Source organism: Scyliorhinus canicula, chromosome 17 (genome assembly GCF_902713615.1).
Source record: "Scyliorhinus canicula chromosome 17, sScyCan1.1, whole genome shotgun sequence".
Classification (NCBI taxonomy): Eukaryota; Metazoa; Chordata; class Chondrichthyes; order Carcharhiniformes; family Scyliorhinidae; genus Scyliorhinus; species Scyliorhinus canicula.
This window is the reverse complement of record NC_052162.1, coordinates 59,347,925-59,492,103: the sequence shown is the minus strand read 5'-3', so window position 1 is coordinate 59,492,103 and position 144,179 is coordinate 59,347,925. Positions and strand designations below refer to the sequence as shown.

The 144,179-nt window shown below is 44.1% G+C and overlaps 1 protein-coding gene across 1 annotated transcript; it reads right to left on the bottom strand.

Annotated features, from left to right (window-relative positions):
- Positions 1 to 64,238: 64,238 nt before the first annotated feature.
- klf5l (Kruppel-like factor 5 like) lies at positions 64,239 to 134,821 on the bottom strand. Its single transcript, XM_038775309.1, has 5 exons — positions 134,498 to 134,821; positions 118,573 to 118,671; positions 108,389 to 109,259; positions 106,749 to 106,808; positions 64,239 to 67,884 (listed from the first exon to the last, which is right to left on the bottom strand). Exons 1-5 carry the CDS (start codon positions 134,651 to 134,653, stop codon positions 67,706 to 67,708), a joined length of 1,365 nt encoding a protein of 454 aa, XP_038631237.1. The 5' UTR covers positions 134,654 to 134,821; the 3' UTR covers positions 64,239 to 67,705.
- Between the last annotated feature and the right edge of the window lie 9,358 nt (positions 134,822 to 144,179).

The window sequence follows — 144,179 nt, the reverse complement described above, 5'->3', positions numbered from 1 at the left end:
ACAGCCTGCTCATTATTCTCAATTATGAGGCCACCTTCGAGAAGATTGCTCTGCTAAATTATCCTTTTTTCACAGAATTTCCTGCATTTCACAGCTGTCAACCCCACCCTCCACCATCGCAGAGAAACGCACCTTGGTGGGCAACATTAGTGGTCAGGCTTCTGTGGAACAGTCTGGTTAGCATCACACAGTTGCTAATGCACATCAAGTGGAGGCATCTCCCTTTGAATAACCTGGCCGAACCCTTATGTCTGCATCAGCTCCGGGTGAACCTGTTCCAGACGCTCAACATCTGACTGGATACCAGGACCCAGCTGGGTCCAAGCTTGATGCTGAGCCTCTGGAACAGGTATACCCGGAGCTGATGCAGACATAAGGGTTCGGCCAGGATATTTAAAGGGAGATGTCAACGACACTCCAGCATGTCCATAGCCGATTGGAGGAGTCCCAGAGGCTACGGGTACAGGAGATGTCGCCGGCAATGCGTGGCACCGAGTCCAACACTGCTAGGATGGTGACCGCAGTGGAATGCCTGGTGCATGGCGTCAGTAGCATTAGTGGATGTGAGCAAGGTGTGGCGCAGACTGTCCGACTCAATGGGGGACGTGACCCAGCACCAGACGGACCTTGATGAGGCGTAGCATGACATGTCCCGGTCTTAGATGGGGAATGGCCAAGGCGCTGCGGAGCTTGTCCCATCGGAGACTGGCATTGCCGAGGCGCTGCAGAGCATGGCCCAGTCACTGAGGAGCATCGTCGTCGGTGGTGACACCATGGTGTAGACATTGGGGAGCCACCTGGGCCAGATGACGAGGTGAACCCCAGGGGCCTATGAGCACTGATCGGGAGGAGGGGGTACTGAGTGCCAACCCAGAGCAGTCCCATAGAGTGACGACGGTTCCCTCGAGTTCCACCTCTCTGACGAAACCGCATCTCACAGTCAGGGCACGGAACAAGGTGGCATGTGCTGTTGTCCATTGCGCTAAGGCCCTCTGGACCCAAAGCCCACAGAGGACGCTTGCCAGGTACATCGAAGGCTACAGGATGCGGTAAGCAGCTGGTTGCTTCCACCTCTGATGTGCATCCTGGGGATACACCTAGATGTAGCAGTAAAACAAGGAACAACAAATCACTGAGTGGGCACTGGGGGCTGGAGGGTGGGGGGGGGGGGGGGGGGGGGAGGTAAGGGGTAAAGAGGGAGTTTGTGTACAGGATGGGAGGGGGTGGGGGGAGGGAGAGAGGGTGAGGATACTGGGGTGGCACTATAAGGAGAGTGGAGCTGTGGTGCATACTTGTACGAGAAACATTAAAATACCCTCACCACAACCAGTATGCCGCCTCTGGCTCATTGTTCCGTGAAGCGGGCTGACCACCAATCCCATGCCCATTCCCCCCAGACATGGAGTCCTGCCCCCCCCTCCCCCCCACCCCCACCCCCCACCGACATGCCCTGCACACGCACTGCAGCGGGGAGGGGCCCCTGCCACCAGACCGCACACCCTGTACCCCAGACACCTGAACAGAACGTTGCCAAACACTTGCCTTGGACATGTGCCCGGGGCTGGGGCTCATCCCCTGGGTGTTGGAAGGTTGACTGCTGCGTCTGTGGTGCTGCCTCCCTTAGTATTCAAGCACAGTGTTCATGCATCAAGGTGTTATTGGGATTGCCAATTCCCTATTAGCAATAACCTTCAGCTACACAGCCAGAGGTCTCCACGGTCAGCGGGAGTTAGGGAGGTTGCGTGGGCAGACAGGCAGGAGCTAGGGTTGCCCCCGGAACAGGAACACATGACCCAGGGGCTGGCATGGAGGATCCACTACCCTGGTTAATACTGCGTAAACTCCCGACCAGAATCTTCCCAATGTTTTGCAACCCCAAAAATGTGCGCGCGATTTGCTGGCCCCCGCCCACACCTCTCACACTCATCTGCTACCACCTGAAAGAACCCACTCATTCTCACCTGAGTCATATGCACCCTGTGCACCACCTTAAACTGTATCGGCTCATCCTTGCACAAGAGGAGGTCCCGTTTACCCTACGCAGTGCCTCACTCCATGCTCCCCAATTGATCTCCACTCCCAACTCGGTTTCCCATTTCTCCTTGATCTTCACCACCCGCTCGCCTCTCTGCTCCCGCAGCCACTTGTATATATCCCCAATTCTTCCCTCCCCTTCCACATCCGGAAGCAGCAGTCGCTCCAGCAGGGAACCTAGGGAACCCCTCCAGACCATTTGCGCAAAGTCGCTAACCTGCAGATACCTGAACTCACTCCCCCTCGGCAGCTCTACCTTCTCCCTTAACTCCTCCAGACTGGCGAACCCTTCCTCCAAATACAGATCCCTCACCTTGACCATCTCCTGTGTACACTATCCATACCCCCCGGCTACAACCTTTTTCTATTTGTGGGAATTTCTTGACTATGTTTGGACCATTTTTCTCGAAACATCCCCTTTCTTTATTTGTCTGTTTGATTTCTCTGTTGCTAAAAATGTTTTCACAGTTGGCTGTCAGTTAGAACAATGGATTGCCCAGAGGAGCTAGCATCTGCCAGCTATAGTTAATACCTTCACAGAGCGGAGGGAATTTAGAAGACTGTGAATCATTATTTGCTGATAATCATATTGTGAAAGTAAAAACCTGTAATCTTGCAACAGTATTTTGGAAGCCAATTGGAGTTCTAGATTTGAAACTGTTAACAGGTTATTGATTCCAGTACAATGCATATACAAACGGACTTCATATAACCTGTGGGGATAGAGAATTATTTGTTTTCCGTTCTAGTTTGAAGAGGACTGCACCGAGCCACTAGTATGGCTTCTCCAAAGTCATGGCAGAGACAAATCTGGAGTTTATTTTCAGTTGGTAGCAGACCTTTCATATATAATCTGAAATAATGGTCGCTTTACTGAGCTGTATTCTAACTGGGATACAAAGTCGTTAATGTGCCCAAAGTCTACACTATAATCTTTACAGCCTGGCTGTTTGTTTATTAGACATTCCTACAGCATGTCATTACTTGAAGCCCAGTTAATTTAAAGAGAATGTTGCACAGGTAATGGAGTTTTACTCAATTCATTTCAAAAAGTGGAAGGAAATATATTTAATCCAAGCATTGTCAAAAGACTATGGCCATGATCTACCATCCACGTCCTTATTGACCTCTGGATTCCTGATGGCCGTTACGCCTTGTAAAATTGAACCCCCGCTGGGAAGCTCACGACAGTACCCGCTCTCTAACACACTTAGAAACTTTGCCGTTAAATCATGTCCATGAGAAGGAGAGGTACTGCAGCGTCGTGCCTGGGACAAGGTACAGGAGAGGTACTGTAGCGCTGTTCCTGCGACAAGGTGAAGGAGCGGTACTACAGCACCGTGAAATTTATTCACCCAGAGAATGGTGAGCCTGTGGAATTTGCTACCACAGAAAGTAGTTGAGGCCAAAACATTCAAGTAGCTGTTAGATATAGCACTTGAGTTGAAGGGGATCAATGAATGTAGGGGAAGGCGGGATCTGGCTATTAAGTTGGATGATCAGCCATGATCGTAATGAATGACAGTGCAGGCTCAAAGGGCTGAATGGCCTCCTCCTCCATTTTCTATTTTCCTATGTGTTGAAAGTAATTATAAAATTTAATTGGCCTCTTCAAGGTTAAACAAATAATAAGCAATACTCTTCCGATTTATTGGTATAAAAATCCTCAGGATTTTAATATAAGTCTCGTATTTCTCTAGAAATTTAGTAAGCTGAAATATCTTGCTATCCACAAAATCTATTATTTTAAAGTTTATTATGCATTGTTTTTACCCGAACATGCTGCTATTGAAACAGAGCTGCCTTTATACTGAGGTTTTGGTATTGCACACATAATACTTATTGAAGCCTAGTCACAATGAAAATTGCAAAATGCTTGTAATAACATTTGAGAAAACTTGATTAGCTCATAATAATATTTCAGTGAAGTGTTTATTTGAAAATCTTTATGGTTCAATATTTGAATGCATACCAAGCAGTGCTATGGGATATTCTAAGTTCTACCTACTAACTGAAGAATCCTTTTCACATTAAACAATCATTTTGTACAATAACCTGTTCCAACATCAGTGCTACTCTTTACACTAAGGGAGCAGCTCATGATTGATTGTTTTAAGTTGAGGGCACTGTTGATCCATGTAGCCATTGCTGTGGTGGAGGTTCAAATTTCTCCGTTTTAGCCGACAGAGTTTGTGTCTGCCTTGAAGTAAAAAGTTCACTTTTCAATTTGGCTGGACACCTACAGAGTGCTGAGTAAGTTCCCCATTAATGATTGACTTCTGAAAAGGAAAAAAACAGTTTTATCGCCTTTCACTTTTTGTTATTTTTGAGCTGGGGACAAAAATTGCTTTTTATATTTGTCACCGTGGATGGAATTTCATGGCTCCATCGTGGAGGAGGTGGGGTTGGAAAATATGGCAAGCCTTTCAAAAGTCCATTGACTTCGATGGGAGTGGAAAATCCCACTGACGGAAAATTTCACCCGGGATGTCTATATCTCTATTTGTTGCCCCATTTTGCGCAGGCTGAAACAATCAAAGCAGAGATAAACATGGAGACATATTCCATTTGCACTTTCTGCATTCCACCAATTTATATTGTGCTCATAATCTAGCAATAAGTTTTGGTCCTACATTTGTTTTTAGAGAAAGGGGGAATATGGGGATCTGGTGAGAAGAGATGACTGAGAACAGTAATAAAGGGATGCGATTATTTGGATCAGCGGTCATTTCCTCCAGTTTGTACCTTTCCCAACAACAGAGTTTGGTGAGGAACAAGACTGAAGTTATACTGGTTCAAACTTTTACTGCTTCAATAATGAAAACCAATAACAATTACAGTTTTGTTCACAATATGGGGAGGTGATGACATAGTGGTATTGTCACTGGACTAGTAAGTTACAGACCCACAGTAATGCTCTGTGGACCTGGGTTCGAATCCTACCATGGCAAATCAATCAATAAAAAAATCTGGAAGCAAAAGTCTAATGATGACCATGAAACCATTGTTGATTATTGTAAAAAACCTATCATCACCTGGTTTGGCCTACATATGACTCTGGTCCCACAGACTCTTAATGGCCTAGCATGTATCACACCACTAAAAGGTCAATAGGGAGTGAGACAACAACAATAAACTTAGCCCTATCATCCTTGGAAAGTCTTCCTTGCTGAAATCTGGGGATTGTGCCAAAATTGGGAGAGCTAGTAAAGCAACAGCCTGACGTAGTCATACTCATGGGATCATTCCTGACAGTGGTGAAGCTGAGTAGAAGTGGCTCTGAGAATCTCCAACATCAGCCCTGCTAATTACCAGGTGCTGCCACCTCTCAGTGACATTTTGAACACCACAATGACACAGAACATATTCTAGGTGGGTGACTTCAATGTCCATCTCCAAGAGTGGCTCAGTAGCACCATTACAATCTGAACTGGTCGGATCCTAAAGAACATAGCTGCTAGACTGGGAATGGAGAAGGTGGTGAGGGAACCAACAAGAGGGAAAAACATACTTGGCATCATCCTCACCAATCTGCCTGCCAAAGATACATCTGTCCAAGACAGTATCAGCAAGAGGACAACCATACATCCCTAGTGGGGACAAAGTCCTGTCTTCACATTGAGGATACCCTCTACCATGTTGTGTGGGACTACTGCCCTGCTAAATAGGACAGATTTTGAACAGATCTAGCAACTTAGATCTCGACAACCATGAGGTGCATTTGGGCTATCAGTAACAGCAGAATTGTACTCAACCACATTATGTAACCTTATCCTGTTGCTTATCGCCAAGCCAGGGGAACAATCCTGGTTCAATGAAGAGCGCAGGAGGGCATGCCAGAAGCAACACTAGACATACTGGAAAATGAGGTGTCAACCTGGTGAAGCTACGATATTGGATCACTTGCATGCCAAACAGCATAAGCAGCAAGTGACAGACAGAGCTAAGCAATTCCACAACTAACAGATCAGATCTAAGCTCTGCAGTCAGAACACATCCGGTCATGAATGATGGTGGCCAATTAAACAACTAAATAGAGGAGAAGGCTCCCCAAATATCCCCATCCTCAATGATGGAGGAGGCAAGCATATCGGTGCATATGATAAGGCTGAAACATTTGCAACAATCCGGCCAGAAATGCCGAGTGGTTGATCCATCCTCGCCTCCCTGGAGGTCCCCAGCATCACAGATGTCAGTCTTCAGCCAATTTGATTCGCTCCACATGATATCAAGAAACAGCTTAGACACTGGGTACTGCAAAGGCTATGGGCTCTGACAATAATCCAACAATAGTACTGAAGACACATGCTCCAGAACTCGCCGCACCCCAAGCCAACCTGTTCCAGTACAGTTACAATGGCAACGTGGAAAATTGCCCAGGTATGCCCTGTACACAAAAAGCAGGACATATCCAACCCGGCCAATTACTGCCCCATTAGTCTATTCCTGATCATCAGTAAAGAGATCGAAGGGAGTTATCAACAGAGGTTTCAAGAGGCACCTACTTAACAATAATCTGCTCGCTGATAGACAGTTTGGGTTAAGCTTTGATCTCATTACAGCCATGGTTCAAACTTCGATGGAAGAGCTGAACTCAAGGTGAGGTGAGAGTGACTGCCCTTGAAATCAAAGCAGCATTTGACCGGGTGTGGCATTAAGAAGCCCGAACAGAACTAGTAGATTCAGTGGGAATTAGGGGAAAATGCTCTGTGAGTCGAAATCATACCTGGCACAAAGGTTGTGGTTGTTGGAGGTCAATCATCTCAGTTCCTGGACATCACTGTAGGAATTTTGTAGGATAATGTCTTAGGCCCAACCATCTTCAGCTGCTTTATCAATGACCTCCCTTCCAGCATAAAGTCAGGAGTGGGGATGTTCGCAGATGATTTCACAATAATCAAGCACCTTTTGTGGCTCCTCAGATACTGAAGCATTCCAAATACAACAAGACCTGGATAACATTCAGGCTTGGGCTGACAAGTGGCAAGTAACATTTTTGTCAGACAAGTGCCAGGCAATGGCCATCACCAACACATGAGAATTTAACCAATGCCCTTGACATTCAATGGCATTACTATCACTGAATCCCCCATTTACAACATCGTGGGGGTTACAACTGACCAGAAACTGGACTGGACTAGCTATATAAATACTGTGGCTACAAGAGCAGATTAGAGGCTAAGAATCCTGCAGCAAGTAACTCACTTCCTGACTCCCCAAAGCCTGTCCACCATCCACAAGACACAAGCCAGGAGTGTGATGGAATACGCTCCACTTGCCTGGATGAGTGCAGCTCCAACAACATGGAAGAAACTCAACATCATCCAGGACAAAGCAGCTCACTTGATTGGCATTCTATGCACAAACATCCACTCCCTCCACCACCGGTGCACAGTGGCAGCAGTATATACCATCTACAAGATGCACTGCATAAACTCACCAAGGCCCCTTAGACAACACCTTCCAAACCACAACTGCTACCATCTTGAAGGGCAAGCGTAGCAGACAGATGGGAACACCACCACCTGGAAGTTCCCCTCCCAAGTCACTCACCACCCTGACTTGGAAATATATCATTCCTTCACTATCGCTGGGTCAAAATCCTGGAACTCTCTCCCTAACAGCACAGTGGGTGTACCTACACCACATGGACTGTAGTGGTTCAAGAAGGCAGCTCACCACCACCTTCTCAAGGGCAATTAGGGATGGGCAATAAATGCTGGCCTAGCCAGTGATGCCCACATCGCGTGAATGAATAAAAAAAAAGATGCTTACTGCTGATCATTTTTCAATTCTAGATTAATTTCTTAGAAATTCAGTCAGGTGTGAAGTAAGTCATTGCGCCAAGGGTTTTGTTTAGTACCTGTAAAGCAAACAACTGCCCTCCCACGTACACTTTTATCTTATCAGAAAGCTTTCTGAGGATATTGTGAAACTGTCCCATAGAAACTTATTGGGCACGTAGTAAACAGATGGAAAGTGGATACACTTCAGTGACCCCACTGACAGAACAAATAAAATGTTAGACAGTGAAGCAATGCAACTTACGGAAACTAGGTTTATGATTGGACAAGCTGTTAATGCGCCCCAACTTTTTTTTGGTGAATGGGAATTAAGTCTTTTCTATTACACTCAGGCCTCAACACTAGCATGCCCATAATGGATTCAAAGTTTACAAACTGGAATTGCATCTCTATACGCTGTGTATAAACCGGTTTCTCTTTTTCCTGTGGTGGGCTACAGGTCCTATGTTAATACTTCCATTAATACATTTGAATCAGGCTCCTACAGTGCAACTAGGGTTCTGATGTAAACTTAATAGTTGATGCGTGAGTTTTCCAGGGCTCATGATGCCCAGCAGCAAAAAGGAGGGGAAAGCTGTATGTGTCTTTGACAACACTCATTGTGGAGAAGCAGGAGATCTCGCCTGCTATCTGGCTGCTCAAGGAAGCCTTCAAAGCAGCTCAACAGATCATTACATGAAAAGAAAAGGAAATAGAAAATACATAATAGGGCAACACAAGGTACACAATGTAACTACATAAACACTGGCATCGGGTGAAGCGTACATGGGTGTAGTGTTAATGAGGTCAGTCCATAAGAGGGTCAGTAAAGTACATGGAATTGGGGTAATATATTGGTATGGATTAAGAATTTGTTTGCAGATAGGAAACAAGAGAGTAGGAATAAATGTCTCAGTGCTTGGACCCCAGCTCCTGATAATATATATTGTGATGGTGATATATATGATGTGGAGATGCCGGTGTTGGACTGGGGTGGGCACAGTAAGAAGTCTTACAACACCAAGTTAAAGGCCACCAGGTTTGTTTCGAATCACTAGCTTTGGATAGGATTAAGCACCACCACATGCAAATTCCCCTCCAAGCCGGGATCGAACCTGGGACCTCAGTGCCCTGAGGCAGCAATGCTAACCACCAGGCCACCGTGCTGCCCCAAATTTTATTACATTCATGACTTGTGCCTTGTAGATGGCAGACAGGTTGAGGGAAGTCAGGAGATACATTACTCCGCAGAATTACCACCAGCCTTTGATCTGCTCTTGTAGCTATAGTGTTTATATGGCTAGTTCAGTTCTGTCTCTAGTCAATGGTAACCCCAGAATGTTGATAGTGGGGGATTCAGCGATTGGATTGCTGGTCATTGTCTGGCACTTGCATGGTTCAGATGCTACTTGCCACTTATCAGTACAAGCCTGAATGTTGCCTGCATCTTGCTGTATATGGTGTAGCCTGCTTCAATATTTGAGGAGTTGAGAATGGCCAATATTCAGAGAACATTACCATTTATGACCAAATGATACAGGGAAAGACATTGATGAAGTAGCTGAAGATGGTTGAGCTGAGGACACTACCTGGAGGCCAATCATTGGAGAGTTTCTCCCCTGATTATCATTGACCTCAATTTTGCCTGGGCTCTCTGATGCCATACATGGTTAAATGTTGACTTGATGTCAAGGGCAGTCCCTCACCTCACCTCTGGAGTTCAGCCTTTTTTCCCCATGTTTGGACCAAGGCTACAATGAAGCTGAGTGGCTCTGGCAGAGCCCAAACTAAGCATCACTCAGCAGGCTAATGCTGAAAGTACTGCTTGATAGCACTGTCGCCATCTCCCCCCATCACTTTGCTGATGGTGGATGGACTGATGGGGCAGGAATTAGCCAGGTTGGATTTGTCCTGTTTTTTGTGTACAGCACCTTCCTGGGCAATATTTCACATTGTTGGGTAGATGCCAGTGTTGTCGCTGTACTGGAACATTTTTACTAGGGGCACGGCTACCTCTGGAACATAAGTCTCCAACCTAGATTTATCCATAGCCTTTTCTGCATTCAATGCCTTCACATTATCCGAAGACTGGCGCTTATAATGGTGAGGACCTCAGCAGGAGGCCAAGATTAATAATTTCCTCCATACTCTGACTGCCAATGGTTGTAAATGCTCAACCTTGTCAATGAAGTATTGGATTCTGCCATTATTGAAGGTGGGGATGTTTGTGGAGCCTCCCCTTCTGGTTAGTTTTTAATTGTCTAGCACAATTCACACCTAGATGTGACAGGACTGCAGAGCTTTGGTCCTGTCTGTTGGTTGTGGGAGTTATGTTGGCCTTGCTTACTGTGCATTTCTCTGCAGTTAAGTGGTATAGTAAGCATGGTATAGCTGAGCTGGCTCCTCTCAGGTTGAGAGGCTGGTTTGGGTGGCCTCCCAGGTTGCTGATCAGAATGTATTTTTTTGCGGGAGGGCTGCAATGCCTCTAATGTGTGTCCTTGGTGCATTTTGCTGCCGTTGCTGGTGTATACGATCCATGCCTTTAGCAGCTGCTTATCTCTCAACAGTCAACGTAGGTCTGTAACAAACCGTCGCTATTCTCTTGAGTTGAGTAATGTGTGTCACTCTAGTAAATGAATTCAGCATCCGACATGGTAAAGAGTTTATCCCTACTGACCAACATCTGATTACTTAAAAGCCAGATGTGCAACAAAGAAACCCTCTCATTAACAGAACTAATTTTTGCTTCCTTCACGCCCACCAATGTTGTGGAATGGGATCAATTAGTACTTCAGTAAAGCATTGTTAAACTGCCCATCTTTTTCTTGAGCATGAAAGTAAGTCCGGCACTTGCTATGAAATAGGTGGAGATAAATCTACAGGATATTTTTGAGGAGCAGAGACAATCATTGGCTCAGACTGGAGTCTGTGGATTAACACAGGTTTCTGAAGGTAGCTTCACCTGGAGATATTGACCTTGGTGGAAAAGGAGAAAATCTGGAGCTGATAGGGGAGCTGGTCTAACCTGGTGATATCTCACTAGTGCAAGACTCTAAACCCTGCTGATGTCTGCTCCTCTGCAGCTCCCAATGATATCCGATCAGAATGAAGTCAAACGTTGACCATCATTGGCTTTTTGCTCTGCTACATGAACTCCTAAACTATTTATATTTATTTTTGTGGGAGGGCAAAAACCATCATTGGCTTTTTGCTCTACTACAGATACTCTGAAACTATTTTTTATTTATTTTTGTGGGATGGTAAAAAGACTGTCTTGAAATTTTCTGAAATTCCAGATGAAAGATTAAGCTATTGCCGAGGAGTGAAAAGTCTTGCATGTTAGCAAACCAAAGTTTCCTTGCTTTGACTTAAAAATAAGGTTGGGCCAGCCTCTGATTTCTTTCCTCTCTGAAAGGAGATGCTCACACAAGGAAATGTGTGAAGTGGATGGAAAATTAGGGGAGAGTCGCTGTTCAATAGTGCACACAGTTCAGTAGGTTCTGACTGGGTGTTCAGAGACTCATAGCACTGGCGGGCATGGGCTTCATTTATGGGTCGAAAGAAGATGTAAAAGACAATGCAGTTTAAAAACCAGTCCATTTGATTCCAGCAATCCAGACCAATCATTTACAGGGTCAAAAAGCTAGTCTCGGTTATAGTGACCACAAAACCATTGTCGAATGTCACAAAAACTCATTTGGTTCACTGATATCCTTCAGGTAAGAAAATATGCCCTGCTTACCTGATCTGGCCTAGATGTGACTCCAGATCCATGACAATGTGGTTGACTCGTAAATGCCCACTGAAATGGCTTGATAAGCTACTCAGTTGTATCAAACCACTACGAAGTCTAAAGGGAATGAAAATGGACAGACAATATGGCATCGGCTTAGGCATTGGAAATGACGATGATAAACCCAACCCTGTCACCGAATCATGTCTAACAGATAAAATCCTCGCCACCACCATCCCTGGGTATGTCATGCTCCAACGGCAGGTCAGACCCAGAAGAAGTGGTGGCACAGTGGTATACAGCCAGGAGGGAGTTGTTTTTGGAGTTGTCAACCTCGGTTCTAGATCCTATGAAGTCTCGTGGCATCAGGTCAAACATGGACAAGGAAACCTCCTGCATGAAGAAATTTGCCAAGGTATTTTAAACTGTACAATCTGTGATGGCATGGCAACAATGCATATGTTAAAAACGAAGAGCCAACTAGTTGAGGTGATAATATATGCTTCCATTCCAGATAGTCCAGCCTAAAGTTTCCTCAAATGTTCAATCTTTTGCACTTCTGTGCTGATGATGGGCCTCATGACCACCTGAGCTCTCCTGCTCTGCCCTTCTACTCATGAAGCTCCGAAAACAGATTTTCTGAGGAGGATACCCATCAAACACAAGGCTGGCAACCATTTATTATAGCTTTCTCTCAAAATAATTTGAGGAGTTCCCTCTCTTCAAAAGAGGACGCTCTCTTTCGACTTTCGCACTGGTCTCAGTCATTTGTGGAAATACATTGAATTGAAATCCTTCATTACAATTCCAGGGGCTGGTTTAGCACAGGGCTAAATAGCTGACTTTTAAAGCAGACCAAGGCAGGTCGGCAGCGCGGGTTCAATTCCTGTACCAGCCTCCCCGAACAGGTGCCGGAATGTGGCGACTAGGGGCTTTTCACAGTAACTTCATTGACGTCTACTCGTGACAATAAGCGATTTTCATTTTCATTTCATTTTTCACTAAGCGATTTTCATTTCATTTCAATTTCAAAATGCAAATAACTGCAAGTGATCACTTGAGACAGAGCAACAATCTTTAAAAATGCGTTTGTATTGGATTTTTTTCCCGCTCCATGAGCTGGGAGTAATGAACAGACAAAAGCACTGAGGCAGATGCATACAAGAGCCAATTTTCCTGCTGGACAACTCTAAAGATTGAAAAGGTGTTGCACAAGTCTTCCATGTTGCTACCTTTTGGATTGACAAGGAGAGCAAATGGACAGTTTATGAGTTCTGGTTTTCTGGTATGAACATGGATACTTTGTTTCAGTGTATGCAATTCCTTTGGTGATCTCACACTCAATTTTAAGACAGGTCATTAGCTAATATTATGGGCCAAGGTTTATAGAACCCCAAAGTGTATGATGGAGTTCACCTGGCCCACAACTTTTAATAGATTGTGGTATGGGGAGCACACGGCCCATTCTACAGGTATGATACAGCAGAAATGGAAAATAATTTTTAAAGCAAAACAATGTTTATTCTATGAACTCAAGTTAATCTTTTTAAAACATACAGTGAACATCTTAGCAACCATTAATTCAAATACAACCCCCAAAGAATACAGCACTAAGTAATCCTTTAAGCTTTCCTTTTAACATCCATAAGACTTAAAACACCTTTTACCAGAAGTACATTAGGTTTACATTCACTACTGTTATTAGTTTTAAATCACCAGGATCAATTTACAGTCTTTAGGTTACAGAGAGAGACTCTAATACACCTTCTGGCTGTGACTGCAGCTATCCAGCTCTGAAAATGAAACTAAAACACACCCCGCAGCAAACAGCCTAAAACAAAAGTAAAAAGCTGACAGAAAGCCCAGCTCCACCCACTGTCTGACATCACTGCAGTAATAAACACCCATTTCTTAAAGATATTCTCACTACAGATATTTATATACATACCCATTTATAAACATCAATTTCTTAAAGGTATTCTCACATGACACCTCCCGAAGAAAAAAAATAAACCATCAACTTCAAGATGGTTCATTTTTCACCTTTTCACTATCCATTAAGAAATGCACACAGGAAATATACTTTTTCGTTTCAAAAAACAACACATGCAAACAGGTATAATAATGTAGTCCATTTTGTTTTCTTCCTCCAACTGAAATCCTTCTCGATTGACAGTCTCTTTGAACAAGAAGTTCTCTGCACGATCCATCCATTTCGCTACGCCTCAGGCTGTCTCTTCAAAGTCAGATACTTTAGTTCAATCTGGTCACAGAGTCCCTTGTAATTCTCCAACACAGGAGAATTGGCTATCACAGCTTTTAGGCAGTCAAATGCCTGTTGAAACTCTGCTGTCCACTAGAATTTGTTACGCTTCTTGAGCAAGTCCATCAGTGGAGCAATCACACGACAAAACGTTTGCACAAATGTTTGATCAAATCCACTCATGCCAAGAAATCGCATTATTTCCCTTTGTCTTGAGGGTATCGGAAACCCCTCAATAACTGTTGGTTTCACATCCCGTGTGACTATTTGACCCTGTCCGATTGTATGGCCAAGGAAAGTGACTTCCCGCCTCCTGAAGTCGATCGAATAACTCCATCAGATGTTTTAAATGTTCTTTCCATGTCTGGCTAAAAATGACCAGATCGTTGATGTATACCGCACAATTGTGTAAATTGAAACAACTTTGTTAGTAACTGTTGAAATGTGGCTGGGGCGTTTTTCATGCCAAATGGCATAACTTTGAATTGGTATATACCATCTGGAGTCACAAAAGCTGAAATCTCCTTTGCCTTTTTGGATAAAGGTACCCGCCAGTAACCTTTAAGTCAATCCATTTTGGAAATAAAAGTTGATTGTCCCACTTTCTCAATGCAATCTTCCAAACGTGGGATAGGATAAGAGTCCGTTCTTGTAACTGCATTAACCTTTCTATAGTCCACACACAACTGTTGGGGACCATCTGGTTTTGGTACCATCACTATGGGTGAGCTCCATTGGCTGAAACCCACTTCAATTATGCCATTTTTAAGCATACTCTCAATCTCTTTGTTAACCTGTGCCAATTTTAAAGTGTTAAGTCTGTATGGATGTTGTTTGATTGGAACAGCATTTCCCACATCTACTTCACATATAGCCATTTTAGTAGTTCCCAATTTATCTCTACAAATATGCCCATGTGATAGCAATAACTCTTTCAGGTCAATCTGTTTTTCCTCTGGAAGTTAACTCAACAATTTATTCCAATTTTTAAGAACATCCTCATTTTACAATTTAATTTGAGATATGTTGAAATTCATAGTCATCTGGATTTGGTTAGTCAAATTGAGTTAGAATCAATAAAACCTCCTTTTTTTCTCCTTCCCTTTCAAAGTACCTTTTAAACATATTCACATGACACACTCGGTGAGTTTTCCTTCTATCTGGTGTTTTTACCACATAATTCACCTCACTTAATTTCCTTTCAATCTGATAAGGTCCACAAAACCTAGCTTTTAAAGGCTCACCTTCCACTGGTAACAATACTAAAACTTTATCTCCACTGGCAAAACTACGAACTTTAGATCTCTTGTCCGCTACCCGTTTCATCACATTTTCTGCACCTTTTAAATGTTGTCCTGCCAATTCACCTGCTCTGTTTAATCGTTCCCTAAAATTTGACACGTAATCCAATAATGTAATTTCTGATTTCTCACTCCTCAATTTTTCCTTAATCAATTTAAGTGGTCCTCATGACCAAAAATTAGTTCAAAAGAACTAAATTTGGTTGACTCATTAGGTGCATCCCTAATTGCAAACAGTACGAATGGAATTCCTTTATCTCAATCCTCTGGATAATCTTGACAATAAGCCCTCAACATTGTCTTTAATGTCTGATGCCACCTTTCTAATGCTCCTGCGATTCTGGATGGTACACAGTTGATTTAAATTGTTTTATTCCTAAGCTATCCATAACTTATTTGAATAACCTTGAGGTAAAATTCGATCCTTGATCCAATTGTATTACTGTAGGTAGTAAATACCTAGTAAAGAATTTAAGTAACTCCTCCATAATCTTTTTAGCTGTAATATTACGTACTGGAATGGCCTCTGGAAACCTAGTAGACACACCATTATCATCAAAAGATATTGATTTCCACTTTTTGTTTTAGGTCCTACGCAATCAATTAGGACCCTTGTAAAAGATTCCTCATATGCTGGAATGGGTATTAAGGATGCTTGCTTTATCACTGCTTGAGGTTTCCCTATCACTTGACATATGTGACATGATTGACAAATTTGACTACATCTTTATGTGGTCCAGGCCAATAGAAATGTTTCTGGATTTTAGCTTGAGTTTTCCTTATTCCCAAATTACCTCCTATTGGTACCTTATGTGCAACTCACAACACCTCCTTTCTATACCCGAATGGCAATACTACTTGATCAACTTTTATCCACTTTACATCCGCCCGCATATGTAAAGGTCTCCATTTTCTCATCAAGACATTATTTTACGGTAAGAACACTCTGGTATACACGCAGATTCCTCTTCCGTGTATGCTTTCTGACAGATCCATTTTATTTCTACATCTTTTTGTTGTAACTCCGCCAATTTTCCTGATCTAAAAATATCCGCCTCATCCTCCATCTGTTCTTGTTCTTTTTCAACCACCTGATCAAAAATCGTTTCTGAAAATTGTACTTCAACTTCATCTTCACTCTTTGATTTCTCCTCTTGTCCTTCAATACTTCAGTTGTCTGATTTTGCACTGGCTTATCAACCACAGTAGGCATCACTCCCACCTGCAATCCAGCTAAATCATTACCCAAGATAAACTGTATTCCTGGACAAGATAGTTTCTCTATTACTCCGACTACCACTTCACCACTCTTCACTGGACTTTGCAATCTTACCTTATATAATGGAACACTCCTCCTCTCACGCTGAATTCCACATATTACCACATTTTCTGACAACATTCTTCCCAAACTACATAAATCCTCATCTCTTACCATTAAAGATTGACCTGCTCCTCCTGATACACATGAGTAAACTTTGAGATCTGGCAGCTTCTTATCAATCACCTCTTGATCAGGCTGTACACTCCTTTGCATCTCCTTCGCTTCACTTGGGCTTTCCTTTACCACTTTAACAAACCCCACTGTCTCATCCTGTTTTACCACATCAGCCTTCCCAGTGCATTTCTTCAACCACCAACACTGTGACTTTACATGGCCTAGTTTATTACAGTGAAAACATTTGAAATTTTTCATTTATTTTCCCTCTCCGGAATTCTTTTTAATCTGAGGTACACTCTCCTTATTATCTCCCATCAGATCACCTTTACCGTTACCACTTGAGTATTTCTCATGTCCCCAGTTTCTATCCCTCACGGGCAGAAACTCCTATTACCTATTACTCCTATTAAATCAACCATGATTGAATGGTGGAGTGGACTCGATGGGCCGAATGGCCTTACTTCCGCTCCTATGTATGTCTTATGGAAACTGATGTTGGAAACCAAGCTTTGATTTATGAACTAATTCTTAATCATCTGCCATTTCTGCTGCTAATCTCGCAGTTTTAACCCTCTGCTCTTCCACATGAGTTCTCACTACATCAGGAATTGAATTTTTAAACTCCTCGAAAAGAATAATTTCTCTGAGAGCTTCATACGTTTGATCTATTTTCAAAGCCTTTATCCACCTATCAAAATTACTCTGTTTGATCCTTTCAAACTCCATGGGCGAAGTTCTCCCAAAGGGAGACTATGGGCGTGATTCTCTGCTCCTGCGTGGCATCGGGAAGGCCGTCGTAAACTCGGCCGAGTTTCACGACGGCGCGGAGGCCGCTCCTCGCACCCTATTCACCCCCCCCCCCCAGGGGGCTAGGAGCAGCGCTGTGAGAAACTCGGCCGCCGGGCCTTGACGCTGGCATCAAAGCGGAGCGCCGAGAATGACTCGACGGTGGCGCCTAAGTGACGTCAGCCGCGCATGCGCAGGTTGGCCGGCTCCAACCCGTGCATGCGCGGTTGCCGTCTTCCCCTCCGCTGCCCTGCAAGACGTGGCGGCTTGATCTTGCGGGGCAGCGGAGGGGAAAGAGTGCATCTCTTGGAAACGCTGGCCCGACGATCAGTGGGCACCGATCGCGGGCCAGTCCCCTCCCGAGCACGGCCATGGTGCTCAATCCCCTCTCCACCCCCGACAGGCTCCAAACTTACCTTTCGCGCTATGTTCACGATGGCAGCGACCCGGTGTGGTTGCCGCCAGCGTGAACAGGTCAGGAACGTCAGGCCGCTCGGCCATCCGGGCTGGAGAATCGCCGGTCGCCGTGACAAACGGCGAGCGACGATTCCGCGACACGCCATTTTGGGGGGGTGGGAGAATTGCGGGGGGTGCCAGGGCGGCGTGTTGCGATTCGCCCGCCCCTCCTGCGATTCTCCCACCCGGCGTGGGGAGCGGAGAATCGCGCCCAAAGTGCCGATGTCGGAGTGAAACCCGGAGTGTTTCACTCTGGTGTTGGAGGCCGCTCCTCACCCCCTATTCTCTCCTCCCGGGGGGCTAGGAGCGGCGGTGCGTCAATCTCGCGCGCTGGGACTTGACGCTTGCATCAAAGTGGCACGGCCTGAATGACGCGGCCAGCGGCGCCTAAATGACATCACCCGCGCATGCACAGGTTGGCCGGCGCCAACCCGCGCATGCGCGGTTGCCGTCTTCCCCTCCGCTGCCCCGCAAGACATGGCGGATTGATCTTGTGGGGCGGCGGAGGGAAAAGAGTGCGTCATTCAGAGACGCCGGCCCGACGATCGGTGAGCACCGATCGAGGGCCAGACCCTTCCTGAGCATGCCCCTGGTGCTCGATCCTCCCTCCGCCCCCCACAGGCCCCACACGCAGCGGTCGCGCGATGTTCACGCCGGCAGCGACCAGGTGTGGTTGGCGACGGCGTGAACCGGTCGGATTCGGCAGGCCGCTCGGCCCATCCGGTGCGGAGAATCACCGAGCGACCTGTTGCAAAATGCGGCACGCCGTTTTGAGGGGGGGGTGGGAGAATCGCGTGGGGGTGCCAGGGCGGCATGGCGTGATTCGCCCATCACTTCCGCGATTCTCCCACCCGGCATGAAGGTCGGAGAATCGCGCTCCATGAATGTTTGAGAAAATTAATTCCTTAAATTTCTAAACCTTTGGCTGTAGGCTTCAGGCCCTAGTTCATACGCACCCAAGATGGATTTTTTCCACCTCATACGTCTCAGATACCTCCTTCAGTAGTGATGCAAACACTTCACTCGCCCGACCTACCAGCTTTTTTTGAATCAGTAATACTCACATGTCCTGTGGCCATTTCATTTGTTTAGCTACCTTCTCAAATGAAATGAAAAAGGCTTCTACCTCCTTCTCATCAAACCTTGGCAATGCTTGGACATATTTAAATAGATCCCCACCAAGCCTTTGACTATGACACTCTTTCTCACTATCCTCATCAACTGTACGTTTCCCTTTATGTCTGCCAATTTTAACTGACTCATGTTTCATGGCCATTTTCTGAAGTTCAAACTCTCTCTCTTTTAGAGACTCTAATACACCTTCTGGCTGTGGCTGCAGCTTTCCAGCTCTGAAAACTAAACTAAAACACACCCTGCAGAAAACAGCCTGAAACAAAAGTAAAAAGCTGACAGACAGCCCAGCTCCACCCACTGTCTGACATCACTGCAATAATAAACACCCATTTCTTAAAGGTACTCACTACAGATATTTATATACATACACGTTTATAAACATCCATTTCTTAAAGGTATTCTCACATGACACTAGATTATATCGCTCTGATCTTGAAGACCATGTATTGTGGTATGGAGCTGCCACTTGTTAAAATGATGTAAAGCCTCTGGTCTGTTTAATGTGAAAACACATTCTCTAGCACATAACACTGTAACATTTTTGTTTCTTGTCTAATTTTACCTCCTCATCTCCCAAACTATGCAGTCCCACATTTGCTGACTGATCTCTGGTGCATTGCCAAACTTACTATTCTTTTTGTGTGAACCTAGAAGAGGAAAAGTTAGCAGGTTGCTTAACTGCAGGAAGTATAACACATGAGTTTTATCCTTTACTTATCCAACTTGCAATTCCTGTTGTCATCCTTATGGGCCATGGATGTAGTTGTTTACAGATATTGCTGGAGGCAAGGCTGTGAGTAAACATAACCCTTTTTATTGAACATTATACTAACTACCGTATATACTCGCGTAACATGCGACTTTTGAGCACCTAATTTGAAGCCTAAATTTTGGGGGTCGCATGATACGCGAGGTACAAAAATTGCGGGTGTGAAATGCTGGCCAAGATAAGTCACATAGCATCCAGTAGTTAATGAAACTGTTATACAGGTATTTATTTTTGAACATAATGATATATGAAACAGGAAAACATTGGTTATTTAACATTTGTTAAAATGTAAAAACATCATTAAAACAAACTAATGCAGGTGAACTAAAATCCTTCGAATTCGCTTTCATTGTCATCGTCATTGTCAAATAAAGCTTTGAATTCTTCTTCATCGAGGCAGTCGTCATACTGATCATCTTCCAGGTCTTCAATATTTTCATCCTCTTCTCCTACATCTTCGAATAAAGCATCATCTTCACTTCCATCCAAAGCATTTGCTATTCCACATTTTGTAAATGCTTTAACGATCAAATCGCCATCTATCCCAGCCCATGCCTCTTTTACCCACAAACACAATAGAGCCAAATCCGGAGCCTTCACATTCCCTCCTTTCGTAAATGATTTCTCTCCTTCCATCATCCAGTCATTCCATTTCTTCCTTAGATTGTCTTTAAATGGCTTATTGATGGATACGTCAAGTGGCTGAACGAAGCTAGTCAAGCCAGCTGGAACGATCGCTATATCGGTGTTCGCTTTGCGAACAGCTTTCACAACAGCATCCACTCGATGTGACCTAAACATATCCCAAACAAGTAAACTTTTTTGGCGTAGTAAACCACCTGCTCTTGATTCCCAAACTCTCTTCAGCCAAATTATGCAGCCATTATCGTTCATCCAACCTTTTTCATGGACATGGACAATGATACCACTTGGAAATTTTAGCTTGGGCTTTAATTTCCGTTTGAAGATGACCATTGGAGGAAGTTTCGTCCCATCTGCCATACACGTTAGTACAACCGTAAAATGTATCTTTTCATGCCCTGTAGTTTTGATAAAGATACTTTTTTCGCCGACTTTATTAACGGTTGAGTTTGATGGCATATCAAAATTCACGGGTGTCTCATCCATGTTTCCAATGCACGATAAATTATAGCTGTTAGCTTTGCGATGTTTGATAACAAATCTATGAAAACTTAACACTTTTTCTTCTAATTCTTTTGGGAGTCTCTGTGCAATTTTTGTTTTTCTTCTTAACACAAAGTCATGTCTTTTCATGAACCGCGTACACCATCCGGGACTTGCAGTAAACTCACGAATGCCCATGTTTCTAGCTTCTCGTAAAGCATAAAGTCTTATTTTAGATCGTGTTATTATGTAACCATTTGCCCGATTTTCGGACACCCACTTTGAGACTTCATCTTCTAACTGCGGCCAATGACATTTCGACCCACGATTTGCGCATTTATAGGAAGGACTTGCCATCAATTGTTCTTTTTGCTTTCTCCAGTTTCGGACACAGCTTTCTCCGACACCAAACAGGTTTCCAGCTTTAACATTGTTGCTTTGTTCCGCTTCGGCAACAACTTGCAGTTTCAATTTGGCAGTATATTTCTTCGCTGATCTTTTCTCCATTTTTGCTAAGGGTCGATTGTGTCACCTGTTAGGTACCGTGACTGTTTATTATCGGGTTTAGTTCCGTGATTAGAAATAGCAAAACAGCTGTTTCTCATTCGGCAGTTTTAGGCGGAAAGCTTACCTGAGTGTCAGCTGTCATGTCAAAAAAGTGACTCGCATGATACATGAGGTATACCATAAAAGCATGTTTTTGGGCCGAAAATTTAGGGGTCGCATGATACGTGAGATCGAAGGATACGCGAGTATATACGGTATGTACAATACAATTCAGCACGAGGCTCTACATAGAATTATATCTCTCCATGTTGCCAGCTGATCTTAGCTCACTGTTATGGACCATATATTAACATTGAATATGAACACTTTAAACTACACATTTCATGTGGATTTTTAAAAAGGTACAAAATCATAAGGAGCAATAACACAGCTGAGTTTGTCCATTTTCCTCAGTTTAGGAGTGCTTAGCCCAAGTTATAGTATGTTTAGTACTATCATGGTTGAAATCTTAATTATTTTGCTGAAATGGTTTATTAAAACTGCAATTCCCTATGTTACAGTGCAGACAATGTTGCAATAATGCATTAAACTGAAGTAAATGGAAATTGCCAGCTTGAGGCAATATGTTTAAAATCCATTAACACCTCTTGGGTTTTAATTTGTTTATGTTTATGGTCTATGTTTATGTTTATAGATCTATGGTTCTATAGCTCTTGGGGCTAAAGTAATCAAAGGATATGGTGGAAAGGCAGGATCAGGATATTAAACTTGATGATCAGCCATGATCATAATGAATAAGGGAGCAATCTCGAAGGGCTGATTGGCCTCCTCCTACTAGTTTCTATATATGTTTTTATATATGTTTATCACTACTGTTTTATTTTATGGTGTTGCAACACCTTTCCAACAGTTATAACAGCTGGAATCTGCCATCTCGATCACGGCTGGGATTTTCCTGTGCTGCTGACAGTGAATGGAATTTTAGCTGGAACCCCAAATTTCCTGTTCTCGCCCGCCACGGGTCCTGCTACGGACAAGAGCGGAGAATCCCGCCCATAATGTGTGCAATGTACAAACTGGAAGAGTGGTGAAACATCAGATTATAGAAAGTGAAATGTCATCTTCAAAGATTTTTTTTAGCTTGTACATTGTACAAATGTTTAAAGCTTTCAACAATTCTTAACCTGTTCTTCAGCAATGTGATGTGGTTGCTGACTGTTCTCATGCTCTAGACAGCAGAGTTCTACAGCAATGTGGAACTTGGCCATCCCACCCAACTGGGCTCTGCTATTCTTTCCGCCTTCTATATATTTAATATGTCACATTTGTTTTCCTGGTTACTGTGACCTCAGATTAGCATGGGCACACAATGTGTTTTCTGTGTCATGTGCCTGGTACTTTTTATAATGCATTCCTGTTCGTTGCAAGTGTCACTAGAGGAAATGTTGCATCGCCTGAGAGCTGGCAAAAAAAGCTTTACTGAATGACAGTCTACTAAACAGCAAAGGGTGGTACGCTGGCACAATGGTTAGCACTGCTGCCTCACAGCACCAGAGGCCTGGCTTCAATTCCAACTTTGGGTGACTGACTATGTGAAGTTTGCACATTCCCCCAGTACCTGCACATCCTCTGGGTGCTACGGTTTCCTCCCACGATCAAAAGGTGTGCAGTTTAGGTGGATTGGCCTTGCTACATTGTCCCTTAATGCCCACAAACTGTTAGGTGAGGTTACAAAAATAGGGTGGGGCATGGAGTTAGGTAGGGTGCTCCTTCAGAAGGTTGGTGCAGACTCAATGGGCCAAATAGCCTCCTTCTGCACTGTAGAGCAGTCATTTTCAAACTTAGGGTCACGACCTGCAGGTGGATCGACAGGTGTCGGGAGGGTTGCGGTGCGATCGGTCGCCGTGTTCCTGATCGCGGGAAGACTTTAAAAAATGTCGGCTGTGACCGGCTTTCAAGAATGCCGGCCAGCCCGGACATGCGTGCCCCCTCAGCCAGATCTAGCAGAGCCCAGCAGGGCTGACCGCCTCTTCCTGATGTCAGTACGCTGTCCCAGGATCAGACTTTTTAAAAAATCAATGGAGTCTTCCTAGTGGAAGAGGCAGTCGAGAGCATGTCACTCATCCTGGACACTGACGTCACGTGCTCTGTGTGTGAAACCACAGAGGAGAGATTCCTCCATTTTGTAACTGCCAGCAAGCAAGCAACAGGACTGTGTAAAGAACTTAAGATGGATCAATAAAGGAAGAGAGGGGCAAAGACACAAACAAGCCAGGATCTCACAGTTGAATCTGCTGGAGAGAGATGCCCAGGAGAGTCAATGGCAGGAAAAAGCAGTGCTGGTGTGGGCTGTATCAAGGGCTCCAAGGCCTCTGGTAAACAACCCATTATGAAAAAACTGAAATCAGGAACAAAGCAGGAGATGACTTCTTGAGGTATGGCGTTGTTAATGCAAATCAGAATTCAAAGCCCATGGGTGGGATCAGTGCCATTTGCGCCGGCGCGTTTGGCACGGCGCCAGTCGCGGGCCGCTGATTCTCTGGCCTTGATGGGCTGAGCGGCCGCGCCGAAACGGCAGAGTTCCGCCGGCGCCGTTCACATCTGCTCGCAGCCGGTGGGAACTCTGCGCGTAGGGTCGGGGGCGGCATGTGGGGGGGGGGGGGGGGGGGGGGGTGCTCTTTCACAAATGACAAAGCAAGTGAGATTGTGAGGACCAAATAGGCTCTCCTGTCGCATTATAGGTCAACATTAAAGGTTGGTCAGCATGGGTCACGAAGGTCAGCCGGCATGGGTTGCAAAGTTCGGCATGGGTCCCAAAGGTCGACAGGTTGGTAAAAGTGGATACCGGGGAAAAAAAACTGAGGATACAGAGGACTCGAAGTGATGTGTTTGAAATCGTAATGACTAGCGAACTCTGTCCACTCATAACTATTGAAACGGGGACCATTGTCACTCATAACCATGTCCGGTGTCCCATGGCACGCAAAATCTCTTTAACATGCTTTATTGCACATCTAGCAGTGGAGATCGCTAGCTGTGCTATTTCTGGATAATTGGAAAAGTAGTCAATGACTAGATGGTATTCCTTTTCATTCAGGTAAAAGAGATCCATGCCAACCTTCTTCCATGGAGTTGTGATGATCTCACCCATCTGCATCATCTCTTTGCTTTGTTCGTGTTGAAACTTTTGACAGGTTTCGCAGTTATCAACCATTACTTCAATATTGTGGTTTATACCTGGCTAATAAACTGTGACCCCGGCCCCACGCTTGCACTTTTCTATTCCCAAGTACCCTTCATGGAGCTTTTTTAGGATCATCGATCTTCAAGATTGTGGAATTACAATCCTTTGTGTTGAAGCAGAAACCCATTTGCATCACTTAACTCAGCCCTTTTATTAAAATAGCTGGAGCAGGAACCTTTAGGCCATCCCTCGTGGAGAAATGTAATCACCTTTTGCAAGATTGTGTCTTTGGTCATTTCTTTCTTTTGTGGTAAACCACTGTTACACCTGTATTAGGTGATGTAAGGTCGGACCTGTAGTACAGGTTCGCCGGTAGCCCCTGCCTGCTGGCTCCGCCCAGTGTATCCCAGGAGGAGTGTAATCTCATTGCAGCAGCCATTTCGCCAGCTGCAGCAGGAGGCCACACATCTTACTGCAATAAAGCCACAGTTGTACCCAACCTTAGTCTTTGTACAATTGATCGTGCATAAATTTATTGCAGTAAGATTTTCTAAAAGATGGACCTCCAAATCAAACCACATCGCCTGCAGCTGGATCAGTAATCAAGCGACGCCAAAAAGGACTTTAATCACTGGCTAGCTTGCTTTGAGGCCGATATCAACTCAGCGACCACCCCTCCGACGGAGGCTCAGAAGATACAGATCCTGTACTCAAGGTTGAGCTACAATGTGTTTCCGCTGATCCAGGATGCCCCGAATTACGCAGACATCATGGCGCTCCTCAAAGACAACTACGCACAGAAAACGAACACACTCTTCGCCAGGCACGTACTCGCCACTCGCTCTCAACTCCCTGGTGAGTCCATAGAAGACTTCGGGCGGGCCCTAATCCCACTTGTCCGGGACTGTGACTGTCAGGCCGTTATGGCCACCGAACATTCCAACCTTCTTATGCGTGATGCGTTTGTAACGGGGATTGGGTTGGACCTCATACGTCAAAGACTGTGAGAAGGGTCCACGCTCGACCTAGCTGAGACTAAAAAGCTAGCACTCTCCATGACGGTCGCCTCACGTAATGCTCAGGCCTACCCCTCCGGCTGCGTGGCCCACCCCTCCTATCCCTCGTGAACCCCACAGACAGCCGCCCCAGCCAGGGCTTCACCCAGCCAGTACGCCTGCGCCACATGCCAACCCGCGCACCCCCGCCAACGCTGCCCGGCCCGCACTGCCATTTGCAAGGCTTGCGGCAAAAAGGGGCACTTCGCTGCGGTGTGCCAGGCCCGCACAGTCGCCACTATCGCCCCCTCCCCCCTGACCTACACACAATGGCCGCTGCCATCTTCGTCCCGGACCACGTGCGGCCAGTGGGTGCCGCCATATTCACCTCCCGGGGCTGCGAGCGGCCAGTGGGCACCGCCATCTTCCCCCTCTCAGTCCATGTACGGCTCATGGGCGCCGCCATCTTGTCCAACCCCTGCACCGTGTGTCCCATGGGCGCTGCCATCTTGTCCAGCTCCCGCAACGTGCGGCCCATGAGCGCCACTATTTTGTCCCCCGCAGGATCTTCAGGCGCCGCCATCCTGTCTTCTCCACGGGGCATGGATGCTGACAGCATTCCATGACCTTAGCCCCCCATGCTCTCCATCTTCTGACACCAGCGACGACCGACTGCAGCTCGCCTCAATGACGATTGACCAGTCATGTCCGCACAACCTGGCCACCGCTTCGACCAGTGTGAGAATCAACGGTCAAGTGACCTTTTGCCTGCTGGACTCCGAAAGCACCGAAAGCTTCATGCACCCAGATACATTAAGGCGCTGCTCCCTCGCAGTCCACCCTGCCAATCAAAGAATCTCCCTGGCCTCCGGATCCCATTCCGACACGATCCGGGTGTTCTGCATGGTCACTCTCACGGTCCAGGGCATAGAATTCAGCGGCTTCCGCCTCTATGTCCTTCCTAATCTCTGCGCTGCACTACTACTAGGCCTGGACCTCCAGTGCAATCTCCAGAGCCTTACCCTCAAATTCGGCGGGACCCTACCACCCCTCACTGTGTGCGGCCTCGCGTCCCTAAAGGTCGACCCACTCTTCCTCTTTGCCAATCTAACTCCGGATTGCAAACCCATTGCCACCAGGAGCAGACGGTACAGCACTCAGGACAAGACCTTCATCAGGTCCGAGGTCAAGCGGTTGCTTCGGGAAGGCATCATCAAGGCCAGCAACAGTCCCTGGAGAGCCCAAGTGGTAGTTGTTAAAACTGGGGAGAAACACAGAATGGTCGTGGACTTCAGCTGGAGGAATAACATCTCACTGTAATAAAGCCTCTCTTGTACTGCACTCGAGTCTTTGTGTACAATTATTGGCGCCACAATTTATTACAGTGAGATTTTACTTACACCATGGACATCAGGATTAAACCTGACCGCCTGCGGCTGGATCCGCAGTCGCCCCACGCCAGGAAAGACTTTGTTCACTGACTTGCAGTTTTCGAGGCCTACATCTCTTCAGCGGACCCTCCACCTTCGGAGGCTCAAAAACGACAGCTTCTTTATTCAAGACTCAGCTCCAGCGTGTTTCCGCTAATTTGAGACGTGCCTAACTACGCCCGGGCCATGGAAATGCTCAAAGAGAACTACGCACAGTCGATGAACACCCTGTTTGCGAGACATCTACTCTCTACTCGCGAGACATCTACTCTCTACTCGCGTCCAACTGCCGGGTGAGTCGATTGAGGACTTTTGGAGGGCCCTTGTGCCTCTACTACGAGACTGCGCCTCCCGTAAGGCGCGATCCTACCCCGCTAGCCACTCGGCCCACCCATCCTACCCCTCGTGGACCTCGCAACCGCCCCCCCCCCCCCCGGTACACCCGTCCTACCCCTTGTGGACCCCGCAACCGAACCCCCCCCCAGTAGCCACCCCCGCGCATCCCCGCCAGTGCTGCCCAGCCCGCACCGCGACCCGCAAAGCTTGTGGCAAGAAAGGCCACTTTGCAGCGGTGTGCCAGTCCCGGACGGTTGCCGCTATCGCGCCCGTAACCGTCCCCTCGCCTCAGCCGATCGCACAATGGGCCCTGCCGTCCGCAGCCTCCGACCCCCCCCCCGTGCGGACAGTGGGTGCCGCCATCTTTCGCTGCCCCCGCCATGTGCGCATCATGGGCGCCACCATCTTCACCCTCCGCATCCATGTGCGTTCCATGGGCGCCGCCATCTTGCCCGCCACCATCTTGCCCCGCTCCCCACAACGTGTGCTCCATGGGCGCTGCCATCTTGCCCGCCGCCATTTTGTCCGCCGCCATCTTCTTCCTCACAGGTACTCCAGACGCCGCCATTTTGTCCTCCCCTCGGGACGGGACCACGGGACCCGGGTCACTGCCGCTACTCGTCGGACTCGTCAAACTCGTCGGCCGATCGCCCGCTACTCGCCTCCGTGACGCTCGACCAGTCCCGTCCTCGCAACCTGGCACCCTCTTCCACGACGGTGCTCGTCAACGGCCACGTGACCTCCTGCCTCATCGACTCCGGGAGCACCGAGAGCTTCATTCACCCGGACACGGTAAGGCGCTACCCCCTTGCGGTCCATCCCACCAACCGGCAGATCTCCCTGGTCTCCGGTTCCCACTCTGTCCCGATCCGGGGCTTCTGCCTGGTTAAACTTACTGTACAGGGCGTGGAATTCGACCGTTTCCGCTTGTACATTCTCCCCAACCTCTGCGCGTCACTCTTACTGGGCCTGGATTTTCAATGCAACCTCCAGAGCCTCACCCTCAAATTCGGCGGACCCCTACCTCCCCTCACCGTTTGCGGCCTCGCAACCCTCAAGGTTGAGCCTCCCTCCCTCTTTGCCAATCTGACCGGAGATTGCTAGCCCGTTGCCACCAGGAGCAGACGGTACAGCACCCAGGACAAGGCCTTCATCAGGTCCGAAGTCCAGCGGCTGCTTCGGGAGGGTATCATCGAGGCCAGCAACAGCCCTTGGAGAGCCCAAGTGGTAGAGGTTAAAACTGGGGAGGAACACAGAATGGTCGTGGACTACAGCCAGACCATCAATCGGTACATGCAGCTTGACGCGTACCCCCTCCCTCGCATATCTGATATGGTCAATCAGATTGCACAGTACCGGGTCTTCTCTACAATTGACCTGAAATCCGCTTACCACCAGCTCCCCATTCGTAAATCTGACCATCCCTACACTGCCTTGGAGGCGGACAGTTGCCTCTATCAATTTCTTAGGGTTCCCTTCGGCGTCACTAACGGGGTCTCGGTATTTCAACGAGAAATGGACCGAATGGTTGACCGGTACAAACTGCGGGCCACGTTTCCGTACTTAGACAATGTCACCATCTGTGGCCACAATCAGCAGGACCATGACGCCAACCGTGCCAAATTTCTCCACACCGCATCTCTCCTCAACCTCACCTATAACAAGGAGAAGTGCGTTTTTCGCACCGACCGTTTGACCATCCTCGGCTACGTTGTCCAAAACGGACTACTGGGTCCCGATCCCGACCGCATGCGCCCCCTCATGGAGCTTCCCCTCCCCCACTGACCCAAGGCTCTCAAACTCTCCCTGGGGTTCTTTTCTTACTACACCCAGTGGGTCCCACAATACGCGGACAAGGCCCGCCCACTGATCCAGTCCACACAATTTCCACTCACGGCCGAGGCACGACACGCCTTCGCCCTTATTCGCTCAGACATAGCCGAGGCCGGTATGCACGCAATAGATGAGACACTGCCCTTCCAAGTAGAGAGCAACGCTTCAGATGTCGCCCTTGCCGCCACTCTAAACCAGGCCGGCAGACCCGTGGCATTCTTCTCCCGCACACTCTATGCCTCCAGAAACCGACTTTCCTCTGTTGAAAAGGAGGCACAGGCAAACGTTGAAGCGGTGCGGGACTGGAGGCATTACCTGGTCGGCAGGAGATTCACTCTCCTCAATGGCCAACGGTCAGTAGCCTTCATGTTTAACAACACGCAGCGGGGCAAGATCAAAAACGATAAAATCTTGCGGTGGAGAATCGAGCTCTCCACCTACAATTACGAGATCTTGTATCGCCCCGGCAAGCTCAACGAATCCCCAGATGCCCTCTCCCGAGGTACACATGCCAGCGCACAAGTGAACCAGCTCCGCGCCTTGCATGAGAGCCTTTCCATCCGGGGGTCACTCGGTTGTACCACCTAGTCAAAGCCAGCAATCTGCCCTACTCCGTTGAGGAAGTACGGACATTCACCAGGGAATGCCAGGTCTGTGCGGAGTGCAAGCCACACTTCTACCGGCCAGATCGCGTGCGCCTGGTAAAAGCGTCCCGCCCCTTTGAACGCCTCAGCGTGGATTTCAAAGTGCCCCTCCCCTCCACCGACCACAACACCTACATCCTTAGTGTGGTCGATGAATTCTCTAGGTTCCCCTTCGCCATCCCATGCCCGGATATGACATCTGCCACCGTCATTAAGGTCCTTGATTCCATATTTGCTCTGTTCGGTTTCCCCGACTACATCCACAGTGACAGGGGATCCTCATTCATGAGCGATGAGCTGCGTCATTTCCTGCTCAGCAGGGGTATCGCCTCCAGCAGGACGACCAGCTACAACCCCCGGGGAAATGGGCAGGTAGAAAGGGAGAATGGGACAGTATGGAGGGCCGTCCAGCTGGCCCTACGGTCCAGGAACCTCCCAGCCGCTCGCTGGCAGCAGGTCCCCCTGACATGCTCCATTCCATTCGGTCACTGCTGTGCACCGCAACTAACCACACACCCCATGAATGTGTTTTTGCCTTTCCTAGGAAGTCTACATCCGGTGTGTCGCTCCCGACTTGGCTCACTGCTCCAGGCCCAGTCCTTCTTCGTAGGCATGTCAGGCACCGCAAGGCGGAACCCCTGGTGGACAAGGTACGCCTGCTCCACGCGAACCCCCAGTATTCCTACGTGGAGTTCCCCGACGGCCGCCAGGATACAGTCTCGCTCCGGGACCTGGCTCCCTTGGGTGCCGATCCCATGCCCACGCCCCTTTCGCCCCCCGCGCCAACCTCCTTTTCCCCGGCGCCCCTGTATTCGTCCCCACCAGGTCCATCCCTCGTTCCCTTGCCCACGCTGGAGGACATGGAAGATTTGGCTCGCTCCCGGAGTCATCCCACCACTGGCCAGCACCAACACCGCCAACACCTGCACCGTCGTCACCAACGCCGCCTGTGCAGACGTCGCCACCACAGCTACGTCGCTCGCAATGGAACGTTCGACCGCCGATCCGACTCAACCTGTGACCGGATTGCCTGATGGACTCTTGGTTTTCTTTTGTTTTGCCCTTTTGTAAATAGATCACTTTATGTATTATAGTTCCACGTCACCCCCGTCGGACTCATTTTTTACAGGGGGTGAATGTGGTGATCTAACCACTGTATATATGTGTGCTTGCAGTAGGGGGATGTATGACAGTACCTGTATTACAGGTTTCTCCGGTAAGCCCCTGCCGGCTAGCTCCGCCCACAGGGAGCAGTATAAATATTCGTAAGATTCACTGAGATGCCATTTTACAGCTGCCGCCGGAGGAATAGCACCTCACTGTAATAAAGCCTCTCTTGTACTGCACTCGAGTCTTTGTGTACAATTATTAGCACCACACCCGCCTACATCCATAGTGACAGGGGATCCTCATTCATGAGCGATGAGCTGAGCCAGTTCCTGCTCAGCAGGGGTATCGCCTCCAGCAGGACGACCAGCTATAATCCCCGGGGAAACGGACAGGGAGAGAAGGAGAACGGGATGGTATGGAGGGCCATCCAACTGGCCCTATGGTCCAGGAACCTCCCAGCCTCTCGCTGGCAGGAGGTCCTCCCTGATGCACTACACTCCATTCGGTCACTACTGTGCACCGCTAAGAATAACACACCCAATGAACATCTTTTTGCCTTCCTGAGGAAGTTCACATCCGGGGTGTCGCTCCCCATTTGGCTCGCAGCTCCAGGACCAGTCCTGCTCCGTAAGCATGTCTGACTCCACAAGCCGGCCCTGTTGGTGGAAAGGGTGCACTTGCTCCCTGCCAACCCCCAGTATGCATATGTGACATACGCCGATGGCCCCCAAGATACTATCTCCCTCAGGGACCTGGCACCAGCAGGTTCCACCCATACACACTTCTCCGGCCCGGCGCCACCCTTCCCTTCCTCGGCGCTCCCAACATTAACCCCACCAGGACCATCCCTTCCCCTGCCCATGCCAGAGGATGAAGAGGATTTCGACACTCCCGGAGTCATCCAACATCAGGCCAGCATCGATATCGGCAGCATTGACATCGCTGCCACCACTACGTCGCTCCCAGCGAAACGTCAAGGCACCAGACTGGTTGAATCTCTGACTGGCATCGGACTTTCAAAGGACATTTTTTTTTCTTTTCCCTGATAAAACACTGTACATAAATTCGCTACTATATATAGTTCTCCACCACCCCCGCCGGACTCATTTTTAACAGGGGGGTGAATGTGGTAAACCACTGTTACACCGGTATTAGGTGATGTAAGGTAGGACCTGTACTACAGGTTCGCCAGTAGCCCCTGCCTGCTGGCTCCGCCCAGTAGGAGGAGCGTGTCCTCTATTCAGCAGCCATTTCACCAGCTGCTGTGGGAGGCCACGCATCTTACTGCAATACAGCCACAGTTGTACCCAACCTTAGTCTTTGTACAATTGATCGTGCATCAATTTATTAAACTTGATTTGTCATCAGATACCGGAAGAGACTCAGTGTTAAGATTCACATGGACTTAAACATCTTCATCCAACTGGTGTATCCCTTCTGTGCCTGTGGCTCGAGATAGTGTATCAGCATCAGCAACAATAAGATGCTTGCCCGATGAATAGATCAGCTTGAAGTATAAGTGTAGCTTCATCATCATGCGCTGGATACTAGGGGACATCTCGTTCAGATTTAAAAAAACTATTGTGGCTAGTGGTCTGTGGTCAGTTTCCGCTACAAACATTGGAAGACCCTAGACATAGCCATGGAACTTAGTGAGACCATTAATTAAACCTAGGCATTCTTTTTCAATTTGCGCATACCTGTGTTCCGTATCTGACATTGTTCTGGATGCATATGCTACTGGACGCCAGTTTTCTTTCACAGCTTGTCGTAGAAAGACCCATCCTTCGACGGGTCAGTTGAAATGTTTGTCTTTTCCACTGGGTTGAAAAACGTCAGGACTGGCGTTGTTGTCAATGCTTCTTGTAATGCTTTCCATTCCTGTTCACGTCTAGTAGACCATTGGAATATTGCATCTTTCTTGATAGTTTCTATGTGACATTTTAGCTGAGAGATTGGGAATACATTTTCCAACAGAATTTATCATTCCTAACATTCTTAGTACACCTCTTTTATCACTGGGACGTGAACCTTTTTTATCACTGGGTCGTGGCATCTTCAGGATTGCCTTTATTTTATCTTGATCCAGATGAATGCTTTTTACAGAGAGCCTTTCTCCCAAGGAAGTGATACTGTCAACATCAATTTGACATTTGGTTTTGTTGAACTTTAAGCCATTCTTTTTAAAGCTCTTCAGGGCCCTGAGCAGGCTTTTGTTATTTCTTGTGATGATCCCCAGATGATTATGTCATCAACATAAACTCTGATTCCTGGAATCCCTTCAACTTGTGCTCCATGGCACGATGGAAAATTTCTGATGCAGAAATTATGTCAAATGGTATCCTTAAGAAACAATACCGTCAAAGGTGTGTTGAAAGTACACAGTTTTGTGCTTTCTTTGTCTAATTTGAACTGCCTTGTGAAGTGTCTAATTTACTGAAACATATTGCTTCTGCCATCTCGCATATCTTGACTATCCTTGTCCTCACTAGAAATTATGTCGACGAAGGACGTGTCTCTGAGGCATACTTCATCAACCACGTTGATCGATTTTGCTTGTTCTGCTTTTGTACTGGAAAAACATTGTCCAGCAGAATGATTTTTGCTGTTATATTTGGAGCATATCTTTCCAAATGCTGGACATTGTCAAGACAAATGTCACTTGCTGCATCACTGCATGAAATGGAGAAACAGTCGGCTGCTTAAAATGTGACTACATTTTTTACTCGAGCGCGTCACTACACTAATGGCGTCAGCTGCCTCTTCTATCTTTGCGCCAAAATGTCTGAGATTCAAAGTGCTAATCTGCTCTGCAGCTAGCTCGCTAGCATGACACATTTTGACAGCATCATCAAGCTGAAGCTCATTTTCTCTTTACAGCCTCTAGCGTACCTTGCCGACGACTGTAGGTAGCGCAATTACACGACTGCGCCTTCAATCACAAATCAGTCAGAAAACTATCAAATGATTCGCCTGCTTTCTGGGTGCGCATTGAAATATGTAGCGCTCAAACGTCTCATTTTCCTTTTGAGAGCAATGCAGATCAAATTGCTTTAAAGCTTCCTCAAAGTTCTTGCTATTTGCCTCACTATCAAAGACAAATGTATTAAATATATCTATGATTGGGGACCTGCTACATGAGCATCAACGTGATACGCCTCTCGTCAGGCTGTGTCTGCAGACCAAGGGCTGCAACATAGAGTTTGAATTGCTTTTTGAACACATGCCAATTCTTATCTACATTACCGGTGACTTAAAGCTGGTGAGGTTCCTTCAGAACTTTCATCCTGAACTTTGAAGTCTTACAGTGCGCTGAGTACTAGTTGCCAGTGGTTCATTAGGTTAGTAGACTTTTTTTTTCTTTGTGAACCTTCTTCTTCTTCGGAGTTATCTTTAATTGTTCGGATCCTCAAAGAATGTTTTCTCAGTAGATCTTCAATCCTGGTACCATGTCACATTCTTGTGAAATGGCCGGTAGGAATGACACACAATAGAACATCTAGTCTTGATTACTTAAAGTCATTTATTATCATACAAATGTATGGTAAAGATAACTATAGGAAACATATTACAAACTACTAATACTAATACATTATCCTGGAGCTATTGCAAGCATGACTATCTACCAATACAACTAACTCCCAACTCCTCGAGGTACAGAGTCACATGGTAGATTTACACAGGCATCTGCTGGAGAGAGGTCGCGTACATAATTATATACATCATTGTTTATGCGTATCATCACACAAATCTGCTTTCAGGCCCTTTAAGTGAGAAGAAACTTGTGCTCTCTTCACCGGTTCCTCTAACCCTTGCATGTTCCACATCACCACTCTGACCAGAGGCCTCTCACCCACCCGCCCTTCCTACCCGCCATGACCATCCTCCCAGGCCACACCTAGCAGGCAAAACCCAGCCTGGTCCTAGTCACGGTCACCCCCCGTTACCACTTCATTTTGAAAACACCTCACCCAGTATCATCCCTATCACCCCCACCATTCACACCTTCCAGGCCCAGAGAAACCTGCCCATAGAGGTGCCAACGACCGCGGCCCTGTTCACTAACTAACATTACATAAGAACATAAGAACATAAGAACTAGGAGCAGGAGTAGGCCATCTGGCCCCTCGAGCCTGCTCCGCCATTCAATTAGATCATGGCTGATCTTTTGTGGACTCAGCTCCACTTTCCGGCCCGAACACCATAACCCTTAATCCCTTTATTCTTCAAAAAACTATCTATCTTTACCTTAAAAACATGTAATGAAGGAGCCTCAACTGCTTCACTGGGCAAGGAATTCCATAGATTCACAACCCTTTGGGTGAAGAAGTTCCTCCTAAACTCAGTTCTAAATCTACTTCCCCTTATTTTGAGGCTATGCCCCCTAGTTCTGCTGTCACCCGCCAGTGGAAACAACCTGCCCGCATCTATCCTATCTATTCCCTTCATAATTTTATATGTTTCTATAAGATCCCCCCTCATCCTTCTAAATTCCAACGAGAATTTGCTCGTGCAAGATGCCTGCCAGAGGCCCTCCCCCACATCGAAAAAACACACCAGTTCCAAAGCCCCCCATACCCACCTCTTCCAAACCTCCAACACCCTATGCCCAAACAAAGCCCAAACCCTAGACAACCGTAAATCCCAACTATTCCTCCCAAAACCACCCAGTCCAAGTGTATTGTTTTAACTCCAATTGGTAGGTGTCTCTGAACCTAGGGATCACCTGACCTACTAAATAGAATGTCAGGTCATGAGAAGGCCTTGCCATTTCTGTCAGATTCACTGATAGATAGTCCACTCACAAGTAACCCACATGCCACGCTAGGAGCATAACAAAACTGGGAGTTAGCACGGATTGGCAGAGCATAACAAGAGCAAATACCTACTGGGTACTGATTAGAGTGTGACTGGGGAAAGTTTGACCATGTAAATGGGAGGCTCAGTTGTTTACATGTGTGCTATTTAGTTGCATTGCTTGAGATGTGTATTCTCTTAATAGAAATTCTTCATTACAGAAGTAGTTGCATCAGACCTAAGTTCACATATTGAATTCCAGTGGTTCATGCTGAAATCTAGTAGTTATGTGGGTAACAGCAGCTCCCCGGTATCTTGCCCAAGTAGATATTCTTCATTTGTAAGCTTAGAATGCATGTGTAAGCAGGCCATTCTCCTTGTTAAAGAGATAGGCGTGGGGAAGTGTGGGTGGGCTTCAGAAGGGATTCTTGCTCCTGACGCCGTTGTGCTTTTTAAAAAAAAAATTAGAAATATGTTCTAAAGGAAAACAACTTGTTTGCATATTTACATGTTTGGAAAATGTTTGTATTATGACTTGGGAGTACTATGACCTTTTGTTCAAAGTCTATTGTAATGCGCACACTTTGCAAATCTGTAACATAGCTATTACCTGAGAAATATGAGCAGGTTTATAGAATGACAGTTTAGTAACCGACTGTTTTGAGGGAACAATTTTCTCACTATTCTCCGCAATCGCAGGTTTATTTGATTACCAGTCTGCTGTGAGCTATTGTGTGGCCCTGTGATAAATTGCAACGGCTTTGCAACTAGATGACTTGTTACCAAGGGAATGAGGGAACCCATTCAGCTAAGTTGATGACTAAGAAATACACAGTCAACTTGGAATAAATGGAAGTAAACAGCAACTGTACAATGAAGCCGATGCCACAAAGTCAACCTGCAGAATTATGATAGGCTAAAGTGACATACATTTCACTTGCCCATGGGCCTCTGCTCTTTATTTATCAATCTCAACTTTGTCCATGGACTTTTATGTGGCAGTACAATGGATAAGAACCTATTTAAGAGTGCCTTTTGATAAAGAGCCTGCCTGTAGCTCTGACAGAATTTACCTCCTAACTCTTTAACTGCTGGAATTTGAGAACTCAGGGCGACAGGTGGTAGATGCATGTCAATCCCAGAAAACAACTTTCAAAAGTTGGCAGTTTCAAAACAACTAATAACTCAAAAAATCAGTTAAATTTAAACAAAGCCCGAGGTAAAGGTTTATGCCCAATGTCACTGCCTCAAGTTGAATTAATACATTTTGTGACTACACTGGACTTTTGGATTTGCATTCGCTTTTGGAATCAAATTCTGCAATTGAGTCATTTATTTTGTTGCAGTTAAATTCAAGTGGCATATGACATGAAAAATGGTTAAAACACAAGTGTAGAGCATGAATCTTTTTTTCATGATTGAATTAAGTGGGGTGGGGTGGGGGTGGGTAGGGTATAGAAGAACAAGGTATGAAAATGCAGTCCTATGTTCTTTACCACAGAGTCCGGAGAAATTAACAGTTGCACAGAGGGAATTGTCTATAATTTTAGACAATCCCTACAGTGCAGAAGGAGGCCATTCGGCCCATTAAGTCTGCGCCAACCCTTCGAGCACTCTACCCATGCCCACTCCCACCTATCCCTGTAACCCCAGAACCTAACCGGCATACCACTGGACATTAAGGGGCAATTTAGCATGGCCAATCCACCTAACCTGCACACCTTTGGACTGTGGGAGGAAACCGGAGCACCCGGAGAAAACCCACGCAGACACAGGGAGAATGTTCAAACTCCACACCGACAGTCGCCCAAGGCTGGAATCGATCCTGGATTCCTGGTGCTGTGAGGCAGCAGTGCTAACCACTGTGCCACCCAATATTTGGGTGCGGTGCAGTGCAATGCAGTGTTTGTAACCTGGTGAAAGAATGAACTCTGTCAACACAGTCTCAAGAAATTCAGAAAACAAGTTATAGATGATGAAAATCTTGAAGTCACCTCAGAGCATTTACAACTATTTGTTTTGCAATATTTTCTGTTTGGTTTATGTAATAATTTTGTTCAATTATGCAAACCTCTTTTTACTGGTGGCAACTCTGAGAAGATGCTGAATTCCTGCGCATTTTATGTTATTGATGATCAGTGACACCTGCCCTATATTCCCATCAAGTTTAACAGAAACCCATTTTCCAATTACTGGCCAAAAGTAAACCTGGCTATATTTTATTGTACTTATTCGTTGTATTCATTGTACTGATCCAACAGTGTTGAAGTAGAATTGATACTGTAACTGAGTTTGGAGTTTGTAAGGTGTCGTCTCTATGATATGTTTAAAAACGCCCAAGTTGTACTGTGGGCTAAATTGGGTAGCCCCTGAAGGTGAATATTGGTATCACACAGCTTATACTTTAACTCACGTCCAATATAACTGCAGGCACTAAGTCAATTTATGCTGCCTGTTCAATTAAATGTTTGCTGCATGCAGCTAGTGTGAACCGTGCACTTCATTGGCTATGTGCATCAGTTGTGGCCCAAACTGAAACTTGCCAGATAGCCAACATCTCTTAAAGGAGCGAGAGAGAGAGAGAGAGAGCAGATTCCAGCAGATTCCAGCAGATTCAAAGTGTTTTTTGACATTATACTTGGGACATGATAGAGGAGGTAGAAAGTAGGAGATTTGTCCTCCATCCACAGGGAGCCAGGAAGGCATTGTTCCAGATAAGCAGAAGTGTTGGGGTAATGTTTCCCTTCTTTCTTCCCCTCTCAGTTGTTCACGGCAAGGTTTTCTTTTATAAAGAGTGTTTTTAAATCTTTGGAGCATCGTGATTTTGAACAGTAGACACAACCAAGCTGTCTGGTAAGTGTAAATCAAAAGAAAGAATAAATGCTTATTTTCACAACACCAGAGATTTGGATGCATTGAAACACTCACTTCCCCAAACACACAGATACACCTACACACAAATAATTAGTTCTAGAGAGGGCGCATGCACTTAGATTATCAGAATAACAAGAAAATAGTCACATGTTCTTAAATAGTCCCTGAGATTAAAGTTTTGCAGGGTTGAGCGGTTTCTCTCTCATTGCTCTTTGAAAATAAATGGAGGTTGGAGGTTTCTGGATTGCTGTACAAATTTAGCTCCTGTAGGGAAAAGAATATACTCAGGTAGGTGAAAACAAATGAGTTGCTCTCTTCGCTGCCGGAGTTGACTGTCTGTTTAGACAGGGTTCTGGTTTCGTGCTGGGTGGTAGCGTGCTATGTCATCCCAGACTCTGGCCTTGCCCTGGCCTGCCCTTGTAATAATAAGAGGTATTCTCTCATGTCAATTTTGATCATGTGACCACAGAATCAATTTTTCCATTTGATTTTATTTCATAAGCTATTGCCACTCAATAGAGAATGAATGGCGGCTGTTTATAATTTTAAAAAACTATTTTATCGGACGTGGGCGTTGCTGGAGTTTCAGGTGTTGTCCATCGCTTGAACATTTCAGTGAATAATCAAAAGTCAACCACATGATTGTGGATCTAGAGTCACATGTTGACCAGACTAAGTAAGGACGGCAGATTTCCTTCCCTAAAGGGCACTAGTGAACCAGGTGTTTTTTTAATGGCAATCGGTGATAGCTTTATATTCCATTTCTTTTATTGAATTCAAATTCCACCAGCTGCTCTGATAGGATTTGAATCCATTTTCCCAGAGCATTAGCCTGGGTCTCTGGATTACTAGTCCAGGAACGTTCTACTACACCACCATCTCTCCTGCTTGTGATGAAATCATTTCCTCACACCGCTCTTTGTTAGGTTTCTGGTTTTCAAACATCTTTCTGGAGTGAGCATTGTTTTGAGTTCCTCTAAACATTCAGACAATACAAGCTGGAAAGTCCACAGTGACCTGGCATCCTGAATGTCTCTGTTGGGTAGGATCCTCCACACAGATATTCACCTTTTAATGACTTGCTAGAGATAGTTTATGGGCCAGGGTTTAGAAAACTCCAAAGTATATTATGGAGTTCACCGGACCTATAACTGTTTATTGATTTTGGCTACGATGAGCACAAGAACCTGTCTGTCAGGTGTTATTCAACAGAGTTCTTCAGCGCTTTTTATCAAAAAAACCAAGATTTATACCACAAATTTAGTTAACATTTGTATAAACACGCACAGTAAGAATTTTTATCAACTACAACCATAAGTCTTCCCGGAGGTGGAGGATAGATGTTCTTCCCGGAGGTGGAGGATAGATGTTCTTCCCGGAGGTGGAGGATAGATGTTCTTCCCGGAGGTGGAGGATAGATGTTCTTCCCGGAGGTGGAGGATAGATGTTCTTCCCGGAGGTGGAGGATAGATGTTCTTCCCGGAGGTGGAGGATAGATGTTCTTCCCGGAGGTGGAGGATAGATGTTCTTCCCGGAGGTGGAGGATAGATGTGAATGGTGCCAAGGAGGCCCAGACAACCACACCCACATGTTCTGGGCTTGCACCAGACTTGCGGGGTACTGGACAGCCTTCTTCGAGGCAATGTCCAAAGTGGTGGGGGTGAGGGTGGAGCCATGCCCGAAAGTGGCGATCTTCGGGGTATCAGACCAGAAAGATCTATTCCTGGTGAGGAGGGCGGACGCCCTTGCCTTTGCCTCCCTGATTGCCCACCGTAGAATCCTGTTCGGCAGGCGGTCAGCAGCACCACCCAAAGCTGCAGACTGGCTGTCCGACCTCTCTGAATCTCTCCAAATGGAAAAAATCAAATTCGCCATCCGAGGGTCGGACAACGGCTTCCACAGAACGTGGAAGCCATTCACCCAATTGTTCCAGGACCTGTTTGTGGCCAACAAACAAGCAGAAGAATAGCCAGGTAGACAAGAATCAGGGGATAGTAGCCAAGGCATGAGAGGGAGGGATAGACTGGAGGAGGGGGGTGGGGGGAACAGCTGAACCTAAGAGGAATGGAAGGCGAACTACAGGAGAAGGGGAGGGGGGAGGGGGGAAGGGGGCTGAAGGGGGTGGGAGGGGGGGGGAAGAGTGAGGAGACAGGAAACAATAGAGGAGAACCAGAGAGGTTGGGGGGGGGGGGAGACAGGGGAATGATAGCCGGAAGGAGGGAATGGGAAACGATAACAAACTTGGCATCTCCAGGAACAGAGAGCAAGGAAAATCCGGGCGAAAGACAGGACGAACGGCTGAAGCAGAGGTGAATGCGAGACGGCAACGGCAGCGAAATATGTCTGGGAGAAGAAAGTGACAACACCAACACCAAACCCATTCACATATTGCCCTCTGTAATTGTTTCTCCGGCACCCAAATGTATATCTACCTCCCCAGTGCCCCCCCCCCCTCCCCACAAACAGATGCCTACTTATGTGTTAAAAATAATATTGCCAATTGTACAGAGTTGCTGCTGTTGAGCTGGTGCATAATACCCTACCAGTTATTTTATTTTATTTATTATTTATTTATTTTTTGGTATGTTTGTGTGTGCTCTTCTCTTCTATATATCTTATTCTGTGTACACAATGGTAAACATACTTTGTTCAAAAACCCAATAAAAGACTTTTATAAAAAAAACTACAAAAATAAATACCCCACACAGCTACAGTAGTCTATGTCCCTTAATGAATTCCCCCTTAACTGTTACAATTCAATAATAAAATCTAAGTAAAACCAGAAACCCCTTTTCAAAGGCGTGGCCCAGCACACGGCATTCTTACTGGTATAAGACTTGTTAGTGATACTCTGTTCCCCTTTTCAAACAGCAGGTTTGAATTCGTTCCAGAAAGCAATTGTCTCTTTTAAGTTACCAAGTAGTCTGCAAACAGCTTTTAAAATTAAGATAGAGAGACACTTGTTTCAACCTGTGCAGTTCAAACCCAGTCCAAACTTGAAGCAAAAGTAAAACCCAGAGCCGCTGTGGCTCCACCCACACAATGACATCACTGAAGTTGTGTGATAAAACAAAAACATTTCTTAAAGGGACGCTCTCATGATAATAGGAGTCTGACCAGAAATCACAAAAAGTTACCTGAACTCCCCCCTCCAAGTCCCCCGGACACAATCCAGAGCCAAGATAAGGCAACCACCATTCAGAAAGCAGTAGGAACAGGTAACAAGGAAGATCAATGCCCCAGAATCTGAATGCATTGCAGCAAGAATTTTAATAACTTCACACAAATGATTACGGCCTGCAATTGCATCTTCAAATGTCATGTCTAAATAGCCATTGGCCCCAGATTCTGTTCAAATCACCACAAACCCATCATTACCCACATCAGCCAAATGGATGCACCGTAATCACTGGCACATTTCCCTCTCTTTTGCAGAACAAGGTGGCACAAAACTGAAGGCAGCAAGAGCTGACAGCGCAAGAATTCCTGCGTATCCTCACGCTGATTAAGGAACTGACATTGGTATTATTGGGAGATGGCCTGTGGCAGGACTGAAACTACTGAAGGTTACGGTATTCTTATATCTAATCCCCCTTCTCACATCTCACCCCCCCCAAGCACCTACTCTAATTTATAAGCCGCAAATGGTGTGAACATGCAGCTCTTACTTTTCCCCTCCCCAATATAACCTTAACTTTGTTCCTTTTTCTTTCAGATGCATAAAAAAGAATCTAACTTTCCCAAGCAGTGAAGGAAGAACAAGGTAGTAATGATGAAGACACAACATGTCACTTGTTTTCACATTATGCTTTTGCTGAGAAGGGCGGCCCAGTAGCACACTGGTTAGCACTGGTTCTTCCAGCATCAGGGACTCGCGTTTGATTCCCAGCTTGGGTCTCTGCCGTGCGGAGTCTGCTTATTCTCCCTGTGTCTGCGTGGGTTTCCTCCGGGTGCTCCGGTTTCCTCCCACAAGTCCCAAAAGATGTGCTTTTTAGCTGAATTGGACATTCTAAATTCTCCTTCAGTCTACCAGAACAGGTGCCGGAATGTGGCGACTAGGGGCTTTTTACAGTAACTTCATTGCAGTGTTAATGTCAGCCTACTTGTGACACTAATAGGGGCTGGTTTAGCACAGGGCTAAATAGCTGGCTTTTAAAGCAGACCAAGGCAGGCCAGCAGCACGGTTCCATTCCTGTACTAGCCTCCCCGAATAGCCGCTAGAATGTAGCGACTAGGAGTTTTTCACAGTAACTTCATTTGAAGCCTGCTTGTGACAAAAAGCAATTTTCATAATAGAGATTATTATTATGTTACAGGTCACAGTCGGTCCTTCTGGAGAACGTTGATCAAGGCCATCTGCAGTTTCTCCCACTGAAAGTCAGCAGCCTTTCACCAGCCATGGACTAACATTTTGTGTGCATACCTATCGGTGCTCTTTTAAAACCTGTCTCATTGAAGTGTAAATCTGAGTCAGCTGCCAATAGGGCAGCACTGCGTGGTGCACCAGGTCAGGCAAAGGCACAGGCAGCACAGACACATGGGGAATGCACAACACAATGGACTCCTGTGCTATAACCAACAATGGTAAGTCCTGCAGTGATGCTTGAATCTACAACCTATGACTTTTCTCTTGACCTCAGCTATATTGCCCATTTTCTATAAATCACGATGGCCTCTTTCTGTACCAGAGCTTTTCTATGGTTCTGTAAAGGCGGAGACTATAAAGAAGGTCCACTTGTAAAATGAAAGTGGTTGATTGGTAGTGCTTCACATGGTAACTCTGCATAATTCTAATCAATTGCCCTTTGATCAAACTTTTTGTGATTTGTTAACTGTGCCAGAAAGGATTGAGGACTTGGCTGAAATTGCTGATCTGAATCTGAATATAGAAATGAATTCTTGCAACCTAATCGTTGAATCTTAAAATGTAATACCTTCCAATGGCGCTGAATGGGAATAGTTTTATTTGATGCTGTAATGCTAGCTATTTGGGTTCCAGGCAAAAGGACTCGTGAGTGGGTAAAATATCCTTCTGCTTTTCCAGGTGTAGTACTTATCTTACCTGTATTATGTGGAGAAAAATTAACAACTACACCGAAATGAGAAGAATCATCCTTCTCCTGCTTAAGGTTAATCTAAGAGACTTTTGTTCACAACCCAAGTATCACATTTATTATCATTATATTAATTGTCTGTAACTTGATCAAATATAATTTTCTTCTGGATAACATTTCCATTTCCATTTATTAATAAGTTGCTTTTGTGTTGCTAGTTTTTGTAAATATATAGCTGCTGACCAACTTATCGCCAGATGTGGAATTAACCCTGAAGGTTCAAAATCACAATAACTTATTTTTAATAATAGTAATTTAATAACCTCTTTGGCTTTCAGTTTGTTTGCTTTACAATTAGTTGTAACTTACAACTGCAATGCCAAGGGGAGGCAGGCTTCTACCCCGCATTTTGAAACCTGTAACCTCACTGTTGAGTTGTCTTCTAGATTCAGGGATGTAACCAAATACACAATACCAAGGGCCAGCTCGTTCTCTTAAGTATCTCAACAACGTAGCAACCAGCCACCTGACATACTCCAGTCATTAGCAGAGTGCATGGAGTAAGTGAAAGAAGCAGACCGCACCAATTTTACCGTTGGTGACATTAAACACAGCGGGCAGGATTTAGAAACATAGAATCATAGTAGCGCAGAAGGACGCCATTCGGCCCATCGAGTCTGCAGCAACTCTCTGAAAGAACACCCTCCATAGGCCAAACCATCCCCCTGCCTTATCCCGTAACCACACCTACCCTGCACATCTTTGGACACTAAGGGGCAATTTATGATGACCAATCCACCTAACCTGCACATCTTTGCTCTGTGGGAAGAAACCAGAGCACCCGGAGGAAGCCCACGCCAACACAGGGAGATCGTGCAAACCCCGCACAGACAGTCACCTGACGCTGGGGTGAACCCGGGTTCCTGGAGTTGGTAGGCAGCAGTGCTAGCCACTGTGCCGCTCCGCACATCTGAGGAAAGATGCAGCGGGGACACTTTCTGCAACAAGGTCCTTAATAGAGAAGACAATTGAAATTTTTTTGTAAATTTAGAGTACCCAATTATTTTTTTTCCAATTAAGGGGCAATTTAGCGTAGCCAATCCACCTAACCTGCACATCTTTGGGTTGTGGGGGTGAAATCCACGCAGACATGGGGAGATTGTGAAAAGTCCACATGGACAGTGCCTCAGGGCTGGGATTCGAACCCAGGTCCTCAGCGCCACAGTCCCAGTGCTATCCACTGAGCCATATGCCGCCCTGACAATTGAAATGTTAAAGGTGCATTTCAGGTGTTTGGACCAAACAGGCGAGACTCCCACAGTCCAAAGATCTGCACTACTCTCTACAGAGGGTTTCTTGTATCATTGTGGTTTGCTGCGCCCTGCACAACCCAGTGCTGCAAAGGGGCATGAGATGCCACGTGGAGACATAGGGAAGGTCTACTTCTCCTTGGATAAGGAGGATGCAGAAAGGGATGACTTCTAAGAGGGCGAGGATTCTGCTGCACCGCAGAAGAGGCCATTGCACAGGCAAAACATGAAAAAAGTGCCCATGAGACCCTCATAGCCACAAGGATCCAGGGTGATTAAGGATAAGACAATCAGCTCATATGAGCACATTTCTCCTGTCCCTTCAAAGATGGGTAGATATTAGGACATACTTTGTAACCGACAACATCTGAATCAAGGTCATCAGTCTCAGAATCAATAGTCACTGTGGTAGCTCAAGCCATACACTGGAGTGGACCTATCCCTCCTTAAGTCCCTTAACACTTTACCCCAAAACTATGTACAAAAGTTACCATGGTTAACAGCGACAACCAAAGAAAGAGAATCCATTAAAAAAAATCAATTGGCCTGGATACCTCCGGGTCTTCCTGGACCTCCATAGCCCCGCCAGAGCCTCGGCACGCTTTTGGGTGATTGAGTGGTCCGAAGGTGATACCACCTCAGGAGGGCCCACTTCTATGACAGGTGAACAAACCTCACTGGCCTTGACAGACACAACAGGCTGAATAGAAACAGGAGTCCATTGCTCCACTTGGCTGGACAGAGTTACAGGTGTGTTCACGATGCTCGTTGGACTTGATGACTCCACGTTGGGTGTCATCAACCCGCGACTGCTCAGGTGGTCAACATGCCTTTTGATAGTCTTCCTGTTAACATTAACCATATAAGATACCAGCCCTGACTGGACCACAACATGTCCTTCTGACCAAGGCTAACCAGCAGAGAAATTGCAGATCAAAACTTGATCTTCCACCTGGAAGGCCTGTCACCTCTCTGCTTTGATCTCCGACTCTTCTGGAAATCCTGACGTGTCTCCACCCTCCTCGCCAAATTTGGAAACACAAAATCCAATCAGGCTTTCAACCGATGGTCCATGAGCAGCTCAGCTGTGTACAACAACAAAAAGTTAGCTAACCTCTGGCAAAGTGGTTTATCAGATTTCACCCTCCCAGCCAGACTGCTCGAAGCTGGATAGTAGGGGGCTGTACTCATGTGTCATGTGCCACTTGCTCTCACAAAATGCTGAAATCATCACCATTGTCCAAAACAATTGATTCGAGAAGCACATGAATGACAAACACGGTGCAAGACCTCTACTGAGGTAGTGGTCCCCATCTCTTGAGCTGATAGCCACTACGAGTGAGCATCTATCAGCACCAATAACATCGTGCCAGAAACAGGCCCACACAATCAACGTGGACCCTGGTCCATGGGTGACCTTGCCATTCCCAAGGTGAATTGTGGTGGAAGATGGCAAAGGGTGCATTTGGCAAGGGTGGCACTGTTGTACTAATTGTTCCATGGCTTTGTCTATGCCTGGTTACCAGACGTAACTCTGCACAAACATCTTCATTTTTGTCTGCCCTGGGTGGGCACTCTGCAGCCCTTGAAGGAGGGGCCCCCTGGCATGAGGCTGGATGACCACCCATGATCCCCCCAGAATCATGCAGTCTTCACATGTCAACTCGTCCTGATGAGTGAAGTAGGGCCTCAGCTGTTCAGACTTCTCGTAACGCCTTCCAGACTGTATCATTCATTTGATCTTTGAAAGAATAAGGGGCTGGATTCTCTGCTCCCTGATGCCAAAATTGCGTTCGGTGAGGGTGCGGAGAATCCCCGATGATGCCAAAATCTGGATCGGCACCGCTTTCGCGATGCTCCTCCCCCTGAAAAGCAGAGTACGCCGCACCATGTATCCATGGCCTCGGGCCATTGCCTGAGGCCCACCCGCGATGCTCCGTCCCCAACCGACCGAGTTCCCAACGGTGTGGGACACGTATGGTCTCACCCGTCGTGAACTTAGCGTGGTGGCTGCGGACTTAGTCCGGCACCGCCGTAGTCAGGGGAGGGCCGATCCACGGGCGTGGGGGCTTCATTCGGGGCTGGGGGCACTGTGGGCGGGTGATCAGGGGCGCGTGAGCAGCTGAAGAGGGGTCTATTTTTGAGGTCGGGGTCCGCTGGCTGACTCCGCCATGAAGCATGGCACGGCTGCTGAAGGCCACCGCCGTGTGCATACGCAGCCACGGACCCAGAAATACTCAGGGCCGTATCAGCAGCCCCACGCTGCCTCCCTGCAAGCCCCCAGCAAAATGGCGAATCGGTGGCCGTTTTGCGCCAGTTTTCCTGGCGTAAAGCTCCACTGTTTTCACGCTGGCGCGGGGACTTCCCAAATGGAGAATCCAGCCCCAGGTCTCTTTGAGTCCAGCTGCAGATGTGCCCCGCAGACCCTGGCAGGGTGTCTAGGAAGTTTAGGGCTAAAATGATGTCCCAGGGTGCAAGTGGTGGCAGAATGCTCTTGGGAAGGGGCAGGTGACTTAGTGCATCCACATTAATAATTTGTGTCCCAGCCCGGTGTTAAAAACCATAGTTTTAAACTGCCAATAGCAGGGCCCAACTTTGTATCCTCACCGGGGCTCCCTTAACAGACCCAGTAGTGGCTTGTGGTCAGTCACTATGTCGAACTTTGACTATACACTTACTGGTGGAATTTCTTCACACCGAATAAATCCACTAAGCCCTCCTTCTCATCCTGGACGTAGTTTTGTTATGCTTCAGAAAAGGTCCTTGAGGCAAAGGCAATAGGTGCTCTGAACATCTGTCATTTTGTGGGATAAAACAGCCCCTATACCATAAAAGCTTTGACAACTGTTATGCTTGCTTCACAACCCAGAAGACTTCCTCTTGAGGCTCCCTTCATTGCCTTCGCTAATTTTTTCATTAATAGCTGTCTAATGGTCCTAATGTTGTGGTTAGCTTCGAAAATAAACCCTCCACAGTAATAATAATCTTTAGTGTCACAAGTAGGCTTACATTAACACTGCAATGAAGTTACTGTGAAAAGCCCCTAGTCACCACTTTCCGGCGCTTGTTCGGGTACAGTGAGGGAGAATTCAGAATGAATTCTGGCTTGTTCAGAATGTTCAAATTTGAATGTCCAAATTACCTAACAACACGGGCGAGATTTCACGGCAGCCTTCACGCCCGTTCCCGGGACCCGATTCTCCCCCCCTCCATCGGGGCTAGGAGCGGGACCCCGGGAATCACGGCGCGTGGCCTTAACGACCGTCGTTAAGGCCGCGCGCCAAGCCGGCTCCAAACCGGCATGCGCGGGTGACGTCATCACGCCATTGACGGAACCCGAGCATGCGCGGTTCCGCATTTCTCCACCGCCGCCCGACAAGATGTGGCGGCTTGATCTTGTCGGGCGGCGGAGAGGAAATAGTGCGTCCCTTTTGGACGCAGGCCCGACGATCGGTGGGCACCGATCGCGGGCCTGTCCCCTCCTGAGCACAACGGTGGTGCCTCCGCCCCAAACGGGCCTCTGGATGCCCAAAACGGGCATCCAGCGCACGTTTTTACGATGGCACTGAGCAGGTGTGTTTGCTGCCGTGAAAAAACAGGCGTAAAGGCCAGGCCGCTCGGCCCATCGGCTGCGGAGAATCGCCGCTCGCCGTAAAAAACGGCGATCGGCGATTCATGACGTGGGTCGGGCGAGGGGGTGGGAGAATAGCGGGAGGGCGTGAAAAATGTCGGGAGGCCCTCCCGCTATTCTCCCAACCGGCGTGGGCAGCGGAGAATCGCGCCCCACGTCTTTCGGGACTTGTGGGACAAAACTGGAGCACCCGGAGGAAACTCATGCAGACACGGGGAGAGCGTGCAGTCTCCGCCAGACACGAACCCAAGCCAGGATTCAAACCTAGGACCCTGGAGCTGTGAAGCAACAGTGCTAACCACTGTACTGCCTTGCTGCCCTGTAATTGACCATACCTTGGGAAGACTTAAGCTCACTGGCATTTTTGGGTGCAGTAAAGTCTCGTATGTCCTTGACCTTTTCTTCCAACGTGTACAACCCTGTCACATCAATGCAAAATCCTAGGTACGCCACTTCTGAGGCTTGAAAAGTACATTTTTCGTGTCTTATGGATTCCCTTATCACAAAATCCTTTTAATACTTCCTCTAGGCTGACCATGTGTTCTTCTGGTGAAGTGCCAGTGACTAGTACATCATCAAGGTACACCATCACCTTGTGAACACCCTGGAGGAGATTTTCCATCGTGCAGGCTGAAGCAATGCCGAATGGCAGTGAGGAAGAATATTAGCTCCGACAATGTGGAATCTGTATGGGTAGAGCTGAGAAACCATAGAGATGAATGACCATAATATGATAGAATTTTTCATCAAGATGGAGAGTAAAGTAGTTGATTCTGAGACTAGGGTCCTGAATATTAATAAAGGAAACTATGAAGCTATGAGGCGTGAATTGGCTATGATCAATTAGGGAAAATTACTTGAAGGGATATTAGTGGATATGCAATGGCAAACATTCAAGGATCACATGGGGAAACTGCAACAATTGTTTACTTATGTCTGGCACAAAAGTAAAACAGGAAAGGTGGCCAATCCAAGCCTTACAAGGGAAATTGGCGATAGTATTCAATCCAAGGAAGGAGCATGTAAAATGGCCAAGTAAAATAACAGGCCTGAGGTTTGGGATCAGTTTAGAATTAAGAAGAGGGAAATCGAGTACGAGAGTAAGCTTGCAAGGGAGCATAAAAACTGACTATAAAAGTTTCTATAGGCTCGTGAAGAGAAAATTGGTGAAGGCAAATGTAGGTCCCTTAGAGTCAGAAACAGGGGAATGTATAATAGGAGATAAATAAATGGCTGAGCAACTAAATACATACTTTGATTCTGTCTTCACAAATGAGGACACAAATACGATACTAGAAATGTTGGGGAACACATGGTTTAGTGGGAGGGAAGAACTGAAGAAGATCAATATTAGTAGAGAAATAATGTTGTGGAAATTGATGGGATTGAAGGCTGATAAATCACCAGGGCCTGATAATCTACATCCCAGAGTACTTCAGGAAGTAGCTCTACAAATAGTGGATGCAATGCATTGGCGGTCATCTTCCAGGATTCGATAGACTTTGGAAATGTTCCCACAGATTGGAGGATAGCTAATGTAACTCCACTATTTAAAAAAGTAGATAGCAAGAAAACAGGGAATTATAGACCAGTAAGCCTGATGTCGGTAGTGGGGAAAATTCTAGAATCCATTCTCAAAAATGTTATTGCAGAGCACTTAGAAAACAGTGGCAGGATCGGACAGAGTCAGCATGGATTATGAAGCGGAAATCATGCTTGACAAATGTACTGGAATTATTTGAGGGTGGAACTAGTAGAGTTGATGAGGGGGAACCAGTGGATGTGGTTTGTTTGGACTTTCAGAAGGCTTTCGACAAAGAGATTAATGCGTAAAATTAAAGCGCAAAGGATTAGGGGTAGTGTTTTGAGATGGATAGAAAATTGGTTGGCAGACAGGAAACAAAGAGTAGAACATTTTTAATTGGCAGTCAGTGCCTAGTGGGATACAGTAGGGATCAGTGCCAGGACCCCAGCTATTCACAATATATATTAATGATTTAGGTGAGGGAACAAAATGTCATATCTCCAAATTTGCAGATGCCACCAAGGTGGGTGGAGGAGGGGGGGGGGGGGGGGGGGTGAACTGTGAGGAGGATGCAGAAATCCTTCAGTGTGATTTGGACAAGTTGAGTGCGTGGGCAAATGAATGGCAGATGCAGTGTAATTTGAATAAATGCGAGGTTATCCACTTTGGTAGCAAAACTGAGAAGGTAGATTATTATTTGAATGGCCATAAATTAGGAGAGGGGAATATGCAACGTGACCTGGGTGTCCTCGTGCACCAGTCATTGAAGGTAAGCCATGCAGGTAGAGCAGGTGAAAGAAAGGCAAATGGTATGCTGGCCTTCATTGCAAGAGGATTCAAGTACAGGAGCAGGGATGTCTTGCTGCAATTATACAGGGCCTTGGTGAGGATACACCTGGAATATTGTGTGTAGTTTGGTCTCATTATCTAAGGCAGGTTGTTCTTGCTATAGAGGGAGGGCAGCTAAGGTATACCAGACTGATTCCTGGGATGGTGGGACTGACGCATGACAAGAGATTGAGTCAGTTAGAATTGTATTCACTGGAGTTCAGAAGAATAAGGGGATGGTCTGAGGGATGGTCCCTTCCGCAACAATAGCAGTCCACCTTGGATTCGGTTTGACACCTTGATTCTTTCCTACTGTGTTCTGGTCCTGTATCAAGGATTGTGTTTGGCTCTGTGGCACCATCAATGAATCTCTGTGGCACCTTTTTCAGTGCACTCCGTTACCTGAGCTATCTCAATTGCTTTTTCCAATGTAATTGTGGTCTCTGCCACAAGAATCTTCGCGACATTGAGATCATGGATCCCACAAACCAGCCTGTCGCACAACATGTCGCTGAGCACAGTCCCAAACTCTCAGTGAGCCTGGCTATAAAAGCCGAGGCGGACTCTTCATGGTCCCTCATTGCAAAGTTAAACTTATAACATTGGAGGATAATCAGGGGCCTAGTATTGTAATGTTCTTTTACCAACTTCACTATCTGGTCTAAGGTGTTCGAGTCAGGTGCCTCCAGGGACGTGAGATTCCGAGTCAAATTATACGTTTGGAGCCCGCAATCTGTCAGCTTCCCAATGATCGGCATTTCCACTCATGGTTTAAATGATTCCAAATCTTGCTGAATCTTCTCTACTTTCTCAACTGTTCCTTCCCCTCTCGATTCCTGTTGACTGTTAGCTGCAATTGAAAACTTTTACCTCGTCACTAATGTGGTAGCTTGAGACATACACTGGAGGCTTCCAGTAGTGAACAAAAGGGGTTCATTGATGAAAGGCAAAGGCAGTTAGATAACAGGCACAGGACACTGTTCAACAGGTCTTTACACCTCAGCTCCCTGGTCCACACTGCCCAGGGTCCTGCTCCCAGGGCCCTGTGTAAACTCCCCATTGGTTGGAGTTCACATGCTCCCACATAATTGTCCCTAAGACTTTCACGTAGTCTGTGGAACCCGACACTTTAAAAGGGCCATGCTGCCACAGCACAGTCTACGTCACAATGTCCTTATTCTTGAGAGATTAAGCACCCTAAAGAATCATGTTCTGTAATTGGATAAGAACTCCACCAGCACTCAATCTGAAGTAAATATAAATGCTGCTGTCCTTTCAAGCTTTGCGGCAACATCGCTGGACATGGCAGTCTTCAACAGGCAGGCTCAGCATTGTTAACATCAATGGCTGTTTGCCAGGAGCATAACAAACGCCTCCAGCAGCAAAATTCTCAGTCACTGAGGATGAATATAAATCCAGATGGTAGCACCTCTCCAAATGCTATCTCTCATGAATGACTAATGTTCAGGCATGGCCTTGATACTGAGCCTCAGGAAGATGTCACTCTCAGGACACTGTGATCTCTCGCCAGCATGTATGTGAACCTGTGAGTGAGGTTATCTTGGTAAGCACAGAGAGGACTTCAGCAGGTCCATTGTATAATCGTTGACAAGCACTCATGACCCATCCAAGTTAGCGTCAGCATTGCCTTAGCATCTGGGAGTGACGTGGCCCAGTCAGTATTGATACATACTTAATGATAACTTAGTGCCCTCGTAAATACTGAAAACCACTCAGGAAGTGTGCAGGCATCTCATTTACATCCTAATTCAGTCCTCCGCATTTTTAATCTACCAGAATGCGCTATGTACAAGGAAGCCTAACACACTGAATGTACCGTCACATTGCCGAGTGTCCCTCTGAGACTGAAAACAGGATCCTGTGTCACCATCCCGCCCTTTTTTTTTAAAGACAAACCCACTGTCATAGAATCCAAACTGTGCAGAAGGAAGTCATTCAGCCCATCAAGTCTGCACTGACCCTCTGAAAGACCACCCTACCTAAGCCCAGTCCCCCACCCTATCCTCAGTTAGTTTTTAATCAAACTAAGAAGGTAAGTGACCCGCAGCAAAGAACCTAAGGACCACAAAAAAATGGCTCTGCGTTACTGTTGCTAGAATGTTGTCAGGCCTATAACCTTGGCTGTATCCAGTACCTTCAGCCAAGTGGAGTGATGGCGTGTAGGTCTGAGTGCAAATCCGAATGAAACTGTTTATTCTGATAGACCTGGGCTGTCACCACCATTCCAATGGAGACTTTGACGTGCTTGCACTCTGGATCCATGATATCGGACAGAAGGTGGATGGACTGTTCCATTCTTTGTTCCAGTTTGGTGACAGACTCTGACAACTCTGCCTATTATCCCCTGCCTGACTGAAACTCCAACCTTTTCCTCGGGGCCAATTCCAGCGACCCGTCATGGGGCTCAGACTCTGCAGAGATCTGGTCCCCAGCATACCTCTGAGTGTCAGAGACATTGGCTGCCGCTCCATCCGCCAGCTGTGGGCATGTATCTGTGCTGCACTCACCAGATAGCGACCCTGAGTCTGCTCTAGAATTATGACCCACCGAGGTACATACATCAGTGCTGGTGGAGGGTGCAGGTGGACACAATGATGGTTCTTCATCAGATAGATCCTCGGTCTTCTTATGTAAGGTGGTCTAAGGGCTGATGCACTGACTGCTGTTCTATAGAGATATATAGATATAGAGAAATACAGCACAGAACAGGCCCTTCGGCCCACGATGTTGCGCCGAACTTTTGGCCTAGGTTAATCATAGAATTTTGGACAATTTTTCATGGCCAATCCACCCAACCTGCACATCTTTGGACTGTGGGAGGAAACCGGAGTACCCGGAGGAAACCCACGCAGTCACGGGGAGGATGTGCAGACTCCACACAGACAGTGACCCAAGTCGAAATCGAACTTGGGACCCTGGAGCTGTGAAGCAATTGTGCTATCCACAATGCTACCGTGCTGCCCTTAAGAAGTTAACCTACACTCCCTTATTCTACCCTAATCCAAGTACCTATCCAATAGCCGCTTGAAGGTCCATAAATTTTCCGACTCAACTACTACCACAGGCAGTGCATTCCATGCCCCCACTACTCTCTGGGTAAAGAACCTACCTCTGACATCCCCTCTATATCTTCCACCATTTATCTTAAATTTATGTCCCCTTGTAATGGTGTGTTCCACGCGGGGAAAAAGTCTCTGACTGTCTACTCTATCTATTCCCCTGATCATCTTATAAACCTCTATCAAGTCGCCCCTCATCCTTCTCCGTTCTAATGAGAAAAGGCCTAGCACCCTCAACCTTTCCTCGTATGACCTACTCTCCATTCCAGGCAACATCCTGGTAAATCTCCTTTGCACCTTTTCCAAAGCTTCCACATCCTTCCTAAAATGAGGTGACCAGAACTGCACACAGTACTCCAAATGTGGCCTGACCAAGGTTTTGTACAGCTGCATCATCACCTCACGGCTCTTAAATTCAATCCCTCTGCTAATGAACGCTAGCACACCATAGGCCTTCTTCACAGCTCTATCCACTTGTGGCAACTTTCAAAGAACTATGAACATAGACCCCAAGATCTCTCTGCTCCTCCACATTGCCAAGAACCCTACCATTAACCCTGTATTCCGCATTCAGATTTGTCCTTCCAAAATGGACAACCTCACACTTGTCAGGGTTAAACTCCATCTGCCACTTCTCAGCCCAGCTCTGCATTCTATCTATGTCTCTTTGAAGCCGACAACAGCCCTCCTCACTATCCACAACTCCACCAATCTTCGTATCATCTGCAAATTTACTGACCCACCCTTCAACTCCCTCATCCAAGTCGTTAATGAAAATCACAAACAGCAGAGGACCCAGAACTGATCACTGCGGTACGCCACTGATAACTGGGCTCCAGGCTGAATATTTGCCATCCACCACAACTCTCTGTCTTCTATCGGTTAGCCAGTTTGTTATCCAGCTGGCCAAATTTCCCACTATTCCATGCCTCCTTACTTTCTGCATAAGCCTACCATGGGGAACCTTATCAAATGCCTTACTAAAATCCATGTACACTACATCCACTGCTTTACCTTCATCCACATGCTTGGTCACCTCCTCAAAGAATTCAATAAGACTTGTAAGGCAAGACCTACCCCTCACAAATCCGTGCTGACTATCCCTAATCAAGCAATGCCTTTCCAGGTGCTCAGAAATCCTATCCCTCAGTACCCTTTCCATTACTTTGCCTACCACCGAAGTCTTTTCTTGCCGAAAGCTTTAATAGAGAAAAGAGATAATTAGCGATTGACTGCCTTGGAGCCTATATCATAGGGGCATTCTCAGTCATTGTCCGCATGTGGCCAATCCATTCTGGATGGATCCTCACTGGGGCTGGTTTAGCTCACTCAGCTAAATCACTGGCTTTTAAAGCAGGCCAGCAGCACGGTTCAATTCCCGTACCAGCCTCCCCGAACAGGCGCCGGAATGTGGCGACTAGGGGCTTTTCACAGTAACTTCATTGAAGCCTACTTGTGACAATAAGCGATTTTCATTTTCATTTCACTGGCTTGTTGAGGGTGGCCAAACTTGCCTTCCATGCAGAGACAATCCATTCCTCTCAGTCAACTGCCTGCTCCTCATCGGGGCTGGGTGTTCACAACGCAGCCCCCTCCCGTCTGGAATCTCCCTGTTGTTATGGGATATCTTGTCCTTGATAATGACAGATGGATTGACTGTCAGCACCATATATGAAGAAGCATACGTGCCTGCTGTGTGTGCTGAGTCTTATCCAGTAAGGGCTGAAAACATTGTTTGTGCAGGATCTTACATGAGATGCGATGTTAGGGTGGTTAGCAGACATTCAGTGCTAATATTCTATCTGCTGGTAGTGTGTGAAAGCCATATAGGCTCTAACCCTTAGACTATCTGATGCCTGTATGAGAGTGAGAGTTTGGGGTGAGGAAAAGGCCCACTTACCCTGGCATTGCAGATCGGGTCATTCATCCTTTTCTGGCACTGCAGGGCGGTCCTTCTTTGGTGGTTACAGGTGCTGGTCTCCTTGGTGACCTCCTCTCAGGCCGGCCTGGTCATGTCTGTGGGCCTCCAGTTCCCATCTCTCGGAATGAGGCCCTCCCACCTGTCCTGGAGGAGTGTCCTTCGGGAGGTCTCGCTAAAACGTGGCGCAGATGGTTTCACACATTTGGACGACATGCTGAGACTTACAGCTGACACCTGGCCTGTGGATAGAGAGAGTGTGTGTGTGTGTGTGTGTGTGTGGGCACCATTTCAATATGGCTCCACCCCATGAGGTAATGGTGGGACGGATGAACCAGTGTTGGCTCTGCCAAGAGGTTTGATGAGCTCCTCGCCGATGTATAAATACTGAGCTGAAAAGCATATGATCTGCTGCGAGAATCTGCCCCACCGCCCAACAGGAATCATGCTGAGGTTCCCCATACATCACCGCACTTAGTCCCTCAAACGGAAAATTCCACCCTTTGCCCTTTTCTTTTATCACATTGTTCTTTTGGGGATTTACTAAGCTCACTGTTACATTTGCTTACTTGATAAATAGCTGCACTTCAAAAATGCTCTGTTTGCCGTGAAGCACTTGGGATATCCTGCGGAAACCTTTATTGTCAGTTCAGTGGTTTTTCGAGCTGTAACTCTTCTGTGATTAGAGTTGGTTCGGCATTTTAGAGAAAAGGTTTGTTCATCAAAGGAATTGAGATAAACAAGCAGTTGGCAGCATTGTATGAAAATAACAGTGCTACCTTCATAAATAACTGGGAATCCTTCCAGAATAAGAAAAAAATGACACAGGAAGGACTAGTTACGATTAAAACAAGAAGGGGCAAAGAAACGTGCAAGAAGTATTGAGTCAGCAATAGAAAATAATTTAAGTTAGGCAATTGTCGTCAGGAGACATGAAGGAAAGAGGATCTTGAATGGGAAAAGTTGAAGGGAGAGGGGGGTCATCAAGTGTAATATGGATATAGATATCTTGGACTTCTGTTAAAGTTATGGCAATGTAGCAGGAGAAGCCACAGGGCGACTCCAAGCATAAGAAGCTGTTTAGTACACAGAATGTAGAAAATCCTACAGACCTGATAACACTTGGGCTGGGATTTATCAATGCCATTTTAGAGGGGGGGGTGGGGAGGTGGGGATGGGTGGAGAATTGAGCAGGAGTCCCCAAGCAGATTTTACACTGGTAAGTGCGTACATTTGTCTTCCTGAATTGGCGGGCCGTGGCTTTCCACTGATACTCGGACGTTACAGGCTATGATGAACAAATTCAGTTTAGTTGGTTCTGAATATTAATTGCCACTTTGCTATATTGCATCAAATTAACAAGTGACATAGTAATGCTGGCGATTTTTAAACATGGAGCTCATGAATACATACAGAATGTACCTTGCAATGAAGTTAGCTCCCAGGATGCCTTACCATGTGGGTGCTACAATTTGCCCCAACCGCGGGCAAACGTGATCAAAAAAAAAATCAACAGCCCTGTTGGTGATTGATGCTCGTTTCCTCCATTCTTGGAAAGTGCATTGGCCGTAGGGTAGCCAGTGAGAACAGGATGAGGGTTGAACTCCGGGTACTAGGCAATGGAGGAACTGTTGAACAAATCTCAGTGCCTTTTTTGAAGCCAGCTCCAAATGCATTCAGGCAAAACATCTGCAAAATCACCGTGTCCAGATGGCTGAAAACCATCCCCGGCCACCCCGCCCCTCAAGTCCTGCTTTTTCAACTTTCGAAGGGCTAGTATTCGGAGAGAAATTGCTGAACTCTGAAGATCTCCTTGAAGAATTGTTTAAAATCGTAGAATCATTATAGAATCATAGTATTTACAGAGCAGAAGGCCATTCGGCCCATCGAGTCTGCCCTGGCCCTTACAAAGAGCACCCCATTCAATCCCACCTATCTACCCTATCCCCATATCCCCCACTTAACCTTTGTTTTGGACACTAAGGGCAATTTAGCATGGCCAATCCACCTAACCCACACATCTTTGGACTGTGGGAGGAAACCGAAGGAACCCATGCAGACATGGCGAGAACAAGCAGGCTCCGCACAGACAGTGATCCAGCCGGGAATCGAACCTGGGACGATGGAGCTGTGAAGCAATTGTTCTAACCACTATGCTACCGTGCTGCCCACAAAAATGGCGGCAACTTGTCCATCAAACTCTGCATCCAGGGATGTAGTGCTGCCGGAGCGCTGCTCCTGCGCCTTCTATTTAAATCAGGCTTGTCCAGCTCAAGGTGGCCCGCCAAAAATGTGGGACATTTTACTGACTTATATTTGAGAAATGCTGTAAAGATGTTCATCCAGTCACAGGCTAGTTTCTCCCTGCATTACTGCCAATAGGCTCACTAGTTTGTTTATGTTCCACTCAAGCCTCCTCCCCTTCTAGAATATAATAATAATAATAACCTTTTACTGTCACAAGGGGCTGGTTTAGCACAGGGCTAAATTGCTGGCTTTGAAAGCAGCCCAAGGCAGGCCAACAGCACGGTTCAATTCCCGTACCAGCCTCCCCGAACAGGCGCCGGAATGTGGCGACTAGGGGCTTTTCACAGTAACTTCATTTCAAGCCTACTTGTGACAATAAGCGATTTTCATTTCATTTTTTCATTTCAAGTATGGTTACTGTGAAAAGCCCCTAGTCGCCACATTCCGGCACCTGTTCGGGTAAGCTGGTACGGGAATTGAACACGCACTACTGGCCTTATTCTGCATCACAAACGAGCTGTCTGGCCCACTGAGCTAAACCATCCCTAATATACCACAATCATAGAATGGTTACAGCAAAGGAGGCCATTCAGCATGTTGCCTCTGTGTCGGTTCTCTGCAACAGCATCTCAGCTAGTCCCAATTCTCCTTCTTTTCCATGCAGCCCTGTAAAATATTCCCTTCAGATAATTACCCTGTTGCCTTTTGAACATTGCAATTGAATCCATCTCTGCCACCTGCTCAGGCTGCGCATTCCAGGTCCAAACCACTTGTTGCAAAAAGAGGTTGTTTTCCTCATGTCGCCCCTGATTCTTTTGTTAATCATCTTAAGGGTTATCGACCTTTTGCCGGTGGGAACAGTTTACCCCACTTATTCTGTCCAGCTCCTTCACGATTTTGAACATGTCTAACAACTCTCCCCTCAACCTTCCGAGGAGAACAGTCCCTGCTTCGCCAATCTATCCACATTGCTCAAGTTATCCTCGGAACCATTCTTGTAATTCTTTTCTGCACCCTTTCTAAAACCTTCACATTCTTCCCGTTGAGGCTCAGTGTTTTATGAAGGTCCAGAACTTATTTGCTTTTGTCTCTGACCCTGTTTATAAAACCCAGGATTCAGTATAATTTATTATTTGCTTTCCCAACGTGCCCTGCCACCTTCAATGATTAATTCACCAAACCACCCAGGTCCCTCTGCTCCTGCATTTCCTTTGAATTTTACCCTTTTTATTTATGTCACCTCTGCTCGTTCTTCTAAAATATATCATTTAACACTTCCGTACATTAAATTCAGCCAGCCTGTCTCGATCCTCTTTACGTCTATCGCCATCCTCTTCACAGTTCAAGATGCTTCCAAGTCTTGCATCATCTGCAAATTTTGAAATTCTGCCCAAGTCTAGATTAATATAAATCAAGAAAAGCAGTGATCCCTCAATATACCATCACCAAGTCATATGTAAGTAAAGCTTTCTGTAATTTAATAATTAAACTGTTGCATAATTGATGCGCTATCAATTGCACACAAAGACTCGAATCGGTACAAGAGAGGCTTTATTACCGTGAGATGTTTATCCTTCGACTGCAGCTGGTAGAATGGCAGCTCAGGAGAACTCATGAATATTTATACTTCTCCCTGTGGGCGGAGCTAGCCGACAGGGGCTACCGACAAACCTGTAATACAGGTACTGCTGTACATCCCCTAATACAGGCACACACATATTTACACAGTGGTGGATCACCACATTCAACCCATGTTAAGAATGAGTCCGGTGGGGGTGACGTGGAACTATACACATAATTCGTGACTTATTTGCAGAGGGGAGGGACACCCCGGATGTAGACTTCCTAGAGAAGGTAAAAACACGTTCATGGGGTGTGTTGTTAGTAGCGGTGCACAGCAGTGACCGAATGGAGTGGAGTGCATCAGGGAGGACCTGCTGCCAGCGAGCGGCTGGGACGTTCCTGGACCGTAGGGCCAGCTGGACGGCCCTCCAAACCGTCCCGTTCACCCTCTCTACCTGCCCGTTTTCCCAGAGATTATAGCTGGTCGTCCTACTGGAGGCGATACCCCTGCTGAGCAGGAACTGACGCAGCTCATCGCTCATGAATGAGGATCCCCTGTCACTGTGGATGTAGTCGGGGAAACCGAACAGTGCGAATATGGAATCGAGGGCCATGATGACGGTGGCAGACGTCATATCCGGGCGTGGGATGGCGAAGGGGAACCTAGAGAATTCATCGACCACACTAAGGATATAGGTGTTGCGGTCGGTGGAGGGGATGGGCCCTTTGAAATCCACGCTGAGGCATTCAAAGGGGCGGGACGCTTTCACTAGGCGCGCGCGGTCAGTCCGGTAGAAGTAAGGCTCTGGAGGTTACATTGGAAATCCAGGCTCAGTAAAAGTGAAGCACAGAGGTTGGGGAGAACGTACAGGTGGAAACCACTGAATTCAACGCCTTGTACGGTGAGGTTGACCATACAGAAACCCCAGATCGGGACAGAGTGGGATCCGGAGGCCAGCGAGGTCCGCTGGTTGGCGGGATGGACCGCGAGGTAGCAGCGCCTTACCGTGTCCGGATGGATGAAGCTATCTGTGCTCCCGGAGTCAAGAAGGCAGTAGGTCGCGTGACCGTTGATGAGCACCGTCGTTGAAGCGGTAGCCAGGTTGTGAGGACGGGATTGGTCGAGCGTCATGGAGGCGAGTAGCGGGCGATTGTCCGAAGAGTCCGACGAGGAGCGGGAGCGACCCGGATCCCGTGGTCCAGTCCCGAGAGGAGGACAAAATAACGCCATCCGAAGTACCTGCGGGGGAGAAGATGGTGGCGCCCATGCAGCGCACGTTGTGGGGGCGGGGCAAGATGGCGGCGACCATGGAGCGCATGTTGTGGGGCGGGGCAAGATGGCGGCGACCATGGAGCGCACGTTGTGGGGCGGGGCAAGATGGTGGCACCCATGCAGCGCACGGTGGGGGCGGGGCAAGATGGCGGTGATCATGGAGTGCACATTGCGGGAGCGGCGCAAGATGGCGGCGCCCACGGGCCGAACGTGGACCTGGGGAGAAGATGGTGGCACCCACAGGTCGCACATGGGAGCAGCGGACGGCGGCGCCCATTGCGCAATCGGCTGAGGAAAGGGGGAAGAGGTCGGGCACGATAGCGGCAACTGCGTGAGCCTGACACACCGCTGCAAAGTGGCCTTTCTTGCCACAGGATTTACAGGTCCTGTGGGTCGGGCAGCGCTTGCGGGGGTGCTTCTGCTGGCCGCAGGGTGTGCGGTGTGGCGGGCAGCACAGGCATATTGCGCGGAAGCAGCCCCAGTCGGGGGGGTCTATTGCGGGGTAGGATGGGTGGGCCGCGTGGCGAGCAGGGTAGGACTGTACGTTACGCAACCCAACAGCCACAGAGCGTGCTAAAGTCTTTGTCACCGCTAGATCGAGCGCGGCCCCTTCCAGCAGTCATTGCCGGATGGGGTCCGACGCAATCCCTGTCACAAATGCATCTCGCATGAGGAGATTGGAATGTTCCGTGGCCGTGATGGCATGGCATCCGCAGTCCCATACTAGAGGGATAAGGGCCCGCCAGAAGTCCTCAATCGACTCACCTGGTAGCTGGACGCGAGTGGCGAGTACATGCCTCGCAAACAGAGTGTTCGTCGGCTGGACGTAATTTTCTTTGAGAAGTTCCATGGCGCGTGCGTAGTCCGGTGCAGCCTGTATCAGCGGGAACACGCTGGAGCTCAACCTTGAGTAGAGGAGTTGAATTTTCTGAGCTTCCGACGGTGCAGGTCCGCTGAGGTGATGTAGGCCTCGAAGTAAGCCAGCCAGTGATTAAAGTCTCTTCTGGCATTTGGCGATTGCGGATTCTACCAGCTGCAGTCGAAGGATAAACATCGCACGGTAATAAATTGATGCGCTATCAATTGCACACAAAGACTCGAATCGGTACAAGAGAGGCTTTATTACTGTGAGATGTTTATCCTTCGACTGCGGCTGGTAGAATGGCAGCTCAGGAGAACTCATGAATATTTATACTGCTCCCTGTGGGCGGAGCTAGCCGGCAGGGGCTACCGACAAACCTGTAATACAGGTACTGCTGTACATCCCCTAATACAGGCACACACATATTTACAGAGTGGTGGATCACCACAATAATGAAATTCCAGCTATACGAAAGGCCAGTGATTCAAAATAAAATGCATACCTCCTACCAGCACTAATACTTTTCACTTAAAATGCAGAGTTTACTAATTTAGGGGGACTCAAATGATTAATACAGCGTAATATTTATATGGCCAACTCATTTTCTTAGAGCTGCTGAACCTCATGATTTGCCACTACACCAGTGAATACCACTCAGCAATAACCTGTTTAACGAGGCTCAGTTCGGATTACAATGGCTCCTGAGATTATCAGAGTTTTGATCCAGTCATGGACTGAAAGGATGTGCATTTTGTGGCACATAGGCATGCTGAGTCTGTAGAGCAGAGAGCGGAACCAGACACTGGATAAAACTGCAGTGGGTCAGGCCTTTAAAAGGCCCACTCTTTGAAATGTAGGTTCATCAGTTATTTGAAATGCTCTTTCCATAGTTGATTTTGCCCAGAAACAATTTAAACTTTAAAAAAAACCTTCATGCCAGTTTTTGTTCCTTTGCTTTGCCATCAGTTGTCCTGCAATATCACCAGATCATTAACATCAGGAATCCTTCACAAGAATGGTTCCAGGGATGAGAAACGTCAGTTATGTGGATGGGTTGGAGAAGTGTGGGACTGTCCTCCTTGGAGAAGAGCAGGTTGAAAGGAAATGTAATAGTGATGCTCAAAACCATGAAGAGTCTGGACAGAGTTGATCCATTGGTAGATGGATCAAGAATGAGAGGGCACAGATTTAAGGTAATTGGTAAAAGGGGTGACATGAAGAAAATCTTTCATATGCAGAGAGTGGACAGGCCTGGCTGTGTGCCAAGAGAATTGGACAATTATCTGAAGAAAAAAAAATGCAGGAATCTGAGAAAAAGCCTGGGTAATGGGACTAGTTGAGTTGCTCGGACAGAGAAATGGTCCCGACACAACAGCTGGAGTGCCTCCTTCTGTGCTGTCACCATTCTATGATTCCATCATCAAGCCTGGATCAACTTTGGTTTCAGTGAGGAGCACAGGAGGAACACCTGACATATCAAAAAGTAAGGTGCAGATTTGGGAAAGTTAGAACACAGGACTACATGCTGCTTCTATTCTGTAGCATATATGTGATGAGGCAAAGTAATCCTATAAATCAATGAATAGATCAAAACGCACTGGTCTTGCCACATTCCATGATGGCAGACAATTAAACAGCTAACCGAGGAGCTCCATAAATATTCCCATCCTCACTGATAGGGAAGCCCAGCATTCCAATGCAAAGAACAAGACAAAAGCATTTGTAACCATCTTCAGCCAAAGCCAACATGGATGATCCATCTTGGCCTATCCCCCGAGGTTCCCCGATATCACAAATGCCAGCCAATTTAATTCACTCCGTGCGATAACAAGAAACGGTTGAAGGTACTGGATACAGCCAAGGTTATGGGCCTGACAACATTCTAGCAATAGTACTGCGGAACCATTTTTTGTGGTCCTTAAGTTCTTTGCTGCAGGCCACCTACCTTCTTAGCTTAATTAAAAACTAACTGGGGATTGGGCTTAGGTAGGGTCGTCTTTTAGAGGGTCAGTGCAGACTTGATGGGACTGTTTGGATTCTATGACAAAGTGGGATTGTCTTTTTTTAAAAAGGGGTGGGATGATGACACAGTGGTTATCACTGCTGCCTCACAGTGCCAGGGATCCGGGTCCAATTCCAACCTTGGGTGACTATGTAGAATTTGTACTTTCTCCCGTGTCTGCGTGGGTTTCGTCCGGGTACTCCGGTTTCCTCCACAGTTCAAAGATGTTAGGTGGATTGGCTATACTAAACTACCCTTGGGTAGGGTTACTGAACTTGGGGGTGTGGACCTAGGTAAGAGGGTTGGTGCAGGCTCAATAGGCTGAATGGCCTCCTTCTGTACTGTAGCGATTTTATGATTCTAAATGATATACAATTGGAATAAATTAGAAGTCCAAGAAAATGAATCAAATGTTTCATCTATAAACAACATTTTTATTTTGTTCATTTTCTTTTATTATACAGTACAGCTTAACAAAATCTGAAATCACTGTATATTGGAAGATTGTTGTTTAAAAACATTCATATTTTTGATTTTTTTCTTCAAATTTGTGAAACACTACATTATAAAAATAAGTGATACATTTAAAACAAACCAAAGCAAAACTACCACCATTTTCTTCCCCTTTGTTCTGAATATAAACATTACTTTCACAACATATAAAAATTATATACATTACTAAATATCCCAATATTTACATACCAATGTTTCTTAGGGAGCTTGATAGAAAACTAACGTATCATTGAAAACGTTATGAGCCACAAGTTTAGTGTATACCTTTCATCCAATAGTTCATAACCCCACACCGAATCTTCCATCAAGGTTGATCATGCTACATGCTCCTTGCATAACATCTTAATTAACGTGGATTTACTTGGCTGATTACATATATCCCAAAAAATGAATTTTTTGCAATTTTTCAAGTGGTTTAGGGGATTTTTTATCCCCTTATTCTCCTTCACAGTGTTAGACCATCTTATCCATAGTACCTCCTTGATTGACACTGTGGATAGTCCAAAAATGTGGACCAACAATTGCTATTGTCAATGTTGTTAATTGCTTGACTTGTCTTATCTACTGAATCACCTCTCCCCATGGTAAATCAATCATTCAAATTGGTCAAATTTTCTCCAGTAGATTTGTGAATGTCATTGTTTTTTTTAAAATCTTTTTTTTAAATTTAGAGTACCCAATTGTTTTCCAATTAAGGGACAATTTAGTGTGGCCAATCCACCTACCCTGCACATCCTCGGGCCGTGGGGGCGAAACCCAGGCAGACACGAGGAGAATGCGTGAACTCCACCCGGACAGCGACCCAGAGCTGGGACCGAACCCGGGATCTCAGCGCCGCGAGGCAGCAGGGCCAACCCACTGAGCCACCGCGCTGCCCGTGAATGTCATTGTTGGGTAGGACTGATCTTCGGTCTTTTACAATTTGAACATTCATAACATCCAAATGAAAATTTAACAGGAAATGTGAAACAAGTGTGAGTAAATAGAGTTGAGATACTTTTAGATCAGTCATGATCCAATTGAATGGTCACAGTAAAAAGTCTTACAACACCAGGTTAAATTCCAACAGACTTATTTGGAATCACTAGCTTTTGGAGTGTAGCTTCTTCTTCAGGTGACTCCAGAATGGTGGAACAGGTTGGGTGGGATGACTCTTAGTCCCATGTAAAAGGTTGGGGTGAATTTATGGTGTAAAAGGGTTTTGCTCAAATTATGGGGCGCCTTGGGGAGAGGTGGGTGTTGAGGGTGGGAAAACCATTGAAAACTGGTCTGTTTGCTATTAGCATGTCAAACACCAAAATGTGTGTAGCTAATTTCCTAAATGCTTCATTCAGCATTATAGCTGTGAAGTGCCCCCAGATTGAATCTGATTAACCTAGTTCCTGGGAAGTCTCATTAAACGTTGGTGACTGCAGTATGTTCATATGCTTACACTTATAACCATAATCATGTGTGTGTGTCCCTTCACGCACTGTGATTCGAGCACATTAATAGTTCATTTTTCAAATTACTGACCTGTTGCCATTTGATATTGTTTCAAATTGTATGCATGTACAGATAAATACCAATTTTCTTCCATTAATTTTGCAAAACAATCGTTAAGTGAAGTGCAGAGACATACAACGATACATGTTCACAAGAACATCAGCAATATAAGCGAGAATATCCATTATAACAGTTTTAAGAAATGTTGAGATTGCATGCGGGACATACACTTAACTTTTGTTGTTACTAAATTTCTTAATCAGGATGAAGATCAGTTTAATCTCTCGTTAAAGCCTCAGACACCAGTGTTTATGGAAACTAGCTGAATTAGGGTATAAATATAGTGGGGACAATGCTTAATCTGGCCAGCAATGCTTAATCAGGCCATCTAAATTATTTGAAATTGATAACCTTAAGAATAGCCAGCAGTCAATGGTTGGATACACGATGTTGGTATTCACCAATTACAATAATTTGGATAGACAATGACCATGAGTAGTTGTCGCATTTGTTTCCCCCACCAAGCATTATATCCAATACTTTCTAAAACAAAATTCTTCCTCACAATGTTCAATACCTGAAACTAGTATTTTAAGGCAACTTGTCTACATTCAAATGCCCCTTGTCGATGCAATCAATATTTAGCAATTCATATTACACCAAGATAATAAAAAGAGTAACAGTATATTTTAAACAGGAGTTCTTGGCACAAAATACAGGTAATATTCAGTTAGTTTTAATTAAGGATTAAATTTCATTTTTCTCAAGTTTTAACATAATTGCTCACAATTGTTGATCATTGTTGGAGAACAACATTTACTTTTGTTTCTTCAAAGAGAAAGTATGGAATTAAGAGCTGTAGGATGTACTATAGTGTCTGGATGATGTTGACAGCTGTTCAACCATGTTGATTCAATGCACAATTGGAATGAGAAGCATTCCTGAATCAGCTCGTGCTGCACTTGTTGTAGGTTTTACCATGTTAGGTACTATTAGTGCTACAGATTAAGATGAAGTGCCTTTCTTTTGAATTTCTTAATGGTATTTGATTCTACCTATCTTCCCATGCAGCCTTAAAGCATTGTTTTCCCAATATAAACTAAGAAATGACTGTGAATGATGTTACAGTAAGAAGATTTAATGTATACACACAAAGTTCATTAATCCACAAGGATAAATCCAGTAATCCTGTGCTCCTAGTGCTGAGATTGGAGGCCACAGATATGGCTACAATCCTGTAGGACTGATCTCCAAATTGTGTTCCCATCAATTAAGGCTCATTTTAGAGGGAGAGCAGAATGGTTGACCAAATTCCTTAATGTGTACATATTATATTCCTCTCTCACTAGATGCTAATTTTAAAAAAATAAACAAGTTAACCTTCCGTTAATCAATATGGAGAGGAATAGATCAGAATGGGTTAATTGTTTGTCAAGCTTTCAGTCATTTCCAAGCTATAATGTAGCACTAGGTGCTGCCTTGTTCCTTAATTATATGACCATTTAAGCATGGCAGTCAGCTAATTAAATTCCAAGATTATTTTGTGATGAATGAATATCAATTTATTGCTGATCAGTAATTTGTTTCCTTAACATTATAACAGTTTCTAAAATAATATTTCAGGCTTGGGATAACAGATCCTTTTCCAGGAAATAAAAAAATAAATAACACAAATTTTATCCTTTTTGCAAATTAAAAGCTTTGCTGAATTGGTTTCCAGTAAAGCAACTGATTTTCTCCCAACAATATATCTTCTCAAAGATATGAAGCTATTTATCTCCTGTGGGTGTATGTGTGTTCGCGTGTATATAATGGCAGTACTTTGTTCATCTGTACATTTTAGAAATCAGTCACACTCGTTGTCTGGGCGACAGGTATTGGCTTAGTTCTGGTGTCTCTTCATGTGGAGAGCCAAATGATCCGAACGTGAAAAGCAACGACCGCAGGCAATACATTTGAAGGGTTTTGCTCCTGTGTGCTTTCTGTAGTGTCTTGTGAGTTCATCGGAACGGGCAAAACGCCAATCACAAGCATCCCATGTACACTTGTATGGTTTCTCACCTGTAATTGAAACAAATAGATGTAAATAAAGTGGTCAAGAGTACTTTAAAATATCCATAATCCGAAGTAAATAACCATACACCTAAATCTGAAACATTACTAAGTGAATTCCCATGATATTTGCACTCAACCCAGTTATTGAGACTTTTTCTAATTATCTAAAGACAAAAGCTGAAAGTCTGCCAGTAGATCCTGCTGATTGGCCCAAACTATTTTGAGGGCTAGGCCTAATTTCAACATTTAACGATGAACACGGAGTGCTGTTCAGGCTCCTCCTGGCTCCACACATTTTATTTATTGGCTTGCCTTTGGCCACTGGTTCACTGCTGAATGTCAATAGTGAAATATGCATGGCTCATTGGTACTTCAAAATTGTCTCAAGGCCCTATTGCCATAGGATCTTGATTAATATATTATAATGTCTGAAAGAGATGGTTGCCTAGTTAACTCATGAAGAGGCACTCAGGAAAATTGCAAAGGGCAGGAATGGGGCAGTAAGATAATTTTTCATAGGCTATTATCTCAATCCCACTGAGCAGAGGGAGTTAAAATTGATTCTATGTTCATATAATAAAAGTGTTATATTTCCTTCTTTTAAAAGATGGTTTTAGAAATAGAAGCCTAAATTTGATAATTTGGTCCACTTGGATCAAAAATGGAAAGGCAACTTATTGTATAAATGGGGAGAGACTTCGGGTTGCTTCGATGCAGAGGGATCTGGGTGTCCTTGTGCCTGTATCACAGAAAACGAGCATGCAGGTGCAGCAGATAACAAAGAAAGCAAATAGAATGTTGCCATTTATAGCAAAAGGAATGGAGTATAAAAGGTAAGGAAGTGTTGTTGCAACTATACAAGGCATTGGTAAGACCGTACCTGGAGTACTGTGCACAGTTTTGGTCCTCTTAATTGAGGAAAGATGTAGTGGCATTGGAGGCAGTTCAGAGGAGGTTCACTAGATTGATTCCAGAGATGATGGGTTTGTTGCAGGAGGAGAGATTGAACAGTTTAGGCCGATACTCTTTAGAATTTAGAAGAATGAGGGGAGATCAAATTGAGGTGTACAAGATGTGAAAAGGTATGGATAAAGTAGACGTGGAGCTGATGCTTCCTCTTGTGAGGCATTCTAGAACGAGAGGTCATAGTCTTAGAATAAGAGGTAGCTAATTTAAAACAGATTTGAGGAAAAACTACTTCTCCCAAAGGGTTGTGAATCTGTGGAATTCTCTACCCAGAGTGTGGTGGATGCTGGGACAGTGAGTAAATTTACAGAGGAGTTAGACAGATTTTTAATTGGCAATGGGTTGAAGGGTTGTGGAAAACAGGCAGGATGTTGGGAGTTGATGCCAGGATGGGATCAGCCATGATCACATTGAGGATGATAGGCTCGCGAGGATAAATGGCCTATCCCTGCTCCTAGGTCATGTGTGCTACAGAGGAGATGCTCTGACTGATTTCGCAATCCAGCTCTTGGTCTGTAACACTGTCGGGAGCAGATGAGGAACATATCAGCCATGATAGAATGGTGGAGCAAACTCTATGGGCCGAATGGCCTAATTCTGCTTCTGTATCTTATGAACTTATGAAATGGCCAATATCACTCCTCAAGGATCAGAATTGTAACATGTCACATGGTGGTGGAGCTAATGATTGACCATTACTATCAATGGATATTTTTAAAACATTCTTTCATGGCACGTGTACGGCATTGGGCCTGGATTTATTGTTCATCCCCAATTTCCCTTGAACCCAGTGGCTCGCCAGGCCATTGCAGAGGGCATTTTAAGAGTCAACCACATTGCTGTGGGTCTGGAATCACATGTAATAGGCCAGACTGGGTAAGGATGGCAGATTTATTTCCCTAAAAGGACATTACTAAACCACATGGGTTGTTATGATAGTTGATCATGGTCATCATTAGACTTTTGTTGAATCCGCGATAAGTAGAACACATAGACAGACGATAGTCGAACGTTTATTTCTACACAAACCTAATACTCCCCTAAGGGCTTCTTTCCCGACCTGCACCTAGGCCGGGAATTTTGTACAGCTGGGGCTTTTCTTGCAGAGGGGCAGCCCGGTCCCTTAAAGTGGAGTCCGACAAACACCCCCCCCCCCCCCCCGGCTAAAGGGGAAATTCATATTCCAGGGAGGTCATGGGACCTCCATTGGGGTTACAACAAATTTTAATTTAACCAGATGTGTTTTCTTGTTGCCATGGTGACATTCGAACCCAAGTCCCCAATAAGGCCTTGGGTTTCTGGATTACTAATCCAGTGTAAATACCAATAAACCACCACCAGTCTTTTATCACACAGGAACTGCAATGTCCTTGACGTACATGGTGTTGTTTATATGCAGCTTGCACCACCAGTGCTCGAGTGGGTGGGCCCTCATTCAGTGCTTGAAATAGTCGGGGTAAACCACAACCCTGTCCTTCTCTCCAATATCCCTCCCGAGCGATCCCCTTTCCACGATCCGCAACTTGCTCTCACTCAACTGTGTTACTCCTGAGCTGGGCCTCAGTCTATTACTGGCAGTGGCCACTGCTCCCAGTGGCACTACCAGCAATGGAGAGTTGTTGGCCCAGCTCTTGCAGGGTTGGATCTACACCTCATTGAGCATTTAATTACATGGAAAACCTAAGAGGTATTTAATTGCGTTGGGCCTCCACCTGGGAAGTGACGAGTTCCTGCTGATTTTCCAACTGGTGGAAGGACCCTGCATCTCAAAATCCTGTCCAGTATTTCACGATCACTCACAGAAGAAGAAACTGATACTAACTCTTAGAGCCTGAAAAGGACAGGGTACTATTTGAGTCTCACGAGCCAGTACTGGCAGCCTTTCTGGTATGTACAGCGGAGCCTAATCCTATTTTTCTCCAACTCTCACGAGTATGTGCTGTCACTAGGAGTTATTATGCAGTGGTCAAACAGGAGATTGCTAGGCAATGATTCCCTTTCCCTAACTAAAGGATATTGCAAACAAATGTTGAGGCTCCATGCTGTCTGGGCTGAGATCAGCAAATTTAGCAAAAATCATGGGGGTATATTTTCTGGTCCAGCCTGTCTCTGGGCGGGACGGACAATTTGACACACCGTTGAAAGGTCCGTTGACCTCGGGTAGGAATTTGCAGCCCTGAGAATGGCAGGACCAGATAGTCCCGCTCCATGAAAGTGGAATCTATTGTTCACAAGGAACAGATACTTAAATATTTTGGATGTAACTTGGGGGAAGGATTTGCATTCAAATTTTGTTTGCCCTATATACAAAATACAGTCTAGCTGTTCCATTGCTTGAGTTGGCAGACATAATTCACGCAGGTTTAAACACAATCAAATTTCACCAAAATGCCATGGCCTAATGCCAGTCCACTGACGTTGGATGAGAGTGCACCAAAATGTACGTCTAGAGTTAGTTTACATTTCTAATAATATAACAATGCTTTCTCAGTGTTGCCAGGTAAGCTACCGGACAGGAAAATTATAACAAAGTGCACATAATTATGTGGATGAAAATAAGAGCTTTTGAGATTCCGTGTACTGATAAGACTGTAATGTATACACAGTTGTATTCTACATTGGAACAGGAGATGGAGTTGGATTAACAAATTAAGCGATAGCTGGGTAATTTAGTTCACTTACTGTCCTATGGGGCGAAAACAGAAAATCATCAGACTAGAAAGATATCAAAGATATCAAATTCATCAGTGACCTACTAGGTAAAAGCACACTGCCAAACTGACTAGAAAGTCCTCAGTTCAAACCTCAGCTTGTTTAGGTGCCCATGGAACCATACCTCACTAAGTGTCACTAGGTGTCAGCTGCAGCACTCTTGCCCGAGTCAGAAGGTTGTAGGTTCAGGACCCAACACAGAACCTAGGCGGACACTCCAGTGCTGTACTGTTAGAGGTGTCATCTGTCAGTTTAGTCTTTAAACCAAGGCTATGTTTATTCTCTCTGAGGAATGTAAAAGATCTCATGGCACTGTTTCAACGCAGTGCAGAAGAATTTCTCCTGGTGCCCTGGTTAATACACATCTCACAATCAACACCATTAAAACAAATTCTGGTCTTTATTTTATTGCTGTTTGTGGGACCTGATTGTGCGCAAATTGGATATTGTGTTTCGCACAATACAGCAGGGACGACACAATCAGAACTACTTCATTTTATGGGGAGGCAGTGGCGCAGTGGTATTAGTGCACTGGTATTGTCACTAGACTAGTAACCCAGAGAGCCAGGGCCAGGGATTAGGATTCAAATTTTGCCACGGCAAATGGTGAAATTGGAATTCAATTTTAAAAAAAATCTTAAATTAATGGTCTAATGATGACCACAAAATCATTATTCTTAAAACCCGTTCACCAGTGGCCTTTCGCGAAGGAAATCTGCCATCCTCACCTAGTCTGGCCTATACATCATGACTCTCAAATGCCCTCTGAAATGGAGGACAGTTAGGGATAAACAATAAATGCTGGCCTGGCCCACATCCCGTAAATGAATATTAAAAAAATTGTCTTGTCTCAAGATGTGAAAGGCACTGCAGAAATGAATGTCCTTTTTTGTGTTAATGCTTACAAAAACAGGGCAATTGTGGGAAGGACAACAATGGGCGAATGGCCTCCTTCTGTGCTGTAACCATTCTATGATTCTAAGATTTTGTTGTAGTTATGGTGTCCCTGGAAGTTATTTAAAATTGAACCAGCACCTTTAGCTTTTAAAAATGTTGTCCTTCCAAAAATTTGCTCTGTTTTTGTAAGCATTAACACAAAAACGACATTCATTAATGGGGCTGGTTTAGCTCACCAGGCTAAATCGCTGGCTTTTAAAGCAGACCAAGCAGGCCAGCAGCACGGTTCGATTCCCGTACCAGCCTCCCCGGACAGGCGCCGGAATGTGGCGACTAGGGGCTTTTCACAGTAACTTCATTGAAGCCTACTCGTGACAATAAGTGATTTTCATTTCATTTCATAATGCAGTGCCTTTCACACCTCTTCTCAGGAGAACAATCCCAACTTCCCCATTCTATCCATATAACCCATCCCTGGCACCATTCCCATAAGACCTACTCTAGGTCTAGGTTTGGAGATCTACTCTATCTCCAAAATGTTTCATTAACATCCTTCTTAAAATGTGGTGTCCAGCAAATTGGACACATTCTTCAATCAAGGCTGAGTTAATGTTTCATATAGGTTCATGTAAATTTCTTGCTTTTGTATTGCAAGCCCTCGAGCCATTTGCCTTTTTAACCTCTTGCTTAACTTTCCTGGCTAACATCAAGGACTTGTGTACAACTCCCCGCCCCCAGTCTCTCTGCTCCTGTGCCCCTTTATAATTATGCTCTTTATTTTAAACAACTGTCCTAATTCTTCCCACAAAAATGTTTCACACTTCTCTGCATTAAATTTCATCTTCCACATTTCACCACTCTCACCACGGTTTCTTGGGAGTCTACCACTATCTTTCTCACAGTTCACTATACTTTCAACTTTAATGTCATTTGGAAATTTTGAAATTGTGCACTGTATACCCACTCTTAGGTCATTAAGACATCAAGAAAAGCTGTGGCCTAATACCAACCTCTCAGAAACCTGACTGTATATGGGTCTCCAGTTCAAAGCACATCTGTTCAGCACCACTTTGTTTCCTAACACTCAGCCACCTGTGTATCCAAGCTGCCAGCCCTTTTTATTTCATGGCACTTTTTTAAACAAGGGTGCAATATTTGTAATTTTGCTGGCACCAACTTGTATCTACGGATAATTAGAAAACAACATGCTGTAGAAATAACTGCAAAAGTTTGGATTTGTGTAAACCTTTGAGAAGTGAATTACTACTTGCTATTGGTTTGTGGCTTTTTTTGTTACATCAGATCACAAACCTGTTAAATACTTATGTGCCAATTCATTATATGGATAATAAATGTTTATCAATTGTAATATGGGGGAGCTGCATTAACTTGAAATATTACTATACTAACATATGAAAAGAAGGGAGGGAAAGGGCTATCGGACTCATCCATGTGTACACCCTAACTGCTGGACAATGTAAACCTGTGCAACACTCTCAATCACTAATAATGCCTACTCTCAAGGACAAGCTTGACACAGCCTTTAAATCAAAACTCCTGAGAATATTATTCTCACTCACTGTTTAAACAAAATATTTTAAAAGATAGCAATAGGGTGATGATATTCTGAGTTTTAAAATGAGTGACAGTTTCTCATCACCTCATGCACTGCCACTTTGTTGCATCACACTCTCTCGAAAATCATGAATATAAACCCTTGTATTTTCAGCTTGGAAAGGCTATTGATCTCCCTTCAAATAAGTAGATTTTTACACATTCTTCACATTTGTTTGTGCTTCCTTCTAAGCATCACGAGGTAGAAACTCCTGACAACAGAACAATGGCAAGAAAATCTATCTGGTGTCTCTGCCTCCCAGTTAAAGAGCCAACACATCAGGCTCACATAATGAGTTAAAATAGGTTCTGCCCAAGTCAACAAATATATGATAAATAGAATATACCAGACTGAATTGCTTTTTGCACCAAGGTGTGGTCCAAATATTAGCACATCTTTTATCATAGTAGGAATAACAAAGCTGAGAGAAGGAAATGCAGAGGCACTTAGACTTCAAATATTTGCTTTTTTGTTGAAAAAAAAATGCCCCTTCAATTATTTCCTTTATTAATTGATCGTCATTGTTCAATAAATACCACGAAGCTTCAAGCAAAAAGAAACTCTGTTTGATATTAGTAACTACAGGGTAGAGTCCAAGTTCTTGGATGAAACACAAGAGCATAGCAACAAACGGCAGTACAGCGACTTGAAACCAAATGACATTTCTGGCTACTTCAGTGGCTCACTGAATAAGTAGATTGCAGCACAAATACACGCCCCAGATTCACCACCCATGTGTTCTAAGATTAGAAGGGATTGAGGAGAAGCGTCAGGGTACACCAGGTAGATTGCTAATAAGGGACTCCTTGTAGGCAAATGGAAATGATTAGATCAGGCTTTACTTCAAACATCCTGATGATGTTCATGTCCTTGCCAAAATCTGACAGCCCATGGCCAGGATTTTCCATCCCTGTGGTGGCAGGCCAGCCAAGGTCCATTGGCCAGTGACATCCCGGTGAGGGGGGAAGAGGGGGAATTGGAAAGTCCTGACCCCTGCACGAGTTCTGCCCTCTGATCATCAATCTGAAGGTTCGGCCGTACTGGTGAACAGAACACAAGGAAATTCCAAAATAATAGCCATTTGCACTTTGGGGGTAGCAGTTGTCATTGTATACAAAATATATAGCACAGAAATAGACCATTTTGGCCGATTGGTACAGATTATGCTCCACATGACCCTCTTCTTACGCCCCTTCATCTTTTAGGTAAGTGCTTGTAACATTTTTCTGCTTCAATTAATTTCCTTTTAAAGTTGCTTCTCCCCACTCCCACCCCACCTCTCTCTCCACAAATTATTGCATCATTCTTAAAGTTGTGATGATTCCCAATTGTCCTAAGGGTTTCTGGGAAGGGAAGATGAATCTCATGGGCACTGGTCCTCATCATTCAGAAGAAGAGTAAATGATTTGCGCCTTCATGCTTTCTTCCCTATTATGCTGATCCAGTTCCCGCCAGGACTTTCTAACTTTCCCTATCCTCGGGGTTTATTTATACACTATCTTGTTTTTCTCAACTTGGAAAGAAGTTATAGCCATGGAGATATTTACGATCACGTCCGTCGATCTATGTTGCACTCAAAACTGAGAACATGTTTTCATCTGTAGCATAATCCTATAGCAGTTTGTTTTAATATTGGTCACAGTTATGTTTTTTCCTGTTATTCTAAACACCTCAATGAAATCGTCCTTCAAACTCCTAAGCTCAAGGAAATATAAACTAAGTTTATACAACCTGATCCTATAACTCGAAGTCCAAACTTGGGGAAATCTGATCAATATTTTGGGGAGCATGGTGGCACAATGGTTAGCATTGCTGCCTCGATGCCAGGGACCCGGGTTCAAAACGGGCCTTGGGCGACTGTGTGGAATTTGCATATTCTTCCTGTGTCTGCATAGGTTTCCTCCGGGTGCTCTGGTTTCCTCCGACAGTCCAAAGATGTGCAGGTTAGGTGGATTGACCATGCAAAAATTGCCCCTTAGTTGTTCTTTCAAAGGGTCGGTGTCGACTTAATGAGCTGAATGGCCTCCTTTTGGACTGTAGGATTCTATGAATACTCTGTACAAATTAAGAATCCCCTCCTCCTCCTCCCACTGGGGAGCTATTTAGGTAATATCTTAATAAAATGCTTAGTTTATTTAAATATAATGTACTTATTGAGAAGCAATAGGGTGCTAACTGTGCAAACCAGGTGCTCGAGAAGCTGAACCAGAAGCATTAAATTAGAATTATTTCTATGCTGAAAATAATTATCTTTTGGAGAGAGCGAGTGTTAACATTCGGGTTTTCTGCCTTCTTGATTGGATGTCTGGAAGTATCCAGCAATAGTGGATGAACTCCCTCCCAAATAACGTTACTAACAATATACTAGAAAGGTAGAATGCTGTGCTTGTATACTTCCTTTGTCTGCTCATGGGCAACCTCCCAGTTCTCTTAACTTCTCGCATGACAACTGCTAGTGCTATGCTGCAAGCCAAGACACTCAATTACAGGAGGCCCAATCATTAGAAGGTAAAAGTATAACTTGTACAAACTGTGGGAAAGCTGCGTGTTATCAGACATAATATGATTAGTTGTTACGTGACCAAATGCCATACGATCAAAAGCTACATATCAAGCATGATTCATCCAACCAGAGTTTGGGCAACCTATCAATCAGCAGGCCACCACGACAGTTAATAGAATTTAGTTACTCTGGAGCAGTCTCCCATCTATTTGTCTACTTTCCCGACTGAATCTAAGGAACCTGTGGCAGGGTAAAACAGGAAAATATTGTTCAAAATGTTAATTTAAAAATACATGTGAACAGTACTTTCCTGTGTTCTGGATGAGTACTAGAAGGAGCCAAGTAATTAAAAACCTTCCCTGAACAAACCCTAAACCTTGAATCTCCAACAAAATAAAAGTCACGGATTGATCTGTTTTGGTGATGCTGGTGGAGGGTGAAATGTTTTTGAACAGAAAACTAGAACATGTTATTTATCTCTGAATTATGCCATGTGATTTTTACCATTCATCTGCATAGCCAGAGATCTAACATGATAATTGTTCATCAGATGGTGTAATTTCAAAACATTCTTACACCAAAAATAATAGTTTAGTTCCTCTTGCAATCAATAGACCTTCCAATTTTGTTTTGTGATACAAGGGCAGTGCAATAATAAAGGGTGTTAATAAGGGGTTGACTTGTGTATGCTGGCTGCTGCATGGCTGCACAACTCAGAGGGAACACTGCTTGTAATATTGATTTCTGACTAATTTGTGGTGTCAGCATGGTCCCAAAGTGAAGGAGCAAGTCTAATTATTCTTTCCTCCCAGTGCCTGGCGTTCCATGGAATGGACACAAATTCTGTGTTGCAGTGCATTGAATGTGCCATGCTGTCAATTCCTTTGAAAGTCACTGCTGTAGCTTATCCTGGGCTTCCCTGAAGCCTATTCACTATGCAGTGTTAATCATATAGAGCAGGAAGGTCCAATGTTTGATTCCTGGTATAAGTTGAGTTGGTTGATTTCCATTATTTTGATGGTGGTACAATTATTAAGAAATAGTTTTTTTTGTACTTTGATGTTTTCCACTGATTTTCAACAAGAAAATACACGTGAAGACAATAAGATCACGTGAAGCTTTGGTATAATCTTTTTTGAATAGCCTATCAACATTCATAAGAACAAAAGAAATAGCGGCAAGGCGCAGGGTCCTTGAACATGCTCCACATTTAATAAGATCATAGCAGGTCCGATTGTTGCATTAACCCCACTCTCCTGTCTGCCCATCATAATCCTTAACTCCCCTGTATAACTTAGCTTTGACTATATTCAATGGCCCAGCCCCCAGCTGCTCTCGTAGTTACAGAATTACAAGGATTTCCCTTTGGGAGAAGAAAGTCCTCTTTATCACCATATTAAATGGGAGGCCCCTAGTTCTAGATTCCCCCATCTCTCAACATCTATCAAACTCCCTCGGAACTTTATGTTTCAATAAGATCAACTCACTGATCATTCTGTCAAAGTACTGTCCATGACATATTCAAGTGCTACTGATTCTGTGGAACTGCCATGCCTTTGAGAGAGACAGGTAATTAGAGAGAAAATTATTTTAGTGTTGGTAGGTGTTGAATCAACTCCCAGCAACAGATCAGCCTCAAGTGGTGTCCAATGGAGGTTGGCCTCAGCTGCCCTTCAAATTACACTTGAACTGTTTCTGTAAATCAGAATTTGTTGTTGAAATCAAATTGGTCTTTAATAATTGAGCAACATGCTATCAAAGCATGACTAAGGCAGCTATTAAGCCATCAGAGATAAGCTTTTCAGAAAACACATGGGCTACACACTGGTTTGTGTGGGTCACCATTGCCCAACACTTAAGTTTATCAGTGAAAAAAGCAAACAGAGCTAGATAAGTAGGAACTGAATGAGGGAAAAATAAACTTGTTTTTCTATGTTTGTTCAGTTCACTATCAATTTGCACAGCTTTTCAGACTAATATAAGTGCTAGATATGGACACTTCAAAGCAATTTCCAATTTTCACGCGCAGGTGAATGTTAGCACTTTGAATTCAGTCATGTTGCATGTTTCTGACCACTTAATATACATCAAGCAGCCCCCAATCTTTACAGAAACTTCTCATGAAGGGCTAGCTCTAAACAGCATTTTAACCTGTGCTTGCTAACAGCGAACCACACTAAAAACAGGTGGTTTCCAAATGTCCTCGGCTGCTGGCGCTGTGGATTATTTGTTAATGAACTGTGCAATTAATTGAAAGTCACGGTGCATGACTTTCACTTTCTGCCTCTTAAAGCTTGCTCAATGGCTGTCAATATTACATTTTCATCTGTATGGCAGGGCTCAATGCTCTGCATTGTGTATCTAGAGAAAACGGTATCTACCTTTGCCAAACACAGTATTTCCAATTGCCACTGATAGAGCAGAGACTTCAGGAGCTGCCTATCAAAACAATAATTCTATGAAAATGAAAATCGCTTATTGTCACAAGTAAGCTTCAAATGAAGTTACTGTGAAAAGCCCTTAGTCGCCACATTCCGGCGCCTGTTCGGGGAGGCTGGTACAGGAATGTAGGGTGAGCCATCTTCAAAAGCATTTGTGTTCCTTCATTTACCTCATGGCATTAGCATTGATGAGGTGAGGCCTACAAGGTACAACAAGTTAGGCAAAGCTGCCTATGTTTTATCAAATAATTAACAATTCTGCAATTTTGTCAAAAATTCCTGCCATCCAATTTATCTGCTTGCCACTTACAGATATCAAAATGTACAGGAGGCAAGCAGTCATAAACGACATTCTTTCATCTATAAAAGATGACAGACATGCAGGAATCAAATTCAGCTCATATGGTGCGGCTTTGCTGATGGTTGAAGAGGCCAATCTTTGAGAGACAGGTTCTGCCACAAATGCCACATATGAAGCTACTGGGTGAAGTTGTGGGTTGTTGGTTTCAGTGTTGGCGCCTGTTGCCAAGCCGCTGTGGCCACTGGTCATAGTGGTGGTGCACACACTAGCCCACAGGGGGTGTCGCCATTCTCCTCTGTTGTCAGCTGGTGTCTCCCAGGTGCAATCATCAGTGTTTAGGGCCTTCAGGTCACACTTGTAGGCATCCTTGAAGCAGATCTTCAGGAATCCTACTGGTCATCTGGCTTTGGCTACCTCATCATACGGAAAGAGCTTATGTATGTGGCCAACGTCCATCCTGTGCACGTGCCCAAGTTAACATAATGGCCTTTTTGATGAATGTTAACAAATTTGGGAGCTCTGCCTTTGAGAGGACTGCTGCATTTGTGAGTTTGTCCTGCAGGATATACCCATAATGCTTTAGCATCGCAGGAAAGACCTTTGCTAGAGTCATACTTAAAAGACTCCAGCTCCCAGGTGACCAGAAACCCCTGGGTGATCGGCCTCTGGACAGGGCGGCACGCTGCAGAGCTGGGTGTGCCACTACGGTACCCTGGCAGTGCCAACTGGGTGCCAGCCTGGCACTACCAGAGTGGCACTGCCATGACATTTTCCTATGATGGGGATTGGGCCCTGGGGTGTACTGCCTGCGTGAGGTAGAGTGCGAGAGTGCCTGAGGACTCCCTTGTATTTGGGTTGGGGCATTGGGGGGGGGGGGGTTCGGTGTTGTGTGGGGGGGGGGGGGGGTCGAGAGATCGAGGCGCCATTTAAAAATGACATCCCAATCTCTTCCTACACTGAGGAGCTCTGCTTGTCAGAGTTTCTCAGTGCAGGAAATGACACAGCATCGGGGGACATAGAACATTACAGCGCAGTACATGCCCTTCGGCCCTCGACGTTGCGCCGACCTGTGAAACTACTCTAAAGCCCATCTACATTATTCCCTTATCATCCATATGTTTATCTAATGACCATTTAAATGCCCATAATGTTGGCGAGTCCATTAGTGTTGCAGGCAGGGCATTCCACGCCCTTACTACTCTCCGAGTAAAGAACCTACCTCTGACATCTGTCCTATATCTATCTCCCCTCAATTTAAAGCTATGTCCCCTCATGCTAGCCATTTCCATCCGAGGAAAAAGGCTCTTGATGTCCACCCTATCTAATCCTCTGATCATCTTGTATGCCTCAATTAAGTCACCTCTTAAGCTTCTTCTCTCTAATGAAAACAGCCTCAAGTCCCTCAAACTTTCCTCAGAAGATCTTCCCTCCATACCAGGCAATATCCTGGTAAATCTCCTCTGCACCCTTTCCAATGCTTTCACATCCTTACTATAATGCGGCAACCAGAACTGCATGCAATACTCCAAATGCGGCCGCACCAGAGTTTTGTACAGCTGCAACAGGACCTCATGGCTCCGAAACTCAATTCCTCTGACAAAAAAAGCTAACACACTCCACTGTACGCCTTCTTAACAACCCTATCAACCTGGTTAGCAACTTTCAGGGATCTATGTACATGGACACCGAGATCTCTCTGCTCATCCACACTACCAAGAATCCTACCATTAGCCCAGTACTCTGTCTTCCTGATACTCCTTCCAAATTGAATCACCTCACACTTTTCTGCATTAAACTCCATTTGCCACCTCTCAGCCCATCTCTGCAGCTTATCTATGCCCCTTTGTAACCTGCAACATCCTTCCGCACTGTCCACAACTCCACCGACTTTAGTGTCATCTGTAAATTTTCTCACCCATCCTTCTACGCCCTCCTCCAGGTCATTTATAAAAATGACAAACAGCAGTGGCCCCAAAACAGATCCTTGTGGTACACCACTAGTAACTGAATTCCAGGCTGAACATTTTCCATCACCCACCACCCTCTGTCTTCTTACAGCGAGCCAATTTCTGATCCAAATTGCTAAATCACCCAGAATCCCATACCTCCGTATTTTCTGCAATAGCCTACCGTGGGGAACCTTATCAAATGCTTTACTGAAATCCATATACACCACATCAACTGCTTTACCCTCGTCCACCTGTTTGGTCACCTTCTCAAAGAACTCGATAAGGTTTGTGAGGCAAGACCTATCCTTCACAAAACCGTGTTCACTATCCCTAATCAAATTATTCCTTTCTAGATGATTATAAATCCTATCTCTTATAAACCTTTCCAAGACTTTGCCCACAACAGAAGTAAGGCTCACTGGTCTATAGTTACCGGGGTTGTCTCTACTCCCCTTCTTGAACAAGGGGACAACATTTGCTATCCTGCAGTCTTCTGGCACTATTCCTGTAGACAATGATGACATAAAGATCAAAGCCAAAGGCTCAGCAATCTCCTCCCTAGCTTCCCAGAGGATCCTAGGATAAATACCATCCGGCCCAGGGGACTTATCTATTTTCACACTTTCCAGAATTGCTAACACCTCCTCCTTATGAACCTCAAGCCCTTCCAGTCTAGTAGCCTGTAACTCAGTATTCTCCTCGACAACGTTGTCATTTCCCTGCGTGAATACTGACGAAAAATATTCATTTAGCACCTCTCCTATCTCCTCAGACTCCACGCACAACTTCCCACTACTGTCCTTGACTGGCCCTACTCTTACCCTTGTCATTCTTTTATTCCTGACATACCTATAGAAAGCTTTAGTGTTGTCCTTATTCCTACCTGCCAAAGACTTCTCATGTCCCCTCCTGGCCCTTCTTAGCTCCTTCCTAGCTAACTCGCAACTCTCGAGCGCCCTAACTGAACCGTCAAGTCTCATCTTTACATAAGCCTCCTTCTTCCTCTCGACAAGTGATTCAACTACTTTAGTAAACCATGGTTCCCTCACTCAAACACTTCCTCCCTGCCTGACAGGTACATACTCATCAAGGACACGCAGTAGCTGTTCCTTGAACAAGCTCCACATTTCAATTGTGGCCATCCCCTGCAGTTTCCTTCCCCAACCTATGCATCATAAGTCTTGCCTTATGGCATCATAATTGCCTTTCCCCCAGCTATAACTCTTGCCCTGCGGTATATACCTATCCCTTTCAGCAGGACAGAGTGCTGTTAGATAGCGGGGTCGTTCCCGACGCTATCCCGCCCAGAACAAACTCTGATTTGGGGGGGGGGGGGGGGGGGGGGGGGGGGGGAGAAAGAGGGGGATTAGACCATGCCCAATAGTTTTTTAAAAAAACACTCCAGACATTTTCTTCAAAGATTTAAAGGACATGGGTTTAATTGCCTTGGCAGTTTAACAGTTGCCTTTGACAGTTCATTTTGACAGATATCGAGTTTCTTTTTTTAATGCATCTTCAAACATACTTTGAGCAATCCTAAGGGGCAACTGACTTCCCCCAAAGGGCAACCAACTTCCCCCAAAGGTGTTCTGGGACCATATCCATAGGGGTAGCCAACCTCTCCAAAATGATCCTTCAGTGTGTTCAGACCTGCTGCTCCCACTTTTAATTTCTGCATGTTGTGTCACACCCGGATCAACAAAATTAGAATTCATACCAGCAGCTGCCTCTGCAAAATGCTATCTGGCCTCACTTTTACCCCCACTAAATTAGCGGGTGCTGTGTTCACTGGCGTGACTTCAGATTTTCTGGCCCTTACACCATTTCTGCACCAACAGAGAGTCTTTTCATCATTGTAAAAATCCAGGCCATAGTTTCAGTTATAATGAACAGACTTGGTTTGATTTAGGAATTACTAATCATTAGGATAAATTGCTAGAAAAAGTATTTTACAAAATTATGACAAAAATTCAAAAAAGACAAACCAGCAGATAAATGCATATATAAACAGAACTGAGTTGCCTGGATCCATGGCTGATTGCCAACGGTTGGGGCCCTCTGTGAAATTATAGGCTCTCCTTTTCATTTCCAACCAGTGACTTTGCTGCATTCGCAAAGGTGCAGCTCTTATTAAATTCAATGAGAACTTACAGGCTCCAAAATCCCTGCTTATGAGATGTGATTGTTTAATTATAGGGACTTGAAGGCCAGGTTTCACTGTGTTAAATTAGAAATGAAATTCTCTTGTTGCTACAGCATTGTTATTGAATTGGCTCATTTCTTTCCTGGAGGCAATCTACAGACGTAGAAGTGAGAAAGGGAAAATACTCACCAAGTTTCCTGATCTCCCTGGGGAACTTAAAACTCACGGTATTGCTTTCAAACTTCACAAGATCACAGTTAAAAGACAATGACAGCCATTCAGCCCACCTGAATTAATCCATCCAGGGCAATATGTGCACCGCAACCTCCCCACCCCCAACCATCAGCACCCTGGCCCTCACTATTGTAGCCTCCAGTAGATTCCTAAATGATTCCAAGGCTTTGCCTCCAATGCTCTATCTAGAACTTTATTCCAAGTATGGATGTCCATTTGTGTGAAGATGAATTTCCTAACATATGTCCTAAAATTATCTTTCACTAGCTTGAGCCAGTGTTTAAAAATCGCTGATTTAAGTCAGAGATGAGGAAAAAGTATTTCTAATTTGGAATCGTCTTCCTCAAAAGGGTGGCTTGGGTAGAGTCTTTGAATATCTTTAAAGCAGAGGTAGATAGAATTTTGATAAACAAGGGGGTGAAAGGTTATTGAGGTTAGGCACGAATGTGAAGTTGAGTTTAAAATTAGATCAGCCGTGATCTTATTGAATGGCAGAGCAGGCATGAGGGGCTGAATGGGCTACTCCTGCTCATAATTCATATGCTGATATGTTTATATGTATACCCTTGTACTACTCCCACATCTTAATTAAAAATATAGTAATGTTGTGGGTTAACTTTTTCTAGTTTAGTTATATTTTGTTAAAGCAGCACATGATCTCTATTGTTTTGTCTAAGTTATTAAAACACAGCTGCTCATTTCAATCAGGCTCCCAGGTGTCTTTACGTATGCCTTCCACACAGTGGTTCCATAAGGACAGAGCCTGATGTAGCCTGGGTAAAATGTAAAAAACACTCAACCATGAATATGAAACTAATCCAGACTTGTTTTGGATTAACCAGTTCAACCTCACCATACCCTTAACATAAAGATAGAACAAAGCCACATTGTGTTAGGGACCATCCATAATTATCATCTTTGCCAGGAGTACAAAGAACACTCTTTAGTTTACAACTCCTGCCCCGAATCTAAAAAGAGAGCTGTAAAAGTTGTGAAAATTGATCAGTTTAATGCTTATATAATGCTGGGTGCAAAGCAATAACCATCCTTCTCACACAACTGAATGCACTTGTTCAAACAATGAAAATTATGGATGGTCTCTATTCTCGCTGTGTAAATTCACAACTGGTCTGGACTGAACCTTAAACCTGACCCTTCCTGGCAGCAATATATTTTATTATCATCTATAAAGATCAGGCGAGTTTCATTTTTAATATCTGTTGGATTAATTATCAACAGAGAAGTAAAATATGGCTTTGGTTCTTTGAATTCTGTTTCTTCACTCGAATGTCAATATTATTTTTCCTTTTATAAATTTTGTTATAATGTACAGCTAATGTTACTTTAATATGCTCTGTACACTATATCATGGATTTCAATAAATCAGTTTGGCATAGTGGTGAGAGATTGCAGGTCTCCCGCCAAAGTCTTTTTCACATGTGCCAATTCTAACCTGCATTTTTAATCATTGCCCAAATTCCAAACAACAAATTGCATTTATACATTGGCCTATACAATTGTAAAACATCCCAAGCCACTTCGCAAGGGCATTAGTGATTAAAATATTATACTGTGCCACATTAGTAAAATCAGGGCAGATGACAAAAATTTTGTTCCAAGCAGTAGGTTTTTTTAAGGAGTGGCAAAGAAATTTATGAACTCCTCACACTCGTTTGTGGGCTGATGGTAGAGGAGACAGGGAAGATGGAGTTAAGAAGATGGTTTATTAAGGGGAAGAGAATCCTGGGATTATTGCGGTATTCTTGGTAAAGTAAGTAGTTTGGACAGAAGAGAGCAGGATCTGCTCTAGCACGTTATGTGGTCCAGCCAGATCTGGCAATGAATGGTTAAGCAAATTGTCTTCCATACACGTTCAAATCTTTGTTCCTTGAACGGAAGGGAATGGTGATAAGGCCCAAAACAGGGAGATTGAACAGGATGAGAAAAAGTAATGGTTTCAATGGAGACAATGGCATAGTGGTGAGGGTGTGATCAAGCAGTTAAGTAGAAGCAAAAATGATGAACAGTAAGCAGGTCAAGGCTAAATATTTGGGAAATTTAAATTGCAGTTGATAAATCACTTGAAAACCCAGTTATGCCTTGTCAAATTAGACAGCTTGGTTTCCCCCACATCTTCTCAATTACGAAAACCACTTCATTCTAGCATCTTGAAATCTATGTCCTCATCTTTCCACCAGTGCTGTCTCAACCCTACTCCATGATATTTTCACGACAGATATTAACTTTTCTAATGCTTGTCTGAACAGCCTCAACCCTTCACATATTACAGCGTTCATCCTTGCTTACTTGAAGTCCCATGTCCCTCTTGAAACTCCATCTGCCCCCCTAGCCCAGTGGATTGACCCTAGTTCAGTAATCCCCTCCCACCTTCCATTCCTGCTTACGATGTTAAAAGTGACTTATAAATCAGGGGTGGCACAGTGGTTAGCACTGTTGCCTCACAAAGCCAGGGACTTGGGCTTGATTCTGACCATGGGCGACTGTGTAAAGTCTGCACATTCTTCCAGTGTCTGCGTGGGTTTCCTCCGGATGCTCCAGTTTCCTCCTACAGGCCTAAGATGTGCAGATAATGTGTATTGGCCAAACTAAATAACCTTTTAGCGTCCAAAGGTTAGGTGGGGTTATGGGGATAGGGTGGGGGAGTGGGCTTGGGTAGGGCACTCTTTCAGAGAATCGGTACAGACCCGATGGGCCGAAAGACCTCCTCCTGCATTGTAAAGATTCTATGATTCTAAATGAAAGTTGTTGTACACAATGCCATTCTTCTAACTCTGGGATACCCAATGACCTGCACTCCCTCTGCTCACCAATGATAACTGGTTATTCAGCTACAACACTTTTGATTACGGTCCCGCGGCCTTTACAGAGTACCTTTCTGACTATACTTTTGCCCTTCTTGTCACCCAAAACTTTTTTCCCTTTTGCTTGTCATCTGTTTTCAGTGCTTCTGAAACATTGGCTGGAATCTTATGGAGTCAATGTGGGTCGCAGCTGCCATCTGGAGAGCCGGTGAGGGCCACTCATTGCCTCTTCTCTGGAAGGCCAATCACATCATATACCATTCAGGCATCAGACAGACCAATGGCATGCCATTGCCCGGGACCAGGGATCAAGGTGGCAGTAGACAGTCAACAAGAGGGTTTTCATACAGACCTCCCTGGATGGTGAGCCTGCAGCTGAGTTAATAATCGGGGTAGCAGATGGGGGCCTCAAGTGGGCACTAATTTGACATCCAAATGCCTCAATTGGCAGCACGGTGGGAAGGTGGCAGTATCCTCATCCACCATCCTTCAACATGATTAAATATTCCTTCCCAGCATTAAACTCGCCACAGGCAAGGCCAGAGGATTCCAGTTTATTGGGTGAGATCCAACAGCCCCATTCGCCATGACGCAAATCACGTTATGGCCGCTATATCTCACGCGTTGCCAAAAATGGGATTTGCTATGGTGTGATCTCAGTTTGATATCTTCCCCAACCACCCCCTGCTGGTGACATGATCAGGTTTGTGCCAAGAAAGGGATGGAAACTGATTTCCATTAATTGAAATACATTTTCATATAATTAAAGGGTTTTATGCAGTAGCTTCCACCGATGACATTTCCTACACCCCCCCCCCCCCCCAACCCCCAGCAGCATGACACCCCGCCAGCGCAAATTGCTACTGGTTTTCAAAATGATGACCACGGCGGGGGCACGGAAATTCCTGGAAGCCCCGCAGTTGACAGGCAAGGCTGGGTATTACCCCCGACTCTCTCGCAGTGCCGGGGGGGAGGGGGAGAGCTTTTTATAAATTTAGCGTACTCAAGTCTTTTTTTTCCAATTAAGGGGTAATTTAGTGTGACCAATCTACCTACCTTGTACATCTTTTTGGATTGTGACGGTGACATCTACGCAGATGTGGGGAGAATGTGCAAACTCCACATGGACAGTGACCCGGGGCCGGGATTGAATTCTGGTCCTCGGTGCTGTGCTAACCACTGTGTCACCGTGCCACCCCTGGGGAACTATATTATAAATGCACACTGGGCCATCCTTTAAAGATGGCACCCCGATCTCTGCGGGGCTGGCATTGCGGAGTCGATCAGGCTCCACCACACCAGAGTGACGACGTAAACCACGTTCACAGGTCTCCTGTGCACAGAGAGCCAGAACATCTAGTCTGAAAACTCGGCTGTGCTTCTGGGAGAAGTAAAGCGGTTTTCAGCCAAAGCCTGACACTCTGGGAATAATTTTCCAAAAGAAAATGATAAAGTGTCAAGTTCTGACTGAAAACTGCTGTGTTTCTCTTCAAAAACATAAATCAGGATTTCTGTCCAAATCTTCTGATGCTGTGTCAGACAAAACAAACAGGGGGCATGGTTTGTGCCATCACTCGTGCTGTGGGGCCGGACAGAGCTGGCAAGGCCGGCTCCATGGAGATCGGGGCACCATCTTTAAAGGTTGCCCCGATCTGTGAAAAAAAAAAACTCCCTCCCACCACTTCACTGCCATGGAGGTCCCACCCCTGGTATATTACACTTTGTGGTAATATGTCACTACTCTTTGCTTCGTAGTCCAGAATGGTCCGATGGGGTGATTATAAAAAAACCACCAATCTCTAACTTGAAGCAAAATGATTTATTGAATAACAATTAAAGTAAATTGAGTTTGCACACGCTACAGAGATGAACTATCAATAAAGTAAGACTGAATCTGTTAAATAGTAATCTATGATTAAGTAATAACTAATGAACTCCATGTGCTACTTGTATCTAATCTTAACTAGTCCTTGAGCTGTGATCAATCTCTCTCCTCTGCTAACACTTAACTACCCAAGATTCCCTGAGTTCTTATATTAATACTGGGAACTGGTGGTGCCCTCCAGTGTTTATATTACACCGAGATGTAATAATTTCTTGTATGCCGATATACATATCATTACAACCCCAACAAGCGTCGGGGCGAACCCTCCCGCCACAGATGTATCGGGGGCAATTTTCCTCCTCTCCCGCCCTGCGCTGTCATGGCATGCACCCCTTTCCCCCTCCGCCACACATAAGGGGAACTTCCTCCCCCAAATGGAGGGTTACCCCTCTGGCAGAGCCCAGCTCTGTTCCCCCACTAGGGGGCGCTGCCAGGAGTATCAGGGGCAATTCCAGCCTCCAATCTCAACCCAGCGACCTCCAGGCACCTCCGTAACCCCGGCGTGGTCATCACGACGGATTTTCATTTTTTGAAAACCAGCAGTGATTCCCACCAGCGTGTTGTCACGCTGCCAGGTTGGGGAGCATTCAATAGGCCAGGTGTAAAGCCGTTTAAAGTTAATGTAAATTCATGGAAATTAGATTTGGGCTTGAACCTGATCACGTCACCTGTGGGAGGGTGGGGAAGATCTTAAACTGAGGTCTCACTGGTGAAAACCCCTCTTATGACCCTCTCGCAAGATTTAACGGCCATAACGGGATTTGCGCCCGCCATTAACAGGTCCACTAAATCCCGCCCGAGAAGTGTAAAATAATGTAAGTTGTCGAAATAATGATGCAACTATTTTAATGGTGAAATTATTTTGATGCAATTGTAGTCACTGCTGACTGTGTTGGAATTATTCAGCAGTCAAACACCAAATATGATAAGGAACAGAGTTCCTAAAATTATTTTCTATGTGCTTAACATACAGCAATGGAAGTAAGGTAGTTCCTTTTCTATACCTTACAATTTTTGAAACTTATATCGGTTCACCAGCAGAAAACAAAAGCAAGAAATTATTTGTTGAAAAGTTTTAAGCAGCTGGTTCTCAAAACACTTCCTACATATAATATCCCTTTTATGTTGATGTTATTAGCATCCACCACTACATTCACTTCTCATTTAACTTGAGTACAAGTAGGGGGAAAGTGTCCAAAGCTCTCGTCAATTCAGCCTTGTAATTATCTTGCAGAGATACATGTTCTGTGTGGCCTGTGTAACTGGTCCCGCCAGTATTTCTCTTATCTTTGCTATTTTCCCCTCTAGCCCTTCATACTTCACCAGAGAACAGCCCAAAGTTGCCCAATTATAGGCTGGTTTAGCTCAGTGGGCTAGATAGTTGGTTTGTGATGCAGAACAAGGCCAGCAGCGAGAGTTCAATTCCCGTACCAGCTTACCCGAGCAGGCACCGAAATGTGGCGACGAGGGGCTTTTCACAGTAACTTCATACTTGTGACAATAAAAGGTTATTATTAATTACAGTAATCTAATTTTGTATCTTTTCTTGAAGTTGGGAATCTAACTTTCCATCAGGGGTCAATCAAAATTCCATTAAATTGGAACAGTTGAATGGCAGCCCTCATTTGTACCTCATAAATTATGTATTCAGAAGTAGAAATCAACATAATGATAAACTTAGATGTAAATAACACAGAGCATTGTCGCATCTGTTAACTGTAAAGCTAAACAATTTTGTAATTGCAGCAGAACTCTGAACTCTGCATTCTTGCTTATGTTGTTTCTTTTCAACTGAACCAAGTCTAAGGGGAAAAGTATTGCAAGAAAGAAAGGGATCCAGCTATTGTCTCTTGAGTCATGCTCTATGAATGTGATTAAGGGCTGTTCACTGAATTCAAGAGGTTTCATGAAAGCTTCATTAGGTGCTTACAAAGCCATTACCAGCTTCCATTCATCTGGGAATTTCTTGGGTTAATTAGGCCTTCTTGCATCTTTTGATAGGTCCACTTAGATGTTGACTATAACTTGCCACTCAACAACACTCACTGTGCTCCCTCCAGGCAAAGTATTAGAAGAAAATATTTGGAATTTGATCATTACCTGTACAATTATTGGCTATATAGCCAGTAAATAGATTCACTGTTTCAAAGCAACATTAATATTTGTGCCTCCAGAACGCCACAATTCTATTTCCCCTCGAGTTAACACAAAAAATTACAAGTGCATTGGCAATTAAATTAAATATGACTATGAAAATCAACATTGTCCCCGTGGATCATAGGCTGCTCTTCGCTTTTGAGAGAGAGCTGACTGGTGGTGATTTAACCTGGGGGTCACCACACCTCTGTTGAGCGGCAAGGTTGAGGAAGCAGCACCTTCACGGTACGGGAATAGAACCCATGCCGTTGGCATCACTCCACACTACAAACTAGCTGTCCAGCCAACTGAGCTGACTCTCCTATTCCTTTCTTTGAATTCAACTAGGATATATTGTGAAGCAGAATTCAGAACACTGTAGGCACTGGGGAATTCTTTTCAAGCTTGTGCATGTATAGTTCTTAAAAAGTGAAGTTTGCAATTTAAACTTCCTGGCCACTGGCCAATAACTGACAGCCAAACGTCCATGAAGGCCAAGTTCCAGAGTGTTACAATGCACAGCTTCTATTACATTAACGTTGGGTTTTATATCTGAAATTAATATGGATCATAAAACGTTTTTAATGTGCCAAACAAGTTTTGGCTTAAAGTGATATTTTCAATCTAATGCGTGTTACACATTTTTTTTCCATCTGCACGTGCATTGACCCGGTATTGTACATTGCACCTGTGTCTCTGTATACTATAGTGACTAGTTTTGTAATTAGAGAATATATATTCATTGAAGGAAATATGACAACTTGTGTCGCAATAAGACTATGATGAGCACCTCTCTCTACATATATATATAAAATCATAGAAACTTTCCAACACAGGAAGTTGTTATTTGGCTGATAACGTCTGCCAGTTGACTAAGAGCTATCCAACCCAATCCACCCTTTCTGCAATAGATCCCTAGTTCTATAGAAGATGGCTCTTCAAGTAGATAGTCCAAGTACTTTTTAAACATAATGAGAAATTCTGCCTTCAACACACTTTCAGGCAGTGAGATTCAGAAACCCTATGGTTGAAAAAAAAAATGCTTCCTTGTTTCCCCTCTCCAATCCTTCTACCAATTACTTTAAATCTACACCCTACCAATTTTTAACCCCTCTGCTAAACTAAATAGATCATCCCCATATTTAGATCCCTCATAATTTCATACACTTCAGTTAAGTCACTCCTTAGCCTCCTCGGCTTCAAGGGAATCAATTGCGCCTATCCCATCTTTCTCATTGCTAAAATTTTCCACTCCTGGCAACAACCCTGTAAATCTCTTTTGTACCTTCTCAAGTGCAGTCACATCTTTCCTGGTGACTGTAACAATGCATAGCACTCCAGCTACATTCTAACTTGTTTTTTTTAAAAACACATAACCTCCCTGCTTTGTGCCCCAGCTAATAAAGGAAAGCATGCCAATTGTCTTTTAAAATACCTTATTGATCTCTCTTGCTATCTTTTAACGGTCTATTAGACTCCAAGGTCCCTTTGTTCCTCAACATTACTCAATGTTCTCTCATTTTATGTGTAATCTCTTGCCATGCACACCTCCAAGATGCATTCCCACTTCCTGCGGTCTGAATGTTTCCTCCTCAGTGCCAACCACACAATCAATTTTTGTATCGCCTTGTCACCTTCTTTTCATCATATCCCTGTATTTGAGTCTAAATTACTAACATAAGCAAGGAACACGAGGCCAGGGCCATTTTGAAGCCTGGCTTCATTAATATGCTGCAAGCAGAAGAGGGCACCCACTGTGCTGGTTGTAGGACAGGAAAGTGGACATTGAATAAGCTTGGCTTTTGGAGCTGGAGGAAGGAGAGCAGACAGTCCTGTGGGGACCTTGCAGCAATCGGAGGTTGTCGGGGGCTCAGAAGTTATAAATTGTCCCATGTGACTACATTCATAGGCAGTGATTTACCCCATATATCTCAGGCACAAAGAGCCTTTGAGATGACCAAGATGGGGTTTTAAGCTGCAATGCTGGTTTAGTCCACTCTTTGTGTAAGACACTACCTTGATAATTGAGTTAAAGTGAACTCTAGGAAGAGCTGTCCGGAGGATCATTAAGGCACAGATCGACAATTAAATTGCCTGATAACGTTCATTAAAGAGGCTGAATGTCATTTTGGTGCTTGGCATTTCAATTAACACTGGTATTTCAATTAACACTGTCCTAACAGTGACCATCGAACAGGAGTAAACAAGTTGTTGCTGAGGATTTCAAGATTTACTTAAAGCTATGTTTAATTTTTACTGTTTGAAGAAGACGTTCAAAACACATCGGGAGGATTTCAACCAAAGAATTTCGAAGTGTCATTTTGGGCGTGTTTGGCAAGGTGTTTCCTGCTCTCTTTCTGGGTGAGATCCACACCAAGTCATTTTTTTGGGCCCTGGGGAGTTTCTCCCCAGTCCCGCCCACACTGAGGGCACAATTCAACTAAAAAGGAACAAAATCCCATAGAAAGCACGTTTAGCAGCAAGTTTCCAGCACCCACAGGGCCAAGAAACACATGGCCATACAATACAACTCGAATTGTATAAAGGGGCCTCAGCGGGGAACGCGTGGCTGAGACTGCACATAGTCCCATTTTTGAATGCCGTCCTAATCTCCAAGGCCCTGGAAATGTTCCCCAGCTTGAATGCACAATGGGAGGGTCCCCTGCCCTCTCAACACCCACGCAGGGCAACCCCAGCCTAATTGTACGCGTGCAAAAAATGCCAACGTGACACCTTGCTGAACAGCACTCGTCCGAGGTGAAGGGGATGAATCCCCACCCTAAAGTCTCAGGTACCTCGGGAATCTGCACATTAAAATTAAGCTAACTGTCTCGCTCTAATATGCAGATTTGCCAAAAAGTGAGCCTGCCAAAATGGGATTGCGTTGGATCTTGCAAGGCGTCGCAAACCGGGTAGACCCAGAGATTGGGGTCTCCCTGTTTTTACCGGCCGGCGAGCTGCTTTTCGGGTTCAGCGTGGCTATTGGGTCACGCCCCGAGAAGTTTTTTCAACAGTGGGAGCTGAACACGTCGGCGAGACCAGCTCCTCCGAGATCGGGCCGCCATTTTTAAAAGGGTGCCCAGATCTCGAAGTGAGCCCGAGGGTCGCCCACAGCCCCCACCAACGGACATTGTCACCCCCTGCACACATGGGCATTACCCCCCTCCCAGCCGCCAGTGAGGACACCTCACAATAGGGTCTCCAAGGGCACCGCCCTTTTCAGGCCTCGCTAGCCCCCCTTCTGGGCCCGCCCTTGCAGGACCCCCTACCTGTTACACCCCCCTCCCCCCCCCCAACATTTATGAGGCCTCTTCGCCTTATTGGAAATGGAAAATTCAGAAGAGTCACCAGAAAGGAAGGGAATGCATGGCCATTTTGTAGATGTGTGGAGGCAACATATCACTTCTAAACAGCGCTCACGTGCAGAACTTTGGCATCTCCAGGTCTGTTCAAATCATAATCATCAATTAGCCCCCAAATCGTAGACTCACATCAGACTTTCAACAGGTGTATCCTATTAACACAGCACCTGCTTAGTACCGGTTATCACCCTTGTAGCAAAATTACCTTGATGTCAATTTAAACTGAAGTTTGATAAATATTGAAAAGTGAAAAGAAAGGTTAAGAATTCGATTAAAGACCTTTCTTCAAATGTTCTGATTAAATTCTCGTGTCCAATGCATGTGTACTATATACATGTTTCTTTTGTAGCTCTGGACTACAATCGATGGTGAATCTGATGCTGATGTGTATTTTCATTGACTTCAATGAGAAGGAAGAAATATTGGGTGTGGTTTATATCCTGTACCCACTGTTATTGTTCATTCAACTCAAAAGTTGAATGTTGCACCCATCAAATGTGTGACCAAAATTAGCTGTTGTATCATTGCACCCATGGCTCCTATGAGTGTGTGTGTGTGTGTGTGTGTGTGTGTGTGTGTGTGTGTGTGTGTGTGTGTCGGTCTATTTTTTCTATGCCTATAGGATGTGTCATCCTAATTTTTCAATTCTGAAGCAGGGAAATATATATTTTTCTACTCACAAAAGCGGATTCCAGAAATAATTTTAAAATGGCGTTGGACAGATACTCGAGGATGAAGAGCTTAGAATTGTGAACAATGAAGCTGCCATGTGGAATTATGCATGACTGCTCTTTGAGCCAGCACAACAAGCTTAATGGACTCTTTCTGTGCTGTAAGTTTTTATGATTCGATGATACTGACTGACCAGGTGCGTTCCTGACATTTTCTGTTTTTGTTTTATATTAATCCATCTGTAGGTTGAGTTATATGAGAGGTGGCTTCCTGATTCCAAAGATATAAGTGAATTTTTGTAACCCCTGTTTTTAAGTGTTCTTACTCAGGGTTAACCATACAGGAACTTTTCCCCATTGAGATCTCTCCTTTCACAATGTTTTACGACAAACAGAACACTGCGTGAGTAATGAAAATTGTGCACTTCTAAAGCTTCCAAAGTGAGTTTTGGTTACCCTACTTCTATCCATGCACAACCGTTGACTAACATGTGCACACAGAAGGTGTGTTCCCAGCTTTGCTGCAGTTTGCTGCCACTCTGCAGGTTTCCCCACTTCCAACTGACTGCTGAGGAATTATCAGTAAATGACCTGAGGTACAGTATTGCAAAAGCAGTTTGTACCACAATGCACCACTAATTCAACAGGTTTGCCTAATTGCTTGGGATCAATTTTCCAAGCAAGAATTTTTTTCTGAATATGTCTGTACAATAAGAACAAGGTAATCCGCTGAGGTGAGTAAGAACAGAATAAAATGTGAGGTAATCACGGTCCCTATTCCCAAGTGAATGGGAGTTTCCACAAAGCACAAGAGCTCCTGTTTCCTTAGTGTCAACAGTTCACTGACATTACGGAATTGCCTGAAATAGCATGAACCAGGCAAAAGAAAATCTGGTTTAGCAGGTTTGCCCAAACATATTTCAACAGCAAGCCAAAGAAGTGAACTCTGGTAGACTCTCGGGTAGAATTTACTACTTTAATTAATGTAACCTTCTGGTACCTCTGCAGTGACACCTGGCAGATTGTTTTACATAGTGTAGATATTGGCATCAGAACTAAAAGGGACTCAATTATTACTTTAGCACAGTAACCCTAAACTGACATTGGCCATTCATTTATAATCAGTTCCAAGTTATTCGAAACAGTTTGGCACAACAATGGGCTGGATTCTCCACCCAACGATGCCGACAACTCGGATCACGATTGGGCGGAGAATCGGGTGTCCGGCTGAAATCAAGATTCATGCCAGGTGCCGAAATGACCACTAATGTTCCGGCCCCCAGCTGGCGTTGGGATCAGGGCTTGTGCCTGTGCGCTAGTGGGATGATGCTAATACAGTAGATGGGTAGCACGGTAGCAGAGTGGTTAGCATAGCGCTTCACAGCTCTAATTCCCCACTGGGTGACTGTCTGCGCGGAGTCTGCACCTTCTCCCCGTGTCTACATGCGTTTCCTGGGTGCTCCCGTTTCCTCCCACAGTCCAAAGATGTGCAGGTTGTGGATTGGCCATGATAAATTGCCCTTCGTGTTTAAGGAGGTTGGGTGGGGTTACTGGGTTACGGGGATAGGGTGGAGGTGTGGACTTGAGTAGGATGCTCTTTCCAAGGGCCGGTGCAGACTTGATGGGCTGAATGGCCTCCTACACTGTAAATTCTATATATCTATAATGCAAATGGGTCCAAATGACCCATTTATATCCACTTAGCTGGTCCGGCACCAGAGTCTCCGGTCTTCCGGGCCGGGGATCACGTGGCCATGGATCACTACTGATATTTACCAGTATGACCCTGGCATGGTGGACCGTGCCATAGGGAAAAGGGGTAACCCCTGAAGGAGTTGCCCCTAAGTCTACTGAGGTCATTCCCCCCAATATGTATGACCTGCCCATCCCTCCCTAACAGACACCCCCCCCCCCAATCTTCCTTCATGGTGAATAACTCGAAGTGCTGTAATCACAATGTTTACAACCATCAACCACATCAAAGAGAATTAAGTGCATTCCAATCACCTCTTCAGGCTGGAGTGATTTTGAAGTGCTAAGCTGCAAATTGACAGTATTTAACTCTCTTTGAAGTGGTTCACAATTATAAACATTGTGGTTACAGCACTTAAAAGAGTTATTCATCCATGAAGGAAGATGAATGAAGCAAGGCTGACACCCGTGTTTGTGGAAGCTGTCAATCACAGCCCACTAAGAGAACTAAATGAATGGCTTGCAGCTAAAGGAAATCGCTTATTGTCACAAGTAGGCTTCAAACGAAGTTACTCTGAAAAGCCTGTAGTCGCCACATTCCGGCGCCTGTTCGGGGAGGCTGGTACAGGAATTGAACCGTACTGCTGGATCGGACGGACATAAACACAGGTCAATGTTTTTCTCTTTCCAGGAATGGACACGTAGCGCTCCCTCTGGCTGAGCCTGCAGGTGTATGCCCAGTTGAGTTTTATAACAGTAATTTTTTTCAGTGCCCCTGTCTGGACTGTCTAGCTTCCAGACAGGGGTCTCCTTTTCTAGGGCGGAGGGGCGCTATCTTTAATTAGGGAGACTCTATTCAGGGAGTCTCGGGGGTTCACCTATCCAATGGGTCTCTTATCCATAGGGTCTCTTGGAGAGGCGGCTGGGTGGGTCGGGACACCCCATACTTGGGGTGAGGAGGGGAGCCTAGATATTCTGGGTGGGGGCTGAATAGCAATGCAGGGGGCTGAATCCTGATCTGGGGGATTGGGGGGTTGCTTCATGATGCAGGAGGGGGCGGGTAGCTATTTGATCAAAATGACAGCCTGATAGCAGGATTCCCTCAGGAATCTCTCGTATTCCTCACCATGTGTAAATCTGCATGGCGAGGTAAACTGAATTGCTTTCTGATTTGGGAGCAGGAATCAGTTGTAACTCACCTTCAGCAGGAAAACACAAGGCAGGATTCTCCATTCCTGAAACTAAATGACCAGGGCAGGATTCCTGGATTTCACCTGACACTGGATCAATTCAGCAACCGTAGAGTGGCTAGCACCGGTGCCGTGTGGAACACAATCGATTCCAATGAGAAATGGTGCGGGATTCATCAGGTCTGTGATTGATACTCAGGAAGCTGACAAGCTGCAGCCGCACATACACAGTTCACTCCCCACACAGACACATCCCATCCAATAAGATGTCACTGGCTGCGCTGGAGCATGCCCATTCCACTGATGGGTTGTCTGGGGAGACACCCATACGACCCGAGACCCTAAGTTCACAGTAGGTAATCAGCGGCATGCACAGCTGCATAGCAGGCTAAGGCAGTGGTGCTCCGTGCCCGTCTACCCCGACCCCACCTCCTGGCCATCTCTGCCACTCCCTCCAGCCCTTGCAGAAGCCCCCTGGCCAGAGACATGACTGTCAGCAAACTATGGCGATGTTGGACACTTTCCATAGCCCCGCTCTCTCCCTCAGCAGCTATGACGCCTGTTTCACGAGTTTTAAAAGCATAAGTGAACCTTGCCGTCGGGAATTCGCCTCAGTAGAGGCGGAGCTTCGCGGAAGCCCTGGTGAATATCGGGTCAGACCCGCTAATGATATGCCAGCGGTGTTTACTGTACGTGTGTTCTGAAATGCATTGACCCAACTGTCGAGGCACCAAAGAATTGCGATTTGGCGTGAAATCGGATCCTGCCACGATTTTGTCATCCAAAACGATTCTCCACCCAAACACGTTCCCCGATTCCAGTGTTAGCCGACGAAGAATCCCGCACATAGTCTCCTAAACAGAGAATCCCAGCCAATATCCGGATTGATTAATGGGCCGAATCCTCTACTCTCTCTCTCATGGTAAGTTTGGAGGTGGGGAGGACATTTAATCAGGTGGCAATAGCTTTTGAGGTTGAAGAATTTGTACTTTGTTAAATATAGAGGTGCATGTACCTTTTACTTACAAGTCTGCAACCAACGTAAGAGTAATAACATTGGAATGTAAAGATGACAACTGAATGACGTATTGGATTGAACTGTCTGTTTCACACTATTGAGTGTCTGCTGATGGGTGATTTACTTCACAATTTGCAGAGAAGGACTTAGCTCTGTTAATTGCATGACAGCTTGCAATAATATGCCTAATGCCATAAAGCTTTGATTAAACATAATTAAAATGCATCTGAATTAATAAATACTACTGATATGCTCATGGAATTGTATCCTCACCATGGGAATATTGTGGCTACAGTGTGTATCACCTACAAGACGCACTATAGCAATTTGCCAAGACTTCTTTGACAGCACTTCCAAAACCTTCAGTCTCTCAAAACCTAAAAGGACAAGGACAACAAGTTTCCCTCCGAGTCACACACCATCTACTGCCCGCTTTCATTGCTGCTGGGTCAAATTTCTGGAGTTCCCTACCTGCCACTGCTGTGAAAGTACCTTTACCACACAGACTGTTACAGTTCAAGACACCTTCCAAAGGGCAACCGGTCAAAGGCAATCATTGCTGGTTTTGTCAGCAACATCTACATGCCAAGAATAAATACATGAATGGACAATAATGGGTGGAGGAGACTGAAGTGAGAAACAGCTTGGACCGAAGGTACACATAGAGCAATTGAGAGATGTGGATGATGGTGGCAAGTGGGATTAGGTCCCAGGACTGGAGGGTTGATGGACTACCTGGTAGATAAGTTGTTTTATAGTACTCACCTTTTAGAGCTTCTTGATTGGTTGTAGATTGAAGGTGCAGCTGACAGACAAATATGAATAATTTCTTGCTTTATTTTTCCAATTTGGTTGCTATTAATCATGCAGTCAGTACTATACTTGATTAACAATCAGAAAGGAGATAGGGGCTTGACAATTTTAATGTTTATAACATGCTTGGATACATGAATGCATTATGGCCAACTTGCTTACCACACTGTAGCATTGAATGTAATAGAGCATTGCATAGTTAAAAGTAGGATATGATTCCAGTTCTGCAACACAGGCAGTGCAGAACAGTATTGCAACTAAAACAAGAAAAGTCACTCTTGGGATGGAATTTCCAATTGATGAAGTCCATTTATACATTTAGCATTCTTTTTAATTTGCGTGTGCAATTTGCAAACATCAACATTTTTTATCCTTCTTCAGCATTTGTTCATGAGCTTCACCAATTAAAATTTCTAACCTACAATGGTGTCCAATATGCAATTACTTCTTCTTAAATCCTCTTCTAGCACACTGGGTGGGATTTACCATGTAACCCACTGTGGTTCACAGTGGTGGGAGGCGGTTCACCATTGGCCGGCAGCAGGATCTTCTGGTGCTACTGTTGTCAACAAGGTTTCCCATTGAATGCACCCCTCACTGCTGCGAAACCAAAATTTCAATATAGTACAATGGATATTGTATTCATTCTGGAACCCGATTGTATGCATGTTGGATTGGATTTATTGGCCATGAAACTATGTTTAAATAACTTGGTCTGCGATTTACTCTGTCAGTCATGCTTGTTAGTGTTTGACTGGTGCATATGTGGGTGGTTTTGTTTATCTAGCATTGTATTCGATACTAAAGAGCAAGCTGGGACATGTGGAGACATTGAGGGCTGATGCAGTGAAAGGATTAGGTGCTGTGCTTTAATGCTAATGAAAACACTCCAATACAGAACAGTGGAGTTACAAACATGCTTTGTGAATAATCTTTTGGCATAGCCGTGGGTACCTTTTGGTCTATATAACAATGAGAAGAATGTCATCTTGCCATGAGTGTTGAAAGACTATTGACCTAATTTTAAAATCAAGAAAGGGAGACATTTTCTACTCTGCTGTTATTGGAAATCGTTATGTTTGTCATAATAATTCTTGAGATATTTGATAGAAAGGAAAACATTAATGTAAACTTTTCTTAGAACATTAATTTTCTTGGCAGATCATTCCATATGCTCGGAACTTTTTAAAAATTGAGAAACCTAGGTAAAGGGACAAGGCTAATAATCCCATATACCAGTTAAGTTGTAATGAGTAAAGTACATTATATACAGCAGATAGTTACATAACGCTAGGCCTGGTCCTGCAAAAAAACAAAAACTGGAGCAAGAGGAAGAAAAGACTGAATGAGACAAGGAGTCAAAAGCCGGCCAATGGTGAAGACCCTGGAAAGGACGTCAACATAAGAGATGGTGGGGGCTGTTCACATTGGCGGGATCTTACTGTCCCGCCCGATGGCACACCCCTGCCGCAGGTTTTGCAGCAGCGAGGGTGCGTTCAATGAGAAACACCGTTGACGATGGTGAGACCATACGATTCTGCCACCGGCCACTAGCGAGCCACCCTCCACCTCTGCATAACACACTGTGGAGCAGGTGTAAAATCCCACCCATCATGATGAAAGGATGCAAAAGAAATCATGCAATGGACGACTTATTTAGCGATTAGAACAAACAACAGAACATGTTCAGAATTTAGAATTGCATTGCTAAGTAGGTTTTTCCAACCTGCTCTGGAATCACCATATTAATGCTATTTGTTTAGAACATCTATTGATCTAATGGTTTTTATTTCTAAAAATAGGTATTGCTAAAGGACTGTTACAATAAAGGCCCAAAGTCGTTTAAAGAAATTAATGCAAGATTAAATCAAAACTGATTGAAAGCATATATGTGGTACTTACCCCACACCAGACATTTAGGGCCCTCCCCAGCACAGGTTGGCATGATGCCAATCTGGCCATGCCAACTGTGCCATGGACGTGTCCCACTACCCTCCCAAGGGCTATAATTACCTCTGCGTTCTCGAGGTATACCTTGATTGCTTCATGTCTGGCCATAGGTGTTGTAAACCTCACTGACAGATTTGAAAATTTAGTGAGGGAAGATCATGTAGTAGAGGAGAGAATGGTGACAAAATGTAATGGATGGAAAACTACTAAAATAAGATATACGCCTTTTGTGGCTGTGAATCTCATGAGATCACTGGCGAGAAGCGAGGAAAAGTGATCTCTGGCAAGAATACTTCCCGATGCTTGCAAGGTTTTCTGTGCATGCCGCTGATCCCATGGATGGCCAGTGCAGGCTCAAAATTGCATTCAGAGTCTGGCTTCGAAAAACTTCATAACCTCCATGTCAACTCATGCCTCCAGCCATTCCTCTGGCCCTCATATACTCCATGCCACCCTACGCCATTTCCATGTTCACTTATCCATTGTGCACATAACCAACAAGCCATATAATATTGGCAAGTAAGAAAAAAAAACACCTGTCTCGACAATCTATAAAAGTGTCAATCAGATACACCAGTATCAATAACAGAGACTTCAAATACTTCACTTCACACCGCTTAACCTTGTCAAAATTAACATTGAGACATTCACAAATAAGGTTGCAGAAAACAACTTATTATGATCATGAAAAATATTAATCAAGCAAAGCCAACAATTGACTTCACTTGTAAAAATATAAGCTTTTATTAGTCTGGGCTCTGAGTCAAGCATGCATAATGAGGACAGTTTCCATCTGTTGTACGGAGAATCCCCATCTCCACCCTCCTTCCTCCATGAGTCTAGCAGAGGCAATTAAGAGCTTTTTTGACTGATTCATTTTATCCCAAAAGCACACAGCTTTGATGATGTGCCTGCACCTCACAAGGATCATCAAGGCCAGTGTACAACAGAAAGAGCATCTTCGGTGAAATTGCAAGCTGAGAATGCTTTGATCAGCTTCACTGAAGAGTTTCAATCTTAGCCACTGAGACACTACTATACAAAGCACTTCTACTCACTGCTTGGCAAAATGATTGCCAACTTCTTGTCAGACGCGTGACCTGTCTCGCACTATACTCATCTTCAGCTGCATGCCAACCTACCACACATCATGGGAGCAGTATACGCAGCACCATCTTTCACCTCTGCTTTCAAGTGTGGAAGCCACACATCCCTCAGCACCAGCTAGAACAGTATCAGCAGCATCCTCCTCAGCTGCATGACCCATCACATGGCAGATGTGATGGACACTGAGATAGAGCTAAAAGGAATCAAGAGACCTAGGTTCACAGGCAGATGAACAGCTCTTTTGACTTGTCTTAAGCACCAGTCCCTCAGGATCTCAAAGCAGATAGCCGTTAACATTTGTAGCCTCCGAGGCCAACTTCCCAGTTGAAGGGGTGGGCACACGTTACAAGTAGCTGACAATGTGTCTGTAATAGTGAGGCTAACTTTCCCGCACCCCTCAGGAATAACCAGAAGGTATCTATCTGGGCCTGAAGTCTCTCAAAATAAAAATACTTGGTATCAATTCACCTGAAGTAGTTCTTTTTAAAACCAAGCTTTAATGTTCACGAGTCAACTTGGCGTAATTAAAATCAGAAAGTATCATTAACTGTCCATTACTCTATTTCAGCTTTAGAATGGGCCCATGGAATATACACATTCAATTTTGTCATCGGTCTTGTGGAAAGTTCTTTCACTCCTCCCAACACACACACACCCTTCCTTAGTTATCTCTAATTTACTTTCATTGTTGCCATACTTTGTTTTATAATGGTCCTCTGAAGCACCTTGGTAGGTTTTATTCCAATGAAGGTGCTATATAAATAACAGTTGTTGTGCAGGTATTAGATGCATAATTGTGGCCTTAAAAGAAAGGCTGCCATGAGCAAGATGGTGCAGCTATGAATTCATTAATCACATGATAACATGAGCTGGCTTGGTAGTATGTCAATGGACAGGATTACATGATCTGCAGTTACAGATGGTTTAGATCGGAGTGTGGTGCCAAAACTTGAGAGATAATTGCTGATTTTAGAATTTGTACAATGGAATTTATTTATTTACTTTTTCATGCATTTGTTACCCGTTCTTGATTGCCCCCGAACAGAGTTGCATTTTTTAAAGAGTCAACAATTGCTGATTTTAGAATTTGTACAATGGAATTCATTTATTTACTTTTTCATGCATTTGTTACCCGTTCTTGATTGCCCCCGAACAGAGTTGCATTTTTTAAAGAGTCAACCACATTGGATGTGGATCTGGAGTCACATGTCGGCCAGACCAGGTAAGGATGGCAGATTAGTGAACCAGATGAGTTATTACGACAATGGTTTCATGGTCGTCATTAGACTTTTAATTCCAGATTTTTTTATTGAATTAAAATTTCACCATTTGCCATAGTGGGATTCGAACCTGGGTCTCCAGAGCATTATCCTGGGTGTCTGGATTACTAGTCTAGTGACAATACCACTACATCACAACCTCCACAGCACATAGTACACATTATGTGCTGCTGTCACAATGCTAGTTCTATCTACATCTTGTACTCTGATTGTCCTGTATACATTATATATCACTGGCAAGACACTGCCTCGTATTGCACTGTAAATATTAGGCGTAGGATTTTGTATGAAAATTGTACGAGTGATTTCCATTGCTTTGGTGCTGAAAAATCTGTATATATTAGATTGCTTAAACTCTTTGCCTGTTACAGCCAACCCTGTATTTCTCATTTCAATACCGTTTCCCCCATTCAATAACTCCCAAGTTATGTGCTTTAGTTACTGCCACCAGTGTGCTGGTGTACACTTACGTCTGGATATAAAAGAATCCCAGAACAGCCCTGTTCAACTTACTTTGATGTATCTCAAGAGTTTGAGCATGGAAGCATTACCCAAACAATTTTTGTCGGCTTTCTGCAATTTGCTTGCAGCTTTCGCAATGACTTTGTTTTACTTTTGGTTCCGTGAGAACTGCTTTACATGTAGTGCTAAGAGCCTCTAATACAGAGAGTCTCATGACAGCCAAAATATTTTTAACACCCAAGCATTTCAAATGTCTGGAGCAGAAGCAGGTGTGGGCTATCCAATGGGATATTCTATTGTTACAGAAGAGGAAGAAAATCAGCAGAGCCAACCAGATACAAAAGTGGATCCCCGTGGCAGAAAAACAGCTACCTAATTCTATGCTTGGAAGTTAGTTTCCTGCAGAGAAAAAAAGAACAGCTATAGCTCCAGAGAACATTGAGGCAGTATCACAACATTTCTGAGGATCTGTATCTCTAGTACCCACTGTCCGAACAAAGCCACTGAGCACATGTACGAAGGTTTAGAAGGACTCAGGCTTCCGTCAATTGCTGGCACAGCATTCACCATCTCTACAGATGAATTTGCCATGGCCCTGAAATTTATGATTTCAGACCCTTTCAGTCTGACATGGGGACTGACATAATATTAACTTTAGAACTGTAAGGGCATTACCTAGGTGACAGATGCTTATCTGAAGGATACTTGACTCCATCATTCATGGCATAACCACCATAAAACAGAGAGACAGCGCCATTCACTTGTGCAGGTTCGCAAGCTTCCCAAGGATGTAGGGTAACAACTTGGATGCCCACCAACATACATCAATGGGGAAACTTCCTAGCTGATCATGCAAATTGATTGTGATGCCCAGCTTACTGAAAGTTGCCAAAGTGCATTCGTTCCGCAGCATTCAGCTGTCACAGTTATTCAGGGAGGGGAGCTGAATTGTGGGATGGATTCTGGGGAGAAGTCCTGTTTGCTAATTCCATTCAGTGTGACCACAGAGGGTCATATAATCCCTACATTGCAGAAGGCCATTCGGCCCATCGAGTCCACACCGATCATCTGAAAGAGTTCTCCACCAACTTGCATTACTCCCCACCCTATCCCATTACCCTAACCTACACACCTTTTTGGACATTGAAGGGCAATTTAGCATGGCCAATCTACCCAACCCCCTGCACATCATTGTACTGTGGGAGGAAACCGGAGCACCCGGAGGAAACCCGCGTATACACGTGGAGATGATGCAAACGCCACAGAGACAGTGACGCAAGGCTGGAATTGAACCAGGACCCCTGGCACTGTGCGGCAGCAGTGTGGACCACTGTATCACCGTGCCGTGCCGTCCCATTCCAATTAAATCCATGAAGCAACCTGGCAGGAGCAGAAAGGAACACACTCAAATGCGTGAACAAGTCGGGGGTGGGGGGGGTTACTTGAAGTACACAACAGGAATTTGTTGTGGAGGCTTGTTGCAGGATTGGGTGATATGCTCAAGCGGACTGTAGTTTGATGAGCACACTGTTCCAATAAAGATTAGAGATACCTGGTGCTCAGCATAGACAAGAAAGAAAAGGATAACATGATGAGTTTATTGCATTGCTGGCTCTGGTCGAATTGTTGAACTTCCTACACCATTCTGGGAGCGAAGGAATTGGCACCCAGTGTTAATACCAACTCCATCTATGTGCAATGATTCATGATTTTGGCCAATTTGACCACAAGCTGCTCAGAAGTTAAATTCCGAGCCTGGGGGACTGCGTAGAGTTTGCACATTCTTCTCCTGCCTGTTTGAGTTTCCTCTGGGTGCTCAGGTTTCCTCCCACAGTAAAAAGATGTACAGGTTAGGTGGATTAGCCATGCTAAAACAAAATTGCCCCTTGGTGTCCAAAAGGTTAGATGGGGTGTTCTTTCAGACAGTCGTGCAGATTCAATGGGCCGATTGGCTTCCTTCTGCACTGCCGGGATTCTATGATTTTGAAATAATTAACAATCAAATTCCACTGGCATGTATAGAAACAATATAATACTAACAGAACTGTTTGATGTAAAAATTTGCTTTGTGATGATAAATCTGATGGGAGTTCACTTTACATTTGTTTATTTGGGATTCATTGCAGAGTGTGCTTAACATATTTGTTATAACCCCATTTTAGCTTGGATTTTTTTTGTACAAAACAGCTCGTGTGGAGTCCTGGAGAGTGGTTACCGGAACAGGAATTGTACTTCAGCAAGAGAGTAAAATAGGGGAAAATTGGAAGAAGGAAAGAAAGAAAAAAAAAAAATAGATCTTCAAGGTTACCTGCTGTCAGTAGTTTTTTCTTTGTTATTAGGAAATTGAGGGGAGTTGAGGACCTTGAAGGAGAATGTTCTAAGACATTGATTTGACAATGAATTCAGTATGAACACAGTCCATTTTTAACAGATCACAAACCACCTTCTTGCTAGTATCCCCTAGTTGTATATGCAAAGATTAAGAAATGCCAGAATACCAAACTATGTAACTGTTAGTGTGGGTGTTTACTTTTGTAGACGTAGCAAGCAATACTTCACCCAGTCCTGCAAAGTGCTGAGACTTGATCCAGTTCTATGATCCCATTCTTAAACCTCGAGTGGCTCAATGTGATGTATCACATAAACTGGACAATTGTTTTGACAGCATCCAATAGAATGTATGCAAGCATTGATATATGATAGTTAAGGAAAATAGTATACCTGTGTGGGTCCTTTGATGCGCTTTCAAGTGAGAACTCTTGGTGTAAACTTTGGTGCAGCCTGCAACACAATACATTAGTGTGACATCCTGTTTCAAGTGGTCATTTGGTCATTTCAGATTTATAGTTCTATCCTCTTGCTGAAAAGAAATCTGCTAAATTGACTAATTCCTGTGCAGCCAACCTCAACGTATGGAATTGCACTCAGAAGGAAGCTGCTGAGCTACTTTGAGAATCAGTCACTTGAAGTACTAAAAGTATTATTAGATCATTAAATATCTGTACGCGTGCCAGGTCTCGTCTTTTCTGCTTCAGACAGAATCTTTCTTTATATACACCTCATAAAACAGGCATCAGACTTGGTTGCGGATATTAAACATTCTTCAGAGAAATAAAGACATTGATCAGCAGCATTAAATTGATAAATAATTACAATTGCTCACTGATTTCAGCAGTTTTTAAATAGCTACAGTTACCTTGATTTGATGGTGTTAATGTAATGAACTTAATGACATATACCAGATTACCAGCTGAACATCACAAATATGCTCCAGACAAAAAGACCACTTCTGACCAATATCACAAGAGGTTTGCAGCAACATATAAAATGATTTAAGAGGGATAGCAAGTGAGAAGTTGGAACAGGTTATCTAGCCTCTTTGTCCAAATCCTGCACGTTTGTCTGCATATGTGTCTATTGCAAAATGCGAACACAGAAGAGGTGAATCTCTATTGGGATTCTACTGCTCGACTGCCAAAGTTTTGATGGAAGAACTCCAGGTTTGTAACTGCTGTTTAGTCATAAAAAAAATTGAACCCCACATGGAGATTCAACACCAAATTGATCCTCAAACTATTGGGAGGTAATTCTAAAATGCACAATTGGCTTTTTATTTTCTGAATTCAAACTCAAAACATTTCACAGGAAACACATGACTTATTACAATGAGTCAGCTTAAGTTTAGAAGACCAAATGATCTAGTCATTTAACTATTAAAAACGTGCGTTTACAAAAATTGGGCAGCAGGCGAGTTGACTACTCGCGAAGCTCATCAGATTTTTCTATAGAGAGAACTGCATGGGTACTAGCAAGCAGATTGGTGTCTTGATCTCTCCTCTAATGACTTGACATTAAACCTGGTCTGTAAAACTGAACTACAAAGAGGATTGCTGATACATTCTCTAGTCTAAACACTTACCTGATCTCAATTAGAATAGAAGTGAAGCTGCTACAATTGACTTCACTGCTCCTGTTCAGGGAGCTGATGAAGCAAAAATCACACTTTATTTTTGCTCCTATTTTGTGATTTAAAATTATTATTCATTCTTGGGATGTGAACATCATTAGCAAGGCCAGTATTTATTACCCATCTCAATTGCTTTTGAAATGATCCCCTGCTAGATAGCACAGTTGGGTATTGGGTTAGGCTAAGATGTGATGCTTTCTGTAGAATACTACATGAAGAATGGCCACTGGAGCAAGATACAGAAGAACACGTCTCAGCATGAATTAATGTTTTAGTAGAGGACAGCAGCCCAAGAGGTATGAAAAAGACTTGGTATTGGATTTAAAATTCACTGTAATCACCCTTGTACAGACAATATATATTAAAAGGTTTTTAACACAACAAGCAATTGTACCTGGGAAATCACAATGATGAATGCGTCGCTTCTCCAATTCAGGGTTGTTGCGCCGACTGTATTTTGTTGACTGGAAGCCAGGCTGACAGGGCTGCAAGCTGGTCTGAAGACTATGCATCTGTGGATGATGAACAATCTTTGATGCTACTGATGCAGCATATGATGGAGGTGGCGAGAGTGTATTGATAAGGTCGGGCTGGTTTTCTGGGCTACCGGGTTGGGAGTTTGGTGGCGAGGGTGGCAGGTATGAGGTTTGCTGCTGATAAAACTGAGCTGGTACCGAAAAGTTGTTTGGTGTCGATACAACAGGATGGAAGTGTTTAATTGCGGACTGGGTAGACAGGCTGGTTGCTCCAGCCATGCCTGTTGACATGGTAACACTGTTACAACTGTGGATAACTGTAGTGTTGCCAAGTGATTGGGTAGAACTCAAAGGCATGTTGACATCTGCATTGATTGGCATCTGATACAGTTGGGGTTGATGTGAACTGACGGGCATTTGTAGCTCAGGGGAAGAGGCTTCTTGCTTGATGAAGATATTATTCACAGGAACGGACTGTGGCATACTGAACACACTGGTGAATTCAGGCAGGGCATGCGTTGCGGCAGATGTGCATGACTGGGTGAAATTCGTAACCGGCTCGGTCTTGACTTGTGGGAGAGCTTGCTTTGTTGGTCTGTAAAGGCCTGTTCTCAAGTGGGTGATATCAGGCAGAATCAAGTTTATATTCAGGCTATATGGTGATGTTATCTGCTCCTCAAAAAACTCATCTACCACTGAGGCACTCTCTCTTCGGTATTTCTTCTGGTCCAGAATTGTTGGGGGTGGTGGAATCAGTGGGGCGAGGTACTTGTCCATTTCTGATCTTACCTATTTTTGAAGAAAACAAATACTATAATTTGTTTTGTGTGCATTGTCAAATAATTAAACAATGCCAAATTTGTGAACACTTTTGAGTTTCAGAATGCAATAACAACAAACTGTTAACATATTTTGTATTTGATTTTCAATTGGCTACTTAACCGTCAGTAATGAACTTCAATGATTTAAAAAAAATATCCTAAAATAGAAAACCATTCTGTGTCATAATGCACTTACGATAGATTAACCAATATCTAGTCCCCATTGTAAGCAAAGACATTCTTCGGACATGTTTGTTTCAAACACTAGCTTTCGGAGCATTGCTCCTTCCTCAGGTGACCCGAGGAAGGAGCAGTGCTCCAAAAGCTAGTGTTTGAGACAAACATGTTGGACTTTAACCTGGTGTTGTAAGACTTCTTACTGTGCTCACAACGCTGGCATCTCCACATCATTCTTCAGACAGTTTAAAGCAGTGCTATGCAACAAAGGTCTCCTCGTAGAAGAGGCTGGTTATTACTTACAAGTTTACAAATAGCATTATCTGACACTTGCACAGGAGTTACACCACAACTTGGAGGCACTGTCGGTAAACCTCACAAAATAGTCATGTTGGTCTCTCCAGTGCATTTATTTCTGGTGAAAAATCTCTCTCCAGGTTTTTAAAAAAGGCTTCCTCTGTTTTCCCACTTTAAAGAACTCGATGGCATGTAGTTTCCATGACTGAAAGCAATACGACAAGTTGTTTCCAGGCCTGCTGATTTGAAACCGGCAGCTGGGTGAAGGAGACATTTTATTCCATCAATAATATCTATTTAGTGCCACCACATCAGATATTCAGTAAGAGGGGATTCAAAGGCACAAACTATTAGCTTATCATACGAAGTTACAGTGAGACCCATGCCACCACAATACCCATAATGTTAACAATTAGAATGATTCTCATTTTATTTTGAGAGATTTCAGCACTTTGTTTTATTTTATTTTAGCTGATGACTTCTCAACACAAGTACCTTCAGATAATTGTACATTAAATTTAGATGCTCGACTTTTCAAAGATACTGATAGTCCAGGTAAGCAGTCTGACCTGCATTACTGCTTTGGTAAGCTGCTATAATAGTTTATGACACCATGAAACCTGCCATTATACTTGTTTCAGGGACATTTTCATTGTAAAAATGGCAGTATTATTCATCTTTATATTATCCAGATTGCATTTAACTGCTGCAGCCAAGGTCTGTGTGGGAGTGTTTAGTAACTGCAATCTGTGTGTTACTTGACTGATTCAAGATTATGGTTCCAGCAAATAATATATTAGATATTCTCTTAATCACAGTGACTTCATAATTCAAAAGCATAGCTGTCAAGAAAAGATTTCCTGAATTTTTTTCTAATAGCTTCTGTACAATGGGAGGAATTAACAATTTCACGGCAAAATTTCTTGGATCTCATTCAGTTTTTCCAGCCTTAACTAACAACTACACAGAAGGGAGTTTAAGGTCATCAAGTGGTCGTACCAGGAGTCCACAGCTACTCTGCCATGCCAGGAATGCCTCTATAAATAACGAGCATACTCTATTAAATAATAGCAATTGAAAGCTATGTTTTCCAACAAACTGTGCCCAGATCTCTTAACACTCATTAACACTCCTTCAGCATTTCTCCTTTCTTTTCCGGGGAAGGAACAATTGTCTCCTTTTAAGTCATCTTCCCACCATGGTTCATATTCACACTCCACACAGTAAAATTGTCAAGAAGCACAAAACATGTTATGAAAGACCATCAGCAATCTGATTACTATCATAAGGGTTCACCGCGTTCATTTGAGTTCTGCTGGTTAATATCATTATGTGAAGTACACAGCACTCCAATTATCTTCAATTTCTATAGAGTGCTTTCGCAAAAACCTGTTGGAAAACATTTTTTGGTTATTCTATTCTTATACAGGCGTGCCACTCACTGTCTGATCTTGCTCAATGGCAGCACTGAATTCAGAAGGTTGTAGTTTCAAAATCCAATCCAGAGTCTTGAACACAAACTCTAAGCTGACACACCAGGGAACACTTTCTGCACACCCCCACGGTGTGTTTCACGGCAGAGCGAGGGGGCCCATTGTTGTCCCACGGTGAGGGTCTTCCGGTCCTGCCGCTGTCAATGGAATTTCCCATTGAATCCACCCCCTACTGCTGGGAAATCCTTGGTGGGGTGGACCAACGACAGGACCAGATAATCCCGTTGGTGAGAACGGCCGGAAACTCCACCCAGCTGTCTTTTGGATGAAGTGTTATAACAAGACCCCTCTACCCTCTCAGGTGGATATAAAAAAGATTTCATGTACTATTTCAAAAAAGTGCAGGAGCGCTTGGCCAATATTTATTCCTCAAATAATAGTAAAACAATCTTATTACTGTCATATTTCCTGCATTTCAACAATAATAACTTATATTCATATAATACCTTCAACATAATAAATACTCCAAAACAAAGATGAGTATTTAAAAATGAACACATTGCTCTATTGGAAGCTAATGTAAGTCAGCGAGCACTGGGGTAATAAGTGAATAGGACTTTATGTGAATTAGGATTCGGGCAACAGAGTTTTGGTGACCTCCTGTTTACAAAGGGTGGAAAGTGGGATGAGTTGATGACAGATCGGCTGAGGCTGGGGTGAAGGCCAGCAACGTTACAGAGTTGGAAAAAGGTGGTTCGTTGTGATGGTGCGACTAATGTATATGGTCAGAAGCTTGTACTGGGGTCAAATATGTAATTTACAGTCTGGTTTTCTTTCAGACAGTTCCCAGGGAGAGACATGGAGAAGGATTGGAGTTGGTAACTATGGAACAGACTTTGGAGCGGGGGAAATGTAAACAATGGATTCAACTTCCCAATATTTAATTGGATGAAATTTCTTCTCATCCAGTACAATCGAAATGTGGAGCTTTTTCAAGGAACAGCTACTGCGTGTCCTTGATAAATATGTACCCGTCAGGCAGGGAGGAAGTTGTCGAGCAAGGGAACCGTGGTTTACTAAGGAAGTTGAAGCACTTGTCAAGAGGAAGAAGAAGGCTTATGTTAGGATGAGACATGAAGGCTCAGTTAGGGCACTTGAGAGTTACAAGTTAGCCAGGAAGGACCTAAAGGGAGAGTTAAGAAGAGCGAGGAGAGGACACGAAAAGTCGTTGGCGGATAGGATCAAGGAAAACCCTAAGGCTTTCTATAGGTATATCAGGAACAAAAGAATGACTAGAGTAAGATTAGGGCCAATCAAGGATAGTAGTGGAAAGTTGTGTATGGAATCAGAGGAGATAGGGGAAGCATTAAATGGATATTTTTCGTCAGTGTTTACACTGGAGAAAGACAATGTTGTCGAGGAGAACACTCAGGTTCAGTCGACCAGGCTAGATGGAATTGAGGTTCAAAAGGAGGAGGTGTTAGCAATTTTAGAAAATGTCAAAATAGACAAGTCCCCTGGGCCACATGGGATTTATCCTAGGATTCTCTGGGAAGCCAGGGAGGAGATTGCAGAGCCTTTGTCCTTGATCTTTATGTCGTCTTTGTCGACAGGAATAGTGCCGGAAGACTGGAGGATAGAAAATGTTGTCCCCTTGTTCAAGAAGGGGAGTAGAGACAACCCTGGTAATTATAGACCTGTGAGCCTTACTTCGGTTGTGGGTAAAATGTTGGAAAAGGTTATAAGAGATAGGGTTTATAATCATCTTGAAAAGAACAAGTTGATTAGCGATACTCAACACGGTTTTGTGAAGGGTAGGTCATGTCTCACAAACCTTATTGAGTTTTTTGAGAAGGTGACCAAACAGGTGGATCAGGGTAAAGCTGTTGATGTGGTGTATATGGATTTCAGTAAGGCGTTTGATAAGGTTCCCCACGGTAGGCTATTGCAGAAAATAAGGAAGTATGGAATTGAAGGTGATTTAGCGGTTTGGATCAGTAATTGGCTAGCTGAAAGAAGACAGAGGGTGGTGGTTGATGGCAAATGTTCATCCTGGAGTTCAGTTACTAGTGGTGTACCGCAAGGATCTGTTTTGGGGCCACTGCCGTTTGTCATTTTTATAAATGACCTGGAAGAGGGTGTAGAAGGATGGGTTAGTAAATTTGCAGATGACACGAAGATCGGTGGAGTTGTGGATAGTGCTGAAGGATGTTATAGGATACAGAGGGACATAGATAAGCTGCAGAGCTGGGCTGAGAGGTGGCAGATGGAGTTTAATGCGGAAAAGTGTGAGGTGGTTCACTTTGGAAGGAGTAACAGGAATGCAGAGTACTGGGCTAATGGCAAGATTCTTGGTCGTGTAGATGAACAGAGAGATCTCGGCATCCAGGTACATAAATCCCTGAAAGTTGCCACCCAGGCTAATAGGGCTGTTAAGAAGGCATATGGTGTGCTAGCCTTTATAAGCAGGGGGATTGAGTTTCGGAACCACAAGGTCATGCTGCAGCTGTACATAACTCTGGTGCGGCCACACCTGGAGTACTGCGTGCAGTTCTGGTCACCACATTATAGGAAGGATGTGGAAGCTTTGGAAAGGGTTCAGAGGAGATTTACTAGGATGTTGCCTGGTATGGAGGGAAGGTCTTACGAGGAAAGGCTCAGGGAATTGAGGTTGTTTTTGTTAGCGAGGAGAAGGCTGAGAGGTGACTTAATAGAGACATATAAGATAGTCAGAGGGTTAGATAGGGTGGACAGTGAGAGTCTTTTTCCTCGGATGATGATGACCAACACGAGGGGACATAGCTTTAAATTGAGGGGTGATAGATATAGGACAGATGTCAGAGGCAGTTTCTTTACTCAGAGAGTAGTAGGGGTGTGCAACGCCCTGCCTGCAATAGTAGTAGACTCGCCAACTTTAAGGGCATTTAAGTGGTCACTGGATAGACATATGGATGAAAATGGAATAGTGTAGGTCAGATAGGCTTCAGATGGTTTCACAGGTCGGCGCAACATCGAGGGCCGAAGGGCCCGTACTGCGCTGTAGTGTTCTATGTTCTATGTTCTATGAATGTCAGATAAGCAATCTGACAATTGAGTACTAGTGGTGGAGTCAAGAGGTGTGGTGTGAGATAGATGGGAAATAGAAGGAGACAAGGATAGAACTTTAGGGAATACCAGAGGTAATGGTGTGGAACAGGAAGAGAAGCCATTGCAAATGATACTCTGGCTCCGATTAGCAAGATAAGAATGGAACCACACGAGAGCTGGACAACAGCGGAAGGGTTTTGGAGGAGAGTGATGTTATTAGCCGTGTCAAAAGCTGCAGAATGTCAAAAAGGATGAGAAGGGATTGCTTAATTTTGTCACATGGATGCAAGGTGTCATTTGTAACTTTGAAAAGAGTGGTTCGATACTATGGTGGGGTCGAAATCAGGTTGCAGGGTTTCAAAAAAACAAACAAATGGAGTTCTGGGAAAGATGAGCATGAATTTAGGAGCCAACAACATGTTCAATGACTTTGGAGAGGAAAGGGCAGCTGGAGTTGGGGCAGTAGTTTGCAAGGTAAGTGGGGTCAAGGGTAGACTTTTTGGAGGACTGATGATGGTTGATTTAAAGGAGAAACACCTGAAGAGAAAGGATCATTAACTATATCAGCTAACACAGAGGCCAGGAGGGGAGGATGCACGGCCAGGACTGGTTGCTCCTGAAACATTCATCATTGGCTGTAAATTGCATCTGGGCACCCTGATGTCATGAAAGGTGCCATGTAAATACAAATGTTTTCTTTTTAGAGGTTTCCACATATAGATAATAACTGTCTGTTAAACATTGTTTTGCAAGAATAATATTGGGAGTGTCTTTAGAAATGGTTAAAAGCCATGAAGTGTTTTTCAGCCACTAGTTTCAGTAAATTTGCATTTCAAAAACTATTTTCTATCCTAACTGTCCCAACATGTCACAGAATCATAGAATGGTTGCAAGAGTTCTGCAACAGCAATTTGGTTAATCCACCCTCCCGCCTTTTCCCCATAGCCCTGCAATATTTTCTCTTCATATAATTAACCATTGCCTTTTTGAAAGCCACGACTGAATCTGTCTCCACCACAGTCTCAGACAGTGCATTCCTGATCCTACCCTTGCTGTGTAAAAGATATTTCTTTGTCGCTTTTATATATGGAATTAAGCTTTCACACTAATCTCCCTCGTACAGTTATTTGTTTTCCTCTCCCACCAATTCTAATTTAAAAATTTCCAATAAATGTTTCAGTTACCATATTTGGGTAAATATCAAAAGAAAATTTAGATGACATTCATAAATCAAATAATAATTGCTCTATTGGCTTATGATGTTCTCATCCCGTGTCATTGTTGCCTTATGATTCACTCCCAGGTTCACATTGTTTTTTTTCTATTGAGCAAAATTCTCCATTTAGGAGACAAAGTGTTGATGTCGGGACTGAATTGCATGGGATTCGGATTCCCGTTGTGAGGGCCAGTTTTGGAGCATTTCCAGATCACCCAGCACTCTGCCCATGTGAATCTGGAGCAATTCTTATTTCTGCTGGCGTCTGATTCGCAGGTGCCGGAATTGGCATTGCAGAGCTTGATGAGCTGGAGGTGCTTATAAGCACTCCACTCCCCAAACATGCTCATTCCAGCCAAGAGGATGGCACTGTGAAGAGCTGCCACTCACTCACCTCCAATTTACAGATACAGAGCTGGACAATATATTGGATGTGGTGGAGAAGAGGTGGGGCACCCACTTCCCCAGGATGGGCAGGAGGCTACCACCCAAGGACGTCAACTGGGCCTGGGCAGATATGGCAGAAGTGGCGAATGCCTTGGGCCTCACCAGGCAGACTGGCACGGAGTGTCAGAAAAAGATGAATGACCTCCTGAGGTCTGTTCGGGTGAGTCACCACCTCAGAAATGAAATGAAATAAAATGAAAATCGCTTATTGTCACGAATAGGCTTCAAATGAAGTTACTGTGAAAAGCCCCTAATTGCCACATTCCGGCGCCTGTTCGGGAAGGCTGTTACGGGAATCGAACCGTGCTGCTGGCCTGCTTTCAAAGCCAGCGATTTAGCCCAGTGCCTCTGTGTCCCTGATATCACTCCTGTCCCTCACTCCGAACCCCGCCCTCACCATGCCCCCCACGTAGAGACCAATCAAAACCCACCTGCCCCCATCTCCCTTACATTTCACCTGCACCAAACCCCAACACCAATATTGCCCTCTTTGACCATGTGTCTTACAAAACAAACGCCACCAGCTACAGACCCCCTTTTGCAACCCGCCGCCATGTCCTTAATGTGTCCCCTAGGAAAAGACGGCCCAAGAAGCCGTGGAAGGTTTAGCATACTAACTAATAGTCTGACAGATCACAATGTATGTGCTCCTTCTTTATACCAGCTGATAGGATGGGTAGTATTATACAGGTAGTATTATACAGGAAGAGACTTCATGCACTCCCACAGCCCATATAATGATGCAGGTGAGCCCAGAATTAAATCTGGAGCGCTCATCACCGTTCTCCAGGCATATCTGAAGCCTGTACTTTCTAAATCAAGAATTGAGAATGCTATCATGAAGACATAGGCTTACTCTGCTCAGCCTCTATATTTGTAAATTGGATCATGCTCTGCTTTATAGGCCAAATAAAAGCAGTCCAAATAGCATACACAGGAGCAATGTAGACCAGATCACAGATGTTTATTATGGATCATCATGCTCTGCATTATGTACTGGATCATTACCAAATTGTAGCCCTCTTCATTATAATTAGAGCATTGCGCTCTGTCTTGTAGATCATAACTTTGTATTTGTCATAGATTGGAGCTTTGAAGAAACAAAATATAGTGAAACAGGTGGCTCCAGTTTTCTGTGCTTCGTTCTGGACCACTTTCTAACTGCTTAATATTTCAACAATCTAATCGGTAAGCCATATAGTGCGTGTATCAAGCAAATTCGATCTCAGGCGAAAAATTTCAGACATATTTATCATTATTTCTGTATTATTTAATCAAATTAATTGGAGTAGATAGATCAACTCTAAATGGAAATTCTGAACATTGGAAAATGGAGAACAAAAACTGCTCTGGAAGCACTGAATCAGAACTGCCCTTCCATATAACTGCAGCAGGACTCCAAAAGATTAGCACCATAAAATATATCTCACATTAATTGAACTCAACAATTCCCATAAGACTCGAGCTGTTAAATGTGATTGCAGTCAGATGTCCATTTGATGCTGGTAGATTTTCTGAGATGTTTAGGGAGAGAACAAAATCTGATCAGATCATTTATTTTTCTCTTGCATTTAATCTACTCATGAAGGAAGCAATAAATGAGGAATTTAAAACTATCTATTGCTGTCCTTGCAGAGAAGGAATAGTAAATGTGCAATTGCGCTTTGCTGCAGTCAACAATCACTGACTGTCCTTAACAACATGTCACAAAAAGCATCAAGTACATAATGACATAGGCTAACAACCAGACATCTGTTCATGAACATGGTAAGTGCAACACGGTAGCATAGTGGTTAGCACAGTTGCTTCACAGCTCCAGGGTCCCAGGTTCGCTTCCCGGCTTGGGTCACTGTGTGCGGAGTCTGCACGGGTTTCCTCCGGGTGCTCCGGTTTCCTCCCGCAGTCCAAAGATGTGCAGTTCAGGTTGATTGGCCAAGCTAAATTGCCGTTAGTGTCCATAAAAAGGTTGGGTGGGGTTGCTGGGATGGGGGTGTGGGCTTGGGTAGGGTGCTCTTTCCAAGGGCCGAATGGCCTCCTTCTGCAATGTAAATTCTATGATTCTATGGTTCCTGTTGGTATGGAATGGAAAATAGCACAAGGACTGCTGAGATATGCACACAGCCAACAAATATTTATAGCTATTGAGATATACATTTGTCATTTTCAAGTTCTTAAAAAGGTTATTTCATTTTTAACAAAATATAACTGCAAAAGTCCAAGCCAAACTAGCACTTATTAATTCTAGAACTAGTTACATCAGTTATAACTTTTGAATATTTTCTTTATTGGAATCTTCCAAACATTAGAAGCTGTATACTTTTGGGAACTGAGCTACCAGTATTTTCACAATGCCACAAGTTAACACCGTGGCTGTGTTTTTATCCTCTCCTCAAATTTAAACACTTCATATTTAGGTTCCTCTCACCCACTTGCATCCCATTTGACGTTAGTGCTGAGTGCCATGTAAAATGTTATTGGACCAGAAGGTCACAGTCTGGAATTACACATTATACAAAGGAAATCAATGTCAATTTGATAAATTGAGTCACACTTTTCTTTGCATCGTAAACATTTTACAAATGAATGCCATTAGAATTTGCATAAAATAAAAAATATCAACTTACTTGACTTGGAGAAGATGTTGTTGTTTGTAACAAATGCAGTAAATGTGATTTCAGTAAACCTGATGGTTTAATGGTATCTTCTCCTAAAAATATGTTGGCCTGGACAGAAAAGAAAGTAAAGACTACTTCAATGCAAGGTGTTTTTTTCCACATAATATTACAATAAGCTTTTGTCTGAGGATTGTTTCCTCCAATGAAAAATGCAAACACTGAGGAGTTTTCTTCTCGCAATTCAATGATTGACTTCCTTGAGGCATATGCAAGAAACAGGCTAATCCATAACCAATACTCTGGCTGGGAAGCATGCAGCTGGGATTTAGTAAGGAGATTCTCTCTTCTCTCCCTCTAACTTTGCATGACTCCCCCCACCCTCCCTTTTCCCCCCCCTTTTCTGTATAACTAAGGAGAAAATTCAATGCTTGGAGGCTATTACCAGGCCTGCCAATGATCTGAACCATAAAGTCCAACAGGTTTGTTTGGAATCACTAGCTTTCGGAGCACAGCTCCTTCATCAGGAGAGTCAGGCTGCGCTCTGAAAGTTAGTGATTTGAAACAAACCTGTTGGACTTTAACCTGCTGTTGTAAGACTTCTTACTGTGCTCACCCCAGTCCAACACCGGCATCTCCACATCACTGAACCATAAAGGCAATGTAATGCTTTCAACATCCTGCTTTGAAGCCTAGACGGGTCTAAATTATAGAACCATAGACATTGATAGCATTGAAAGAGGTAATCTGGCACATTGCGTGTGTCTTTACTGGCTCTCCGTAAGAGCAAGACTAAATTAATGCTACTTCCCTGTTCCTTTCCTTCTGCATATCGCTCGACATTTAACCTGCTTCAAATATTGATCAACTTTTTCCTTAAAAGATTGTGGGCTGGATTCTCCACCAGATTTCTGGATCAGCACGCCGGCGGATGCTCCATTTCGCCGGCTGGTCCCATTGTGGGGGAGCCCCCCCACGCCGTCGGGAAACCCCCATTCTGCTGGCAAAATGGAGCATCCCGATGGCGGAGAATCCAGCCCCTTATCTTGACAACCCCACACCATTTCCATTTTTTTCTTTGTCCTTTCATGGGATGCAAGAATCACTGGCAAAGCACAGCATTTGTTAACCATCCGTCATTTCCTTTGAATTGATTGGCGTAGCCATTTCAGAGTCAACCACATTGCTGTGGATCTGGAGTGGGGTCACATGTAGGCCCAGATGGGTTTTCATGACAACCGACAAGTTTCATGATCACCATTACTGAGAGAAGCTTTCCATTCCAGATTTACTAATCAATTGAATTCCACCTGCTGTCATGGTGGGATTTGAACTTGTGACCCAGAGCACCATCCTTGGCCTCTGGATTTACTAGTCCAGTGACATTGGCACATTACCATCTCCAACAACTTGACGAGATATTCTGTTCATCTTCAATCCAAATTCAGCATTTTAAAAAGTTCAAAAAAATCTCCTACTTCCTGTACTTCAGAGACAGTAGATCCTGTTGGATTTTGGGGGGGTGGGACCAGAGTTTTGCTGTGGAAACGGAGTAGAAGAGGATCTTAGTTTTCCGGGTGTTTAGTGAAAGGCCCATTCAGAGGAGGAGTTGACAATGACCTGGAGCTCCATTTCCGAGTGAACATACACACAAGCGGCACCTGTATATTAAAGCTCAATGAGGGAATTTGAAGTGATTTTGCTTTTGAATTGAAGCTAACATAGGTTGAACAGCTTCCTGTCCTGCAACTTATCTTCATGCCTGTGGGTATTTTCTGTGCTTGGGCCATGGATCGCCTCGATAACGCTGAAGAAGCCATGCCTGTCGTGGCCACATGTTGTTGGATCTGACAGGCTTTTTCTGCCCACCTTTTGCTGTTTAAGTCACAGGTTTTTTGCTAGACTTCAACCGCCTATAGGACTGCCTTTTTTCTCTTGAACTGTGATGGGGTTTCCAATCAATGAAAGCTTGATTAAGTCCCGTATCTCTGGGGTGAGGGTTAGCCTTATGGAGATGTAGATTAAGTCATTAGTACATGTCATGGGACAATGTTATGGACATCTCTGCAGTCCCTAGATCATGATGACATAGTCAAGCAAGTGCCAGTATTTGAACCGTGGGTATTGCATAGAAACATAGAAAATAGCAGGAGTAGACCATTTTGCACATCGAGCCTGCTCTGCCATTCATTATGATCATGGATGATCATCCAGCTCAGTAACTTATTCCTGCTTTCCCTCCGTATTCCAGGTGTGGCCTCACCAATGCCCTTGAGATCAATGTACTTGAGACCTTGTGCTCCTCCTGCTGTCAGAACAGGGTGTTGGTTATGACAAGGTTTTGTCAGAAGGAGGACTCAGTTGGAATTTGCTTTCCCTTGTCCTTCCTTGCCTATCACATCCATCCAGAGATTTGCATTCTTTCTGACTCTCTGGAGTTGAATCTCTGTGGAGGATCAGTTTGTCGCCCATTGGGACTCTGGCTAGGGATTGCTCAATGTAGGTCTAGAATCCTTTCTTGGCCAGGTCTGTTGCCGGAAATGCAGATGCATATACACTGATGACAGTGGCATACTGATTCTTCATTTGGATCAGCTGGACAGTCATGAGATGCTCCTCAGGGAGAGTTACTGAGGCACCAGATATATCAGAAGCCACCATTTATGATGGTGAAGCCCACCCCATGGTGACATGTGTCTCTTCGGGAGGAATTGGAAGCCTCAATCACTTGGCCACCTTACCACAGAAAGGAGTCAGGTATGCAATGTATTGTTTACAGTTCCTACATTATATTATCAAAAACTAGATATTAGACAAGGCACATATCAGAGTGCCAGAGTATAAAGGACATGGGGTCTGCTTATAGGATTGAGCAGCACCACTGAATGTGAGACAGTACACTCAACATACCTAAAGTTTGTAACAATAACATCTCAATTTTCTTCTCATAGCAAGTTTCTTATTGCGGTGATTTTTTGGCTTTATTACCCTTTCTAAAATAGGTCCCAAAGCTCAACACAACCTTAACTGTGGCCTAATCCTTGACTTGCAATCATTTATTACTTTTCTGCCTTACTTATTAAGTCCAAAATTGGCCTATGGGTACACAGCAGAACATGGTGACCCTCTGAGCCGAATGAATACGCAGGCGATTACCCTCAAGTTTCCACCAATTTTCTCTGTATCTGACTCTCAGGAGGCAAGGGAGCTGGTTTAGTCATGACTATTCTCTCTATGTACCTATCCCCCTTTCTTTCCGCAAGAAAATTCTGCAGCCTTTAATTGGAAGGTTAGTGTTGAGTCCTGCCTAGCTCCACTCTCTATGTTTACATAACACTATGATTCTGAATGTTAGTGCACTAATTCTTTGCTACTTAGCATCTTTAATATTAACTAACTTTACTGGTAAATGGAATATTATGAATATCTAGCAATGTTTATTTCATAACGTATCCCATTTTGCTTTGTATCCTTGAATTGCACAACACATGTTCCCAGCAAACTCAAAGATAGACCTGATGGAAGAGCCCCATAAAGACCACACAGTTAACAGCCATGAGGTGATACGCAAGAGTGACTGGAAGAAACAACCCTCCACCTTTTTTGCCCTTCAGTATGATGCAAGAATAACTATTCTGCACTCACTGACTTACCACAGAACTGACCTTTTGAATTTTGGTAATGATTTTTAGAAAGATTGACATTTGAATTTCCCTCTCTTTGTAGATATCATGCAAGCCATTTCAATTACAGCAGAATGTATAAATTACAGAATATTGGCTTGAAGATATTCATAGAACATTGAAATTGCTAGAGGTTCGATAGGTTTTTAGTCTGTTTGGGGAATCTAGTGTTACAGAGGTAAGGCAGGATAGTGGACTTAGTGAGTGTTAGATCAGCCATGAGCTTGTTAAATGGCAGAGCTCGATTGGCTGAATTGCCTATTTCTTATGGTCACACAGAGATTTGGATGAAACAGATACATTTGATATCATTCTTTCGGAAGACTATCTATTTTTCATTACAGATTTAATCGCTTAACCAAGAAGACACGACTTTAGAGTGTGCCTAGATTATACATGCAAAATCTGAAGCCACAGCATTCTAACCTAACAGAGTGCCACCAATCGTGATATGACACACGAGGTGAGATTATCCACAGGAGTTGTGCAATGTAGGCATTCTGCTATCTGCACGTCTGTGGCACTTCTGCAATTCTCTGTCTGAATCGATGTAGAATTTTGAATATGATTGCTTTATTGAAGGTGGTTCAATTCAGATTGCGTGCTAATGATGAAAAAATGCCATTTATGATGTGCGCAATTTAACAGGTAAAAATCAGAGTCGGATTCGGCACATTTAGCGGGTCTTTCTCAATGGCTGCAGTGTTGAGAAACACCCTGCTATTCAACAGCATTTTTCTGTTCCTTTTGGCCTCAGCAGGGAATGCTCAGCTTGCTAGTAGAGGAAGAGTACTCGCAGATTGGGGCTCCATTTTTAAAAGCAGCCCTGATCTTTTGCCCCTCAGCAGTGCCATGGTTCCCAGGTGCCAGCAGGAGTGCCAGTATTACCCTGCACAGAGACCGACCACCCAAGGGTCTTGAATGACCAGGGAGATCCCCCACCATTGTGACTGGTTCACGTTTGTGTAGACCAATACTAAACGGTGCCTGGTTGAGGCCTTGTTGGGCAGGCCGTTAGTTCCTGGCTCCCGGGAGAATACAGCGTAGACATATTTAAATGAGTCTAATGACTTATTTAAATATGCTGATCTGGATCATGCCCAGTGAGGGAGAGATCCAGATCCCGACATCTTGTGAGATTTCAGGCGTCTTGAGAGTCGCAAATCTCACAAGAGGCATCTCGCAAGATTCAACGGCCTCGTCCCGATACCCAGTCGTGTATAATGAGGCCGTTGAATCACGCCTGATTTCTCCTATGGTCCAAACCATAACAACATAAGGTAGTTAGAATGCTGGTATATTCCTTTTGTATTATGTTGCTGCAGTAAAAGTAATTGATTACATTTTCTCTGTCCATGAAATGTAAGTTTTTGAAAAATAATTTATTTACCTGCCCGAGAACATTCAAACAATCTGCAATGCCTGAAGCCTGGACCAATGATGTTTCTCCCTCTTTTTGGGTGGGCTCCACACTGAAGATTGGAATTCCACTGGGAGCGTGCAATGATTATTCAAATGAGACTGACAGCTCTGACTCCATGGGGAAGAGGATCCTGACTTTGGGGTCAGATTGGTGTCCCAACCCCACAAAGTCTGGGGAACAGCCACCTGACAAGGCCCTATAGCTCAGAAGAAGCTGCAGGCTGGCATTTCAAGTAAGAGAGAAAGAGCACTTTGATCTTGAGCAGCTCTCATCAGCAAATTTTAAAACTTTTAAATTAAAAAATGTAACACTGCTAGTCAAGGAGGGAAGAGAGTAAAAAGGAACTACAGGGCAGTTAAAGTCGAGAAAGTGCTGGAATCTACTACTAAGGAAATCTAAACAATGCATTTATAAAGTCATAGGCTAATCAAAGTCAACATGGTTTTATGAAAGGAAAATCATGTTTTTCAAATTCATTAAAGTCTTTTGAGGATGTAACTGATGGGTTAGAGAAAGGGTTAGTTTTAGTATGCACATTCTCCCCGTGTTTGCGTGGGTTTCACCCCCACAACCCAAACAGATGTGCAAGGTAGGTTGATTGGACATGCCAAATTGCCCCTTAATTGGAAAATATGTAATGAAAAATGAAATGAAATGAAAATCGCTTATTGTCACGAGTAGGCTTCAATGAAGTTACTGTGAAAAGCCCCTAGTCGCCACATTCCGGCACCTGTCCGGGGAGGCTGGTATGGGAATCGAACCGTGCTGCTGGCCTGCTTGGTCTGCTTTAAAAGCCAGCGATTTAGCCCAGTGAGCTGGGTACTCTAAAATTTATATATTAAAAAAGGACTGCAACCAGGAAGAAAAAGATGACTTAATGGACCCCAGAGTCAAGAGTATTGGCTAGATAGGATTTGGGGAGGCTGGGGAAGGGGGTGGTGTGTTTAATGCAGCAGCTGGGTAGGAAGAAAGGGGTGGTTCTATCTTAGACAGACCACCCCTGATCCACAAGGGGTAATCCCCAAAGATAATATCTCTTCTAATCTAATTGCCCATTCCCATACAACTGCCCCCACCAACCATTTTATGGCTTGGGCAGTGTGCTATTGGGATCAATTGGCTTGTTAACAAACTCGATTGATCCTTGATTGTCTATTCAAATATGGTGGGCAGGCTGTCAAATGCAGTGTTTGGACCCCTCCCCATATAGGGCTAGTGTGAAAATTCACCATATTTTACAGGCCCCTCCCAGTGAAAACACATGCAAAATGCAGCCCGTTGTGTAAATGTATGAACAGAGACAATTTGATCAATATACAGCAACTCTGAATTCATTTGGTGATGTTTAACTAGTGTACTTCTAAATTTTCCCAGAAAACTGGAAGACTTCAAACCAGGTTTAATACATGTTGAGGGTTAAAGTTTTTTAAAAATTCCTTTATCAGAGTTACAAAGTCAGAGCATCGACAGGGATAAATCCCTAATCCAGCTCCTTGCCTGCTCCAAAACCCAATTCAAATTGAATCCAATTCATGGTCCCCACAAGAGAGACATACCAGATTCAGGTATTACTCCTGACCTCGCGCTCATCTTAACCAAAAGACCAAGACGCAAAGGGGGTTAAAGTTATAAGATGAGAATGTGCATGCAATGAATTCCTCAATTTTGCATAGGAAGAGAGGCAGCATATGGAAGTGAGGTGTTCCCCCGACGGTGAATCAGAGGATACAACAACCAGAGGATGTTTTTGGCTGATTTAACGGTGCCTTTTGGAGGTAGCCTGGGGCCTAGGAAGCCTTCAGCTCACTCTTTTAGCCAGGTATTGTAAGGAACAAATCTTTCAACTTATCTTATTTCAGAATAACATTTCATAGCACAGATACACTTTACTTCATTTCTTATTTACTTCATTTCTTATTTGTTTGCACATTTATAATCAAATAAATTAAATGAAGGGTTTATAAACACCCAGGACTTCTGGAAGCCTGAGGCATTTTCAAATTCCCAGAAAATGTAACTATTACTCATTTGGCACTTAGCCTTTAACTTTGCAAAGTATTCCTCAGATTAACAAAAAGATAAAAAAAAGCCAAAGAGGGCAGCGTTTGCGATTCAAGTATAGTCAACATGGCCATCTCCAGCAATTGGGTAAATTGTATAATAGTCAAACAACATCTATAGGCATGTTAAAATATTCGTCGCTATTACTGTAAAAAATAGTACTCCCTAGAGTACTGATCAACATTAACATTGGTAAATCACCATTTTCTTTCTGTTAAATTATGTAAGCAAGTATTGGCAAAGAATTGACAAATTATTCAGATCCAACGTTCATCAATAATTCTCAAATATATTCATTGAATGGAAAATGGAGGGATATATAGCACTGTCATGCACAACAGGTTACGTAGGCTGTTCCACTACTTCATTCACTTCCTTCCATTCCATTATGAAACTCTTCTTAAGGTCTACTTTCAGATCAGCTTTTCAAATTGTGGCCGATAAAAGCAATTATTTTGATCAATCGATATTGCCAGTTTCAAGCAACTGCTAGTCCTTACATCCAATTCGTATAGAACTAATCTCTTTATAACAATAAATAGTCACTATTGTTTCCAGCAACTTATACTTAAAGTGTGAACTCATGGTTAAGTTACATTCATTTCATTTGCTATCATTGTTAGGATTGGCCAGTGTTCTGTGGTCGAGTAAATCCACTGTTCTTGAAGTTTTCTGTCAAGAAACAGTATCTTGTTTTTAAGATGGTCAATATAGGTTTAATCACAAAAGGTAAATCAAGTCTACAGCTACTGATTTAAGAATTCTGAACATGTAGGGTTGGAGAGTTCCCCATATATTGATTCGGCTTCCATTCCTTAACAGAGAAGGAAATAACTGCTCTCTGCTCCTGTCCAACCCCTGAATCTTACCAACTGACAAAGAAGTGGCACCATTAGAAATATAATTGCAAATGATTCCTGGCCCAGTGATGTCACTCCAATGCTATTTGACTTGAGATCATGTAACTTAGAACCTCAACTGTCTCTATTGTGACTTAAAACTAACAATTCAACCTCTTGTTAACTTGTTTTCCTATTAATCATTTCAGTGGGCATCTGGAACAGGTAGAATTTAATTGGGCAATTGATTATTTTCGTATCTGTCCCAGGTGCAGCTGTGCCTTTGACTGATTTTCATCCTGATACAATACTGTAAAATACTGTAATTGTACATTTCAGGAGTAGTGCTGCCACAAATGAATCAACATCTTCCTTCACCATTTCTTTAAAACGTTAACAAATAATCATAATATGTTAGGCAATGCTGTTCTAACTTTCCATATTCTCAGAAGTTGATCAGTAGAGGGAAAATGTGCTCAAGTTTACAATTACACTGTGAGGCATTGAACTGCGCATAGCAGGAAGACTCCAGGGCCAGGCCCAGTTGGCTGCTCTCAGCCAAGATGGCAGCAGGAGCATGACAATTTGCCTCAGTGATCCTGGGTTTGGGGGTAACACAATCAGATTATTTACGCTACAAATGCATGTCTGGTGGGGACAGGATCAGGTTTGGTTGTGATGACTCTCACAGCAAAGCAGCTTGCCAGCACAAGAGTGACTACTTGGGCGAGGTGCCAAAGATGCGCTTGTACATGTGACACCATACCACAGCTTGACTCAGTGATAGGAAGGGAGAAAGTTGAAAGGACAAGAACAAAAGTCAACTTAAGAGTTATCAGATTGCAGGACATATCCAGCCTGAAAATCTGGAGATATTTTCTTTCCGACCCCAACATGAACACCCACAATCCATCTTTATTTTATCATTGTGGGCTAGATTTGCGGGGTGGGGAGGGCAGTCTACTCCCTCCAACACCCCACCCACAGAAGGAAGGTCAGCCTGCAACCATAAAGCACTGCCAGTGGGATAGACTAGGCAAGAGTGAGACTTCTGCCCCTCAGTGAAGGAGGAGGAAGTCGCACCCTCGAGAGCCCAGAGCTTAGTAGTGAGTACGACCAAGACTGAAAGTAAAAACGGGAAGAGTGATGGCTGCTGGAGACAGGCACGTTCTGTGTTTTTGGGCAGGGTGGGATCTGAGAGCCAATTTAAGGGGAAATGGGGAAGGGCTGGTGACAAGGATTGAAGGGGATTGGTGTCATCTCGGGGGGTGGGGATGATGGGGGAGCATGCTCCTGATGTGCAAAGGGCATCCCCAAATGAGGTGTCCTCCCTACCGCCCACCTTTTTCAACTCGCTCTCATAAGACAGCCTACCTACTCTAGACCACTTGTCCGTGCCAACTGTATTATGGCACGGGCAGCGCAATATCCCGATCAATTGGTTTTTAATTTTTAATTTAAATATGCCAAGTGGGCTGCTGATTTCCAACCCACAAGTATAATTTAAAGTTAGTTCAAATAATTCAGAACAGAATGTAATCATGATTTGGTAAAAAGGTCTTGAATTACAATCTTTCCTTCGGGTAAAGGGAATAGTAACCTAGTCACATTTCCATCCAGAGTAATGACTGTACCTTTTACAATGTGAATAGTAAATCTTGAACATCTTCAAAAGGATTAAAAGAAGGTATTCATGGGGTAGTATTATGGATTCTTGCGTCAAGAGTTTGGTTGTTGGGTTTACAAGTTGTTCACAGTACATGCATATTAAACTTCATTTCAGCTATTGTTAGGAATCTTTATTGTGGGTGGTGTTACAAAGGCCTTTGTGAAGTTGCATAGCAAAGATGGTGTCCATTTTATTTCACTTATTCTACTTCCTTGCATTTGGTACTCAAAACTTGATGCTAATTTATGACATGCTACAGAAAAGCTTGAGAAGTTTTAAAATTCTTTAAAGTTTTAATTCTAAAACTTCAGAAGCATCAATGTCCTTTTGAGAAAACAATTGTGTTTGAACATTTGGCAATAGCAGCAGATAAAAATATTTTAATTATTTTGTGCTGCTAAGTTCGAAATACCTATTTTAATAATATTAAGACAAATATCTGTGTCCAAGATAAACAGCAATCCTTTCTGCATATAGACAACTTTAACATAAATGTACCACAGAGAACTCCCCCAATTTGTTATTGCAATTGGTGCTGAACTATTCAGATTATATAGAGTTATCCAACCTTTAGTTTTGAAGAGAGCGCTAATTGACCACAATAACCAATTGTTTATGAAGGGAAAAAGAATATCAGACTTCCTGCTTCTGACCACAATCCACTGTTGGAGAGTAGGTGTGAGAACATTGGGCGAAGATAAACCAGGGCTCAAATGTGGTAGCTCCAATGGTTCAATATGCTGTGCATGCTCAATATCTAGTATACATAATCTGGGCAAGATGCAAGAGTGCATTTGGCACAAACCACTATAACCTGGAGGGAAAGGGAGATGAGTGAAAGCAATCAGGTTTTTGTAATATGATTGGCCGCTAACAATAATATGAATATTACTGTAAAATTTAAATTTACTTTGCTAAGAAACAGTAATAACTATTAGAATATATTGCAACTCAAAATAAACCAGGCAAACTCTGGAAATTTTATCAAGTAACTTTTTAAATTAAAAAAAAGTTATTCTTTTTTTATGTCTAGAGTACCCAGTTAATTTTTTCCAATTAAGGGGCAATTTTAGCGTGGCCAATACACCTACTCTGCACATCTTTGGGTTGTGGGGGTGAGACCTATGCAAACACTGGGAGAATTTGCAAACTCCACACGGACAGTGATCCAGGGCCGGGATCGAACCTGGGGCCTCGGTGCTGTGAGGCAACAGTGCTAACCATTGCGCCACCGTGCTGTCCTTTTAGCAGGTAACTTGATAAAAATAATAGTGCCTATTTCAAAATAGAACGTTTAGAACTGTATATAGAACAGCCTAGAGACTTTGCTATCTCCAGCACCGAAATGCTATAACAAATGAGGTCATTTAACAATCAATTTTAGCATAAAAGAGGCTCTTTTTACCAACCAGAGCCTTTAAAAATGCTTTACTGGAGTTAATAGCTATGTAACTTTGAGCATGTTAAGTTTTTGCCAATGTAGCAATCAGTTAGATTGTCTACTGTGATTTAACCTAGGAAATGTATGATGTTATAAAAGTGGGTTCAGTTACAAAGCAGTTATATATGAACCCAGGCAGCACATATTGAATAGTTTATTCAATGTAAATTAGCCTTCTCCTTTGTTACCCACAAATACAGAGCAGTCACTGCCAGCATTGCTAATTATACTTAAACATGCAAAAATACTTGCATTTATATAGCACCTGCCAACATCTGAAGGGTTTTCTGGCTAATTAAGTACTTTTGAAGTTTAGACACTGTTGCAATATGACAACCAATTTCTGCCCAGCAAGGTTAAAAAAAACAGCAATGTGATCATGACCAGATAATATGTTTTTGTGATGTTGATTGAGGGATAAATGTTGATGTGGATATCAGGAATAACGCCTTCCCTTTATCAAAACAGTTAAGAGATCTTCTACATTCACCCAAGAGACCAAATGGGAGCTACAAAAGATGACATCTTCAACAATGCAGCACTCGCTCAGTGCTGCACTGGAGTGTTAGCTGTGATTCCTGTGCTCTTCCCTGAATGGAACTTAAACACAATAAAAATAAATGCAGTTCAACTTGAAGTCAGTGAAGTAAAATTGAAATGTGTTCACCAAATCACCTTTTCTCATCAAACCATATTAATGGAAGGGATAATATTCTCTCTGATGGACAATGCTCTGTACTGACTAATCATAATCGCAATGGAAGAAAGCTCTCGCTGGTTACAAAGGTTTGTTAGTTGGAGTTAATTTTCAAAGGTTTGGAATTCTCACTAGAATGCTTCTTTTTGATTAAGACTAGTTTCAGGATAAAAATGATTAGCAGCAAACATAAATGAAACCATATAGTACAAGAATTGATGAAAGTCAGGTAGTTACAAAATATGTCTCATTATTGTATACGAATAATTTCTGGGAAAACCTGGGCTTTCTCTCTATAATCCCATTCTTTACATGCAGGTAATATTTGTTTGATATTAACGCAGGTTCAAGGAAATTAAAGCCATAATATTTCTTTCATCTATATTTTATGTCTGGTTGCTACTGAATAGTAATTAGCTTAAATAATTGTCAATTGTTATCTTTTGAAATCCCAACTGTGTTAATTGCTGCTGGACATTAACGGGAACAGAAGAAAATGCCCAAAAATGTCTGGCTTGAAAGGTGTGTGTGATGAATGCAGTTATTTACATTCAAAACCCATGAACAATTTTAACTGGATAAATATAAAAACAATTTGAATGACTTTCAATGTTGACAGTTCCCAAGTTACTCAAAATATATTTAGGATTTCACAGTAGAAAGTAATGCAGAAAGTTATATTTATACAGTCATATAAAGGTAGTATTCAATTAAGCTAGAGTTTAAAAATGTTTTTGTATGGTAAATTAATATTCTGCATATTCACAATAAATACATTTAAAATACATATTAGTTTACAATGTTCAGTCTTTAAAAAAACTATGAATAATACATTGCAGTTTATTACAGTAAAACAAACAGATAAGAAGTGCATAGTTGTGACTTCTTAATGCAGTTTCGAATGGAGAGCATATTACTTACTATTTGGTCCTAAAAAGAAGGGATATAGATAGCACAATAAAAAAATACAGATATTGGAAGGTATCAACAAATTTGGTTTTGCTTTTCCTAGGTTTCAAAAGTGCGAATTCTAAAAGTTTAAAGAACATTTACATTAAGAACGTAACCTTTCCCATCCTAGATGGCCGAGGTCCAGCATTTACAGTGAAGAACAAAATTAATTCCAAAGAATGTTCTTGACAAAGTTTAAAAATTAGTCCATACCTCAACTCCCAAGAATATTTTAATAGGTCAGTGCATTTACTAATTGCTCCATCATGTGTTGATAATACACACCAACTGTAGTTCTGAATTGCCCTCATTAAAATCCATAATAGACCATATTTATTTTATGTTCCATCCTGGGATTTTTTTCCATTAAGTATTCATTTGATATATTTATTATTGATAATGCTTTTCTACATAATGTGAAAAGGGAAGGTTCTTAACCAGATTTTGACAAAGGATTATGGTATTAATATTGCTTTCAAACCACAATGACATTAGTTCATTTTAAATATTTCAACATGAATAAGCAAATAATTTTGTTAGGAACATGATCATTTTGATTGGAGCTTGCACATTCCCCCCATGGCTGCGTGGGTCACCCCCACAACCCAAAGACATGTAGGGTGGTGGATTGGCCATGCTAAATTGCCCCTTAATTGAAAAAAAGAATTGGGTTCTCAAAATGTTTTTAAAAAAATGATTATTCATTGGCATTTAATACATTTAGTGTTTCAACGGGTTAAATACAGATCTAGAGGAATTTAAATATCTTACACATTAACTGATTTGTTTGTAAAAGTTACTTATGGCCTTCCTTTCAAAAACACAGCCACATTAACAAGTACTACCTGGACAGAAACTAAGATAAAAGCTGAAGAAAACACCTCACGCCAAGCTATCATTCATCTTACTTCTTCATACAAAGGTTAATTTAAACAACTTTAGATACTTCGAATATCTTCAAAGTGACTGTGTTATTATCTTTAGCTTACAACAATGTGTATGTATAGAATGAATGTGTATATAACCACATGTTGCAGGCACATGCACACACAATTCAATGCACAAAGTTGAAAAAATACACACAAGTGATATTTTCCTAATGTTATTTTAAAGGAATCAATTCATTTTCAAAACAAGATTGTTTCAGAAAAGTTATTTACAAATGATTTGCTAAATGTGCAAAACACAAAAAAGGACCTCTTCAATTTACATTCCATAATTCTCATCTTGACCAAGATGGTGTCAAGCCTTCCATTTCCATATTAGCACTACAAAGATTAAAGTGAAGTCTTCCTGAATATTCTTCGTACCCTAATGATACAATAACATTTATCATAAGCCTTAATGACTGTGGGAGATAATAAAAATGCCATAAGTATTCTTGCTGATCAAAGATAATGAAATCCATATGATTTTTGTTCTTGTTTTAACATTTGTTTAAGACTACTTTTAATTCGAACACTATCATTAAAAATGTATTAAAAGATGCAAGACAAAAAGAAGATTGAAAGACTGGTCCCTAGTCATGCTCATGGATCTAATCACAGCCAATACTTGTTCCCAAAATGATACCACCACTGATCCAGTGGCTTCTACTGCTATGGGTCAAAAAGTCCTTTGTTATTTTACTTTTAATCTCAGTCAGATAGGATGCCTATCTCTTTGCACCGCATGCCTACAATTTAAAACTTAAAAGGAACTTAACATTGTAGCAAGGACTCGGAGATCCAAATCTCTGACAGCAGGGGCTAACATTGAAACTGGGTATGGAGCATAAACAGGGCTATTAGAGTTCAGTCACTCATTTTGAATTTTTTGACAATAACAATAACTTTTTTGAATTAAATTAAAACAATTGTAAATGGACTTCAAGTGGATTAAAGAAGTCACAGGATGTACCCGTTTCAGTTTACAACAATGCTGGGGAGCATTGGGCATGGGCCTCCAGGTAACATTCAGCCCAATATTGGCACTTCCTTCTCAACCTGTCTAAACAAAAAAAATCCCAAAATATTGCCTGTCAGTAACAAATATCTATTTATTATTCTAGGTACTAAGGCGGGAAGAGGGAGGGAAAAATAGAGATTACATTTTAATTAAAATTGAAATGGCTCTTTCATAGTCTTAAACCTCCCCAGTTCTATGCTAATTATGTGAAACGCTCAACGGACTTGATACTAACTTTTGAAGTCATTAATGCTTTCCACCTGAATGCCCGCAGCAGAGATAAAGTCTAGACACAGAATCAGGGACTTAAACTGTCTGCGTGGGGTGTATTTCTCAAAAATGTCGTTCTTTGTTTGGTTCATCTTCTATTTAACAACACTCAGTTCATGTTTGGCCATGTCTTGCTATGCTAGGAAGGACTTCCTGAGAGTTTTTCTAACGGACTTGGGCTACTTGGAGTTGCTGCATGTCAACTTTAAACAATGCTAAAGTATTAAAGTGTAGTGTTAGTTGGTTGATAATACACACCAGAATAAAGTATCTCCTTCGATAATTTATGTATAAATATCTCCCTGGCCTGGTTTCAATTCCTTGCTACCTTTGACAGTTCATGGTCTAAATGCTAAACACTTGCGACTAAATTTGCTCGGATGAAAAGTCTCCCTTAATTTTTTTCAGAAGACGTTTTTCGTTTCGGGGTAAACAGGCGCAGTCGCACAACTTTACGAAGGAAACGAAATGAAGCAAAAGTACACGAATCCTAAACCACTTAGCACAGCCCTTCATTTTTAAAGTCAATGTAATTGGTTTACTTTGCAAACACACACTGGAGCCGGAACACTGCCACCCTATCCAACGTTGTGGGTCTGACCCAGCTAACGAAGAAAAGGCCGCCTCCCGATCCTGTACTGATTTTAACCAGTTTATCTTTCGGGTTCCGAAAAAACAAACAAAAAAAAGAGCCTCCCCAAGCTGAGGGGCCCGCTTTCATTTCATTCGGGCGGATACCTCACCTTGGCCCATCGCTAACTCTCACAACTTTCCGAAACATTTCTCCAGCTTGCGAAATACAAACCCATTAAGAAAAAAAAACAAGAGAGAGAGGGAATAAAAACCCTTTAGGTTTTGGCGCGGCCCGTTCTCCAGCACACGGCGAAGCCCAAACAAGACCGTTGTTGTTGTCGTGGGCGGTAAGAGCAGGAGGGCGGATTCCTCTGGCCTTTTACCTGAGTCAAGTCGGGCGGGTTCTCCAGCATCCTAATGGCCGGCTTGATGTCTTCAAACACCGGCTGCTCCTCACGGACTCCGTCAGCCATGCTCACTGGTTTGAGCTGAGTAAAGACAGCGTTGGGCACACTAATTGCCAGCCCACTGCTTGACATCACTTTCCTTCCCGCTGTAACTTTACTTTAAAAAAAAATATGCGTGCATATATATGTGTGTGTGAGTGCTTGAATGGAAGACAAAATAAGGCGAACGGAACGAATTCCAAACTTTGCCCACGGTAATGCCTCACTGCACAGTACTCGCGCGAACCTGCCTCTGATCTGATCTCAATCTGTCACTCACCTGAACTATACCTGAACGCAGCTCCTGTGATTGACAGCACAGCCACCAATAGCGGCCCAGGCCCGGCTGTCAATCACGCCGGCTGGAGGAGGGGGAGGGACCATGGGGAGGGGGAGGAGCCCGAGCTGGTTTGGCAGGGACTCATGTGGAGATTGGCTTCGATGTTACACCTCCGCATTGAGCAATGCCGGCCATTGCGAAATACAAAGTTTTTGAAGTTAATTTTTTTTAAAGAAAAGGTTTTCTTTTTTTTTCTAGGGGAGGGGCTGGTTTGTGGGTGTGCTCTGAAATGTATGTCTGGCGTTTGGTCTCTTCAAATAATAAAGCGACGAAAAAAAAGTCCGCCCATTCATAAATCTAACAGACACAGAGTAAACAGTACTTTGAAACCTCAATAACAGTTTATTACCGCAGCTTGAAAAAAAATCTGTTTAAGATGCAGTAACTGCTGCAGAAGGCGCCGGACCGTCAGAGCCAGGTTCCTTTACCAGAGTGAAAAGCAGTGCTGATTTGTCAAAGGGACTAACAGCTTTATTCACCTGTTGACTGTTTTAACAAAAAAAATAGATATGCACTCGTTAAGGGAGAAGTGGCACTTCCAATTATTGTACTGGAAGTGTCTGAAGATTTTATCCTATTCATTTCACATCATAGTGACATGCTTGATGTAACCTATACATACGTATACATACAGAAAACAGCGAGGTCGAGATCAAGCTTATAAAGTGTGTTATCCAAGTTCAACCTGTATTAAGAAATATTGTTATTTTTATATTACAGATAGTGGAATCTTCGATAAATTCCCGTGAAGCCTGTGAAGTTTGAGATTATTTGACAATTGCGAAGGAAAAGCAATAGAGAGAAAATAGTGCGAAAAATGAGAAAAATTGCACAGTGGAAGGAACAATTGAAAATATGTTGATTTGGGACAGGCCATATAGATTCAGCATCTTTTACTACCTGATATTGTCCCATAGTAGTTTGCATTTACTGACAACTGACTGTCATGTGAGTGTAATCAGGCCAAAATTGACATCCACCCAAAGAAGCAACTGTGAGGGGAGGAAAGGTACATTTTAAAGGGCAGAAGGTACATTTTAAGGGGTGATTTTAAATGGGGACGGAGAGTTGGAGAGGCAGAGAGGTTTAGGGTGTGAATTCCAGAGCATAGGGCCTCAATTAGTTTTTATTATTTGTTCAAGGGCGAGGCCATCACTGGCAAGGCCAGCATCTATTGCCATCCTTAATTGCGCTTGGGAAGGTGGTGGTGGTGCACGGCCTTTTTGAATCGCTGCAATCCTTGATGTAGAGGTACAGACACAGTGCTGTTAGGGAGGGAGTTGACCTAGTGACTGTGAATGTTTTTTTTGTTGTATCCAGTACCTAGGTTGATGCCAGGTGGTCCAATCCTACTTTTTTCTTATTTGTCTTTTCTATAGCAGTTGGACACAAATGAGTGAGTTATTAGGCCATTTCAGAGGGCTGTTAAGAGCTCTGGGTCTGAAGACACAGGTAGGCTAGATTGGGTAAGGACAGCAGATTTCCTTAGCTAAATGACATTAGTTAACCTGATAGCTTTTTACAGTCAATTTATGGGCTTTCAGATGTTGGGGAGTCCACAACTAGGGGTCACAGCCTAAGAATAAGGGGTAAGCCATTCAGGACTGAGATGGGCAGCATGGTAGCATGGTGGTTAGCATAAATGCTTCACAGCTCCAGGGTCCCAGGTTCGATTCCCGGCTGGGTCACTGTCTGTGTGGAGTCTGCACGTCCTCCCCGTGTGTGCGTGGGTTTCCTCCGGGTGCTCCGGTTTCCTCCCACAGTCCAAAGACGTGCGGGTTAGGTGGATTGGCTATGCTAAATTGCCCGCAGTGTCCTAAAATGTAAGGTTAAGGGGGGGTTGTTGGGTTACGGGTATAGGGTGGATACGTGGGTTTGAGTGGGGTGATCATTGTTCGGCACAACATCGAGGGCCGAAGGGCCTGTTCTGTGCTGTACTGTTCTATGTTCTATGAGAAAGAACTTCTTTTATCAGAGAGTTGTGAACTTGTGGAATTCTTGACAACAGAAAACTGTTGGAGCCAGTTTGTTGGATATATTCAAGAGGGAGTTGGTCGTGACCCTTACAGCTAAAGGGATCAAAGGGTATGGGGAGAAAGCGGGAGTGGGATATTGAATTTGCATGATCAGCCATGATCATATTGAATGGTGGTGCAGGCACAAAGGGCCGAATGGCCTGCTCCTGAACCTATTTTCTATTATTGGTCACCATTGCTGAGACTAGCTTTTAATTCCAGATATATTAATGAATTGAATTTAAATTCCCCAGCTGCCATGGTGGTATTTGAACTCCAAAGCATTTGCCTAGACCTCTGGATTACTAGTCTAGTAACATTACCCCAATACGATTTAGTTGCATCATCATCAACAAGGAAACTTCAGAATTCAGGACAAGATCCCACTCCTCATCCTGCTTCCTGTTCAATCTTTCCCAATAACAACTGAAATTGGTAGCTTTCATGACTCTTTCAAGTTCATCACCATCACTTCTGGGTCACTGAAAAGGTGATATGTCAAAGGCAGCAAAACTAAACCTTTGGAGTGCAAATGTGTTGTCAGAAAAGTTAGTGGTGGTTTGTGCCATAAATAAATGTGTCAGTGTGGTACATAGACAATAGATTCATCAGCTGCCTGGAATAAGGTACGTAGTCTAAATGGGAAGTTCTGAAGTGGTCAAAATGTAGTTACAAATTTGTTGATTTTTTTTGAAGTGGTATCTCTTACAAAACAGGTTTGACTGATAAGATCAGATACTATCTGTAGCTGAATCTCCATAGAGGAAGAATCATTGTTTTTGGCAGCACCCCCCCCCCCCCCCCCCCCCCACCCCCTTCCCCATCATGACATACACATAGCTAACTCTTATTATGCAAGTTTAACCTGCAATAAGGAATATTACTATTTCAGGAATTTACTTTTTTTTAATAATGCAGAGCAAACATCATGGAATCTTAGATACATTCCAAATACACAATTTCATTTGTGGTTTTCTCCACTTTATAAATACTGAAAGAAAGTTTAAAATCTAAATCAGAGGTCAATGTCGCTGTGATGACAAAGAGATTTCTGTCTCTTTTCCAAACACCTTTTTAAAAAGTCACCCAAGTTTAAAAAAAAGTTAAAGTTTCAATTCTTTTTTTTCCCAGTTAAGGGGCAAATTCACCAACCTTGCACATCTTTTTGGGTAGTGGGGGTGAGACCCATGCAGACACAAGGACAATGTACAAAATTTTCATGGACAGTGACCCGGGGCCGGGATCAAACCCGGGTCATTGGCACTGTGAGGCATGAGTGCTAACCACTGCGCCACCGTGTTGGCCCTTAAGAGTAACACAAGTTAAGGTAGAAGCTAATCTTTCTCACAAAATGGTACAAATTCCTATTGATGGAAACTCAGGAAGTAAATGCTCAAATATTGTTATTTTATGAACTCGCAGGTCATTAGGTGCTAAAGTAGCCAAATAATACAACTCTTACTTTTCCTGGTTTCAAGTCCAAAAATCCACCTGATATCAAATCTGGAAGATTATCAGTTGTTGGAAATAAATCCATTTACACTTTTCATTAGCCTTTCCATTGATCATTTTCGATTCACTTCTCAAGATTCCATGCAAGAGATCAAAGAAAACTTGCAATGGAGCAAGTACCGATCATTATGACATCTATATCTCCAGGCGCGCACCACCGGACACTGTTAGAGGAGAACTTCCTCCACAGTCTCTGCTTCAGCATGGATGCAATGGCCATTTACTGCAATGAGTTCTGCAACTCCATGGTCCACCATAGGAAGTGATTGTCAGTCATAAACAAGGACATCTACCCTCAACGGCATGTTGCTTTCTCCTTACAGGTAAGCATGGCGAGGATAGACAGTGCCAGCCTGCAAATTAAACAGCCGACTAACTCATTATCAAGCAAGCTTGTACTTTCATCATTTTGCCCAGTGTGAAGCAACCGGAACATTATCCACAAGTGTTATTTGACCAAACTGCCAGATATCCTAAGGTACAGAGGATTGTTGATGGCCTCTAACTGATCACCTTAATAGCAGATCCTTGCTTTTCACCCGGAACTACATTTGCTTCTTCTCATCTTTGTAATGTGGCTTTCCTATAGCTTTCCACGGGCCCTGGCAATGTTGTCCTTTCAGCGCTTTAATAATAATGCTGCCTCCTAGAGATGTCAAATGAGTGACCTTTATTAATATATACTGTAAATCAGAGATTATATTGTAGCTGACCTGATGCTGGTGTCAGTGACTGAGAATGGGAACAAGACATAACAAGAAAAGTTTGGAACTAGCCCTGGGGAAGATTTCTAGCTACATCCTCACTCTACACTTATGATGCATTTTTAGGCAAAGATGTACCCTTGTCAAAAGAGAATCAAATACTTGACATTTCTGCATATTTCTCCAATACAGGTAAGTCCCCATCTTATGTGCCAATTTTCCCGCAGCAGACAAGTCTTTTCCAATAGGGAATTCAGAAGAAACTGCTTTGTCCAGAGAATCATGAGAATGTAGAACTCACGACTACAGTGAATGGTTGGAGCAAATAGCATAGATGTATATAAAGGGAGGCTAGATAAGAGAGAGGGGAATAGAGGGTAATGATGGTAGATTTAGATGACGAAAGATGGGAGGAGGTTTGTGCATAGCATGGCATGAACTGATTTAATCAAATGACCTATTTCTGTGCAGTATCTCCCTGTGATACATTATTGTGTAATCCTATGTACATTTAACTTAATGGAGTACATCCAGTACCAGACACCCCTGTCCCAATTTCTAGTCTATCCTGTGTATCAGTAAACAAATATGCATTATGCAGCTTGGATATGTTGGAAGAATTTGCTGTGCGAGAATTCTGAAGACTTAAATGGGGCAACCATTCATTGATTTCATGGAGCCCTTATTTGTGCTATTCTCGCACATGGAAGGGATTCAAAGATCTGCATTGTTGTTTAAAAGAAGTGTCGGGGTAACAGGAAAAAAATATTCCAGTTTTGAGGACACATTGGAAAGCATGCATTCTTGACACGTTTTTTGCTATCAGAAAAATTTTGAGTTTGCTCTCTTTTTCATGTCTGCCATCTTTCATACTGACAGAAAGCACTTCTGGCTGTTACAGATACTACTCATGTCTATTAGTGGCCTAATCAGGGAACCCCTTTCGTGTATATAACAGGGAGTGTCAGATCCTCTACACTCACAGTGTAGACAGCAGACTGAATGGTTGTTCAGCTGTTGGGTTTGTAAATAAAAGGAAATCTGGTGACGGGGCTTCCACATTCTCTCCAATGAGTCAACCAAAATGCCTGTCAGGGGATTTCTGATAGAACTCGTATTCTAATTGGCCAATCTCAAAGGCCTGGCCTAAGTCATTACATCCCTCCCTCCCAAAGTCCGAGGAGCTCCCATGGTCCCCGTGACTCATGGGTCTCCTGCTTTGTTTTTGGGCTGGGGCCGGCTCCTCCACTTTGGCCTACGATGTGGGGGGGGGGGGGGGGGGGGGGGGGGGGGGTGGTGGTATAACGGCTAGGTGCCCGTCGTTTCCGATGCAGTTCATCCCTTCGGTGTCAGGGGTACAGCTGCGGCATCATCCACGGTGTCCATATCCAAATCTAATGTCCTCACCAGTGGTGTTGGAGGGGTGTGAATAGTTTGTCAGGGAGGACTCTCCACGGTCTGTGGTATGCTGGTCTGAGTCAGCTCCGGAGGAGGAAACTAATCTGAGGCCCGCACCTGGTCCAGGTGTTTCTTTATTACATGTTTTCCCACACGTATCGCATACGACAGGTCCTGTCCTGGCCTTGACTGTTCCTGCTACCCATGTGGGGCCATTCGCATATTTTCTGACCCACACATTTTCACCCGTGTTGAACTGCCTTTCTCCACGAGTGTTGTCGTGGCCCCTGCATTGGGCCTCATGGTGTCGCTCTATTTTGCCACCTAAATTCGGGAATAGTCGACTCAGCCGGGTTCGGAGTCATCTGCTTATGCCGGTGCTATTCCCCTTGTGGCGTGTGGGGTTGTTCTGTAGTCAAATAGCCAGCATGACAGTTTGGCATCCAGTTTGGCATGACACTTTGGAAGAAACAGCTGCTGACTGTTTCTTCAACCCGACCTTTAAGTTCTGGTCTGCTCTCTCCGCTAAACCATTCGATGCTGGGTGGTATGGTGCCACCCTTATGTGCCAAATGCCATTCGACTTCATAAATTTTGTGAAGTCCTGGCTGGTGAAAACCGACCCATTATCCGAAACTAACACCTCCGGGATACCATGAGTTGCAAACGAGGTGCAGAGTATTTCAATGGTAATTGCTGAATTTGCAGAGTTCATTTTGTCGACGTCCAGTCATTTGGAATGGGTGTCTACTATTATAAAAAACATTGAACCCATAAACGGGCCTGCAAAAGCGACATGAAGTTGCGATCATGGTCTACCTGGCCATTCCCACGGTTGCAGCGGGGCTGCCAGTGGCACCTTCTGCCCTTTTTGGCATTCTTGGCACTGACCTACCAATGCTGCTATGTCTGTGTCCAGGCCCGGCCACCATATATAGCTTCTGGCCAGCATCTTCATTTTTGAGACTCCAGAGTGCCCATGATGTAGTTCAGCCAGTATGGCTCGATGGCCTTGACTTGGAACTATTACTTGATCCCCCCATAGCAGGATTCCGTCTTCCACGGTGATCTGCTCTCTTCTGCTCCAGTAAGGGTGGAATTCCGCCTGGACCGTTCTTTCCATCTCCCCAGTTAGCACCATGTGTTTTATTTTTGATAAAACCGTGTCCCTTTGGGTCCATAAACAAATGTTTTGTGTGGCCACTGGAAATGTGTCGAGGAAACAGACGTTTCTGTATTGCTAAATTATTTATTCCACATACCAAACAGTCTCGGAGCATCTCATTTAGTGTCAGGCCAAATTCGCAAGCCTCTGCTAATTGCCTTAACCTTGTTAAAAAGTTTGTAACTGACTCCCCAGTGTCTCGAAATGCTGAGTAAAACTGGTACCTTTGCAGGATCAGAGATGGTTTCGGGTCATAGTGCTCTTTTACTAAGTCTGTCAATTCCTGCAAAGTTTTCGTGTCCGTGCCTCCGGAAAAGTGAGACTGCGCATAATGGCAAAGGCTGCTGGCCCACACGCGGTCAGCAGAATGACCCGTTGCTTTTCATCTGGAATTATATTATTTGCTGTAAAGAAATACTTCATCCGCTCTACATATTGGGCCCAGTCTTCCACTGCAGGGTCAACAGAGTCCAACTTTCCGAATAAAGGCATTTTGCCTGTCAGTGGCTTACCCTCAATATGCGGCATCTGCTGATGAGCAGGTTTCTTCGGGTCGTTCCATTTTCCTCGTCGCCACTGTAATAAGTCCACGGAGGCAGAAGCCCCGTCACCAGAATTCCTTTTATTTACAAACTTAACAGCTGAACAACAATGAATCATTCAGTCTGCTGTCTACACTGGGAGTGCAGAGAAGCTGACACTCCCTGTTATATACACAGAAAGGGGTTCCCTGATTGGGCCACTAATCAGGGAACCTGTATTCTAATTGGCCAATCTCAAAGGCCTGGCCTAAGTCATTACTGCGCCAGGTGCAAACCATTTTGCCATTCACCTGGCCCGCTCCCGATGATGAGATCAGGACCTTGCCCCGAAATGGGAAGAAGCTCATTAAGCCTAATTAGCATTAATTTCAACCTCATTAGCGAGATTGAAGTCGAATGCAGTACCCTCCTGGGAGTCACCTGACTCCCCAGGTTTAGTGTTGTTTAGTACTCCTTTACAAAATCGCAGACCTGGCAAAATGGCTACTGAGGGGAAGTGAGAAGGTGAGTAGCCCTCTCCATTTACTGGCATGCAGCTCAAGGTCTCCGGAGCTTCTGCCTCAGTACTCTGTTGGGGGGGGGGGGGGGGGGTTCTTCAGGGTGGCTAGGGTTGTTCGGGGTGGGGCTGTAGGGTACTAGGTCAGAGTCGCCCTGGGTGGAGTTTGGATATGTGAGTGAGGCCTTCAAGCCATCTTTAAATATTGTGGAGACCCATAACAGGGGACAACCACCGCTGGATCCTGTCTGTTCTACCAAGCTCTCACAGGACAGAGAACTCCTGCAGCTTCTCTCCTGAAAGTCCATTTCACCCTTCTGACTGTGAGCAGCCTCTAGCTTCACAGCTGAAGGCTATTTCAAAGGAGGGATTAGCCTTATTAGTTGTGAACGCACTTCACACTCCTGAACTCTCAAGTGCCTACCCGAAGGAATGGGTGGCCTATCTGAGAGAATGATTAATGGACTGTATATCCTGTAACCTTTGATCCCTGAGCAGTGTGGCTGAACTCCATGTGCATCAGCACCATAGAGACAGCTGCCAACAATCAAATAATCAAGAGCAGGAGTTCGCCATTGAGGATCCTCTTGAAGCCAAAAGGTAACTATCTGGATGAGCGAAGGGAGGACAATTGAGCATGTCCTCTGAATGTTTCTGGCAGAGGTAAGAGGTCTAGGGGCTTCTGATCTGACCAGAAATGAGTGCATGGCAACGTTTGCCAGCACAACAGGCTTGCTGGATGGCACTTTGAGAGAAGGTGGGACAGCCATGGTAAGGGTGGGAGAGGTTTGGGGATTTGAGGTTCCTGGGCTGGAAGATTTAACTGATTGTTGGCCTCTTTCCTTCTCCAAATCCTTCCAGCGACAAAAATGAATGTTGGAGTTCATCCTGCGGAAGTTGCCCCTTTAAAAGAAAATTACTGCGGATGCTGGAATCTGAAACAAAATGGAAAATGCTGGAAAATCTCAGCAAGTCTGCCTGCAGCTGTAGGGAGAGAAAAGAGCTAACGTTTCGGGTCCGATGATTCTTTGCCAAAGCTTGCTGGAAGATGCCCTTTTTCTGCTTGTCGCAACTAAGGCGGGCACATGCTGAAGAAGGCAGAAAGGCCAATGTAGGTTGGAGGTGGCACCATATGTGCAGGGGGCCACTGCACACCCTCAAGACCTGGCTGCCTGTCAGGCTAGGAGGGGGCCAGAATGGGGGGTCAACGACGTGCCAGGAATGAATGGTCATTCAATGCATATGTGCAGAAGATTGTGTCTCAGCAGGGACACAGTGCAGCACCTGTGGCACGTCACCATGGACATGACACCACATGGAGGAGGAGGACACCCGTTCCTGGTGACCATGAAGGTAACTGTAGCCCTCAATTTCTATGCCACCAGTTCAGTCCAGGGCTCAAGCGAGAACCCGTGTTGCATTTCGTAATCATCAGCCCACAAGTATA

Excerpts from the sequence above, each read along its gene's own strand:
- klf5l (XM_038775309.1), bottom strand. The coding sequence starts at position 134,653 with ATGTCAAGCAGTGGGCTGGCAATTAGTGTGCCCAACGCTGTCTTTACT. Across the intron at positions 118,672-134,497 it reads ACCCGCCCGACTTGACTCAG|GCCAACATATTTTTAGGAGA; the intron begins GTAAAAGGCCAG and ends TTTTCTGTCCAG. Across the intron at positions 109,260-118,572 it reads CAACATCTTCTCCAAGTCAA|GTAAGATCAGAAATGGACAA; the intron begins GTAAGTTGATAT and ends CTTCAAAAATAG.